We start from the raw sequence: 105,260 nt of genomic DNA, 5'->3' as shown, positions 1-105,260 counted from the left end.
GCAGTTATGCATATCATACCAAATGTTGTTAGTATAACATGGTTATAGTATAATGTGGTTTTTGTTTTGCAGTGCAGTAAATAAGCTTCTTTCTTTAATTCTTTGCTTAACTTTCCAAAATAACAAAAATAGTCAATCAACAGTAATTTTTTTATATTCTGTTATCTGCGTCAAATATTATTAGGGACAAGTCTAGTGTTCATATACTGAGGTCTGCCATACAACTCTGCTAGTGTTTTTATGTTTCTGCTTCGTCCTTGATTAAACATCAGTCTTCTTCTCTGTATCTGTCGGGCCTGTTTGGCATGCAAGACCAAGCTCCTTTAAAGAACAGTAGGGTGAGTTCAGACGTATATATAAACAGACCTTTAGAAAACAAGTTAGCCCAAAATTAACAGCCAGCATTATTTTGGCTCAAAACATTTGTTTAATGTCATCTTTTTATCTTTCTGTTAATTATTTCACAGAACACGTTTTGTCTTGCCAAATCAAAGCAAGTAACTCAAGTTTCAAATAAAACTTAAAAGTCCAAAATGAAATTTTCCTACTAAAGGTATTTGAATAAGAATAGTTTTGTTTACTCTTCATTTCTAATGTAATATTGCCCTGTTCAGAACAATTTTGTAAATAACAATCTGGATTATTTTCAAAGGCTCCAATGACATTTTTACCTCGGCATTTCATTCTAAAATGTGTCAGGAGAAAGACATTATTGGGCATCATACTCAATTAACATCAATTTCCTTGTTTGCTTGGTATTAGATTAGCTAAACCATCAAAATGCAATATTGTAAGTGGCATAAAATTCAGAAGTGTTCAGCTGATACGAAAATAAGCCACAATGTTTATCAGTTTGAAAATGTAAAGTATACCCATGCTAAAATGATTCAATAATGTAGAACAACCACATAACTCCCCAGGCATGGGTTGTTCTCATTCCACCCTTTTTCACTCCTTGAGTCCAAACTTGACTTGGTAATGTACTGCACGTACTTGGACATGTTTCTGTGTTAATCCCTCTGTTGGCCTTTTGGCTGTTATCCTTCCAGCTATGTCTTAATCTGAATTTGCTAAATTCCGGCTCCGGAATGAATTCTGTAAAAGAATATGATTCACACAGTCCACTTTAAAATGGCTTTATGCATATTTGCATATTAGCCCGTAAAAAGAAAACACACAGCTTCACCTTTCAATGAATGCCTAATCCAGCCTAGTGAGTCAAACAAACTGAAATCTGTTTTTTTAATATGCCCCTACCTCATGCTGTGCCGTCCTCCCTTGCTACACATCTGGTACTAGACACAATGTAATAAGAGGCAAATGAGTCTGAAATATGAAAATTGCTGAGGATTTATGGGTTGTGGGATTCTGGTATTTTGTGGCTGTAACATTAAAGATATACAGCCAAAATAATCTACTCACCAAATTGCTAGCAGACATTCCATTTGGGAGATTGACATTTCATGACACATTGAGGACCCCCCTACCCAAATCAAAATAAAATAATCTTATTTCAAAACAGAAATCATAATTCAAATACTGTACCTGCCAAGTCTTCATTGTGCCTAGAACCTGAATTATTGTTTTAACCCATCTACAGAACATTTACAGACCATCATTCAAATTAGTGTTTCTCTGGCTCTGACCACAAGGAATGAAACTAGACCCTACAAATCTACTGTACCTCTGGTAATTTGTTTTGAGCAATCTCCATCAAATGTGCCCTTTAGCACTCTGTCATCTGAAAGGTATTTGCAAAGTGCTTTCAGCTCCTTAAAATAATTTCTCTTTTTTAACTAAAATCACTCGGTATTTAACACCACATCCCTATTTCTACAAGGCCTGCAAAAAGTAAATATAACATTAAAATGAGGTAAAGTGGGGCAGACATTCAAGGGAGCAGAACACTTGTCATGACCTTACTAAAGACTGTGATACTCCTCCTTGACTAGATGAGTAAGACTCTGTCTGCAACCTTATTTTAGTAATTGTACACAGATATCCATACCAAATTTGGAAGCTGAACTTATATTAATAAAGGGAGACTCATCTCTTATTTATGGAAGCTGACCAAAGACTGGTTTGCTGTCTGAATACACTGCATTTGGAAAGAAAAGTTATGAACTATCATCTTGACAAAAAAAAAGCAGCTTTATGAACACCTTTCTGGTAGACATATGATTAAAGAAAAACAAAACATAAACGAAAAGCCCTGACTGAGGTAACTTCAATAATGCTGATGTCAGAACTGTAATGACTATTTTGCTTGCAATATTTGTAATTACTAGTTTTTAACGGAAATCCAAAAAGACAAGCATGTTGGGTAAGGTCTCTGGTTGCACGACACCATAATTCTCAATTATTCTCAAACACTCGTAATAATAAGTTCCATGTTTTCTCTGTTTGCTGATACAGTTAAATGTGAATAAAATACCCACTTTTAAGATAACTGAGCAACCACAGCACAGAGGGTGTTTGAGAAAATTACTTTGATTTTACCACAAGAATATATGTTTTCCTCATTGCTTTGTTTGTGTTCCAGCTTGTATGACAACATATTGTCAAAGCTGGAAATCCTCATTTGCTTGTGTTATGCTGTGATGGTGGCTGAATATAGGGTGCTTATATTAAAGCAGCCAATTTTGGATTTAAAATTCAATGCTGAACTTTTCAAATAACTGTAATGTCAGAATGACCTGCATTGGCTATTTACAGGTCGCTGCAAGCACTGCCTTTTCAACAAGAAAATTATATATAACTTTCAAACAGCCTTAAATGTTTATTTAGTCTATTTTAAAAAGCTCAGTGGTAGTTTGTGAGATAACACGGCCATGTGTTTGTTTGTTTTTTAGCAAAAAGTACTCAAAGTGTTTTCAAACAATCATATATGATTGTAGTCCAACTATATACATTGACAATTAAAAAATTAATCCATCCACTTTCTAACTGTTTTTTCCAGTACAGAGCTGTGGGTGACCTAGAGCCTGTCCAGGCAAGCAACGAGTGCAAGGCAGGGCACATCCTGGGCTGGACCATGCTTAGAGCAGGTCCTTACAATTGAAATAAGTGGTCGATTAAGTGGGAAAGTTTAACAATATTACCTAGTTTTGAATGTGCTTCCGATATCCAGAGGTATTCAAGACCTGTCAGACCAGACCTGCCAGGATGAGAGATGGGCACCCCTGAAGCAGAGAAAGCAATGAAAGTGCGAGGTGGAACACCATCTCTCAGTGCTCAGATGAGATGCCTACTTTTGTATTTCATAACATAAATTCACCTGCACATCTTTACCTTCTCAGTTCTGGGATCTGAAACTGTGACCATCTTCCTTGCCCACTCAGGGTGCAGTTTCTTTATAAAGGAAACCATTCAAGGCCCTCTGCCAAACCAGAGGAAAGGAATTAAGTTGAACTGTCTTTGTAATATCAAATTTACAGGGCAGAAGGAAAGGAAAGATTCAGCTCGACTGCAGCAAGGAAGTAACTCAAAGTAACTTTAAAACACTTTGGTACAACAAGGCTTTACAATAGATGATGTCATGCTTTCATGGTAGCACATTAAAATTTATGATTGTCCATTGAGGTTGGCATAAAGCTTTTTTCAAATGGATCTTATCTCAGAGTGACAATCCAAAAATGTCAAAATCTGGCATAGATGAACACAATGAACTGAACTTAACTGAACTGAATAAGGGAGCTCAGTTTTAAAAACCTCTCTCACTGCTGCTTCACGGTTCTAAACAGCAATGTACATGGTTTAAACTGGTGTTGAAACAAGACAACCCATAATAATTTTGTTAATATTGAAACAGCATTAATTATATTTAAAGATAACGTGGGAGAACACGGATTTTAACAAAATTAAAATTCCCTCTTATGTTAACTAAATGTGTCACGAAGTAATGCAGAATTATGAGGCCATGTGTCATTACCCACAGTCAGTGGTGAAGAACTGCTGTATTATGTGTATTTAAACTGCTATGTATATTGCAAGCTTAATGGAAGATCTGTACTTTAACAGTGTCATGCAAAATATCGTAGAGCATGTCCATCTACTAAAAACAGCATTAATTGAAACTGGTATCGTTCTTCCAAGACGGTGCCCATCCAGTTTTAGAAAACCTTAAACAAAAAAGAAAATGTTATAACACTGCTTCTCTTCCTATTACAGTGGATATGAGAATTTATCACTACCCATGTGTTTAGTATTCCTGGGGTATCCAACTAGGCCTATAATTTATAACATGTGTGTGTGCAAGCTGAAGAATTATAATTCATGGCAGTTTTATTGCACCTTTTCATACATAATTCACTATATTCCCTGTGGAGAAAAAAAGACTGCTTTGAGGCAGCTGCAAGGGTTTAAAGAATGCTCAAGGGGATGTAGTTATTTTAGAGTTTCTAAGTACCATTGTCCTATACTGGAACCTCTGGATATTATTTTAAGTTGAGATGAGAAATGTATAAATAAGAGCTGTCTATTCCTGCATACTACTGTATATGGTGTATGTCATACTGTACATAGTATTTCTATAATAATACATGTTTTAAATGTTACTGAAGTAAAATTAAAATAATATGGGAAATAGAATTTTTGCTGCTATCACACTTGAAAGCTTGGTTATTAGCAGTTGCTTTTTAAATAGTTTTTTAAGACAAACTTGCCTGAGGCAAACTAAACTCAAACCCCATAGATATCCACAGAGTTGAAGACAAGTATGGTCCTTTCTCCACCTGCTGGAACTAAATCACTTAAAATCTTTCCTTCCAAAGCTAAAATGAATTGAAATAAACAATGAATTTTAGAATGAAGTAGAAAATTACTTTGTTTCAAATGAAGGACACCAAGTGGTTTGCCACTGTTAATAAAGGCAATATACCAAAATGTAGAATCCCTTCCAGGTGGGCAACAACATTTTTAATTTTGTTCTGAAATTCACAGGAAGCCAGTGGAAAACAAACAGCTGGTAAACGTTCATGCATTTTAGTTTTGATCATAATGTGAGTAGCTGAGTTCTGATCTTGCTGCAAACTTGTTAAGAACATGTTTGAATACACCAGAAAGCCCTGCATCACAATGATCTAGCCTGGAAAAGATATAACCATGGATTTCATCTACTAATCAGATAAGGAGAGATCTGTATGCTTACCAACAATTTGGCAAAGATGAAAAAATATACTTTCTCAATACTGTGAACATGACCTTGAAATGTAGGGATCAGGTCATAAATGTAAGGTTCCTGACATGAATAGTTTGATATATTCTAGGGCCATCAAAAGTCAAACTAAGGTTGATATGAATTTTTTGTGTAGCTGATAAGGTGGATCAAACAATATCATTTCGTTTATGTCGATCTTTAAACTTCTAAGTGGTGTGGGAAGTAAGACAGTCCTCAATAAATACTGTATGGCAGCTAGACACTAAAAAGCTGGACCAAGAACACAGACTTGTGGGACACCAGATATGATTAGCTTGTAAATGAATTTGATGATGAATTTGAACATTTTTTTTCATCAGTTAAATAGCATTATGTGTGATATGAATAATAGATACATTTGCATATTCAGCAAATGGGTATGATTAACAATGTTAAAGGCAGCACTAAGGTACAGTAGGACAAGAATGGATACAAAAGAGTCATCAGTCACCAGAAGATCAATCGTAACCCAAACAGGAGCTGTTACAGTTTTGATTTGAGCCCAGATTGAACAGGCTTGGTAACATACAAATGAATGAACACACTTACAGTTTAAATAGACTGAGATGACTGCTGTGGTCCAGAGAGCTTTGAAAGTGCAGTACAGCATACTGGATAAGCATTCTGTGGAGTGGTGTGTTCCAGTATAAATTGATCATTTTCTAGTAGTGTGATGCCAAGGTGGCACTCTGATGACACAGTCGTGCGTTTCAGCACTTGGACTAACAGTAGGTGGACCTTTTGCAAAACCTGTTTTTATGCCAGAATGGATATATATTCATGATGAGGCCCTATACATCTACAAGGCCAAATTCATACAATGCAACAAAGCAGAGAGTGTAGCACACTGCTGCAAGGATAGGGAAATTGCACTTAAGCTTTAAGAACTTTATGACCTACTCAAAATCCATAGACCACTGCTGTAATGAAGCTGAACAGTGATCTAGGATGAAATGAAACGAGCTGCTATTACTCGAGCAAGGCATTTAATGCCCTCATGTGTCATGTACCTTGTTACTGAGCAAGGGGTAGAGGAGTAAAGAATCTTACCGTGACAAAACAATAATTTATTTCTGCTTTGCTGTCTGGTGACAGTATATAAAGAGCTGTGGAGGAAACTAATTCACATGACAAAACTGCAATCAGAAACTGAATAAAAGTAAGACTTTACTTGTTATGCTGTGTTCCTTTTTCCAACACATCGTGACAAGCATAGAAATAGTGACTAACGTGAATGGAACAAACATGTGCTGGGCATTCATGGAAGACTCTGAGAATACAAAAAGACACTTCCTCTTTTTGTGAGTGTGAAAAGGCCATGGCATATTTTTTACTGGTGTTACTCCTCTCCTTTTCCTAACACATCTTAATTCATAAATAGCTGATAACTTGTTTGTAGATAACCAGTATAATCTTGCCTTGTTTTGTATGACAAAACTTCAGTAACAATTAGGAGCATATCCCACAAAATTCTCAATTCACAGCCTTACAGATCTGATATATCCTTAGCTAATAATTGGAAGTAAAACTACACAACATCATGAAGTTTTTATAAGAGCATATATTAAATTGTGTCCTGATAGCTTTACGGCTGAATAACTTCTTGTAACTGAGACACTTAATCTTTTGAAGAGACACCTAGATTAAAACAGATTTATGACGTGTAATTTTTAAACACCCTACAACAATCAGTGGTCTCTGTATCCTTTTTACTTGATTTTAAAATAAAAATGGTATTAAAACACAATACTTTCTCAATATGTCTTCTGGCACATTAGTGCACAAGGTGCCAAATATTGTTTGCGGCAAGAATGTATCTGATTGTAAGTCATAAGTATTGCAGAAACAATGTGCAATAACAATGACCAAGTTTTATTGTGTAATAGAACACTGCCTACTTTCAAATGGTCACAATACATGACAATCTAGGTGGCAAATACTCTGTCTGAGTTGTCTTAATCACAAATAATGTATCTATGTGTAATACAGTATAGTTGTATTCATGTGATATTATACTTTTAATTTGTAAAGGCCAGAAAAGTCTGTGAACTGATTAGTATAGTGCTTACAAATAATGTATCTTAACATTTATGTGCAGATTACTCATATTAAAACATATTATACTGCAGTGCTTACAATAGAGTAAAAATAGGGTACGTGTTTGTCTTATCTGATTTAGAAACTACTTATATCAGAAAGATGTACAGTATCAGGCACACACAAGTACATTTAACAACAGTAGTTTTGCCTTATTAATAGGGCAGATATTAATAAGGATGCTGTGCAATAGTGATATTAATGATACAGAGCATTGGATTAGACAGCCACGTTATCCAACAGTCTAGACCAAAAGCAGTGTTTTAATGCTCTCTTTTTGGATTCAACTGTTCGAGAGATGAAGCGGTGGAAAGACAAATGTCCCATAATTATTGCGAGCAGCATATGTTGCCAAGTCCATTTGTATCAATGAAAATATTCCTCCCTTCCTCTAAATGTAATCCTAATCCCATTAGATTATACATTCAGGCACACATAACACATGCTAAGAAGAAAAGATAAACAGCTTTAAACACAAACCATTCCTCCTGGATTGAATTACAGCTTTCCTGCTTCTCCAGGTGTTATTTAACAACTGACAAGAACTGCAATGTAACGAGTGGCTTTCTTATCAGGCTGACTTAAAGTATAATGGCTTCCATTTGGTTTAGTATTTGTTTTAGTGATGTGTTGTGCCGAAGGGGACAGGTAAGAAAAAATACTGAAGCTCTAATATGGCCTCACACTCCCAGTGTACTCCGCCTTTATTTGGGGTTGATATGATGGTATGCAAAGAGCTCAGGAACTGTTTGTTTTGCAGTACAACTAGGGGTTGCTACTGTTTGATGAAGTTTAGAAATGCCGAGCACAAATTAAAGAATTGTGTACTTTTAAATTAACTTGGTAAACAGTTTGATAGGGTGTACAGTGTACAGTACATATAATGTGTATTGTATATATAATATATAATGTTTATATGAAATGGAAAATAATTAGTTTGCCCTCAACCAGCCAAATATTCTTGTTCCTGGCATGTATATAATAATTTACAAGCAATTAAAGAAGTAAAGATAACATAGTCTTTTTGTGCCATTTTGGACAGGATTGTTCTCCATTATTTGATGCAAGCTTATCGAATGACCTGATTAAACTAAAAGGCAGGAATCCAAACATTGTGCAACAAAATATGTTTTTGCAATTTTAATATTATTATCAACCCTTCAGCTAAAGGGGCAAAAAGTAAAGTTGAACTCATTAATAGACTCACTTGTGTGTAAAATATAAAATATGTGAATACTGCAAGCTATACATTTTTACACAACCCCAGTATGAGAGTTTGTCTGTCTGTCTTAGAAGGAGATGTTACCCACCCGCAGAGTGAAATGTTGTTAACACTAGCGTCTTTTAAATAATATTTGGCTTGTAGGTTTCTGGTATAGAGTCTGCCCAATAAAGCCACAGACAGATCATACCCCAGCTACTCCATTGTTATTTCTTAGCAGTTTATGCTTTTGTATGTGATTGCATACTGACATTCATAGGTGTTTGCAGATACAGTAGAATACACTGGCGTCAGTGCTCTGTGGCTTTCTCTTAGTAGTAGTCCTCATCTGTCTGTGATTTTGTCTGTATCCAAGTTTCAGTTTCAATTTTTATACTCTTAAATACTGAAATAAGGTTGCAAGGGCAGAAAAGTGTGTACTTTGATTTAAGTATGTAGGTCATTATAAATTTACTGAACATTTCTAGTTTCTGATTCCTTTGAAGGCAAAGATCTGAAAAACCTTTGAATGGGTAAGAAAGCAAACAGGATTTTGGGACATTAACTCTTAAAGTTGCAATCAAAACAGCAGCAAACATCTTGACTGAAATATCACTCTCATTTATACATTTTCATATGATCTTGTATTCTAAGGACCTGCTATTGCATGTAGGTAATTTGGAGGTAGACATGGTCCATTTCAAATTATTGCTGATGTCCCAAGGTCTTTCTGCAAATCTCAGTATTCAGATCTTCACATCCACAAAAATAACATAACTTTATATTCCCATCTTCCATTAGACATTCTACTTGGTATCCTCTTGTCTATTGGGATCCACTACATATTTTAATTGGTTCAGTTTTTATCCATTATTCTTGCTTTGCGTCTAGCTACTGCCATTCATGTTCTTCAATCTTCCTTTCTCAAACATATAATGCATTTTCTTAAAGGGCTTCAAGGTGTCTGTGTCCATGAGGAGTCTAGAAGTCTGTGACAATGTGTAAAGAAGTGTCATCTTTCTTCTGTGCTCAATGCAACCCAAATTAACTTCCACTTTTGTCCCTGGCTCATTACATTCTTTAGGTATTGGTCTTAGTTGTCATGGTGATTGAGCTACTCTGTCCTTTTCAAACTAAAAAATAGTTTTCTGTCTGAAAAAAAGGCCTTGTTATTTCAGTGTCTCGTAAAATATTTTTAGTGACATGATTTATTTGCTTCTAAAAAATTAATTATGAAAAGCCATAATTAAAGACCCAGCTTCAAGTTGCAGTACCTTATGTTACTTTAGTTTAATTGATTACCAAGATTATTAAAACTGAAGATATGTTTACAGAGTGTAACCAGGAAACGAAATAATGCTCCCAAAAGGCCATCACAAGCCTTTTGTTGTTGAGTATTCATAAAAATGACTGTGATGAAAAAAGCCACAGTGGAGAAATTTGAATCATTATTATGAGGGCATATTGAAGATTGGTTGCTATAAACTAGTTCTGGTTGTTTGAAATTGTGTGACTGCAATTTGAGAACAAAATAATGAAGAAACTATAAGCACTGAATGACTATGCCACAGGCTGAAGGACAACAATCGATTCTTAACATCGAGTTGAAGGATACATGTATATTCTGGGACAATATTCTTAATGGGTACAAGTAGAGGTTTTAACACTTTCATTGGCAACATAACTTACTGTAACACAGGTGCAGACATCTTTTAACAACCCATTTATATCCGAGTTCCCCTTACTTCAGACACTTTATTTATACTCTTATTGTACACAAATATTGATCGTCAATAACATCTACGTGAACTGTTGCTGTTACCATACAAATTCAAAATAAGCAGTTCTATTAATAGACTTCTAGCCTTACAAAACTTCTCTGACCTCATATCTCATATCATCTCATCACATTTTTTTCTGAAAATGAAGAATGTTGCAACTTGTTTTTGTGGTTGAATTGCACTTCCATTGAACATGGAAACTCTGAAAATGAGTCACATGGTTCAATGACACATATGTTCCTCCAATGCACCTGTAAGATAGGGAATAACTTTCCCTAATAAACTTCACTCCGGCCATTTACATAATAATAGATGTGTATTTTTTCCAAGTTTACAAAGTGAACTCTCTCCACTGCACATACTGTAAAAGGAGACTTTAAGGGGAAAAGTATTGCCTTGACTATATAATCTATATCTAATTTGTGCTTGTTGCTGTTTTCCATACACATTATGTGCATGTCAGGGCTGCTAATTTGTAAGCCAAGGCTTTGTACAACATTTGCAAGCCTGTTTTTCCAAGAAGGCCACTGAAAAGTTCAAGAAGTAAAAAGAGAGTCTTCGTAATTCAGTTCTGACTATCGAGTGGAGGGGTCACATGATGGGTTATAAATGTTCCATTTTAAACTAGAAATGTTCCTCTAGGGAACATTTTACTGTTAGCTTTCTGGGATGAAGCCTCCTACTCAAAGGAAGCCATTGTTAGATAATCTTCATGGAGGCTCTGGGGTAAGTGTGTAGGGAAAAACACAGATGGGTGATGAGGAACCACGTAGAGCTCAACTTAACTTACAGCAAGCACTACAGTATGAGCTTTGATTAATTTGCCTTTTTTTCTCACACCAGTCCAGACCACATACCAGTAAATACTTAGCCAAACTCAATCTAAGCTAAAACCAATTCACCATTAATAAAAAAACCCTCTGGCAGTACAGTAAGAAAACAAGCAACTGCACTTGCATTACTATAAACCCGAACTGCTGCTGCTGGAATTTTAGCTTTGACTTGAGACAGACTGCATTTTGCCAGTGAGGTGTTACACCATGAAAGCAAAGTTACAACAGTCATACGAAAGAAGGGCTATGGTGTGGACCATATTTTATATCATCTTCACATTCCTTTTATTTCTAATTGCTACACGCTTTACTGCCACAAACCTTTTCCATGGTTTTCGTTTGTTGCTTCTTATTTGGAATATTATGTATATAATACTAATTATTCCAGAAATGTCAACATACCTGTATGTCCGTACAATTAAAAAAATTAAAGCTCCAACCAGATGCATTAGTTGATTTTTAAAATTTACTGCCTAAATATATTTTTATTTTTCACACATGAACTTAGACCAGCCAAGAACCATACTACTATTATTACTTTTAATAATTAATTGTGGTTATATGCTTTTCATCTAAAAGGATGCCAAAGTGCTTTATATATAGGTGATCACCCACTTCATCTACCAGTAAAGTACACCATCCTCATTAAGGGCCAAGCTTGTAAATCTTGGTTGTTTTAAACCTTATGCTCTATTTCTTCATGATGTTCCACTGGGTTCAGTGGTCGGACATTTACTTTTTAGTATGTTGTCTCTGGGTTGCATTATTCATGACCTTAGTTTTCCATGATGAAACTGATGATAATGATGACAGTTTGCAACAAAAAGGCAAACAGAATATTAAGTTAAATGTGTAGGATTTAAATCAATGCCTTTTATATTAAAATTGTACAATGCATTAATATGAGCTCATTTAGAATATTCTGATCACCACGTTTCAAAAGTATATTGCTGCACTACAATTCGTCCAAAGATGATCACGCACACTATATTTCATGTAAGTTCACAGGCTAAAATAATTCAATCTTCTTATTATTGAAAAGAGATGGTTTTGAGGATATCTGATTTGAAATGCTCACAGATATCTTCAAAATCAACAGTGAAACATGAGCAAGTGGACACAAATTGAAAATAAAATGAAATGCTTTTAAAAAAGGAGAATGGAAGACTAATTTTTACACAAATTTCTATGGGAAGAAACTGCCTATTTCTTAACCATTTGTTTATATAGCCATTTAATTGTAGCTGACACCCTGTTAAGAAACCACTGTAAAAGATCCTCTGATAATGATAGCTGATAGCTAGTGATCAAACAAGTTAGATGGACCGAATGAGCTCTCCTTTGTAACTTTTCTTATGTTCTTATGTTGAGTGTGTAATCAATGATTTATTGCGGGCAACAATAGGAACAAAAAACAGGAGAGAGAAAAGCCATTAATAATCTGGACATTGCTTTTAATAGCATTGCAATTACCGGTGTCTTCATCCCCTTTCTGTTGAAGCAACATAAATTAAGTATTGCAGCATCTTATTCTGTGGTATAACTGCAGAAAATGTACCTATAAGGTTGGAGTGCCTTCAAAGACCCATCAAACCTTTGCCATTCTGACTCAATAGATGATTATTCATGAGGCATAAATGGTCTTTAATTGTTGCTGGGTCATTACCTGGAGAAAAAAAAATCTTTGCAAAATGAGAGGCCATGCAATTTTATGGGCAACTACTGGTAATAGTTTCAAAGAGTGTGGCTACAAACATCCTGCTTGCCAAGCTATTGTGCTGCACAGTTCCAGGTTGATAATGGGAACTGCAACCATTGAACAACGAACAATTACCTGAGACAGTACAGTTTGTGAGTTATTGGCTTGAATCTTCTTTTTTTAAATGATTCAGGCGTGAAATCTTCTATTTCCAATATTCACTCATGATGTGCTTGTCACCCATTTCTCTAACAGAATTCCTTAGTTATTATTTTAAAAACATTTTATTTGCTTGCTAACGTGAGTGATTTGACCTTCAACGCCTTGCCAAAGAATTCAGTCCCTTCTTGTGGTGTTGCATTTTGTGAATTTACAAAATGATGCATGCAGATTTTTTTAAATTTAATATTTTATTCAAAACCCGAAAGCTTAAACTGATGACTACAATGGTTAAGGTCATTTTCAGTAACTGTCAGCAAAAACTAGAGCGAAAAAAATGAAATATGTTGATTTCATTATTACTCATTATCCCAATATTTATTGGAAGCACCTTTGGCAGCAAGTCTTTACCAATTTAGCATACCAGCTCAGTGCAAATTATGCCTTATCGTCTTGGCAGATTTGTTCAATTTGCTTGGGGACCAGTTTTCAAGTCTTTGCAAATTTTTCAAAAAGTCAGGACTTTGACTAGGTCACTCAAGGACTTTCAATATATTATTCCTGTGCTCCTCCTTTAACTTTGGCCTAATGCTTGTCTTCTGAAAGGTGGATTTTTGTTCCAATTTTAGTTCTGAAGCTGGTTTTCCTCTATGATCTGCCAGGACTTTGCTCCATCTACAGTACAGTATGTCTCCATCATTCCTGACAAGCTTCACAGTCTCTGCTAATGAGAAGTAAAATGTAATGCTGACACCGTCAAACTTCAAATAGGGATGATGTTGACTGAGTGATGCACTGTGTTGGGTTTACATCAGATGTAACACTTTGCATTTACACCACAAAGTTCCAGTTTTGACTTGCCTGACCACAAAACCTTGTGTCACTTGTTGTGTTGACTTCAGTTGTTTAAATCTTACCTGCCTGTAATTATCTCCTGTGATTTGACTCCACTCCAAATTGGAATGCATTTATGAACCCCTTTTTAGACTTTGCTTTTTTTACATACCCCTCCTTCCTTAGGTGTGTAAAACATGAATACTCAGTGTGACACAGTTTTGAAAAAAATGTCAAGATCTGAACATTTGAAATTTGTAATCTGGCCCAGTGCATATACAGTCCAAGCAAAAATGTTAGCTTTGCTAATTGAGGTTAACGGACTTGGAAGACTGTTGTACTTCATTTATCTAATTCACAAATTATATCTTTTAAACCATGGATTATTTAGAGCAGTGTGCAACACAACATTTATAATATACTATAAAAAGAACACAGAAAAAAAACTATCAATTTTAGTCATCTGTGGTAAGATTTGGCTGCACTAAATAGCATAAATACAGTATATACAGTAGCATTCAGCATAATAGATAGTAATGGTTAATATGCTTCAAGCAAAATACAACATTACATCTTTATTTTTTACCTGCTTTTTACTGATGAAAAGAAAAGCAAATGATCTTTTCTGCACATAAGCAGTCTTCATGTCAACTTGAAATCAAAGAGATTCATGGTTTCCATAAAAGTTCTCTGCATTTAGTTTTCTTCCAAACAATAAAACAGATGTCTTTTTATACAGTAGCTCACACTGACATTTATTATTTGTCAGGAGGTCAAGGTGTGGACTACAAAAGCATATAGCTGCCTGACCAAAGTCATTTCGCGACATACTTTCCCACAAACCCATGTTAGATTCAGTTTCCAGAAGTGTGGGAGCCATTATGTCTTTTTTTGTTTGTGTCTTTGTAAAATTGTTATGTACTGGGATGGGATCGAAAGCATTTTTATATTTTAAGACAGAGTATTACAGAATATGTGGAATTTTTAGCTAGAATTAAATTGCTAAGAGTTGGAAATATTACGTTTTCTCATGTTAGGAATAAAAATGAAAAACCTTCCCAATCTTCTCTGCTTAACGTTGCTTAGTATTTTTTGAAAATGTTTTGTTCACTTTTATCTTGTGAAACCATTTTCAAGTGTTAATTACCAGAATTTGAAAACTAAACCATTGTTTTTATATTACCAGTTATGTAATAGCCCCATTCCTGTTTTAGAAAATGTCAGTGAAAAGGGAATATTGTAGACCAAAATGGATGCATTTATACACAAAAGAAATGCGGCACTCAGGACAAATGACCATTTTAAAGATGGATATCAAACCATGTCACAAAATGTGAACAAAAATACATTTTCAATATGAAATGTGGCAGACTGTCAAACTGAAATAGTTATTAGGCTGGCACTGAATATGAACATCTTCAGCATTAAACACAACCCCGGCTGTCCTGAGGAATAGCCTCTAGATAGAAAGCTGTGGGATGTGGTGCCACTTTTCCTGTACAGCTGCGACCAGCAGGTGAAGCTGACTGGTCATTGATGTCTCCTGTTGATGGCACAGGCAAGCTGGGCACACACATGTTCTGTCGAACCCAGGCCAGCAGAAAAAATGGCCACAGTGAGACCTTGACTTTCTTTTCTTGAAGTTGCTCTATGCTAACCTGTTTTGGACACTGAAAGGAATTTCCAGGATTTGTCACTACGTGACTGAGCAAACATGTTTTCCTCCAATTTTCACTAAAAGCAGATCTGTGTTAAAGGAGGTTTGTTGGTCACATCATCATCCCTCTCCCCAGCTTGAACAGTGGCTCGGACAGTGCAATAGTCAAGATATCGCTCACTGTGACATCTCTACACACATTGCCCTTTCACAAATATGGGGTCAATTAAAATAATTCAAAACTCTCTCTCCCACCATCTTAGATATTCTCTGGCAAATTTGCCATTTGTTATTCAACATACCTGAACATTCTGTTCAAGTGCAAGTTATTTCTCATCGAGCCACTGCAGTCTGAAAATGATTGTGATTCTCTGTCTTGTCTTCCCAGGCATGACCTGTCCTGCACAGAGACACTTTCCTGTAGAACATTTCATCCATCTTTCAGTCACAAACATGCTGACATTAATCATGCCGACTTAATATTCTGATATCAGTGTTTTTATGAATAGCTAATTACATAGATATTCCAGTGTGGAGCTGTGTCAGTGTGCGGACTGTAAATGGACAGTGACTTGAGTTCAGTATTTTATGCTAAGAAACAATACTATATTAAATAATCATCAAACCGACACACTATTTAAACATTATATAACAACATGATATCTAATATAAATTATATACTGTATAACAACATGTATATCTGTCATGTACTGTATTTAAAGCTTAGATTATTGTGTGCATACAGTACATACATTTGTTATGTACTCATATTTATGCACCATCACAAAATCAACTGAAAGATTACTAATGAAAATTAAACTCTCATACTTATAAAAAGTTTAAAGCATTGTAGGCTGGGACCCTGCTTTTCAAATACAAGTAACACTAAGGGGTAGACACTGAAGGCTGAAGCTGTCTCTCCAGTAACTCTAAAGTCCTGCTGTACAGGTATGTGTATTGGGCTTGGTCAAAACAGAAAAAGAAACAAGTAGCTTGATGATATCTCAGAGGACATACAAACATTGACTTCATCTATCCCAGCCTGCAGCATTGAGTCAGGCTCAATCACTGATTTTTTCTAAAAGATGGGAGTGAAATAGGACACAAAGTGATGCTTAGTATACAGTATAACAAGATTTTAAAACAAATAGTTCCTTATTTTGGAAAATTATGTATTTGTTTTTTTGGTTTTTCCATTGTAACTGGTATGGCATTTGTTAAGACCATGCAGTATGAATTCATGTCTGCACTACGACCACTGTGACCGCTTCTTATTCTAATGCTTCTGAAGGGTGTTTGGAAATCAATATTTCTCATTAAATTCAATTGCAGTCAATTGTGTAGCCTGAACTGGCATTTATATGTTGCATGTAATTATTGAATAAATGTGAGTTATACTATGATGTAATTGTTTACAAGGAAATATTTTTGTCGTTGCGAGTATTCTTGTCTTTGTCAAAAAGAACGTTTTTCAGGATTGTCTGTCTTGGGGCTGTGGATGGAAATCAGGTGTTAATTAGTTAACATAACATCCTTCTGATACATTCTAATTATAGTAATACTATTTTACCTGTATCTTGACCAATACAGAAAAATATGCTATACAAAACTTCATGGCATGTCAAAGAACAAGTATAAGTTCATTTGATTTTGAAAATTAGAAAGAACAAACAATGGTTGTGTTAGGAGTGTGGAAGGGAGGACTAGGACAATTCCAACTTGAATGCAAGGTTCATATCCCTTGTTATGTGGGAGAGCACAGTGGCATAGTGTTAAGTTCTGCAGCCTCACTACTCTTAAGTCTTGACCCTTGGCTTACTTTTGGACTGGAACATCTCCTGTGAGGAGTTGACATGTTCTCCCCATGTTCATACTAGATTTTTCCAGGTGCTCCAGTCTCATGACTCCAGGAATATTTTTTTTTTATGGAAAGAATGAAAAGAGTGGATAGATACATACTGTAAAGTTCAGTGGTGCATCTGGGAGATAACAGATGTAAGACTCTTTCGTTCTAACACTAACTGTTATAAGTTAAGGGTGTGATTATAATGATAATTAATTGTAATAAATTTTATATAAAATTATATGTAAACCTATATTATATCATACAAAACTCTCACTTTAGTCAGAAGAGATTCCAGCCATGGCCATTTGAATGATTTCTTCACTCCTGGCATAGTTTTAAGATGGCGCAACAAACAGGAGCCAAACTTTAAAGACAAAGGATTATACACAACAGAAATACTTACAAGACATTGACTCGTGAAACTGTTTTTTCCCTAGAGTGTCCATGAGTCCATGTCTCCTGCAGTTCAAAGTTACCCTAACTTGACCCCAACAAAAACAGACCAACAATAGTGCAAACTGACGCACAGCAGTTTAGGGAGGAAATGCAGATTTCTACACAACAGAACACCCATCACAGGACTGTCTACTCGCTAAATTTGGCATGAAACTGAGTGAATTGCTTCTCTAAACCAGCTTATGAATCAGATGCAAGCTCTGCCTGGTGGGTCATAAAGTAAATACAGTACATTAGTTGAAATATAAAAATAAAACCTGATTTATTTAATGTAAAAACCAATAACAAAACAAAAAGGACATTTCTATTTTAATCTTGGGAATCTTTCTTTGTAAAAAAAGAGTTTCCAAGGCGAAGTTGCAATTAATGCTGACAATACAGTTTCACACACATTATAAATTCTATCTGCTGTTCTAAAGTAAATTTACTTCCTTGAAGCCCAAATACAGTAACCTTTCTTGTTGCCAGGCAATCACTCCTCAAGAAGGCTTCTGAGCCTTTCTTTAATTTACAAACTCTTTCAGATATCTTGGTCTACATTTACAATGAGATGCGCACTTCTAAAATTAAAAAGCCAATTAAAGCACACAAACACAAAATCAACCAAAGCCGATTTTAGATGTTCCCGGCATTTATTCTTTGTATAACATTTTCATGACAAAATATACTATTAGTGATTGTTGCAGTGGTTTCAGTTTATAGTGGCATTGTGGCATTTATTTTATCACAGAGATCGCTCATTTTTAATAAAATTAATCTGTTACCTGATCCAGATGATGGAGCTACATATTTAAAAACTACATTTTGGGGTAGTCTGTTTTTTTGGAAATGTTTTCTGGGAGGGAAATTCATGCAATGTGAAGGATTGATCGTGGCCCTGTTTTGTATATAATTATATCCTAATTTTAAACTAAAAAAAAAATTATTCAAACAAAAAACACTTCTTTTTGATCATATTTCTTATTGTAGGAAGTCTTCCTCTCAATGCTATTCCAGTTTATACAAATATTCTGCGCACACTGGCAGTAAAAATGTTGCTGAGAAGACGAATACATGAAGTGTTTAGCCTGCTACTCTTCTGTCTCAAGTACAAGAAACAACCTTACATCAGCTATTTGCTTTTGTATAGATATTACATGTTGGTGGACAATGGAGTTGCACTTGGCCTTTGTAACAGGGCACATTTGTCACTGAGCCTGTTATCGAAGGTAATTTCATCAAGTAGGAACTGGGATACCATTGAATTCTCGCGTGTCAGATGCCCCAGTGTTTTTGCATGAAGGAATTCTGGGTTATCTGGACAATGATGCCATGTTGCTCTGAAGCCAGAGGGATATGTGTGGCTATGATCAAATCCTGACAAGTGCAGGGCTGTACTTATCAGTGGCTGAGGTTGCTACAGAAGAGAAATTGGAATTTAGAGGAGGAGAATGCAGCAGAGCTCATCTGGTACCAGGCCTGTAATAGAAGGTGATGCCACCTCCTTGGAACCTGGATGGTGTTGAATCCTCCGGAGGCTGTAAGCCAGGCCTTGTGGCGCAGCAAAATTCTCTGCTGCCTGGGTAGTGGAACTGTGTGACTCTGAAGCTGAAGGTGGTTGTGAGCAGCTGTGGTAGAATCTTGCAAAAGCAGAACTGCACTTCTCACACTATCTTGTGTTTGTGCACCAGCAACACAATTCCACTATCGCTTTATCACCAACAGGTCAAAGGCCTTCCGCAACATTTTCACTATCTCTTGCTTGTTTTTCTTCTTGCATACTGCTCGTTTTTTTTTAATTGACACATACAAACATTGTTCCTTTTGGCAGTGCCACTATGTAATGTCCTTTTTAATCAATTTTGTGATTTAGTGACTATTCCGTGTCTTTATGAGATATATATATATACACTGCTAGGAAGGCAACTTGGAGATAATGTGTTTATTTTCCAACATGTCAAAGATTCAGTGAAGGTCAATACATTATAGAAAAGATAATACTGCTGTGGAATCAATTAAATAAAGAGTAAGGTTATTTCCTAACCTTACATAAACATCACAAAGTGAAGGGTTTAATGACCAGATGACCAGACTGTTCCATGATTAATAAAACAAGGACACAAGGGCTCAAAAGGAAATCATAAGGGCATGTACTAAGAAGCTAAAATCAGAGTCACATCTTTTACAAGATGGACTTGAAGGTTTGGAATACACTACACAGCCATATTGTACAGGCAGATTCCCTGGCATCTTTCAGGAAAATAATGGATAATATCCTCATATTAGTAAACTACCAGGAACCACAGGGGTTACAGTGGGCCAGCTGTCCCTCTCTCAGCTGTAGGAAGAGAAAAAACAAAAATTAAGTACTGTTTTCTCCAATTCCCCAACCTTAACCCCACTGACTGTGACTGTGGCGATAACAATCGACCACTGATGTTGTGTGACAGACTTTCCATTTTCCGTTGTGCTTTGATAACTCACAAAGGTGGATGTTTTGATATGAAAACCTTGCAGTATGGTGATAACAAAATCTGCCCTCTGCTGCATTTTCTTTTCAACCGAAAAAGTAATTTTCATGAAAATCTATAATTTATGGTAATCCAAGATGGGATTAATTCTGTTTTAGCTTTATATACTGTAAGTAGGGTTATCGCCCTGTTTTTATTGCAAGACCAATTATCGTGTTTTCTTTTAAATAGCATTATGATTACCATGCCTTGGGTTATTAGCATTCAGATACATAAATACAGTTGTGTGAATGTCCCAATTTGGTCATACTTGCACAGCAGCGTATACAAAGATGGATATGAAGATGATATAAATTATGTTTTCAATCCCAGAGTTTGGGACACAACTTCTGAGTTAGACCTTAAAACCCAGTTTCATGAAATGTAGGTAATGCTTTTCTTGAACAACATATAGTATTACATAGGTTTGATGTAAATATGTATTGTTTGTTTAAGAAAATCTTTGATTATATGCAATTGCTTGGAAGAAAGATGGATTTGCAAAGAGATTTAAGTCTTGACTCTCATCTGTGCAACTTTAAAATCACTAATGGCTACTGAAATATTAATTTAATAACATTTGCAATGTTTATGGGGTACATACCTAGAGGAAGAGGATGTGAAGTACATGCTGAGAAAATTGCACTGAAAATCTTTGACTTAATAAACACAATTCTATAAAATCTTTAAGAACAAAATTTTCCCCTGCTATCCCCCGGCCTTCAAAATAAACTTACTCCCCCACGTTTGAACAGTTAAACTACATCAAATTCAGACTTGTGGAAAACAGCAAACAGAAATGTCAGCCCTCTCTGCGGGCCGAGTTATGCTCAGATCTACCGAGTAGATGCGCGCACACACACAAAATTCCTCAGGATGATGTCAGGATTTAGCAGGAAGACGAGTCGCTCATTTCCCTAACAGTACAGTACGTGCTTCTTGGTCCATGAAAAGGAAACTTTTCTGTAAAAGAGAAAAAAAAAAACTACATCTTAGGTTTTTATTTTTATTTTTTACAAACCTACCATTCGTGGCCAGGGATAAAGTTTTGGTTGGCTGCTATTTAGTTTTTTTTTTAATGGATTTTGCAACTTTAATGAGGTTCTAGATGCAGCGTTTTTAAGTCTTCCCCTCTACCCTTTTACCGGCCGACAGCCTCTCCTAGTGGCTTTTGACAGATCGAGAGTGCCGGGGAAGGCCCGCTAGCCTGACCCTAGAGAGGGCAGCATTCCTCGCATAGCATCCAGTTGCGCTGGGGGAAGAGTGCGAGAAGGCAACTTCTGGAGAAAGGAGGCAGCTGCGAGATCTGCGCCTCAGAGCCGCTGGACACGTAGCAAGCTGGCAGTTGGACCTGACAGGATTTTCTTACATCCCTGTAACAGCACTTCGAATCGATTTGTTACAGTTTGTTTCCTAGCTCTAAGTTTATTTCCCCTTGTTGGAATAAAAGGAGAAAAGGCGCTGTTTTTTTGTTAGAACTATATACTAAACAAGCAGCGCCTATCCTGGAAAACTAAAACGGATGGGGGTACTGTATCTATAACTTTTCTCACTTTCAAAATGAATGTGAAGAAACAAAAAGTGCGTCGGTAGAATTGTCAGTGTCCTTTTCCTCCGTCTTTGTAGTCTGTTGCTTTTTTGAAGCGTGATGCCAAGTTGCGACACTTTGAGGGTGTATTTTCATCTCCGTTTATGTCAGTGCCACGTTTGAAACTGCGTCTGCATTTGCGGTACGGTCATTAGTTAACTCTATTGCTACGGGAGGCAGCAAGAACTGCTGGGAGGGAAATTTATGCGATATTGTTGAGGAGCAAAGTCTTCTTGCTAGATAAGCAGAACAGCGGTCATCGGTCTTCTGCTGGTCCGGCGGTCCACAGAGGAGCACCTAGCTCCAGCTCAAGCATGCTGGAGTGAAGCAGGATGGCATCAGCCGTGTTTGAGGGCACATCTTTGGTGAATATGTTCGTGAAGGACTGTTGGGTCAACGGGATACGGAGGCTTATCATTAGCAACAGAGGGGACGAAGAGGAATTTTTTGAAATTCGAACTGAATGGTCTGACAGGAACATATTGTACTTGCACAGGAGTTACTCTGATCTGGGTAGGCTATTTAAAAGGCTGCTGGACTCTTTCCCCGAAGACAGAGGTGACCTCGCACAGTCGCCCCTAATAGAAGGTAAGAAAGTTGATTGGAAAAAAAAAGAAGTTTGCTAGGTTTTAAGGTTTTACAGAAGTATTAACTTACACCACGGGCTATTTTGTCCGTATTTCCAAAGTTAAAATATTTGGTTACATTTTGCACCTAATGTCAGTGATTTTTACACAGAAACACCTTAACAGGAAAAGTTTGATGTGGCATTGTTGCTAAAATGGATGCGCGATGTTCATAGACTACAGTAGCCTCATTTAATTTTATTTTTTTGATATAAGCGCTTATGTGGATTTAAAAAGAAAAATGTTGTTTTTCACTTTCTATAAATATTTGACAAGATTTGGAGAAGGTGTTGTTAACAGGTAGATTTAGCTTTACGCTTACGAGTGTTTACTTATATTGTTGATATTAGACATTTGCCATGGTTTTAAAACAATAATCGTGCGAAGTATAGTATAAATATATTATATTTGGTTTAGTTGATGCTTTGGTTATGTTACATAAAACCCGTTAAATAAATTATATTGGCCTGACCCGATGACACCTGAAACCAAACGTATCAACTAGCGATGAACTAGCTTCCAAGTTCAGTATTCTTCCTTGGAAGTTATCACTTAATATATGTTTCTTACTCTCTCAGTTGCATTTTTTACACAAAGTAAAGAAAGAATATTTCAAAAAGTTTAAAATTACTATCTGTGGTGCATTTAAGATCTTTGAGAAACTGGCCAATATGTGTTTTAGGGCTGCCCTCTCCTGTATCTCAGTGGAACTTCAGAACTTTGTGTATAATACAACTTTTTTTGAGTAAAATGTCTCGTTAATATAGATATCATTGGAGACTTGTTAAGGCATACGAGTCCAACAGTAAACAGAGTACTCTGTTATGAAAGCAATTACACGGAAATACGTCTAGTAAAATAACTGACAACATATTTTTTGTGGCATTATTCTCTTTTGGTCCCGCGTTCTTATGAATTCCAAAATGAAGACAACATACAGTATTCCATCCGAAGGTTTCTCGTGAAATATAAAGAGTAAATTATATTCTGAACAGCCTACTAACAGAAGATGTGGCATCGCAAATAGTGCTGCATCACACAATTCTGTGAAAATTGCAAATCTGCACATTCTATGAATTATCACAAAGCTCTTGTTCTGTAAAGAGTATGAAAACTCTTTGTCCAGTGTTATATTGTATTTTCTAATTGTATTAGAAGTCTGTCCACTACTACCAATAAAACCTACTGTGTGTCTGCTTCTGTCGTTCAGGCTGATGTGCTGGAGGGCTTTTATCACCCTTCAGTTATTCAACATCAGCCTCAAACTAAGTGATATTGTTATGTATCAGGTGAATGATTGGCTTGTTTTACAAAATGAGATCAGCTCTAACATAGTACTCAATTATAGTTTTGCATATTACAGTCATAGCTATTGGAATAAATTCAATGTTAAAATAATTAAATTTGTTTGTTTTTCCCCATCATATTCACATAAAAGCTTAATGGGTGAACAGTAAATGAGTGAGGTTGGCATACTGTGGATATAGTCTACACTTTTTTTGGCCTCCCATCTTACAATTTTAGATTTTTTTTCTATTTTATGAGATTTATCTAGTTCAATATTCACAGAAATTCACAGGAGTTTGAAATGTGTTTAGCATCTTCCTTTGTAATGCACAAGAATACTTAGTACCGCTAAGCAAATATAAAATCAATATATAATAATATAAATCCTCAACTATTCTAAATGTGTTTTACAGACACCTATCAGAAATGCTCTTTGAATAAAGTGAATAAAGTATTGGGCACAAGGCAAGATACACTCTGGATGTGATGCTGGTCTATTGCAGGGCACACACAGAGACAAACACGCACCTGCACACACTCACACCAGGGCTAATTTAACAGAAGCCAATTAACCTACAAGTGTGTCTTTGGATATTGGGAGGAAACCCACATGAATGTGGATAGAACATACAAACTCCACATAGATAGCACCCCAGGAATTGCACCCTATACCCCAACACTGCGAGGCAGCAATGCAAACCACTGTGTCACCGTGATGCCCACATGATACTTATACCAATACTAATATTTTAGCAATTGTTATTTTAATATTACGGACTCCATATAATAAAATAATGTTCTCTTCCCACAGGGATCCCAAAGAAAAAGCTATTCTCAGTGAAAGGAATATAGTATTTCTGGCAGTATGTGGAAATAAATGCAAATAAATTACTTTTTCACTTTTCCTGGTTATTAATTGCAGTTTGTCATTAGACAAACCTTTAGCAAAGGGATTATGAACCTTTAGTAATAATGAAGTATATGTTTTTTTTTCTCCCCACAGAATATTAATTGTAAAATCAATGTAATTTCTCAGCAGGGTCATGTGTGACTTTTACCATAGAAACTGTTAATGTGCTAAGGGTGATTTTGCAGATCATGCCATTTTAAGAGGAAGTTGAGGTTGAAGTGTTTGACTGCTGGCAGAGTCTTTAGGAAGTTCTTTTCTCAGTATACTCTACATATTTCAGTTCCACATGTGAAAAAATGCACATTTCAACGTTTTAATGTGGTAAGAGAAAAGAGGAGTAAAGAAGATCCTAGCCTAGAGAAAATTTGCTGTTTGCATTCAACCTGAATACATGGGAGACTGGTTAACTAATACCTCCAATGTTGGGTATAATGTGCTTTTTTGTATTAGTTTTAGTATTTCTTTCAAGGATTCCACTGGTTTTAGCAGCTATACAGATTGTATCCAAGCTTGACCAAGGCTTTATTTTCTTCTGTATTAAGCATAATAAAGCATAGCATAGATATAGCAAAGTATGATAGATATTGGTAAACATGGTAAAGGAAAAAGAATGTCAATATCCTCTGATAAGCACTCAGAAAAGGGGGTCCAAGTCCAGCAACATGCAGAAGAAATGTCTTTTGAGTAACCCATTCTGCACAGTTAGTGCCTTTTACAGTGTACATGTAAGGCACAGACAAGATAATGCTTTAATCTGGACTTTTTCTTAAGAAAGTGACTATATTCAGTTTTTTTATTTTTGGAAATGATTATATGAGTAAGATATGACCAATTAAGGGTTTTAGTCTTTCAGGGCCAGAGAGCCTTTAATACCAATTAATAATTACAACTTGTAGGTTGAAATATTGGGCGACCTGTTCACAAAACATTGGAACCTTACTTCAGCGGTTTTTGACACGCGTCTCAAAGCTGAAAAAGTAACTAGTATATATACTAGTATATAGTGTATATACAGTATACATAAATGGGAAAAGCTGTACAAACCTCTTTTCAAACAATAGACACCAAATTATGGAATTTCTTTGTCACAAGCGGATTAGTGTGAAAATCCAAACCCACTGTTGTCTGTAATTATGCCCACTCAATTAGGTATTTTTGTTAAATAGCTAAGCTGCCTAAGCAGTATGGCAAAAAGCTTTGGTTCAATCACTACTTCCTGCATAAAAGTAAATTAGGGAAGTTGGGGATGTCCCCTCACATTGTTTATTTGTCAGAGGAGGTTCAGCTTGACATTAAAATGGAGTTCCCCCACCCCATCTAAAACTGAAGTCCAGACATCCCAAGGAAGGGGTGCAGTTGGGGTTCTCCCCCTTGTCCAAGCGAAGTTCAGAGAATTGAACCTACAGAAAGTAAGAGTAGTGGGAAGGATGAGTTGTTTATAGAAAAGCATAGAGCTGGTGGAGGACCCTTTTATGAACAATGGCCAAAACAAAGTCTCAGTCTGGGGGAATCCATTACACAGCTGAGAGTCCAAGGTATGCCAAAAGTGAGAGATTTATTAGGTGTGTAATCACATAAAGCATAATGTGGCTAGTTTGAGTCCATAAATAAACAATTATGAAGAGAAGCACTCAAAGAAAACCATTGTATTTCTCTTAATTTGTACTGAAAGCAACATTTTTCTGTAAGTCATGCAAAGAAGGCTGCTAGTTTGGTACTAGATGGTTGCCTGTTGCAGTACAGAACCAAGGAAACCAAACAACAGGAATGCAAAGCAAATGAAAGCATTATGCAATCCCTATGTGTCACACAGCACCCTGCAAGCTAAATTAAAGTTTTCGCTCTATATTTAGCCCCTTCTGCCTTCAAGTTCCACCCTGTATGACATGTGATTCTCATGTACTGTAGACATAGTCCAGGAATTCATTTTCTGCTGCCGGTAATCCTTTCCCACATATAAAGAAAGATAGCAACTATTCCAGGGACATACTATATGTTTTGTGAGTATTCACTCACTTTCAGCACTCTTTTGGACTATAATGAAGAAAGAATGGCCCATCATTTTGAGAATTATGTCAGATTTCTGAGCCAGGGTCTGTGGCAACATAATGAAAGTCTTTCACTGTATCATTACAAACTTGGTGACATGGCACGTTTTTTTTATCTGGGAAACAACTGAAAAGTAAATCCCAAAGTCAGTGTGGAAAGTCCTTTAGAAAATTAGACCTATAGTATGTGTACGGACATATGCACATTTTATACATACACATTTAGCCCAAAAATGATTATACTGATGCAAGTTATGTTTTTTTTAGATTTCAGAAATCTATTCCACACATTGTTTGCCTTCTCTCAAGCTGTTTCTCTACTGAAATCTTATCTACTGTAGGTCAATTTGCTTTGTTTCATACTTGTCTAATAAGAAATGGAAGTAAAATAGGTCCAGTGATTAATGTCACATCTACTGTATCTAGAAAGTGTGGATAGATTTGCTGCTAAGGTTAAAAATACATTTCAAACTTATACAATTTAAATATGTTAAGTTTTCTTTCAACCTTACACATTTATTAAGAGAAATGATATGCAGTATTTGTTACTTTACACAATTCTGTTTTCTTTTAGTTTTTAAATTTATATTGGTCATACATCTGAGATCATCATATTATTATATGAACTGTAAAATGTCCATGTTCAAATGCATTAACTTTCTGATCATTATGTGTTTGGGAAAATAAAATTGAAAAAATTGGTCACAAAAGTAGTCTTATCAATAAGTGAGTAACACAAGCTTTGCATGTATCTTGCTTACTGAGTTTTACTAATCTATTTTGTGCGTGATTGGAAGTCTAAGTAAGCGAATCAATCTGGGTAATAATGTTTTTTCCAAGTTCTACCCATTCCAGATCGTAGTATGTATAATATAATGAAGAATGTACTGTTTGTGGTGTTTTACAACAGGAAACCATTAAGATACTGCAGAAATGTAACACCTTAACAGCAATTATTTGTGATAAAATCACAGCAGGTATTTAATCAGTGTGCTTGCTGACAGTCAATTTGTGCACACTGACCATAAATACAATAGAGAAGCACTCAAGTAACAGGAGTGGATGCCTGGGTGGTGACCTTCCTTCCTTGCTCTCTTGACTCCCAGCATAAGCCTAAAGGCACACTAGTCTGGACGAAGTTGTCCATATCCACATAATTCAATTTCAAATAAAACCAGTTATGTTTTTTTTTCACTTTTATGAAATACTTTGTAGCTTTTCTGAATGGCTTCACAGAGTTATGTTAATATCTTGCTGTAAAATGTATTTGAAATCTAGATTCTAGATTCCTCTAGATTCAGAAGAGAGGACAGATGCCATGGCAAAATAAACTTTATGGCTATAGATTTGTTTTCTGTTGTATCTTTTGTCTTCTTTGTTTTGCCCGAGGCATACAGTAGGTGGGTTTCTAAGCCCCAAAAGATATGAACCACCAATAAAAACAAAGTACCATGACATAATAGGTTTATGTGGTTTTTATCACATTAAGTGACTAATACACGCATTAGGCATTGTCTACTCAAAAAGGCAACTAAGAGACAAAATATTTGGAAAAAGGACAAAATAATCTAACATACCTAGTGAGCAAAGCTAATTGCATAAGAGACACCCAATAACTTAACCTAAAGGGAAAATACCTAATAAAGGAATAATTAAAAGTAATGCAATAATAAAAATATTAAAGGTAATAATGTACAGTAGCAGAGGAATTAATAACGTGTAGGAAAGCTATAAATAAAATATATTTTCAATGGAAAACAAGCAAATGTTCCTATAAGTGGAGTGATACACAATGTATAACCATGTGTGTGTAATTGTAATATGAAGGTAATGCAATATTGGCAAGAAGAAACAAAAATACTGTATTTTGTTCCTTACAAGTCAGAAGAAGCAAGTTATAGGACCATTTAGATTAAGACTTGAAGTCATGGTACCAAAGGACACAGTATGAAACAACAGAAAATAGAAAAATCACCTTATGGTGTTTCATAAACTAAATCACTTTTAGGTATTAAACCATTCATGACAGGCTGAACTCAAATTGATTTTAAGTAATAGGAAGTGTGGTATGTTTCCTATGTGGTGCGTACTGGAATCTACATGCAAGTGCATTTAAAACTGAGAATAGGATGCACTCTTTACCCAAAGGGTGCATGGAACAAGCTCTTCAGTCATGTTGTTGAAGCAGATACCCTGGCTTCTGTCAAGAAACATCTGGTTAGGATCCTCTGATCAATTTGTTGCTAACAACCAGACGGGCTACATGAGCCTAATGGCCCCTTCTGATTTGTAACTGTTCCTATATTCATAATGTTCTAACATAATTCAGATACAAAAGTGACAGGATGTCCTGGCATGTCAAGTAATGAGTCTCAGCAAAGAGGCAGTGGGTTCAGAAGCACATTCTTTAGGAAGAGAGTACGGATTTGTTTGCAGTTTAAACTGGAAAATGAGAAGGCAGGGGCCTCTCTGCAATAACTGGGAGGGAGGCACAAAGTGAGAGATGTGACACCTGGAGAGTGACCCCCACACAGATCTGTTCTCTCACAGAATCTACTGTATCTGACGACCCCTTGCCTATACAGTACATGTTTTCATAACAGTACATGTTTTCATAACATAATCTTAGCAATGGCATAAATCAGCCTCCAGAATTTGAACAATGTTGTTGATTCTTCCAGACCTTTACATGTCTGTATGGTTACCTACAATGTATCAAAAGCATTATGACTGCTGGAGAATACATCTAGATTGAAAGTAGAAAATTAATTGTCTAGTTATTTTGTGTATATTTTATGTTAGTGCCTTCCTACACCAGTGCAGAGCACCAGCAGTGTTTACCACAATCAATCCAAACATCAGGAGAGAACCTAAATTCTTCTAAAAAGCTCACATGCCTAGTCCTGTGACAAGGTGCAGTGCTGTGCTTAACAAACTGTGTGCTGCACAAAGAAATGCTGGTGTCAGGTGTGCTGTGCAATCAAAAGAGATCTTGAATGTGTGGATTAGAAGCTTTGTGTATCTCTTTCATGCACTGAAGCACGCTCACACTTCATGTTACTGAGAAGTTTTGAGATGGTAAATGTGGGCCTCCAGTTGGAACGTTTCGGAAGCACTGGCAAAGTACCGTCTTTGAAAAAGAAGAAATTGAGCAGACATATAACATGCTCACCTCTAGTCCTCCTAGACCCGGCTGAGAATGAAATGATAAACTCATAAACTCTTAAGACTGTGTCCAACTTGTGTGTTTATCAAATACTTCCACCCAAGAAAATCACTTTATTTCCTGGCTAAGCAATTGTGCTCAGCATGTAACTACTTTAAAATCAACAGTGGTGTTATGTAATGGAAGGTCCTTTCTGGGCAGGTAGGCACAAGGTACATGTATACAGTATGTATCAATTAAGGTTATTAACTACAAATCTGCTCATGTTGAACCTACTGTTCAGCAGAAGATAAGCAGCTTTACTGCAAGTGTACAGGGATAATAACTTATTAGCTTAAGTAGTTTTGTCACCCAAAATGCAAACCAGAAGTAAAGACTGCTTCTTTTTTGAAAATCTGGGGGAGAATACAGTAGGTTGCCACGTTGCTCTTGAGTACAAAAACTGGTGTATCTGTATGGAGTATTACTGCAAATAATAATGTTCAGTAAATGCCATCTAAGTGCTGTGTGGGGGTGGAGGCAGCCTTCACAAAGGCTGAGGTTTTTTCTGTCTGAAAATAAATATTGCTTAGCAAACGAACCTCCTACTTGGTTCACTTAATTGCAGATCTTCTTTAGTCTTAGCAAAGACTGCCTGTTTGGGTTTACGAAAAAATAATAATTCTGCTCACTTCGAAAGAACCATATACCATATTCAAGCAAGAAAATAGTTTGAAGAAAGACTAAATAAAGAGTTAATTTTATTGAAACAAAATCCAATACATATACAGTTCTAACAAGAGAATATGACATCATTGTAAGAGTTAAGAGAATAAAATAGCCATAGAGCTAGATACATAGAAAAGAGTTGATCAAGGACATATGAACTGGATTCTAAGAGGTAAAAGCTGACACAGCCTATGACAGATGGTAAGATGATATCATTATGCTTTCAGGTGCAAGCTGGATGAAAATAGTTGAAAACTAAGGACTAAGCCTGGCCTTTATCTAGCAGTGGATCAATAAAGGTTGCAGCTGATGCCAAGAATGTCTGTTGTGATGGGATAAGTTAAATGTAACATCTCTATTTTTTATGGTGGATTTTTTGATCCACAAGGTACAAATGACCTTTTATGAAAAGGTTCTCGCATCCCTTAAAATAAATAAAGCATTTTGATGAACAGCCTTTGGCCAACATTGTGCCTGTGCAGACCTTGTAGTTCTGTAGCTGTGTGGAAGTTGATGGCATTGTGCAATATACAGTATGCTGCTTAATCTGTATACTAATAGTCCGCCTCATCAAACAAGGTGGCGCTTTTGGCAGAAGGAGAATTTGCTGAAATCCTGTGAATCAAGTGTGAATCCCTGTTTAGGATTCCAACTAGCAGCCTCATTTACAATGATTGGCTCTCTAATAATTTGCATTTTCTCACAATCTTCTACATTGTCCGACTGGCTAATTACAGTATATAAAGTGCTATGGGAACTTGTCTTCTTGATTCCTTCATTTTAAACATAGAAATAATTGAGAGCAGACAAACATTCCATGATTTTCAGGGGATAGTGTTTTCAGATTTCACATTGGACTGTACTTTACATTGTTTTTGTGTTCATCCTGTCACGCCCCTTAGATTTTTTCATCTTAACATCTGTGTAGCAGAGGATATATTTTGGTATGACTAAATCAAATTCTCATTGGTGTTTCCTGAGCAGAAGACACCATAGGAAATGATTCTGTTTTACCGCAGCTCGTATTACAGGATGCTATAGTACTGCTTCGACAAAAGGTCAGATCTCATCTTTTTATTCTAAATCATTTTGACACTTTTATCCAAACCAACTTACACACTCTTCATCAGGGTATTTACTGGAACAACATAAATGGAATGTTTTGCTCAACTGTGCAATAGCAATAGCCCATACAGGATTTAAACCCACAACCATCCAGTTCTGTTATAACCCTAGAGCCCTTACCCCTCCTCCTCATGGCTGCATCATCAAGGCACCTCTCAGAACCACTTCCTCCTTCCTGTCAGACGACTATCACCATGGATATCCCTTATAAACATGCCACCCTTCTGAGACTTATCATTGTAAACACACAATGACTGTAAAAAATAAAACTCAACAGATAAAAACAATTGCACTGAACTCCCATTCGATGATAGTCCTTTTATATAAATAATGAAAAGTATTGAAAACATCTTGCGGCCTTTATTGAAAGCATTTGAAAAGAGGAGAATGTGAAAACAAACGTGAATTTAGAAATATGAATACACACTGTTCAATATAGCTTTGTGCATGACGTGGCTACATATTTGCAAAATGACTAAGGATTGTTCTTTGGGAAATGCTGCCCCCACCATCTGTTTTGAAGCAAAGCTGATCTCTTAAAAATACCAACGAGTATCTTATCTCAGTATTCACCCTTAAAACATCATTGCCATTTAGAAAGACAAAGTAGTATTTTTTAATCTGTTGTACTACTGTACATTCCCATACTCTTTTAAAATCTTGCGTAAGCTGTTATCCCATCTTTTGTTTTTTCTGTCTTGATTTTTATTGCCTCCGTTTCCATTTATTGATACAAAAGCACATGAGAGCTGGCAAAAAGTGTGATATTCCAAGTGTCTCAGGACCTGTCCTTGACAATAAGTGGTTTAGTGCTGCAGAGCTCTCCCATGATATAATGCTCTTCATTGACATACAGTAGAGACAGAGCTGAAATAAACACCAAGCTCAATCATATACAGTACAGTATATGCATATATCTTGTGAGGCTGGCCTTGTGAATCTGTTGGGACTGTTGTCATACATGGATGTTTTGTGAGGAAACTTGACAATTTTACTGTTTCAGTTCATGCTATTTTTAATGTAGCTGGGGTCTGTGATTCTTAAGGTTTTCTGTGTCTGTTAATAATAAAAAGAGCTCAAAGCTCATGTTTGAGATGTGGCATTGTGGTTGGATGTTTACTTGCTAAGTATGGTGACTAAGGAAGCATTTTTTTAGACATTCTCAGCTCAGTGAAATTTGTGTTGCTTGTTTGCAGTGGGTTGCCATGCAGTCGTTTATTTCAAATAAAAAATATTGGTATATTGGTCAGTTTGTTGCATTACAGAACAAAATACAAATGACATACTTAAGGAACATCTTCATGTAAGACATGTTCTTGTCACGCCCTCTGCAGCCAGAGGGCGCTCCTTCTTTGTCCTGTCCCTAGTTTCCGGTCTGCTGTCCTTCCTGTCCCTCTCTTTCCCTTGGGCTATATATTTCCGGGTCTTGCACTCTGTCCTCGCTCAGCATTGACGTTCGGATGTCCTGAGACCCGCCTAGCACCAGGGCGCCCCATGTCCGCTCCCTGAGGGCATAGGTTTCTATACGGCATTCCTGAACTCTTTGCACTAATGAGCCCGGGCCTTTTTCCCGTCTCGCCGCTACGCATATGGGTCTTTTTCTGCTCTCCTGCTCCCCACGGTTAGTCCATTTGGACGTCCATGACAGTTCTATTGAATTGTAGAAACACACCATCCGATACAGTATATCCTATTTTAGAAAGGTTGTAAAGTGTACATTCACCAGCAACGTTCCACTCTTAAGTTAAATATAAGGTAAAATATAATAGAATGTAGCATTGCTGCCACCCATTAAATTAGATTTCTGGTGATATCTTTGTATGGAGTTTGTGTGTTTTCCCTGTGTCCATGTAGGTTTCCTCCATGTAGGATTGGCTTCTGGGAATACTGGCCCTGGTGTGAGTGTGTGCATGTTAGTGTCTGTATGTCTTGCACCCATTGCTTGCCAGGATAAGCTTTGTCTCCCCAATTAACCAATGAACTTGTATTGGAAAAAGCAGTTATAAAATGGATGGATGCATAGAATAGGATTTTGCTCCAGCTCCTGACAAATATGCAATATGAAAGTGAAATCCATCTCTGCCATTGACTTGATAAACAACAGGCCTTGTGTCCTTTGAGGATGTGTGGGCTATCCTCAACTGATCCTTACAAATAAGTTGTGCTATAGTATGCTGCCTTCCTGGAAATCTCTCATATACTGTAGATTCTGTGCCAGGAATGGGCTGCAGTCCTACTGAGGAGAACACAAGATCACATCCATTTATTGCGTAAGACCATTACCATCCCACAAAGTGTTACTCTCACTCTGATTCTACCACCTCAAATTCTTGAACAGTTTGTTCAATCATTCTTCTGAAACAGCTTTCATGTTTTACTGAGCTGTTTCCTCATACTGATGCTCTTTTCTGCAGAGAAATAAAAATACCCTAACAATGAAAATAGAGGATTGTGAAAATTCTCATAAACGATTAGTGTTTTTAACTGTAATTTTCTGCCAAGTGTTTTAAAACTATGTAACTGTTTACTGTATGTATTTCTAGAAATCTGGTTTATATATATATATTCAGCTTGCTCTTTTAACAAGAAAACAACAATGATTTTTGGCTTTTTAATTCTGTATAATAATATTAATATGTAATGCATAACTTTATAACGTATCATATGATCACACGTGCTTCCACAAGTGTTTTGTGGAAAAACATGACGTGCATCCATCAATTTTCTACATCCATTTCAGGAGTCACTGGAGAGCTGGAGCCTGCTTCAGCACACAATGGGTGCAGGGCAGGATACTCAGGACACAAACACGCACACACTCACACCTAGGGGCAGTTTTGTACTATTACTCTATGTCGTTAGGCTGTGGGAGGAAACTGGGGCACCCAGCGAAAACCCACAGAAAACACAGGAAAAAGGTACAAATTCCATGCAGACAGCACCCCAACTCCATAACCCAGGGCCCCAGAGCTGCGAGGCAGCAAATCTAGCCACTGCGGTACCACAGCTGTCGCTAAGGGGGGGCATTAGGGGGCAGTGCTCCCCCCCAAAAGAATTTTCTAATAAAGTGGAAAAAATGTTTTTTATGTAACTAATCTTAACATTTCAATCGATTTTTTTTCTGTCGTGACGAATGAAAAAAATTATAGCTATAATGGTGAGTCAACCTGTTTACTTCTGTATTTTATGAGCACCGTTGACCGTTGATGATCATTAAAATGATTGGCACTTATTCAGGTGCGCTAGTTCCTATGCAGGTTACACAAGGAGGTGCTGATGAAGTAGTGCTGTGAGCTGTGGCTGTTGCAGGCTGTGTGATTGTGTCGTGGTGTGTTATCAACCTCGTGTGTCGCATGCTTTGTCTGTGGTTACAGGAGTATTAAGCTGACTTTACATGTGTTTTAAATAATGTTTCCTATTCCCAACCTACTGGTGTATTTGCTGAATTACATTTGACTTTGCCTCCTGTATTGTAGCGTTGATTAGGTAACTATCATCTGCAGACTTATGTGTCTCAAACTGGCGCTCCCCAGTTAAAACGAAATAAGTTTCAAATTGAGTTCAAATTGTTCAGGCGACGGCCCAGTGTGGTACTATGCCTCCGCAAGAACAATAACAATGACGTTAGATTCTATAACAGTTCTAGAGTTAATGTGAACTTTAGGACTGTTGACACCCAATATTTTTTAATTTCTATTAATATGAAAATTCCATGATAAGAAATCATTCACAGGCATGCTTTTAGTCGGTTATCAAAATATTAGAAATGTCAATTGCATTGTGAATGAAAAGGTTATTTTATTTAGAACCAGATCTGGTTTTTCCTGTAATTGCGTGCATTTCAGAACAATCTTTCCCGTTTTTTGTAGATAAAAGGTCAGAGCACATAAAGCCATTAACAATAACATAACATATTTTCCAGAGTTCTGTCACTTTCAATGATTTGTTCCTGTGCCTTTTAACACTTCAAGCACACTTAGGTAAACTTTCTCAATGTGGAACTGAAAAGTGGTGCAAAGTTTTGTTTTTGCTATATACACAGATGTCTAATGGATAGACTCAGCTGGCTCACTTTTGCTTTATTTCTTAGATCTGATTATTATATTATATTTTATTTTATGGTCCAAATCTTCATATGTTATTGTCCAAATCTATGCAAGCTTTTGTACAAAGATTGAATTTATAAAACTGATAATGGAAAAAGTATGTTTTTTTTCAGGGCTTGTCAAAATAAAGGAGGCCAATGACATAGAAGCTAGGTTGAACGAAGTGGAACGACTTCTGAAAAATGCAATAAACCTGCCTTTTAAGGTACAGTTTTTCAATTCTGCATGGAACACATTGTCCCTCACGTCTTACCGATAACAATCACTGACATAAAAGACATGAGAAATACCCTGATGGTGATGAGAGTCATGTGCTCTCTCAGGAGCTTGTTGTGAATGCTGGAAGAAGAAATTATCTGATCTCAATTTTCTTGCATAGCCCATTTTTCATCTTCATATGATGAGCTTTGTTGAAAAATGTATTTTTGCCAATTGTTGTCAAGAAGCATGTCAAGGAAGAAAATCTGCAAGATAATATGCGCTAAAGAATGAATCGAGAAAGTGCCAACCTAAGCCTCTTTACTTTAATACAGCATATACCTAAGTCCACCCAGCCTGACTGACACGTCATTCCTAATGCCATGATGGTTTTCTTGCATAAACCACAGTCTCTTATATTGTAAGTGTTTCACATGAGCAAATTAGATATTTTGATAAGCCGTCCCATCACACAGATATTAATGTTTTTTTTAAAGATAAAATTACATTTTTGAAATGGCAATGTTTGTATGAAGAATTGTTTCACAGGTTATAAAATGTGTACATGGACCTACTGTCCATGTAATGTAATGGAATACATATTTACTCCATTCTGTCACTAAACACAGAAAGAGCAAATAATTCACCATACTGGGCTTATTTTTAGAGACACATTTTCAAGACTCCAGTTTCTTTCAAGATTGAATGCCATGCCAAACACTCTGTGCACTTTAAAATGTACAAGAACTCCTGCTTTTCAAAGTTGTGCATATGGAAGGGCTTTAGAGGAGCCATTTTCATTCATTAATGACAGATGAAGCTTTCAAAGTAAATTAAAAGCAGAAATGCAGTGAGAATTTAGAAGAGCACAAGTGCATTGAAGAATGTGTAATACCTCACTACCTAGTTTTGTTATTTCACTACCTGGTTTCCTCTCTGATTTCAGTAACCTTTTTTTCTAACCAATTTTATCACAGATACCTTTTTAAAACTCAGATGATTTATGACAACGTTGCAAAAGAGGATATGAATAAAGTTATTAAAATGAAAGACAGCAGGGGCTTACCCTATTCCCTTTTCTGACCCTAAATATCAGAGTAATGGAAACAAGACCTGACATAGAGTCCTTTCTATACAAATAAAGGTTAAAAAATGTTTATGCAAATTTTGAAAGATACATATTTTTGAAATAATCAGAAAATATTATGTCAGAGTCCAAGAAAAAATCAGCAATGTATTTCCTGTTTTTATTCAGTATTCTAGATCTGAAGTGGTCCTTACTTTCTTTGAGCGGTCTCAATTAGACCAAGTTTTGAAGAATGACAACGTTCACAAAATTCAGCCTTGTTTCCAGAGTCCGGTAAAAATATCTGGTTGGTATTTGTTTTCGTTGTATTACTGAAGGTTCGTTATTTTAACTAGGAGATGTTCTCTGAATTTTTTTAAGTTTGTATATTACACCAGCTTTAAGAAAGAAATTACACCTGCTACCGTTCTTCTGACAACACCATTACCGCCCTAGAGCCTGATCCCATCCTTTTAGATCCTAAGCAATTTCTGGCCTGGATACTACTGGGATGGCTGACCTTTGAGGAAATCTCAGTTGCTGGTTGGAAAACAAGTAGTGCTGGTGGATCACTAGGCTCTTTCCAGTTCAATGCATCCTTTATATAAGATTTAAAACTGAGGTCTTGACTTGGTCTTGTAGATTCCAAGGGACTGTTTGTAAGAGTAGGAGTGCTCAGGTGTCAGGCTAAATACTACTGTACCATGGGCTTGCAAAATCTGATCTCCCTGAATTTCCATCTTAATTTTGTGAAGTAATTTCTAATTTCTCTACTTGATATGCTGTGTAGAGAGGTGCTGTTACATACAGTACTGTAACAGCTGTCCTAAAGCACTCAGACAGATGCTGCACTTCAGTGGTAAATGGAGAGGGTTCTATCTGTTAGACGTTTTGGGATCTTTTGGGATCAAATGTTTTATACAAACACAAGGAATTGATTTTTGATGCACAGTATTTATTTTGGTTTAAATAGTGATAATAATAATTTAATCTATTTTTCTATTACAATTAACCATTGCTTATTATAGATATAGATAATATATAAATATAATTTTACATGAAAAAATAGTGACCCTAGCCACAGTTCAGGAAACGTCAAACTCTTTTTGATTTCAATTTTGAATTTGTTTAATTTTCATACAGTTTACAGTTTAATATGAATTTATGTAGTAGCTATATATATTATTTAATGATTTCTCATTATTGATTTCATCTTTCTACTTTGTTTAATAGAGATAATGAGATCAAATGGGTTTTGTTTAGCCAACACAGAAACTATAGTTTTTGATCAGATCCTACCCAAAGAGCGGCCCACAACCACGGACTCCACAGAACACTTGTAAGTATTATTTTTTCCATAACTCATATTTTTATATCACCAAACATGTATTCAAAACATTACTGATGCCTAATGATAAATGTTACTTCCATTTCCAAATCCAGATGGTATTTCCTGAATTATCTCATTTAGACATTTTTGTGTGGTTCATTAAAGCACTGTCAAGGTACATGAAGTGTTGTCCTGGTACCATAGGTATTGAGTGGTGGGAAATTACTCTCGGGGTCTCTACAGTAAATGTATTTAATCCTTTTCTTCTGGAACAGCTGCAGTTTTGAGGGTCACTGTAAACCAAAGCCTAACCCTAACCTTGCAGGCAAGGGGCACAAAGCTGAACTACCCCTGTAGGGGCACCCAGAGCTTCACGAGGTACCAGGGAAGTGGACTGGTGATTCTTAACACTTGGGCTTAAGAAAGAGACTCGATTCTCTGTTGTTTTGTCTTGAGACTAGAGCACATTCACTTGAGACTTGACTTCTGGCTGTTGACACTTAACCTGACTTGAGACTTGATAAAAATGGCTTGAATATACTAAGAATTCAAGGCTATTAGTTTTATAGCTTGTGTGTGTTCATTATTCTCCCTCACACTATTTTACTTTTCTGTGATTTCTAGAACTTCCAGAAAGCATATGGATATCTGTTATATCCCATTACTGTTAATCTACTGTTCACCTGACTACTAATGTGGTATTGTTTTTACAAATTTATTATAAATTACTGACATTCACTCAGTTTGAGATTTCAGAGGCAGATGTCTATATTCTGACTGTATCATCTGACTTACATTCATAATCATAGAATGCCCATTTTATGTTTTTATTCAATAACATAAAATCTAAAAAAGATGGCAAAACTATATTTCTGTATACAGTCATAAAGCTGCAGTTTCATAGCTGAATGCAGTCATAAGCAAAGCTGCCTAAACTGAAAATAGTTCTATCAACTTTGATATTCTTAAAATGTAAATCCTTGCAAGGTGGAAAGATTTAGCCCAACTACTACTGCTAATTGATATGCCTATGTTTTTCCCCCTAAAAATGAGAACACATGACTGCAGTTACAAATATGAGTTTTATTTACTTATAAATCCACGGAAACACCTGGAGCAGCTGTTTCCTTGGATTTGAAGCATCATCATCCCAAAGATCCCTGGAGTGATGACCCAGCTGGAACAAATGCAGGACAAGTGTAATCTTCCTTCGCGGCCAATGTTTACATGCCAGTCTGTGTACATGCAGGTGTGCTGTCTGCCCATGATGTGACTGCTACTGTAGTTTTCCTAAAGTTTAGAAAACACAGAGACAAGATGGATGTCGGGTGCTGTGTGCTGATTCCTTGATGACATAAAATGCCAATCATTTTATTTTGGTCCTTTGACAAAGAACAGATACAAAATGAACACAATTCCTACAGACCACAACACACAACACAAGGATTTAGTTCCCAAGGCACTTCCCCGGACTGATCAGTAATCTGAGTAAAATACAATATTACATGCTCCGCCAGTGCGGAAGACCTTTCCTGTGGGACCTGTGGTGGTGGAAGCTTTCACACATGAAACTGGTCTATGCAGTTATTTAAAGTGGATTTAAACAAAATAGGAACCATACAGAAAACCAAAACAAAAATACATCTGAAACACTGACTGTGTTTACCCTTACAAAACCTTTATTAACCATATGGTTAACCCCAAATCTAACCTTGACTTGAATCTAATCAAAACTTACAATTACTGTTCATATCCACACTAGTGAGGCACAAATGCTAGTGAAACACAAATGACCTTATATATCCCTCAAACCATGTGGCCATTCACATTCCACCCAAACACATCATTATACAATTATCACACACTGGTGAACTATACAGTATGTCTTATCAAGTCCTTTCAGGACTTTCTAATGGTATTATAGTTAATTCTATTGACTTCAATACTGTGACCTAGATGACATAAATGGAAATTGAGCTTCTCAGCCATGTGGTTGAACCACCACATCTTTCAATCTTTGAATGAAATCTTTGCATCACTATCACTTTGCTTCTAAAAACCAAATGAGCTAGATGGAACAAATCCTCTTTTTGCAGATATTCTTATATTTTAATCAAACTTTTCACTGCAATGTCCTTGAATGCAAGCATATTGCTGACTATTCACCAACTTCATGAATTATGACCCAGGCAAAAATTGTGTGCAACACTGAGATGATGTTTCATGTTTTACGAGTGCACAATCTAAATGCATGCAGACAAACATAATCTGCTTTAGAAAAAAAACCCTGCTCTTATCAATGACCAATAATAATTGGACAGAAACTGTACAAGACATTTCAATGAAATATTAATGTTTGTCTACTGAAAACCAATAAATAATTCAGCCACAATTAGTGCAGAATATATAATCTCGTGAATTGCACTTTGTCCTTTGATCCAGACAGGGTATTGTGGAATGACTGCAAGTCATTTTTCCTGGATTGCAAGCTCTGATGGCAACAGGAAGAGGCTTAATGTGGGAATTCATTCTTTGCAAGTCAGAAAAGGGCAGGAAATAAGCAGACCACTTTTAATCTTAGAAAGTTTGAGACTTTTGTTTCACATTTAGCATTCCAGACATGACCAGCACTTTTCATCCATTCCCTAGCCTGGTGTTTTTGTCAAAGAACGTGGTTTCTGATCTGTGAAAACTACTTGGCAAATAATGCTTTTGATTTTTTAATATAGTAGTACAGTATATCATTTTCCTTGTTTTATAGATGGCATTCTGTGTTATTTATAGCTACTAGATCTGACGTTGACCTTGAAAGGCTACTCTTCTTTTTTTGTGACCCCGAATATCTATTGTTGCCCGCAGGTTTGAGAATGGGACTGAGTTCCCTCCAGATCCAGACAATAATGATGATGACCCAGAAGCCTATGTCACCAATCTGTCCTACTACCATCTTGTCCCCTTCGAGACGGACATCTTGGAGTGACTACGTGCTGCAACATTTTCGGCATCGCTTCAGACAGGAATTTCAAGGATTAATCTTGAACGTTTCTGGACCTACTCATCACATCTGAGTATGGAATGCCTTGTGAACAGTTTAGCCACTGTGCCTCATTTTCACACGCTATAATGCTTGTCTCCATCAAAGAGGGAAACCAAATTGTTTTTTGATGTCCAGATGTCACTCAGCCATCGGCTTCCTGTTAGGTGTCTTTCTATGGGACCTCTCACCTGAGAAATATGGAACTTACAAGCTGCTGATGTAACTTTCCTTTGCCCTGTGCATGCTACATTATAGATGTCAGGCCACCCTCAATATGGTTCTAACTACAAACTAATTAAAGACAGTGCGACTCAATTGTAGTTTCCCCATATATGTGAAAGGCTTGTGAACATTTGAATAAATTACCTTCCTTTTCCTTACTTAAGTTCAAATTATTATTTCTGTGAAATCTTCTTTGGGCATTTCAGCGCTGATATATTTGCATTGTCCTCTATAGAAGCCTTTAATCTTCTTAGCTTCCTTGGAAATGAAGGACTTTTTGAAACTCGCATGTATTTTGTATGTTATCCTCAAGGGACATTGTCGAATTTATCCTCAACACGAGGTATTCCTGGGTTCATTGTCAGCAATGGACAAACATAATAAGGTCACTATTTAATCATAGGTACCCATGGTAAGCTGCTTTCTGAGTTCAGACCTTTTAACCTTACAGCTCTAGCTGTTGACATTAGAGGTGAAAGGTAGCTGGACTTCATTTATATGTTGAACGAGCAATATATTCTGGTTTGTCTCTGTAAAATTATTCTGATTTTTTTTTACAATCTTTTCTTTGTACTTTGTACTTCATCCTTAATTACAAAAACAAACGAATAATTGTGTTTGATGCATTAACTTAGTTACCTAAGCTGGATGCACTGCAGTCCATCTCCACTTCAAAATAATAATTATTAGAACTCTTCAGCGTTTTAGTATACACAAGCTTTCATCCGGACATATTTTGAGTTCTAATAAAGATTATTTTGGAGTGGATAAAATTTGTGTTGACCTTATTTTACTGCCTTTGCTGATTTTTACTGGATAGCACATCAACAATTTTTGAGTTTGCGTTCCTTTTTTTTTCAGAATGTTAACTAAAAAAAAGGAAATTATAAAGCTTCTGATTTATGCTGCGTAAGGACTTATTATGATGTATTACAGTTATTTAAACAGCCATTTTCTTGCAATTTGCAAAAAAAAATGCCAATTTTAGTCTGGAGTTAATTTTAAAATAACACATTTACATTATTTTCCTAATTCAGTAGCTTACAGTATGTGTGCAGGCTTTGGAATCGAAGCAGGCCAATTATATTTTTTGTGAATGAAAAACATATAGTGTATTTTGATGTTTCATGTGCAGAATTTAGATTTTGTGATGGCTGGTTTCTTATTAATTAATTAATTGCTTTCTAACTACTAGGCTACAATTAGCTTCAAAGACACTTTTGTAGTTGAAGAGGCTATATACATATAGATTCATAAAAGTGAAATGTGTTTCTTTGTTGTATCACAAAAAAAGTATCTGTCATTTTGTTGACACATTTGTTATTTTAACAACATCTAAGATCTATATATTTATAGAATAAAACTGGAACAGTGTGGATAAAACAAATTAACAAAAATATATCTTGTTTTGATAAGATGTAAAGTCTTGAAATTACAAATATGTAGCTATCAATATGTGACTATAAAATAGTTGTGCATAACAGTTTGACAGGCATTGGGTAAATTCTGAAGGTTTTATCTTCTTTACCATTAACTTTGCTGGAACTTGAGAATTAATGTTTTTTTTAATTCATAGTAGTGCTGCTAACAAACTTGTTCTCAGTGTGTGCACTTCAAAGGCTAATCACAATGGGCCAAGATTTTTAAAGGCTCAGAGTTCCCAATGGCAGTGTGCTTGCCTTATTGTTTGAATCTGTTGGCTTTGGATACCATGTAATGAGAGACTTGGCAATCAAATATACATCTGTCAGGCCTTCTGTGATTAGTAAAGCAGTCATGTCCATTTTCACTTGTGAGAAAATGCTGCAGTTTCGTGAAGCAATTTGCTTTTCTAAGCAACCTACATGATGCTTCTCAAAATGTCCACTATTCCAATAGATAGTTTAGTGGTGGAGGAAAACGCATACTTTATTTTTAAACATATTAAACAAGTGGAAAGAAATTCAAACATTTTATTATTTGGAACTTTAAGCTTATTTTATGGTATAAGACAAGCATTTACATCCTTCTTTGTGATCATTGGAAAAATGGAAGTTATTATTCTAAGTAGCAAGAAATTTAAATGTCATGGCTTCTTAATTTTTCTTGAAAACCCGCTTTTCCGTATTTTACGAATGTTGGTAATGCCAAAAGACCCCCAAAAGTGGTAACTGTAGATGAGAAACAATTGTTAAGATGGTGAATTGAAATAAATGAAGTAGTATATTTAAAACATACATCTGGGTAATTGTGCAATATGTGATCCTATTCAATTAAAACATATTCATAATTATTAAATGAAACACGCTCAATGATTTGGCCTAATGAAATTGGTTTCTTTTGTGAGAAAGAAACCTGAATCTGATGAATTTGCCAGATTACAAAAAAAAATATTCCTCATATGAATTAGACTATCATCGCATCATATTATCTGGATTATTCTAGAGCTGGATTATGTTTGAGTAAAAACAGGTGGTCAAAAGAATGACAGGTGACCTGTGTCTGGATTGAACCCAGAGCTCTTAAACTGACAAGACTCAAAGGCTTAAATAACCTGTGTTTCAGAGTTACTACAAATTATCGTCGTTCTTAGTTGCCTCCCTTTGCTAGTTCTGTTCCAGTAAATAAGATGACATGATTAAGACAAAGATAATGTAGTATCAGTACAGAGAATGTATTAAGACTGCTTGAGATTTGCAAGTGTAACTTGAGTATCCTAGTTCCAACAGCATATCAGTATTCCAAAATAAACATGGCATCCTCTAAACTAAGACATGATGAAAGATATTTTTGTACTAAGATGTTAATTTAAAATGATGTGAAGTCTATATTTATTTTTTATAGAAAATGGGAACCAATTTATTTTCAAATTGTTTTGCTTCTTTGTGGGCTGTGCCTGTGCTGTACCTTCACTAGAAACAAAGGAGCAAGCTGTTAAAAGGATCAAAAGTGTCTGAGAATTCTCCTGTGTCTGGTTTTCAGTATAACGTTTGATGTTCTGTTTCCCCTGGTTCTGTTTGATAAGCACATTTTTTTTAATTACAGGAATTTAACATATCAGAGCAATATATATGTAAAATCTAATAAACTGCTTCCTGCTTCTGTCAGCAATTAGTGCAAGGTTTATTAAAGGCATTTTCTAATTATTAAGCTTGTAGTATTATCCTTTATTGAATATTTTAGTAATACTTTCACATCCATTGAAATAAATGAATTATTCTTATTTGTTTAGAAGCTCTGAAAAAAAAAGCAGTAAAACATATCAAGAGGCTCTGACCAAACTTTCCTTTAAACTCTTAAACCTCTGCTGATTAGGTCACAGATGGTCACCGAGACTGGATCTTATTAGCCAAAGAAAAGGAGTCCTAGAGATTAGGTGTACCCTACTGATGATGTGTTGTTGCAATAATAATTCCACTCAGTATGAGAGGAACTACATGTGCTTGGCAGAAAAGCCAGTGGTGCGAAGCTACCATCTGTGAAATTGTGACTGGGTGCCACTAAGTCAGAATCCCCCCCAAAAGAGGTGTGAGTCGGGAGGCACCAGGATAATTCTGGGTGTTGTTGGTGTTGGTCAGCCACAAGGTGGCACTCTTGCTTTTAGATTTGTTGAATTAAAAAAGAATACTCAATAAAAAGGGCTGCTCCACTGTAGGAGAAACTGAGTACTGATGTTCTGAGGAAAGTCCTGTCAATATTATGGACACTGCTGGCCGTATAGTACCTTTCCCCAGACCTGGGGATATAAACTTTGGTTGTCATGGCCAGATGAAATATGAATGACAAAATCTGATTATGCTTCCTCATCATGGAAACTTCCTTAAACTCATCATGCTGTAACTGAAAAGGCCACAGAAACTTTGGGATTTAAATCTATTTTTCTTCCTGGTGGCCATCTACTTTTTTTCTTTGAATGTGTTGCATGATGCAGAACATGAGCCACAAGGCGATGGCCTGTCTTACAGTCTCAGTTAGGGCCTCTTTCTGGCATTGCTCTGGCTGAGCCACAAAGGCTCATTCCAGTTTTCTGAGATGCAGAGGGAGTAGCGCACAAAAAAGTAAACTGCCTCACTGGTTAACAACATCCTCTTATAAAGCTCAGAGGGTGATAATTGCCACACAAGCAGACAGGGAGAGTTAAATCCAAACTTTTCCTCTCGTGCACATGTCATGTGAAAAAAATGCAAACCTCACACAAAACTGACAGCAGAAAAATAAATCAGATTTTCATGCAGGACATGTTGCAAGGCTGTAAACCTGTGAATGATCACTGTGCTCTTTCCTGCTGTTTTGATGCAGTGTTTGGAACAAAAAGCTATACAAATTATTTTTCAAAATTAACATTAGGATTAAAAAACACTGTTGGCTGACCAAAATATTAGAGGATTTTTGTTATTATTTTTGTTATTATAATCACAAATACAATAGTTAAATGAAAACAATGGATTTTCATTTACAAACCCTCAACATGACTTCTTTAATTCTCTGGTTCCAGATTATGGTTCTTTTATGGTTTATGATTTATGGTTCTTCTATTTCCATATAATTAATTGTATAAATTAATAGTATATTTATTGACACATCTCTAAACTACTGTGGCTAAGTGAATTGTAAAAATGTATTTTAATTAATTCACTGTTGATTTTGAGATGGTTATTTTTTGTTTAATTTAACTAGGTGTGTCCTTTTAGAGTGCATTAGCGTTTACACTGACAAACCAAAGCTGCGTTTACACAGTTAAACATTTAACAGAGTAATCCAAGAGATGTAAGTACATCACCTTTTAACCACTGTATGCAAATATTCTGCATTGTTTTACTGCAAGTCAAGGTGCTAATAGATAATTATGAGCACTTATGATAGTTTTTACTCTTGTTTTCATTTATCTTTCTTTAAATTTCTAGACAAAAAATCATTTACCTCACTGAAGATTTTAAAATATTTTATAAAATCTGCATACTAATGACCAACATTTACAAATGATTAATATGAAAGGGAGTTATGGGTAAACATTTGAATTCCTATGGTTGACTTGTTTATTAACTGCAGTTTTGTAAGCTCACATAATGTTATAACCTAATAATCTATTTTTTTATCTTCCAGAGACTGTGACCTTTGCTTTTCAACTGCATAGTAACTGCAAGTGGCACAGTGGTTAGCATTGTCTTTGTGTGTATGCCCTGCAATGGACTGGAGTCCCACCCAGGGTGTATCCTGCCTTGTGCCCATTGCTTGCTAGGATAGGCTCTGGCTCCCCCATGACCCTGTAACGGATAAAGAGGTTAGAAAATGGATGGATTAACTTTACCTTTATTTCCTGGATCATTTGCCTCATGTAAAATTCTGTCTGATCCTGAATCGGGCCTCCGAACAGCAACAAAGACATGCCTTGGTAGCATACAAATTAAGAACAGCTCAACTAACATTTCAGGAAACGAATCCAAGCTCTTTTTATAGTTTAAGGAAAATCTGGAAGTGATTAACAAAGGGTTGGGCCATTTATCGTTCACCAGAGGACTTGATCTCCATCCAGGGATTCTCATAAAGATCCAGTGAGTAAGATGGGGTTGTAAATTTACTGCTACTGCAGCAGAGGACATTTTCCTGATTCTTGAACAAAGCATCAGGATTACACTTACCAAACAATGTATTGTACATTCAATGAGGCAAGAAACATAACAGAAAATGCTTTTAAATGTCAAATATGAGTGTATTTTTCTTAGGATCAAATATTTCCAAGATTAAAGTGATAATTGTTAAAAATCTGCACTACATTTTAGATTTTACATTACATTAATTTACATTAGATTTTGTTATTTCTTACTCCCAGTCTTACCTGGTAGTAATTTATCTTCGATTTATATGGACCATCTGGAGCCTTCAGCAATAAAACGTCAGCCAAGCTCAATACTCTGCAGTGCAGTTCAAAAGGACTGTTGCATGATGTTTTCTATTGAAATCCTAACTAAACCTGGATTTGCTGTAAGTATCTAACTTTTATGTAGTACGAGTTAGGTACCTATGCCAGATTTATTGTAGCTTTTACAGTTAATTTAAAACTCCCTATTAATTAATATTTTTCAGTAATAGTTTTGCGCTTAGCAGATGAAGGTATTAAACATTGTCAAACCGATCCATTCAAAAATTCAGGAACATAAATTTGACCTTTTCAATCTTGAGATGTCTCCAAATAAATGTACTAAAAGTCTTATCTACTATGTAACTGTATAAAAGTAACTGAGATGTCAAGGGTAAAAAAAGCAGACTTCAAATTGAGTTACCACAGTTACTGAATTAGAATTATAATAAGAAAATATAATTTTTGTATTTCTAATTGCTGCTAATATCTTGAAACAGTTCAAATTACTGTAGTTTAGTAATAACAGATACCCACTTTTACTTGTAAAATATGCTGTTTACTGCTTATGGTTTCAAAATCACAGCAACGTTGTTTAAATTTAAATTTACCAGGGTATTAAATTGAACACCAATTTGATTAAACACTCTAAAGCTTGTATTTATATTTTCACTTCCTCAGGCAATACATTTACCTGATTGTGTTTTCCAGTACGTCATTTCATAATATTCTACAGCTTCTGATGCCTCATTTTGTAAATATTTAAGGTGCAATCCTATTACTATCAAATACACTGTTTGCACAGGAAAAGAAAATTCTCCAGAAAACAACTGTGACTCTGTATTCAGTTAACAATAAAGTCTGCAGTTTTGTTCTAAGCACTTGATAGAAACAGGATTTAAAATTTAATACCTTTACCTGGTTGTAGTGTGGGCTGAATAATACATTTTTTCTTTAAAAGCAGAATCGCTATAAAAAAACTCCTGTTTAGATTACTTAGTTTGAATGCACAGAGAATCTAGGACAATTAATGCTTATGATTTGGACAAAAATATGTCGGTCAATAAAAAAAAAAAACATTTAGCTAACATTTTCCCAGAACACTGCCATCTTATGGTTTATATGGGAAAGGTTTATTTTTTGCCTTGTGAATGGGTCACAGGTGCACTTGCCTGAAGAGCAGTCAGGTTAAAAACTGGTCTTAGCAGTCCCAGAGCCTTTTATCTTTTATTCCACCTGAGATATGAATTACTTAATTGACTTAAGCTTTATGATTCCACGTTGCTGCAAGACAGAACAGAAGGGTATCAGCCTCAATTTCGTACAAGGCACACGTCTCTCTGATTTGTATTTCAGCAGCATCCACAGTACTGTATTGTAATCAGTAGGATTGTACAGTATGTGGTCTATTTTTCCTAACCAATTTAAGCCTGGGAGTTAATTTTCAAGCCTTTATTCTGACACTCATTTTCTTTAGAATATTCTGAATTTGTAAGTTCATCTCTGTGACTGAAAACTGAAAAAAAACCATAACTGTGGCTATTTTTATACCATGAAAATAAGTTAATAAACAAGTAAGCCATAGGAATTCAAATATGGTATGTTGGAGGGGCCCAATGGTGGTGCAGTGGTTCGCACTGCTTCCATGCAGGTTCAATTCCTAAGGTGCTGTCTGTGTGGAGTTTGTATGTCTTTGTGCAGGTCCCTTCCAGGTGCTCTGGTTTCTTTCCCACAGTCCAAAGATATACTTGTGGGCTTATTGGCTTCTGGGAAAACTGGCCACGGGGAGAGTTTGTGTGTATGTCTGTGCCCTACAGTGGATGGTGTCCTGCCCAAGGTATATCCTGCTTTGTACCCATTGCTTGACAGGATAGGCTCCAGGTCCTTCCGACCCTGTATTGCATGAAGCGATAAAAAAAAATGGATGAATGGTGTTGGGGAGGTACAGGTTTAATACTGCTCTGCAGCCTCCAAAGTGTTTGATCCAGCTTGTGCTCAGAATGGAAGTGATTATATTAAATTGTCCAACGGTAAAATTAAATACAATGACTCTCTAGCCCTCGAGTACTGAGGACTCACATGGCTTCGAAGGAAGACTCAGGACGGGCCAAGAAATTCAGAAAATGCAAATAATAGTTTATTCATTGAATGCCGTTTTTGTTCTTAAATATAGCCATGCTAGATCATTAAATCCAGAGTCCAAAGCATTTTATGGTATTTTCTCAGCTCTGTAGTTCTGTCTGCTGCACAAATTTGCAGTCATTCTGCAAGCTTCACACAATCAAACTGGGAATTGCTCATTTTAAGTGTATGTCAAAAAGCCTGCATTAATACTTTATGGCTAACATATCAGCTCTTAACACATCATAAATTGCAGCTGAATAAAGGTTGCATCAGTACACACTGGTAATGTGTGTCAAATGTATGGTTTGCAAGTAACACTTGGAAGAAATTCATGAGACCATTTTAGCTGAAAATATGCCATTAAGGAGCTGTTTTTCATTAATAAGAAAATGTACTGGAACTTATTGAAGTGTCCACCAAAATCTAAAACTAGAAGAACAGCAAGGATCATATCCAACACTAAGAGCTGAATATTAGTTTGAGCAAGTTTGCATTCATTTCCTCTTTTAAACGCCAGGTTTTTGACTGAAGTCTGGAGTTTTAATCAGCAATGTTCTATGAAAGATTGTGAATGAAACTGAAGCCCAAAATTTACTTATAAGGAAGAAATATGAACCCACAAGAGATAATTAAATGATTGATGATCAAATGATTATTAAAACATTCTAGATGAACTTAAAATGCATGAATGCAAAATATTGAAAACGTCATGACAAGCTGTCATACAAATGGATTAGTCAGTTTTAAAAAATATTTTTATCTGGCAACTTTTCTTGTATACAAACATATTTTGAAGTGTGTCTTTTTTCTCAAATTAAAACCAAAATTTAACAAATAATCTTTGCTGTTTTTACTTAGAGCTATGCTACACTTTCATTGTCTAGGTTATCCTTTTGTTTATAGGATTGATTTGTTGTTGCTAGGTGGGTGTACCCTACTATGAAATCCTACTATGAAAAGATGGGTATCAATTCATCAACCATATAAACCCTCTCAGGTTCATCTAGGACAATGTTTAATTGAGATCATTAGCAGGAGACATCAATATGAGATCATGAACAAATAGGTTCCAAAGTTAATCCATTGATTAATTTTCTATGACCATGATATTTTGTTTGATTGTGGCAAAGAGAAACACAAAGTAAGTTAAACTGGTCAACTTCACATTTCAAACTAATTGCATTTTATTGCAATGAGGCTTTACACTCGTCAATATTTCAATATTACTATGCAGTTCTGTAACTAATTAATGTGTTTTTTTAAATAGCAGCTCTATTCAGAATTACATTTGTATTGAAACCAGCTTTTTACTTTCGAATCAATGGATTTTACCTAATGCAATATATATGTAATATATATATTTTGTATTATTGTTCACAGGGTAATTGTACAACAGGAGGGATGCAATAATCTGATAGTTTCAATTTAATTATGCAGTATATTGCAAATGTATTCCAAAACACATTTACAGATCTAGTTAAAGACTCACAAATCAGACACAAAGACAATATGCGTGGCATAAATGACACTATGGAGAAAAATCGTCATTCTTTCCTAACAGCAGGTGCCGATAAATTAGTGTTCAGGTCAGAAGACAGCAGTGAGTGAATTACTAATGTGTGGTTTTAGGAACATGTTTTTTTGCAGGAACAAACTGTTTTGCCTGCAAGGATAAAATGCACTACACTATTGATTGTTTGTGTGCTTCAGTCTCGAAAACCATCTGATTAAAGCTTTTTTCTGAAAGAAAAACACAGCATTTATCAATCACATAGTCTAGACTTAACCTGGTTCACTTGTCATTCGATCATGAATGGAAAAATGTATCCGTTAATTACTTCACAATCAATTGATTTTTCCTTTGCCCTACATTTTTAAAGATTTTTTTTATTACACATATTCCTGCTTTTTGGTAGTAGAACTAACTAACTAGTCATTCACAAATGAATTACACTATTTTTTTTTCTGTCAAAGTAATGCAATGTTTGTATGAATTATGGCATGATATGTTAAGAGTAGGTCACCACCAATGTGACAAATAAGAGTCTCTTTTTGGTTGGTCAGTGATGTAATCAAAGCCCAACTCAGATTAACCAAGAAAGGAACCAATCACTTTGCAGCACGCACTGAATATATAAAGACGAGTCTATGTGACTGAACTAAGTATTTGTTGGAGAAGTAGAAGAGAAATTATAGATATTACTGAGAAAAAAAATCAAGAGTTAGTTCGTTAGATCTCACATATATACCGAATTTATTTTTGTTTCAATCAAAAATCAAGAAATTTCCCTCTGAAGAGAATGAACAGTCAGTCTGCAGGGAGAGGGATTTCCTGCCCATCTCAAGACTCTAACTGCACTCCGATTGAGTCTCATTTTACAGGCCAGAACCATTTCAGAGCAAAGAGTAGCAATCTAGTTGATGTTCCATTACATGCAGGCACTGGAGTGCCTATTTCAGAGGACATCAACCCTTTTCCAACTGTGGAAGTGCCTGATCATGCTCATTACACCATAGGAACTGTCATTCTGTTCGTGGGCATCACTGGTGTCCTGGGAAATTTCCTGGTCATCTATGCTTTCAGCAGGAGCAAAAGCTTGCGAACACCATCTAATATGTTCATCATCAATCTTGCTGTCTCCGACTTTCTGATGTCCATCACTCAGGCACCAGTCTTTTTCATCACCAGTCTCCACAAGAGGTGGGTGTTTGGGGAAAAGGGTTGCGAATTGTATGCTTTTTGTGGCGCTTTGTTTGGAATTGGCTCCATGATTACATTGATGGTGATTGCGGCCGATCGCTACTTCGTGATCACCCGGCCGCTCGCGTCTATTGGAGCGATGACATTGAAACGAGCTGGGCTGATCCTGGTTGGGGTCTGGTGTTACTCTCTTGGATGGAGTCTCCCCCCCTTTTTTGGCTGGAGCGCCTTTGTTCCTGAAGGTTTGCTGACATCATGCACGTGGGACTACATGACCTTCACCCCTTCAGTCCGTGCTTACACCATGCTCCTTTTCACCTTCATCTTCCTGATCCCATTGCTGATCATTATCTGTTGCTATGTCTTCATCTTCAAGGCCATCCGAGCTGCAGGCAGAGCTGTTCAGAAGATCAACTCAGGAGAGTCTCAAAAACTGTATGAAAAGATGAGAAGTGATTGGAAAATGGCTAAAATTGCCCTGATTGTCATTTTGCTTTATGTTGTCTCCTGGGCACCTTACTCTTGTGTGGCTCTTACTGCCTTTGCTGGTTACTCTCACCTTTTGACCCCATATATGAACTCAGTGCCAGCTGTGATAGCAAAGGCTTCTGCCATCCACAACCCCATCATCTACGCCATCACACACCCCAAATACAGAGCTGCTATTGCGAAGTATGTCCCCTTCCTACGGGTGATTCTGAGGGTTTCTGAAAAGGACTTGCGCTCATCAGGCAGCTACACCTCCATGCGCCGTTCCACACTCACCAGCCAGTCTTCCAGTGTCAGTGCGACCAACACCCGGTGGGCCAAAAGCCGCCATTCATCCACCTCAGACAGCGACTCCTGCTGGACAGAGAGTGAGGCCGATGTCTCTAGCCTTTGCTCGCCTTCCTCCAATCGACAGGTGACCACCGAAATCGGAGAGGACATAACCGTTGACACCATCATACAGTCCCAGCCGAGCAGCAATAACTCTTTGTTTTTTAACAAGACATCAAGTGACTCCAGAGATATCTCTGTGACTGAAGTCAGCCAATCTGAATGCAGTGTATTTCCTCTGCCTGGGATTTAGATGTAATTTAGGGTCGCAAAAGAGCTATGATTATGTTGGTCAGTCTTGTGCACTGTAAGTGTGTGTCACTTTGTGTATTTGCTTAACATTCCTATTGTTTCTAGATGTAAGTTGCTGGGTAGATCACGTGTGATTTTATTAGCTTACATTATGTGTATCAAAATGTGGCCCGAGAAAGCAGGTGTTTTGCTAATTTTACAGCTACAGTATTTTTTAAGCTTCTGCTACTGCAAATACCTGTAAAACTGACTGACTTTCCTCAGTTCCGTAAAATACTCTTGTCACATAATTAAGAATATGGTTAGTATATACTGTTGATTGTGTAAGCCCATAAGGATGGCATCCATATATTCTTTTTTTAAACTAAAGTAATCTTAATACTGTACAAGTACTTTGAGATATTTATAAATTGTATTTTCATGTTTTTCTCCTCTTTAATGAAAAATAAAATGTTCTGCACTGTTCTTCTTCACTGGTATTAATCAAAATGATAAAATATTACGTACAGGAAACATTCATTGTTACAGGTTTGTATGCTTTCCATCAAAGAAGAACCACCACAAGTTTTGCAAATTCTTCAGCATGAGGTTTATTTCATTTTTTAGAAGTAGCATTCTCTACTGAACTTAATTCAGTTAAAGTGATTCAGTCATTTTATGCAGTCATTTTTCGATAGGTTTGAGAAAGCAAAAAAATGCAACAAGCTTGATATTCATTGTTCATTTTATTGTAAAAAAAGCTAACGTAGAACTTTGACTAAATTCAAGGCCTTGAGGTATGCATCATTTTTAATTATATGTTGTTTAAACAAACACAACAGATAATAATGAGTGTCAATGAGTGTTACCCAGTTTTTGCTGCAGGTAATTATACGTTAAAGAAATAAAAAACCAAGCATGAAAAGCATCAGGATACATTTGATTCAGGTATATGTTTGTTTGCCAAGCTGTCCCTTTTAATAGCACATTAAACCAATGAAGTGAGTATTTTTTATTGCAGTGGGTTTTAAAATAAAGTATTGTGATCCAAAGATACTTGAAATAGCTCAAGAATGAACACCCTAAAGAATCATCAGCACTTACTGTCTCATTAGTATCTGGTTAGTATCTTTCTGCATCACTTGTACATAATTAGGTGTAAAATTAACTATGCTTTATAATGGTTCCCCATGATACCCTATCTTCAAATTACTTTGGTCTTTTTCATTTTTGTTTAGAAAATCTAGAAAAAAGCTTAAAGTGGGTGAAGTGCATATTGTTTCACCTCAAACCAGTGAGCTAAAGCTTCAAATGTCAGATACATCCATTATTTATGTTAATTAAAAAGCTTTCCTTTATAACACCGAACCATCAAACTGCGTGTAACAAATTTCACTCACTATAACACAGCAATAACTTATATTTGATATAATTTGTTAAATCACGTGAGGATTCCAGGTCTAAGTTAAATTCCTTAGCTTCAAATATGGAGACCAACCAGCAAAAAAATGCTGAAGGTTTTCTAAAAACACCAGTTCACTCCAGAACCACACATCCATTGATCCATTTTCTATCTAGTTCATCCAATTTGGGGTTGTGGGGAAGCAGGACAGTATCCCAGCAATTAATGAGTGTAGACTGGGATACACACTGGACGTCCCGTCAGTCCATCGTAGTGAAGCACACATAGCAAAAAGTAATGCCTTCTTGGTACAGTATATTGGTAAAGCATATAACAGATTTGGGTTTTTTACTTATTATTTAATAAAATACACGTGTTTATATCTTTCCAATCCAGTCAAACTACATATTTAGCACTTTTACTGTTGTAAGCTTACGTTCGGTTTAAACAGTGTTGGAATTTATCAGCCTTTGAAGTTTAATTTTGTTGTAAAATATCTATTTTCCTTTTTTTCTTAATGTCTTTCAGGACAAATAAAACTAAGTGTAAAGCAATTCTCTCAAAATAAAATCTTTATTGGTTAATGAGTGTCAAACGTTTGTACACATTATAACTTAATGTCTCCCACTTTGCAATTACAATATCCTTTAATGTCATTGTGATAAAACAAATTCTTACTCACAAATCCAGTTTTTAATTTATTGGATTATTTATTCAAAATGTTAAATTTAGGTTCATATTGTATAAAAACTCTGTATCGATTAAACTGTTAGCACACATCTACAGAATACTTTGGAAGCAAATATGATTAAGGATGAATGTTTTAAAATTTAAAATAAATATTGTACATAATTTAAGCTTTTAGTTTTTAGTGACAAGGCACTTTGATATCACATTTTTAAACATGTGATTAAAAACCACAAAGTGATAAATCATGACCTGGTTTGAACGCTCTCTCTCAAACAGCATTGTTTCTTACAGTATGTCTACTATAGCTTCCAGGCTGACTGCAGAATTAAAACATTCAGTGGATGCACATGTATTGTAATAGTGTATATTTGTAAATCCTGTTAAATACATGATGTTACACATTTATCTTTTGCGTTTTTGGATTTCTCAGATTTTCCAGCAGTTTAATGCACATCCTCATGCTGCTCACATAACAATGGTTTTCTTCCAAGATGAGAATGTGATAGTTATACCATGGTTGCTCTGCTCATAAGACTTGAGCCCTGTTGAACATGTGTCCATAGGTTGAAGTAGTTCTAGTTAGCTGCGTCAGCACTTGTGGGCTGCAAAGGAACAAGTAAAGGTTTATTCGCTGCTGAAAAGAAGAAAACAAAAAGAATTTCGGCTGTGAAGCCTTCTTCAGGTGTTTAAAAATACATACAGAAGTTGGTAATGAATTACACTGTAGTATCAGATGAAGAAATAAAAATGACATGACTGGATAGATAAATGACCAATGAACTTCAGTATCCAGCATTACAAATGGTGATGTACAGAACAGGTGACAGGAATATACACTATTTATACCAAACCGGTTACACTGAGTTTGACAAATGCTTACTGAAAATATTTTTTCACTGTCCTCCTTTTGAAAACACAGATAAACGGAAATGCACACAATAAAAAAAGCATACAACATTAAGTTCAGAAAGAAGGAGCACATGGTCAATTATCAACATGAATATGAGGTGAATTTATAATTGAAAAGACAGCCCACTTCTTTGCACAGGGTTGTGGGTTTCTTGAACACACTGTCTGGCCGAGTTGTGGAAGCTAACACTCTGTTCCTCAAGAACTTCTTGGTGAGATTTTGGAATTGATTAGCTGGTGTGAGTTTTTGAAGTGAGAAATATTTACATGGTCAGAGAAATAAATGTTTACTTTTCAAATACTGTGAACGGCTAGCAATTACTGCTGTACGCTGTAATGATGTGCATTTGATAAGTAAACTTTGAACTTAAACTGAATCATCAGATCAGATGCATACCATACCTGGCACTTAGATGGTCTATGCTGTATCAGTCAGTCAACTGTTCATAGATGTGGCAAGATGAGGGCACATCTTAATGTGTCGTAAATTGTAAATAAACACCCTTGAACATTTTAAGGGCACGGGCTCGTGATGAGCAAAATTGCACATTTACAGTACTGTTATGGAACTGGCCTCAGAGTGAAACGTTAATTGGTGTTTTTATGGATCCTGGTAACATTGTCCGTTTTTTTAAGAAAGGGGGACATAAATGGAATGACGGCCTTTCTCAAAGCTTAAAAGCAGATTAAGTTATAAACTTTGGCATAAAACACACAAAGCACTATGGTCTTCTGATGATGCAAAGTTTAGTCAAAAGCCTCCGGCAGACAATTTACTTCAACACTTCCCTTTGCACACTTCAACTACATTGGCTTCCTGTATCTGTGCCCCTGGTGCCGCGCATGCTCCGCAGTGCCCCCACTTTTGTGTTTCCTGCTTTAGTGCTTCCTATTGCAAAGATGGCAGAAGTAAAGATCAGTTTGGTTTGTGCGGGTAAAAACATTTTAAAAATCATTTTTGCAGCTCTGATAATGCACATGATCTATTATGTCGGCCGTTGCAAAATATTTATCAAGTGTAGTTTTGCATTTCTTTAGGCTAAAACACTACACTGTTTTGTTTGCAAAAAGATTTATAATTTCATTTTACTTATTTGACTGCAAAAGTCCATATTATTAGTCTGATATTCTAACAATATATGATGTTTTTCCTTAAGCAATTGTTCTTAGTTGCTTTCTTTGTTTATTTGCAGTGATTCTTCTGTGTAGAACAGCGGTAGTAGCTTATGTGGAGGATCTGGATGACTCGTAAGTGATGCTGGAGCACACAATTATTATTTCTATTATTTTCTTTCATGAATTTTGTCTGTCGTTTCTGATTGTTGCTGATGGTACGTGGTTAATTGCCGAAAACGTTAACACGAGATATCTGGAATGAAGCGTTTAAGCTAGACTATCAGAACTACCCTGTGCATAGTTTCTTTAATTCACTAATAAAGAGGTTTTCACTGCTTGAATCCAGTTGCGTTGGTGAATGTCTAATACGTGGGAAAGCAGGTTTAAATGTCAGTTAAATGCTTGAGAAACACCACGTGCTTACAGACTTTACTTAAAGCGTCTAAAGATCCTGCAAGATAAGTGAGGCAAGTTTACAGTAACTTGTATTTAAGTTAGTATAATAAAAGTGTCTGAAAGGAGTTCCCCTTAATCGTATCCACTGTATTCTCTGTAAAATCTGGATATTTTCTAATTGTTCATTTATACATTGTTACGTAGAAAATATGGTGGAACACTAATGTTAAAATATTGAAACCATACGTTCATTCAATATTTAACATTTTAGGTAATATTGCATTATCGTCACAGCCTTTAATCTTTGTGTGAACTATTACTACGTTCTTGTGCCTTTGTTATGAGTATAATCGAGTTTGCCAGACTTAATGTTTAAAATCTACAGTGATATAGTACAAAATATTGAATCCTATGGTAATCTGCTTATGTGTTTGGTGGTTATGAAGCATCCATAACTTAAGGCTTAAATAATGTTAAGTGACATTATGATAAGCTTTAAATAAGAGCAATGAAAGGAAACAAGCTACAGTTTGTTTAGGATTAGTATTTTGTTTCTCTGAAACATTAATTTCTGATTTGTTGAGGTTTTTAAAGTTGTACATTTAAAACTTTGAGTATTCTTATATGACACTTTTCCAGAAGAGACAGTATGCAAGTACAACAGTATGCATGTGTGGCCTTTGTAGAAAATGGTAAGAACTTTAAAAAAAACAACCTGAGTTTGATTGTGTGCCTATTATGCCATATTCATTTTCCATATGGCACACAAATGGAAAATTTGCTTAATTTTGGACATTTTGCTGTTGTTCATAATTGTTTTTCCATTAATTATTTTTTTTAGGTTTAAAGAAAGCAGAATGGATGATGTGTGGCTAGTTGACGTAAGTAATGTTTTTAGAACAATGGTTGCTCAGGCAAAGTAGACAATCTGATTTTCTGAATTTCCCTGATGACATCATTCATGTTATCCCCTTTGGAAGTCAGTATAGACTGTGCTGTTTATTTAGAGAAAGAGCAGTCGTGCATACAAGTTTTATTCTGGCGATATTGAGTGAGCCCTTACAAATTGAATTGGCATATTCACACAAGTTGGTTTACTGGCTTGGAGTGAGCACCTTGTTATAGCTTGTATTACAAAATCAGCTCTGATGTTTTTCTTAGCTATGTAGTAAGTTGTTTTATTTGCAAAATGTACCAAAGTGCTTTTAAAACAAATCTTAATTAAGAGTTTTGAACAAAACCTAGTACTGTCAGTGTCAAACATTGGGCTCAGTCTTCTTAAAACTAGAATTTTAAAGAAACCACAAAGATGAGTGTTTACTCTGAACATAGTAATAGAAACATGCACTGTGATTCCAATGCTAAATATTATGAATGATGAACAAGTTTATCAGAACTGTGAATTATGATTTACGATGTTAGAAGATGTGCTGTAAGCTAACTTGAAACATGCACGATGAATTTTCTTACATCTGTCAAAACTGGGCTTCAGAATATGACAGTGTAAATTCTGAAGTCAGATGACGAATTCAAATTGTGATAAGTTAAATTTAAACATTTTCTTGAATGGGCCAAAAATGTACTGCTGCCAGAAGAGCAAATATCTTCTGTAAACAACAGCAATTAAGATCTATTGTAATCCATTGTGTAATCCAACTGTAAACATTGCCTAAAAAGCTAACTTTTAAAATATTCTTCATTGGTATGGTGCAAAATTTTCTTCATTTGAAACTGCTCAGACTCTGCATTTCAGAAGCTACACATCATTGATAAAGTATGGGAATAAAATCGAGATGTGTAAAATACTTGTAACATGGCTAAATAAATGGGTAAACTGCACATTAAAAAGTCTATTAAAGAAAATTACTGTCTCAAACTGCACAACCTGTTATAGCTATTTTAAATAGGTTCTTTCCTCACTGTTGGTGGTTTCTGGTTCAGCCAGAATTGTCTCCTGCAGTGTCCAGCAGGTGGGGCAGTAGTGAGTTCAGGCTGTAGAGAGAAACCTGCTCTATTTATTTTTCAGCAGTCTCTGGTGGGTGAGGGTCAGACTGCTGTGCAGTTCATGTTGTTTTTACAAAGCCCTGTTGGATATAGCTTGTTTTCATTTTATCATTGTACCATTTACCAAAACCGGATCCTCCACAATAAATAGCCATAATGCAGCGTATGAGGAAAATGTGATGAACCATTAGAATCATTGTCAGTTGTAATTGAAATATAAACATATCTATATTTTTTAATGGTACTCCTTCAAACGTCACTGTTAACTCCCAGTATCAACAACATTACATGTGAATCCAGATTTCTGAAATGTTTTAATATTTTGTTGTTAAAAACTGCTTCTTCAATTGCTCATGACCTACGAAACATGAAAGGTGGCTTCTCCTCCCACTTTGTGGAGTTGTTATTGAAGGAGTCTAGGATGAAAAAATGTGTATTTATAGGAAAAGTGAGTTGTTGGTACTGTTTCATAGATATGACACTAGTCTCATGTGTAGAGTAAATATCTCAAGAGATGTCAGTTCATTAGCACTTTGCCAATGGGGAAAAAGGGTTCCTGGCGGTATTTCTCAACAGTGTCATAATGTGCAAAACACTAACAGTATTTCATGGAGTTCATAGATGCAAGAACACGGCTCATATTACGTAATTTTATTAACAGTAGGTTGTGATTTGTAAAGTATTGCAAACGGTGGGAAAAGATTAAAACCTATTGAAAAACTATTGAATCGTGCTATTTAAAGATTGCGTGCTTATGTGCTATTGCAGATTGTCAAGATCTGTTTTGAAAAAGTGAAAAAAATACTAAAAATCCTAGAAATTTAAATAAAAAGTTAGGTATTTAAAATATTTTCTGCATTCCACATATATTTTGTGTGCATGCCAAAAACGTAGATGAAACAAAAATAAATTTAAACATAACCAAATGCTCTTAATGCTTTATGCAACCACAGTCCAATGTGTAGTATGTATTGTATCTTGTAGCACAAAGAAGCAGAAGCAGTATCATGTAAGTCCAGTCAAATATCTTGCTCCTTAAAAGACTCTTCTTTACAGATCATCGTTTCTTTAATGAAGCTGATTGTTTTCAATAAAAAAAGGCTTTGTACACAGGTCAGCAGTGTTGGATTCGAAGCAGGGAAACCATTTTGAACTTGTGAAAGGTTAAGGTATCGGATATCTTTTTGGAGTTTTCATGCAATTTCTTAACCTTCTAGTTCTACGCTCCCTGGTGCGGACACTGTAAAAAGCTGGAACCCATATGGCATGAAGTTGGCTCAGAAATGAGAAGTTCTGGTTCTCCTGTACGAGTCGGGAAGATGGATGCCACCGCCTACTCTAGTAAGTTGTGTCGGTGGAGCTTTCCACCTCCGAGTTCAGGATCTTGCTTTTGAAAGTGTTTAATGGAGAGCAATGTGAAGTATTTGGATTTATAGTGCAGTTTAACAGAAGTGCAGTACAGAAAGATTAACAATTGTAAAAGATTATTTTTCTAAATTGACATTTTCTGAATCAGGCAATTTTGTAACGCATCTTCATGCCCAGTTTTTACTTTCAGAATTTACCTGATCGATACTGATTATTTTGTTTGCCTATTAAAAGGATTGCATTTTGATTTAAAGCTCACTTGCTGATTTTTTTTTGTTAATTGCTGTGTTGTGTAAACTTATTGGTATATGTCACATTGAGTGCCTTTGTGGGTTATAAATTAGTTTAATTCCTTTGGCCAGATGGCTGGAGCTGTGTTATCCTTCTAGACATTTTCAATAACTTTTTCATGACTAAATCTTTTAATTCCTCTGTTCCTCGGGAGGGTTAATTAAGTGGCTTTGTCAGTAGTTCATTTTGTTTGTGGCTAGGGTGAGCCTTGTTTGTTAAGCTGGTCAGAGAGAGGATCCTGCAGCTTCTAATGAGAGCTATTTATATACTGGCCTTGCAGAAGTGAGATCAAGACCTGGATAAACTATCTCTTCTGGAAATACTTGTCTGCCTGAGTTGCTTACTTGAAGGGCTCCTGAGCATTACTCAGATGTGTTATTTAATGCTGTGTTATGGATTACACTTTACAAAGGCCAGAGAGAGCTTGTTCAGTTTTTTATAGTTAGCAGGATTAGCTGTCATGCATAGTGCCATTTTTGGAAGATTTAAAAAGAAGGCCACCTAACAACCCTTTCCTTCCCATGGAAAGAAAGCTTGGTGACAAAATCACTGCTAAAGTCCAGTTTTCACTACACTATTCTGTTCTATCTATAAATGAGCAGAAATGTTCAGTCGTAGCTCATGTAAACCTCAGCCAGGGCTGTTTTATTTAAGGTTCATAGTAAAACGGCCATGTATTCTAAATGTAAATGACTGATATACCAGAGACTTTATTAGTAATATTCATTACTCTTTATTGTCAAAACAGAAATAGTACTGAGTGGTTAATGTCAACGCAAATCTAAATTGTGATGCATTGATTTTTGGTTTATAAAAGCAGTCCAATATTGTCATCTGGCAAAAGGGACTAGATATGCAGTACCTGTTGTATATTGCACAAAATCCTGCCTAGTGCAGTAGATTTGGTGGCTGCTGAGAAATGTTTTGAACTAAGGCAGAGGGATCTAAAGTCACTTTAGCCAGATTAGGTAGAGGTAGGTGGAGACTGTTGGCTCAGCCTGGAATATTTAAAAAAAAAATTAAAACATGCATGTGATATGTACCGTCTTTCTTTTGGAAAAGGGGCTTGAGTTCACCCATGAAAAAATGAATGAACAATGACATCCAGGGATAACACTGTTGTTTCAGATGACAGTCCTTATTCCTGTCACTTATATGATTAGTGTGACAGATTCCCTTGTGTGTGCATAACATAAATTAGTTCTAGAAAGTGTCCTGTTATAACCTTACAGCAATCTCACACTTTTCCTAAATAGAGTACAAAGTTGACTGATTCTGTGTTCTCCCTAAAACCCCTAGATATATACATTTTTAAACAAATGGTAAAGAATAGCACCATTTATTTTTATTTTATGGTCTTTATGTGGAATTAGCCTATTTTAAACTCCACTCAGTGCAACAATTCTCCAGTCTACTTGGGTAGAATGAGCCTTTTTCTCTGAATCACGAACCCATTTGGTTATGCCATTTGACTAACTGATGAAAGACCTGTACCTGCACTGGAGTTCTGGAAACACTCTCAAGTTACTTACTCACTAGCCTTTCAGCATTTGAGATACTGTGAGCTCCGACGTGACCTAAAAGGATTTTCAGCGTGGATTGAAGGAATAACGCAGCTCTCAAAGCAAGAAGGAACAAATAAAGGTTTATTCCATGCTGAAAAGAGAAGAAAAGAAACGCAACGTTTCAGCTGTGGAGCCTTCTTTGGATGTGAAGAACTCGCACCTGAAGAAGGCTTCACAGCCGAAAACGTTGTTTTCTCTCTTGTCTTTTCAGCATGGAATAAACCTTTACTTGTTCCTTTGCAGCCTACGCATGCTGACGCAGCTACCTGCTTGAACTTCTCAAAGGCAGTACAATTTCCCCATAAATGCTTTTTATTCCACCATTTCTTGGTAAAATAAGGTTACTTGGCCAGTGACCTAATGACTTGGGCCCAAACTGCACTCTGAGCAAGTACCTTTACAGTTTGAGCCCTGTTTCCCTTATTCTTATGCTTGTCTACTTAACATTTGAAGAGGAATGAGTAATTTGAAGCTGACTAATTTTCCTTCCTAGGTGTTGCATCAGAATTTGGAGTAAGAGGTTATCCCACTATAAAACTGTGAGTATCTACTTTTGTATCTATTTTTTTTCATAAGATTTATTTATCTTCCTTTTTATGTTGAATTTTATTGTATTAAACTTCACTACTTTTTCAACAGCTCCTACTAAATAAAATCAGATACATTGTATCCTTGGAGTTTGTTGTTGTAGGACCTCACAATTGTACTTTAGCTACAACAGTACTTGCCCATTTAGCTGTTCCTTTGCATTAATGTATAATAAAATATTCTATAAATGATTTGGAACTAAACAGTACATTATTATGATTAACTGAAGATTGCGAATGAAAAGTAGGTAGCCCTTTCCTGTAGCTAAAGTATTGCTATTGCTAAACTATCCAACTCTTTTAGACAACTGACTTAAAATTCCTGTGGACTCCTGCCTGTTTTTAAACTGGTTTGATAAACGCAATGAAACAAAAATTAAAAACACATTACAGTGAGCAAAACCGTTTTTCACCAGATATCACCACGTGGAAAGATTTCACATACTGTCTTTCTGCTTTTTTCTAAATGACGAAAAAAACTTTTCTCCACAAGGACTTAAAAGAATTGTCACTTTCTTTTAAAGGTCCTTCTGAAAATCAGCTGTGAAAAATGAATTAATTAATGACAACATATTTTGCATAAGGCGAGATGGTGGCACAATGGTTAGCATTGATGCCTTGCAGTGCTGGGGTCCTAGGTTCGATACCGGACCTGGTGTGCTGTTTGCATGGAGTTTGTATATTCTCCCTCTGGTTGGGTGGGTTTCTTCTAGCAGTCCAAAAACGTATTGGTAGGTTAAAAGGCTTCTCGAAACACTGGCCCTGGTGTGAGTGTGTGCGTGTCTGTCTGTGTTCCTGCCCTGTGATGGACTGGCATCCCTTCCTTGTACCCTGCCTTGCACTCATTAATTGTCAGGATAGGCTCTGGCTCCGTTATGACCCTGAATTGGAAGAAGTGGTTAGAAATTGAATGGGTATTTTGAAAACATGTAATTATTTATATTGCTAAAACCAAAATTCAAGATCTCACTTTTAGTTTTTTTTGTTTATTTTTAGTTTAGTTTAGAGTTTTCTTGGGAATGTGAAAGGCCTTAGTGCTGTATCTTGAACTTCAAAACCGTGTGTATTGGATTTGGCCTTGGATCATTTTATGTTGATTTTACTTCAAATTTTCTTTGTAGAGACTCGGGCTGAAAGTCCCAAGGCATGTATTTTAAGTCAGAGTTGAGTAGCCTTAGAGACAGAGCGCTGAGGAGACTGGAGTCCTGGGAGTCTGAGACTACACACTAATTAGAATTGTTGCCATTTACAGAAACTCATTAAACTTCTGTGTAATGGCAAATGGTCTTTGGTGCAGTGAGTGGTAGGAGAGAGATATTGGGACATTTTAAAGAAAAACCTGCATTGTTCCATTGTTCTGGTTAATGCAAGGACTGGTATAAAAGCCAAAGTTTTTAGGCCACTAAAGTTTTACAAATACGGAAACAAATGGCAAAGAAATTGAGATTTTAATATGTGCATGCAAATCTATAATAACCATATTGGAAGACATGAATATATTTTATAGATTGTAAGCTGCAAGCAAAATGCAGAGTGCTCAGGTAAAAATAATCCTTGCTAGTGTCAGGAATGAGAATAGAATTCCTTGACAAGGCAGTTCAATTCATTTTATTTATGAGCTGCAGGCTTTTGTGTGTGAGCCAGTAGGTGGTATGTGCTTCATGCTGTTTAATTTGTTTTTGGTAAATTTGTGCAGATGTGGTGTTAATATTAATATTTGCAAACCTTTTGTATCTGTACAGTTTATTCAGCAGCCTGCATCTCATAAAAGTGCCCCAACCCCTCTACAGCCTTACAGCTCCTCTTACATTTTTCTTTTACTCATGTAAACGTTTAGCAATGAAATAGATGAGGGCAGTGTCTATAACAGCTGATACATTTTTGGTTTCCCACTGTGCTATAAGGTGGCTTGGTGTAATATGCGTTCTGTAAAGAGTGTCAGTGTGGTACAATGATCTGTCTTTTTCAAAGGTTGAAGGGAGACCTGGCATACAATTACAAAGGACCCAGAACCAAGGATGACATCGTTGAATTCGCTAATAGAGTATCTGGGTAAGCTCCATTTTCTGTTTTCTCTCACAGAAATGAGCTGATTGTCACAGGAGCACACAGTCATGCATGTCATGCAAGGATAACACAAATATCCTTTAGACAAATATGCTAACATGCAATATGTAGAACATATACGTACTGTATTAAGAGTGCTACAGCTGATAGCAGACCACACCACCATACCACAACACCAGACAGGCGGCTCTGTGGCTAAGTATCTGCGCCTGTGGCTGGAAGGTTGCTGGTTTAAATCCCACGGCCAGCAGAGGAATCCTACTCCGTTGGGCCCCCAAGCAAGGCCCTCAACTTCAACTGCTCCAGAGGCGCCATATAAATGGCTGATCCTGCGCTCTGACACCAAGCTTCTCTCTCCCTGTCTGTGTTCCTGTGTGTCTGATGGAGAGCAAGCTGGAGTATGCGAAAAGACAAATTCCTAATGCAAGAAATTGTATATGGCTAATAAATTGATCTTATCCTATCACAAATGTGCTATTTATGTACTCGAGTACTAGTAAAGTACATACACAGTGGCTTACACAGATTTTAAATCTCAAGCTGGAAACACTATGTTCGTCAACCACAGAATGTAAATTGTTATACAAAAAGTGTTAAACAAGCTTTAAACTTTTACACCTGCTTAAAGGGTTAAAGAGAATGGGTAAGAGTGTACACATCGTGCTACATTAAGAAGAAAAAACCCTGCCTTCATTTGTGGCCAAATTTTAGCTATGCTGCCTATCATAGTAGAAACACTGTGCAGCCTGAAAGTGCAGTTTGTTTTTCAACACACGTGTGATGCTTTGCACAGTGTGGAAATGACACATTCCACACTGAGGATACATTGAGGCATGACTTTTAAACAACAGAAGTTTAATTCATTGGTAGTATTAATACACATTCATTTGTTATCTTACTGTAAGCTTGGAAATTTTGTTATTTGGTCTTTAGTCTTGTGTCTTAATCCTTAAATATAAAATGAGTGGCTAATAACCCTAATCTAGCAACAAGCAGTGCGGTTTAAGAAAGATTTTTAAGGCTTTACAGAAAATTAACTGTACTCTTTGGGTTTTGAGCCATTTGGATGTTGGCAAATTAAATACAGATGGATGTTCTTTGTATTACAGCCTACGTAATGCTTAGACATAAGTCTGTGTCCAAATAAGTATAAAAGCAGATTTAACTTTCACATCAATAAATTCAAATGGTACTATGTTATCAGTGTTTCAAAACTTTATCCAGGGTATCTATTTGGAATAAACAGATTGTGTAATTTTACATTATATTTATAAAAACAAGCATGAGGTTTGTTATTTAAACAGTGCAACGCAACTTGGTTACACGGGAAGCATTGCAGTTAAAATGCAGTTTCAAAGATACATTCTATCCAGTTATCTCTCTCATCCTAGTGTTAATCTCGCATCAGCAGGGTCAGCTTGTCGGCACGCCCGTCTCCATTTGGTGGTTTGAACCAAATCTTTGAGCTGACGTTGCCATTAAATGCGACCGAGAATACTCCAACCGGTGCGTCGCTCCGCCTGCCGTCGGAGTAGGGGGAGGAGAACAAAGTAATGTAGCCAATTCATAGAGGGGGATTATTAGGAGGCATAGGAAATTTGGCAAGGATGCCGGGGTTACACTCCTACTCTTTTCGAGAAACACCCTGGGATTTTTAATGACCACAGAGAGTCAGGACCTCGGTTTTGTCTCATCCGAAAGACGGCGCTTGTTTACAGTATAGTGTCCCCGTCACATTCCATCCAGTAATGAAGACGGTTATTTGGACAGATGGTGTTTAAAGTCTCTCACCTCAGGAAGACTCTGTTAAAATGTGGCTTATGTCAAATGAGGAATAAATGCTGGCCTGGGCATGAGCAGACATAAAAGTATGGTTTTGTATTTAGAGCTGGCAGAAGCCTGGGAATGAAAGCAAATTATATCTGAAGCTTTAGGTTCTCACAGTCTAGTTATTTAAGTGAATGACTAAACTGGTACACTGGGCACTGAGATTACTGGTTGCAGGACTTCTGTGGTCTGATGGGGAGAAATGTCAGAGTAGTATTCCTTTGGCTGTAAGAAATGCTGAAAATAAAATTTTAAAGGCATTGTGGGTTATATAAAGAAGCTTTTTATTAGTAGTTGCTTCACTTTATTTCTTATTGATCATAACATGGAAAGTTTTTACCTTGAGATGGCTGTGATAGTATAGTATATCTTCACAAGGGCCTTGCTGTCAGATGGAAGAGCTTTGCCGTATGTTTTACAGAAACACTCTGAAACTTTCGGTGTCCTTGGACTTGCTAATTGTGCCTCACCTCATTTTAGCACACAAGCTTAAAATCCAAAATACAGTTTTGTATAAATGTGGGACATAAGTGTTAAGTCATTTATTATAGTGACTGGTTTTGATGCCTCACTAGTTGAATATGCAGCAAACCGTGTACATAATAGAGGAATTTCATTTCTCAAGATCATAGGTCTGGGCAGAGCATCAGGTTGAATGGGATATATTTGAAGATAGGTCCCTCACAGCTTCAGAATTTATTTTTTAAAGATTCCATTAAAATTGTGGTTCTGGTTTTCTAATTCGTCTGTGGCTGTGAAGTGCTAAGTTCCTTCTTGTTTTTTCTTGTAATATACCAAACGAACTTTTAAATAAATATATTTGGAGCAGAAGATTATATATGTATTCTGTAAGAGGGGCCAGTATGGTTTAAAGGTGGAATCTCCAGAGTGAAAAATGTCATGCCCAGCAACTTATAGCGTTAGAAGAGGATCGTGCGTGTAAATCTACCAGTTTCATTCACCCAGCCTATATTTAGTTGTATCAAGAGCAATCTAAGATTGAGAAAAGAAAGCTGTAGGAAGTATTCTTATGTGATAAAAGCAAAATGCAGTTTTCATTTTCTCAAGCTCATTTTCTGAAGTAACTTGACTTCTCAATTTAACTTGAGTTCAGAACAGCCAGGAATCTGATTTTCTACAAATACAAAATTATAATTCCTGGAATAATGGTAAAGATTCAGATTTATTCTGTAAAAAATACATTTTTAATTATAACTAAGCTATAATTGCGAATCGTCAATTAATAGCAGAAAATATATTTTTTTAAGATTCATGAACTTGTGATCTTCCCAACATGATTTTGTAGGACATTAGTTAAATTATCTGCAATATGGAGTTAAACATCTCCACCCAACATGTTATGGAAAAGGAATTTCTGTGAGAACATGAAACATGACTGTCATATTTCAGTTTGGTCACTAGGTGGAGCTGTGTGAGTTGTCTAAAATAAGTGTTTACAAGAGGTAAAGTGAAGGTATAGACTATAATCAACTGCTTTTAAGAATTGCAAAGCAAACCATATTATTAATCTTTTTTTAGGAGTGCACCAGATAATAACTGATAGCACATTTTAATTAATTAATTAACCACTTCATGACAAAAAGGGAGATCTAATGGAGTTTAATTTAACAGTTTAAATAGATTTATTTTTTAGAGAAAGCTAATGACGCCAGCTTAAAAGCATCCTTTTTAAAAAGAGTAAATGATAAAATATGTAAATAACTGTTTCAGACAAATTAATATAACAGTCTATTGGATGTAAAAGTTATTAAGTAAGAGTTTCAATAACCCATGGTGTATACGTCTGAAATTTCACTGTGTCACTGATACAGATGTAATGTCTACAGTGACATGGGTAAAGGCAAATCATTTTATTTTTAAGCTGTTTATGACATATATTGTTGGCAAAGATAAAACAAAATAAAGGGCAAAAATAGTCATTACTTAAAATATGACATTTATGTTTATTTTTCAAATAAAAATAGAAATAAATGCTGCATCATTTGAAGCAAAAGTACATAATACTTAAAAATACTTTTAGGGATGTTTTGTAATTCAACCAGTAATTTTGAAAGTTTCAGTGTTTTTCTCCATTAGAACTTGTTGATTCAGCATTGATTCAGATTGGGTTATTAACAAATTACTGGCATTTAAGGCTGAAACTGTATATCTTGATATTTTGTGTCATCTGACTTAACAATAGTGAAATTTTATTATCCTTTTTTGTAAATGTTGTAAGTAAGGATGATGCTTAGAAGGGGAAATGAACACATCGTAGATGCCAGTGTTAAAAAGCTGTATGCTTTTTTTTAACAGGATCTTCTCGGTCATCTTCTCAAGTTAGGTGTCAGGTCTGATTGATCTTCAGCATGAGCACAAACACATTTTCAAGCCATTATGCTGCACAGACTGGGAACAAACTTGGTGGGCTTAAATTTTAAAGAGCAAAAGATCTTGACCCCAGACACACCTAGAAGAATTGCGTTAAGTATGCTTTGATTTTTGAACGAGGTCCATATCAAATAAAAAAAAAAATGCTGCATGACAATTTTTTTTGCCTCGAAAGAATTTTGGAGTGCTGTTAACTTCTATTTGCAAAGCGCTGCTGAAAGCAGTTACACGGCTCTGTTCATCTTTTTTTTCTTCCCCTCCCCCCCCTCCAGGCCTCTTGTTCGCCCTCTTCCCAGCCAGCAGATGTTTGAACATGTATTTAAGAGACATGATGTACTTTTTGTGTATATTGGAGGTGAATCACCCCTCAAGGTAGGAGAACCTTTTCTGTATATTCTGCCTACTGAAACGTCAGCTCTTGTGATTGGTTCTTCTTCCCAGAGCCATTACTGTTATACAGAAATTGCAGTGTTGACCCTTTAACAAATAACCTCCCCACATGTATACATATAGTCTTTTTTATAAAGTTTGTGTAAGAACTTAAATTGGTTGTTTGTTCTTTGCTTCAACAGTGGATATTGCATAAAAAATAAGCTTCTACTAAGAACATTTTTCCAGAAAGATATCATTTAGTTTGACGTCATGTCAAGAGATGATGATGTTGAGTACAATGCTGAAACCAAAAACGTGACTTTCTGCAATTATTGCATATAAAGAAAACAAATAAATATTCTGCTTTGTACTTTATTCTATATGGATTGAATTTATCAGGAATGAGAGGTTTTCCTATAATGGATAGGTGAACGTCATACTTGCAAGATGGAAAAAAAATGCTATGCTGTATACAGTATTAAACAAAATTAAGTGTCCTAAACCAAGTGAACTATGGTTTTAAAAATAAATTTTGGAGATATGACTTTCAAATGACAAATGTTTTGACTGAATTTAATAATTTAATAATTCAAACAGTTCCAAGTAAGACATATTTTGGTTTTAAAGGTTTTAACCTTTGCTAATAATTGCTGTCATCTGTTTCAGCGCTATCTGTTATTGTATACCTACACGCAGCAGCAGTAACTACATTTCAAATACTGTTTTTTTAGATGGACGAAATAGATGTTCCATGAGGTTATGTGGATTTTGTAAGCTTGTGCTGCAGGACCAATCTTGTGTCCTTATTTAATAAGTAAAACTACTGAACATTTCATACAATAGCATTTGTAAATGGCTCTTGTTTTTTCCAGAAGTAAATAAAGCATTATTAAGAACTGCTCAAACAGAACATATGTTTCTGTAAACGTTTGGTAAAATAAGAGAGAGCAAGTGAATTCTAGTCACTGACATGACATTTCTATATCACTATGTGAGTAGTGGCTGGGATTCTGTCCAGCATTAATACAATGGAGCAAATTCTAGTTATTATGTGAGGACAGGGTTCCCTGAACTTGAGCTGGGTTACATTTATTGGCTTTTATCAACTATCGAAGTATAGCAATTTGTTCAGGAATGCTTTCTTTGTCACTAAAGGACATTAAGAGGTTTTTGAAATACATTTGTTTCTCTGGCTAGAGACTGTTCCTTCTCCAGAATGCAGGCCTTGTGCTTGACAAATGAAAAATAATCATTTTAGTCCCAGTTGTGCATTTTTGATTGGAATAAAGATGAGTTACCTGGTTTGTTTGAAAAGGTTTTAAGATCAGATGTGAGAATCCATTTCATTCATGTTTATAATGTTTCAGTCTAACTTGTTGTACTGTACTGATTCTGTTACAAATGTATGTAGATTCAGTTTATGATCCTTGTTTTCAAAACTATTAGTATTATTATTGTTATTCTTGTGAATGTTTGCTTATTAATATCAGTAAGTAATATTTGGTCAGCTCTTTCACTCTGGCCTGACAGTTCTGGGGCAATTCAGAGATTAGGGTTAAAATCATTCAGAATAGTCATGGAAATGTTAAGCAGTGCTAACCATACTCTTATGTGCAATAAGATTAGTTTTACAATGGTAAACTTGTAAAGCTTAAACAGTAACCTACATCCTCCGATCTTGAACTGGATAAGATAGCTTTCATTAAAAGTGAATGTGAGAGTTGTTGTTATTGCAAACTGAAAAGCTGCTGCATTTTGTTTTTTCAGGAAAAATACATTGAAGTGGCATCCGAATTGATTGTATACACATACTTCTTCTCTGCCTCTGAAGACGTTTTGCCAAAGGTATGTTGGTATGCAGAATTTGTAAAAGCTATCTTAGTTTCCCAGAGGGAGACCTTTTTTGGTCTATCAAAGGCTCATAAATGGGTGCATTTTTGCAATTTATAAATGTAATATACAAAGTGTTAGATTTAATATTGTTTGGTTTTAAACAGTTTCTGAACTTATTTAAACAGTAATTTATACACCAATGTCTATCTAAAGATCTTTTAATAAACTTCGAAAGAATATTTTTTGGAATATTCCATTCATTTACATTACATTTTAACTGATTTAACAGAAGAAATGAAAAGCTCAGTGGAGTTGCATTTAGACAGAGGTGAAGTACACTGTGTAATAACAGCTCAGTGTGAGTAGATGTGAAGGGGCTGAAAGTATGTGTGCTTTTATTTTTGTTACAGTTCAGCATAAGCAACACTTATACACAGAATGAACACCTGTATCTTAACTGGCTTTAACACTGCAATCCTGATCCACAGTATAGAAATACAAAGGATTTAATGCTTACATGCCATCTGCTGTTTTTTTATGTGAGGCAGCTCCTCTTCGTTGCTGTGTTATATGTGATGTATTCTAACATTTTACAGCAATATAGCCTTGATGCTCTGTAGTGGGCTTTGAAAAAGGGTAGGATGCCATACAGTATGTCCAATCATGGCCATTATGGGTCAAAGGAGGTTGGGTTCTTTCTAAAAGTGATGCTAGGAGGTGCTAGGAGATGTGGAAAGAGCAGGTTTGTGGTATCATCTGTAAATATTAATTGCATGTGCTGCATTTATACTGACTTTTAACTCCTGGTGAACTTATCAGGCACAAATGATAATTTAAGAATACCCAACCTTGTGTATGCTAATGCACAAACACCTAATACATATTTGAAGGCTTAGAAATATGTTTAAATATTTATAAATTAATTATAAAACGTTAAGTCATTGGCTGGTGAAGGAAGCTTCTTAGCTTAAAGTCTTTGACCATATTTAGACATCTCTGCCATATTTAGACAACGGCCGACTGCATCCAAGAAGACAACATTTTCTTGAAGTTAGACCTCAGAACAATCCTAACAACATGACTGGTAGTGTGTCTGGAAATTGCGGCTGTGCTGCATCCAAATAATCACCAAAACACATTTTAATATCTTATTCCATTTTATCATATTCCTATATTTATAATTTTACCATCGATATTTGTAAACATTTTGATGCCTTGTATAAAATTAAGGTAGGCTTTCCTATGCATTAACTTTGCTCAGTATTTAACCAGTGCTATGTGTACAATAGATGTTTTTTCTTTCAAGCCAGGATATTCATATATGTGTTGGATCTCTATTTATAAATACAGCTCTGTCATTTTTCTGAGCTGAAACAGTTTTGTAATAACTAATAGTATTTAATTTGTTTTGTGCTGTCTAGTTTGCAGTGTTTATCTTAACATTATTTCAAGATTTCTCTGCATGTGTTTATCCCCAGATTTGTCAAACTCACATTGCACTTGCCTAATGTTAATTTCTTTTGTGTGTAATAGTCAGTTTTGCACAGTTTAATCTGCCCAACACATGTCAGCTGAAGGCATTCTTATTTTGTTTAGCACATAACATTACAAGAGCTGCCTGCAGTAGCAGTCTTCAAGGATGGAACCTACTTTCTGTATGATGGTGAGTCTAGATTTGCCTTGTTTTTGCTGGGTGGTATTAGTACATGTGACTTAATATTTTTATTTTATTGTATTGCCTATTTTTATGCAATTTATCTGTAGCAGTGGTATTATTGTGTGTCTCCTAAAATAGCAGCAGACAACCCTGGCATAAATAGCATTGATGGGGAACTTGAAGTACAGTATTGCCTTTGAGAAGTACAAGTAGGTAGCTGCATCAGCAAGTGTAGGCGGCAAAGGAAAGGTTTATTCCATGATGAAAAGAGAAGAAGAGTTTATTTTCTCTTTTCAGCATGGAATAAACCTTTACATGTTCCTTAGCATAATGTTACTGTGCTCAAAATTGTGCAGGTAATCATGCGTTTTCCATTTCTGTGGAGAAAAATGTTTGATGACAACATGTAAAACATAAACGATGTTATCAAAATGTTATGCAAGTGCAAGATACGAATCTGCTGCTCTTATGATTAGGTTCAGTGATAATGGTAAAATGTTAAGATAAAAAATTTTCATCAGCATAATACATTTGTCATGATCTTTGTCACATCTGTTCAGTAAGAACATCTAGCCCATTTGCTGGTTAGTAGCTGGTTAGTAGCAAATCCATTGTCTTCGACAACTTCGTAGCTTATTGCATACTCTCTCAGCCCTTTGCGTATAGAAGTGCCTTTAAAATTCACATCCAAATAGTTTTCCAGTTGTATTCTATGGTTTAAGTAAAGAAATCCACTGGGTTAACTTTGCTATTGGCTTTGAAGATTTTGAATCAGCCTGCCTCATAACCTTGCCCTTGAGTCTTCTCCCTGTTCAAGACTAAAAAGCTTTAGTTTTGTTTCAGCTTGTCATTGTAGGATATTCCTTTAATCCAAGTGATGTATCTGGCTGCTTTTCTCTGGACTGATTCCAGAGCAGCAATATCTTTTGACCAGTATGGTACACAGATTGCTAAAAGACATTTTGCTAGCATTCTAACATCTTAACATCATTTTCCTTTACTTAAATTGTATACTTTTAACAGTATATCCTAACATTTTGTTTGCCTTTTTTATTGCTTGCATGAAAGTCATTATCGAAATAATGTGTTTAATAGGTTTGTGTCTGTTTTAAAGTAATGACAGTAACAATAGTCTCAAAATGGTTCTGAATATGTTTTTTGTGTTTATATATGTACTATATATTACATTTAATTCTGTGCAATATTACTGAAGCTTTTGATTGTGTGACATTTTGCATATGGAGAAATAAATGAAATACAGGTTGACATTTTCAGAACCAGTTTAGTGTTGTATAGTAACATTGTTTGACCCAATGTAGCTGATTATAGTTTTCTTTATCTGCTGTAGGTTCATGTGTCTAATTTACGTGGATGGGATGGTTATGTTTTTATATGTAAAGAAATTAGTATAGTGATGAAATTATCATGATAACAGGGATTTTCTAAGAGAAATATATTATTGGGTTGCAGAGAACCCATATTTACATAGCAACGCTAATTTATAATTAGCAGTAAAGTGGTAATTTGCAGTCTGGCGAGATGGGATGTTCTCAAAACATGGATATTTAAGTGGAAAGCCATGTCAGTGTTTGAACTGCAAAGAAACTAGTAGTTGTTAATTCCAAGCTAAAATAAAAAAAGAAATGCAATGTTTTGGCTGTGGAATAATCTTCCAGTAAAGTTTTATGTACTTTCTTGTTCCAGTCTCAAGACATAGCCCACAAGGAAGTACTGCACATTGAATCTTGTATTTGTTAATGGCAATGCTTCTAAGAGGGCAAAAGCTTGAATAGTAATTTTGTTTTTCAGTGCAATTTTGCCATTTTTTTTTGTTGTTGCGGTCACCTGTTACCAACTTTGCATCACCTTAGTATTACATTCCATCTGTAGCCATTAATCTTTATTTTCAGCTGTATGAATACATAGCTTGATGCAGTGAAACCTATGCAGACTCCATCCAAGATATTGTTTTAAAATTACATTGCCTAGCATACCAGTCTGTGGAAACCTTTTGGTGGGATAAAAGGTGTGATATTTAAACTTTTTCAGAACAGTAAGACAAAAGCTAATAGTGTTGGGTTTGTAATTAGATAGTTAATATTCCATTCTTGTATTTTGTCTGCAACATTGGGCTCTTGCACAAGCAGACTTTATTTAGGCTTCAGCGTTTTAAAACGCTCTTGGGGGCAAACATTGTAATTTATTGTTGGTCCCCTTACTAAAGGTGGTAAAAAAATATATTTTTATAAGTTATATAAGGCAATTTGCTTTAGATATGTTAACATTAAAATATAAATGTCTGAAAAATGAGAAGCCACAAGAGTTTGAAAAACATACAGTGATGTGCTGATCAGATCACAGTGCACTCTTGTGACAGTGTGACCCTTTGTTGTGTGGAGCCAGTCATAATTCAGTATGTTGACTGCCATTTTTCTCTGTTTCCGTATTACATGCAAATGTCCTGTCTTACCTTACATTGCTTTTTCCTGTACATGACATTGCACTGTACTCATGAAAAGTGTTCTCAGATCTGCATTGCATTGTGCATTAGGAAATTAAGGAATGCATTAAGCAAAGCAGGCAACCTGATCATTTTTATTATTGCCAGTGCATGTGCATGTAGAAAACCTCTCACCTCTCTTTTGTCACTTCTGAGTTAAAGGTACTGTTGCCTCCATCCATAGTAATCTTTTCAGCTTCCCCTCTAATCTTGTTTGTTCTCCCAGTAAATACTCTGAGCATTGCTCAAGTGTGAGAAGCATTCAGGCCACTCTAAATGATTCTCTGAATGACAGATAAAATCAGACAGTTTTATATAGTTGAATTTGTACAGACCACAGCAAAACAGATGCTTTTTAAAATGGTTGTTCTTTTGCTTATTAGATCTAAAATGATCATTAAAGTATAGTGTTAATGTTCACCTTGCCTCATCTATTTATAATTAGGTGAAAAAAAAAATGTAGGTACCAGTTTAAACTGTTGGTTTTGCTGGGCAAGTATACCTTTTCTTCTTGGATCTGTGTTGCATAATTGATTTTTAATTAATTTAGATCCAGGCATTGCTTTGCTCTTTTTAGGAGGCATTCAAAATTGTCTTGTACTGGTGGAACAATGTATTTCCTGTCCATCCACTGTGGTGTTTTTATCCAGCTTTATCTTTGACAGAATTATCAAGTTTAATTCATTTAAATGATGGAAAAAATTACGATGTGAAAGTTGTACACTGTAGCTGGAACTTCCGAAGATAGTGAAAACTATGTTCCTAGTGGCAGCTTGGGAGAAATGTCCTGCAGGTAAAATGCATCAAGATTGTTTTCAGCAAATTGAATTTAGAGCGGTTGGAACAGTCGTTAGCATTATGCCGTGCAGCGCTGGGGCCCTAGATTCGATTCCGGCCTGGGGTGCTATCTGTGTAATGTTTGTACAGCACCCCTGGAGCAGTTGGGGTAAGGGCCTTGCTCAGGGGCCCAACAGAGTAGGATTCCTCTGCTGGCTGCGGGATTTGAACCGGCAACCTTCCAGCCACAGGCACAGATCCTTAGCCACAGAGCCACTGCTCCGCCCCAAAATAATAAAGCACACACAACAAAGTTAAAATGCCGGAACCCGGGATCGAACCTTTAGATCTTCAGTCTAACGTTCTCCCAGCTGAGCTATTTAGGCACTGGTGTGCTACTGGTGTGTTATTTGGCTTCTGGGAAAATTGGCCCTGGTGTAAGTGTGTGCATGTCTGTGTGCCCTGCGATGGACTGGTGTCCTCTCCTTGTGCTCACGCTGCCTTCCGGGACCGAGCTCTCCCTCGACGCTGAATTGGAAAAAGTTCTTTGAAATTAGATGGGTGGACAAATTCAGAGCTACATGCTCTTACAAGTAGAATTACTGAAGTATACACATTTTTAAAGTGAGTATTTTTAATCAAATCCCAAATACTCAAACTGAACAGTTTTATAGGCGAAAGGTGTTTAATTTAAAAATATTCACTTTAAAATGACTCCATCATTTGTAATTCAGCAATATAGGAACATATTGAAAGAGAACTAATGCATTTTAAAGGCATTTTCACATTTTTCACACAATTATGCTTTTACTGTGTTTTATAACTCAAAAGTGAGGGTTTGTAGCTTAGATACCTATACTTCTTATACAGGTGTGTCTAAGACTTCAAGATATAAATAAAGATAAAGGGTTAAATAAAACATTTACAGATTTTATTATTTTTAGATAACATTATAGTTGCAACTAAAAGTTACAATTAACAATATTTTCTCTTCTTGGCTGGCTGTACCATAAGCAAATAGAGTAATATTCATTTCAGTTTTTAGGATGTGTTAATTACCCCATAAACCCAGTTTTGTTCTGTATGTTTACATGAAGCAAAGACTATAACAGTTCAGCTTATTCTGTCCAGTTTTTATGAATTCATTAACTTTGTTGTGGGCTGAAAAAAATAAACAAGATTCCACCAAATGTGCATACTGTTTTGATTTTCTTTGCGTTTAAAGAACAAGTTAAAAACAAAACATATTTTTTGATCACATGATTTCAGATAAATACTACGTACATAATACAGAAGTATGTTGTCTTTGTGATAAATGTGAGGGTTGAAGAAGTTGCGTTGACGTGGTTTTAATTAATTTCATAATATGCTCTGAATGCCTTAATTGGAAAAGTTATTGTTTTTAGAGAATGCACAACCACGTTACTCAATCACTCTTTAAACATATCTATGAAAAATGAAGGAATGTGGGACCGAGACCAGGGTTGCATACTCTTCATTTATGCATAAACCCACCAAAAGGGAACGTATTTTTCCTCTTTAATTTTACTTTCTTTACAGCACCAATTAGAAAAAAGATCTAAAGAATGCTTCTCATAAGTGCATGTAATCTTATCTTTTCATTAATACTGTTTAAGTTTGTTTCTGTGTTCAGGTGGAGCTTTTTTATTCCAGTTTATACTGAGAAGCATTAGAGAGACATTAAATGAGCACTGGTTTGAAACCAATTGCTTTTGTTGCATTTGTAATGGTTCTCACTATATTAATGTTTTTGTAATGCTTTCTGATACAGTGCATTGAGGAACACAATAAACCACTCAAAAGCCATTTTAAAAGTATGAAAATGCTGGCTTGCCCTTTTCAATAGGACTGTCGTGCTGCTCAGCAGTTTGGTCACATTTTTCATAGGACCATAACATGTTAAAAAACATGCAAATGACTCTGTGATCATGGCATCTGCATTTTACATGAGCACAGATGGCATAGTGTAATGTTGCTGAATAATAACATGCTCCAAAATCTTTTTCTACTGTTCAGATAAACTGGAAACCTAAAGATACATATTATATCGCAAAAGAATCTCAAGGAAATGCATGTTATTTTAATGCTGCATTATCAATTTACTGAATAAAGAGCACTATAAAGAGAGACAGAAAATCATATACTTGTGGGTATTTGAAAGTAACAGATGCATATTGGTACCAATGGTATTTGTTGCAGTTTTAAAGTCTCCCATCACATATTGATATGAGCAGGTAAGATTTCGCTGTTTAATAGACGCATCTGTTGAATGTGAGATCAGGACATTCAGACACAAGCTTGATAGAATTCAAATGCATCTAAAGACACATGGAAAAGGTCAAAGCAACAGGATTTGGGAATACTTGCTTTTCACCTTGTCAGAAACAGAGTGTTCTCCTTCATTACTTGCTTAATGTTACCATTCCAGACAAGGTGAGATGGAAGCTGGTAATTGAAGTACAGAGCATCCAGGCAGATGGCAATAATGAACGGGCTCCAGTAGTCGCTATTTGAAAGTCTATCAGAACGGTGTAGAACCCTCAGGACAAACTCCATGCTGTCCATGGTTTCTGAGCAAATTGTATCCGTCTGCTGCACTTGACCATTGTAGAAAAACATTTTCCTTTGCCAGTATGCCAGAAGCACTGGGTTGTGGCACTTAATTTGAACCACAAACACTGCGCTTTCAAAGTCATCCTCCAGCACTTTGATGGAGAGAATGTCCAAGCCTTTAGGGGCAGCCATTTTGTACCGATGATCCTTCTCTTAAATAGAGAGAAAAAGGATGTCATGTTTTACTGCTAAAACAATAATTCACCGTATAATACAACTTTTATAAAGAGAGCAGGTCATGCAAATGATTCATTTATTTTAATTTGCTGACTTTCTTAGTTAAATGTAGTAATATGGGTGATCTGTTCACTCCACTCATTTTGCCATCTGCATTTTTTTGTGGTTATTCAGAGCACAAATTTGGTTTTCTAAATGGTAAAGGAAGATGAAAGCCTTTACCTCAGTTTTTATTTGTAGTAGTAAAATTGTTTTCAAGCTTTGATCAAAAGATGAACAAAACACACTGAGTGTTTCTAATCTTTTTCTATTCTGTTGCTCCACGCAGACACACTTGTCATGCGAGTGCTTTTTAATGTTAAAATGCTTACCTTTATGCTGTACGGAGTGCAAGTCATTCATGAAAAATATAGCTGTGTCTATTGTGAAGCTTTTATATGTGCCCTGTCCTTGAGGTTGATGTCTCAACATACCTGATGTGTAAAAAAACAGTAGAGCTTGTATTTGCATATGATGTAAGCAGACTGGCTGTATTTAGAGTTTATCAGTGGGTAATTAAACAGTTCTCTTAAATCCTCACATAGACCTGTTGTTTGCAGTCATCTGATAAGATAAAGTTTCCCAAAAGGACAATTATTTGCATTTGTTCCAAGTTTAGAAAAGTTCCAGTCACTGTAAATAACGTTTTTTCTTTAGCATTCTCTATTTATTCGTATTGTAATGAGATAATACAATATTATTTTTTAGTAATTGTACAATTATATGAAACAAAACAAAACTTCATTCATGAAAGCATACTGTATATGGAGAACCATATTCAGAACTATCACAAGCAATGTACTGCAACCTTTGTAATAGCATAGACAGCCAGAGTATTCTAATGTAATAGTCTTCTCTGAATTTTCTCCTTCAGAGCTAAATTCTACTTAGTCATGCAAGGCTGATTGTGATAGTTGAAATGCACAGTACATTATTGTAAAATTAAATCCATGCTTCAGTGGCAGAATAACCACCAAAGATTTTACCTGTCGAGAGCAAAACCACTCTAAATTTACTTTACATTTAGCATCAAATTAAAGTACAGAGAGGGAGGACAGCGGCATTTACTAAAGAGGATTTACAATACATGAAAACTAGCAATTTGTACCAGTTCAAGCTTTGAAGGGTTGCTTCAGATATACCAAATACACCTGTAAGCAAACAGAGTGTTTAAAACGCGATCTGAAAGCTCCACACTGCCTTGTGGAACCTGCTTGTCATGTTTGGTGAGCCTGCAGAAAGATCCGTGCTAGCTAAAACAGGTTATATTCTAGGTAAGCTCAAATTTGTATTTTTATTGCAGTAATTGTACAACAAAGCAGCCTAGTTTAAATATACTGATCAGTTATTTTTGAAACATGGTTTTCAATGTTTTAATGACAGGTTAAGACAAAGTGACTTGACATTTATGTTTCAAGGTTGACACTTTTGGCTTTTGGCTATATTCATAAACCATTTTCAAGTACTGTACTCTTAAACAGAGCTACATCCTAAATAATGTTATTTCAGACGTCCTTGGTATCTATTTTTTGTATTTAGGTCTTTCATTTTTATCTTAACTCAACAGTGAAGGAAACGGTAATAATCTGAGAACGTGGAAAATCAACATCTTTTCAGTTTTTCTGTAATTTACAGTTGCTGTTATTTACATATTGTTTCATCATTTACAGTTGTTCTTGAGGAACAACAATCCCAGCATCCATTAAAAATGTAAAATATGCTTGGTTCATTGAAGCCTTCTGAAGAAGTTTTAATATTTAAATGGGATTCAGCAATTACAAATAATTGTAAAGCTGAAATATTTCATATGTTAAGATCTTTGCAGATTTACAGTTCTGTGCAAGTTCTGACATGAACTTGTGACCGTCTCTGCCTCAGACCTTGAAATCAGATGGTATTCCATTCATGAACAAATCATCTAGCCAGTGATCCTAAATACCTGCCAAGAATGGTCCGTGATGCACGTAGATGCTCCCTCATAGTTATTCTTCAGTTTCTTGTACAGTTGTGTGAAAAATCAGGAATGCACATTTTTGTGCAAAGTTGCGTCTTTGTTCCTTCTAGTTCTGCTGTCTTTTTAAACTGTTAAGTGGCCTTCAGTAAGAGGATATCTATATACTGTCACCCCTTTGTGACATGTCTTAAAGATTTCATTCCTCCCACTTTGTAAATATCAGGCTACCTGCAGGAGATGACAGGCTTATAGACAGAACATATGATAAGTCATAAATAAACAGAACTTTGTTTCTGGTGGGTGAAACAGCAGACCAGCATTTATTTCAGACCTTTCAGAACAGACTGGTTGTTTGTAATGTCTATATCTAGTTCGATATTGGCAATACGGGGAGAATTTAGTTCCTTCTAGCCCATTTTACATTTTAAGGTGGGTTGTGTTGAACCAGTTATCTCATTCCTTGTTAGGTCAGTTTTGGTGGATAAGTACTTGTCTGATTGATGTCCCTTATATAGTGCATTTGAAAAATCATTCATGGTACCTGCCTGCCTTTGGTTTCTCAAACACATGCTGAATGGGATTGGCCAGGTGTTGTAAACTCTCCATGGTCCTGTTATATACTCGATGTGCAGTCACGTGTTCCCAGTCCAGTCTTGTGCCCTGTATTTCTGGGTAGTCAGGGATGGATGCTGCCTGTGTATGTGAGGAATACGCTGAAAGCTACATTGAGAGCCAGTGACAATCTGTTGGTCACAGGTCAGAAATTAACCAAGAAGTCTTTTCACTTAAACTGGCATTATAGGAAAACACAGTTTTTGTCTTACTTTTAGTCATAGACTTTGTTACTTTAAAACAAATACTGAATAGTCTAAAAAGGATTAATAATTTTTGAATCTTTACCATTTCTTTGAGCAATGGAAGTACTTTCGTTTGCCCCTAAATCTTTCAGGTTTATCTGCAATTTCTTTTAGTAACGACTTGTCTGTTCTTTAGCATTGCACCCTTAAACGCCTTGCTCTTAGAAACACTGCTGTAGGAGCTATAATGACCAAATACACAGGACCTTTTTCTCCAAAGGAAATGGCTGCAAAAATATTTATTTAGACTGAAATATTTATTAAAAGCTTTTTGAAGGATCCTTGGCATTTTTTTGTGTGAAGGCTCTGATTCAATTCAAAGAAAGAATTAAAAGATTAGAGATTAGAGGTACTGGTCTTGGCTAAAAACATGACCATATGACTAACTGAAATATTTATCAAGTAAGCATCTGAGGCAGTATTCATCAGCAGATGTGAACAAAAGAGATAATGGGGGACAGCACAGAAGATAGACGTGCAGATATTATGTTTACGTCACTTTTTAAAATAATTGAACAAAACATTTTTACCAACTTTCTTATGAAAGCAGCCAATGTAACCAGTAATAAAAATCCAATCTTTATATTTTGAGTTTAAAGCTAGCTATATTGAGGGGACAGTTCCAAATGAATTAAGAAAATCTGCATTATGACTAAAGTGCATGTTAAAAAAAACATTGATTCAGTCTTAAGATTGAGAGTCAGTTCAGTTGTCCTTTAGATTCCGGTATTTGTTTTGAGATTTCGTATTGCATGTTAGTTTAGGTTCCAGTGAGGCTGTATTTTGGATTTTGTGTCTTTTTCCATTTAAACATTGCGAGACTTTTATCAGCGCTGTGTATGGGCAGTTGCATCTTTGACTTTTGTGTCACTTACGTTCTGTGATCTCTAAAACTTTCTGTAAAATACTAGGTACAGTAGATTACTGTAAATATCCTGTCATTTTCTCTGTTTAATTAATGAGTACTTATTTGTGTGGCATTTTTGTTCGACAGAAACATTTTGTAATTTTCTAAACAAGAGCTTATTTACAGACCTGTCAGGTGAACTTAAGGACAACATGTTTTTTAGATAACCATGTAACCATACAGTAAAATTAATCTTCTTGTAATATGAGCTGAGAACTGATAAACATCAGGTTTTGGATCTGATTCTGGTAAATGTAACTGTTTTCCAGGATCATGTTTCTGAGGATCAAAATTCCTTTTAGTCCTCCTTGTCTTCTTTATCCTGCAAAGTTTTTTATTTTATGCAAGTGTAGTTAAGTACATAGTGTGAGGAGTACAGCTTCCTCTCATTTTGGGAACAGAGCGCAATGTGTTGAGCTATGGCCAGAGCAGTGTTTTTCAGTGTACAAACTTATTGGACAGAGTTATTTGGGCATTCATTCAGAAATTAACTTAAATGTATTCATTTTAAACATATAATCTTGGTTGCCCGCCATTAGGATCAACCAACCAAAATGTCAAGGAAGCAGTGTCCATAGTGTCCCATGACTTACATAAACTCTATAAACTTTCTCTATAAAGTTTCTGTTCACTCCTTTCCTGATCATACGGTGGTTCATAGTCAGTGATTTCACCCACTTTAATATCCAGCTATATTGATTTGAAACACAAAGATATTTTGACAGCCATTCAGATTTTCAAAATATTAATTTTGTCATATTTTGTTTTTGATTTTTTTTCAGAATATGAAGATGGCGATTTATCTTCCTGGGTTAACAGGGAACGATTTCTTGGATATCTGCAGATTGATGGATTCACTTTATATGAACTTGGAGAAACAGGTACTGAGGCATGAGTATATGGAGTACATACTTAAATGTCTTCATGATTTAATTTCTACTGTTTTGATTTATTATTAAAGAGGCAAGTTAGAAAATTGTTTTTTATAGATCTTGAAGGCCATTAAATGTCTTAATCATTCTGTGGCCTCTCATATCCACTCCACTGTGCAATTTCGATACAACCAGTTTAATTATTGATTGATTTGATTATTAGCGGGATCAGTCTTAAGGAGATTTAAGACTCTTATTTAAGGAGCTAGTTGTATCAAACTGCTGAACAGATGTGGATTAGAAGAGTTGAGTAGCCCTGTTATAAAATATTAGTCATAGAATGGAATTAGGCTGTCTTCCTTATGTTAACTGCATAATGGATTTAAAATTGCTTTGCTTGTGTAACAACTAAATTGTCCTTTGAAATTGGCCAAGGTTTTTTCATTCACAAGTAGTATGCAGAAACTGCAAATCAGAGCACAATATTTTAATAAGAGACTGATATAAGCATCAAACAAATTGTCCAGATACGCCTCGTTGCCATCACTATGTGTAATTGTGTTCACATTAAAGAGGCATGGCCAGTTATTAAAAGGTAGATTTCATATTTTAAATGAAAAGCAGAACTTGGAAGATGAAGACAAATCAATTAAAAAGGCTGTAGTGTGAAAATACATCTCTTTTGAAATTGAAGCACATGATTATCTTAATCAGGTATCAGCTAATTTTTGAGGGTGTTTTTTTGTAAGATTGATGTGTATTGCAGCTATTTTATGTAAGTCAATATACAATGTCGAATAAATAACACTGATTTAAAAACCCTTTGCTTTTCAGTTTCAAACCTGTTTCCTAGTGCAATATTGTACATAGTGCCTCCAATTCATTTCAGGTGATAACTGACATCTGCTTCACAGGTGAAAAGCTGGTTAATAAGGCAGAGGAACCCCCATTTTTAGTTTAAATTGGGTATACCTTTGAGGGTGCACTACAGGTTGATGCATTGATCTGTGATTTTCTGATTTCCTAGTATATGTCAGCTATATTCTGTAAAGTAGATAGAAAAGTAGATGACTGAGATAAACCAGCAGTGTGCTGTACTAAAAATAAGTCTTTGTATTTGAATAGGCAGAGAGCTACCTGCTTCTCAGGTCTAGTCTATATCATATTAATATCCCACTGTGAGCCTTTTAAACAGGACTAGAACTGTTATCATATGAGATGTAAGAAGCCTGAGGGGTTGTATTGAACTTGGTGCATGGGGAAAAAGAGTCTTTTTAGACTCAGACTTCAAGTATACATCAACACAAAGATATCACTATAGAATGATTAGTTGTTTGTGCTGTTATTTCTGCATGCTGCAAGAGGAAGTAACCAAGACAAACACTGTGAATTCATTCATCACCTGTTTCCCGGAATTGGTCCCATACTTCATCTGTTTAAAATTAATCTTTGGAAATGTTCAGAGAAATGTGTGGGAAAAGCAATGAGGATATGGACTAGTAATTATGATATCTGATATCAGATTATTTTAGGCATGTACAACATTTTATTCATATTGAGTATACATGCTGGTCAGTAGAACTGAAATCAATCCTTTTCTACAACTGTTTGCTGGCCTCACATGCAGAGAACTGCCACGTTAATATGTGCAGCTTTGATACAGATAGAAAAAATGTCAGTTGCATAACACCAAGCATGTAATGGAGCAGACACCAACGCACACGTATGTGGTTTCTTGTCCTAAGCTGTTACTTGCTCCGCAGGTTAATAATTAGAAAACTTGTCCATATACCTACCTCTGTATTAAAAAAAAAACATAATGCAATGCAAGGCAATATATTTGTGCCATACGAACCACTTTTTTGTGCCAACAAATTTTGTCAGATATGTTGAACATATATTATAGATACAAGGAGTAGCTTTCCGAAATATAAACTCCCCGCTGCTTAACACACAGTCTGATTCAGAACTCAGGAAGCAGTGTTTAATATTTTATCTAGTTTAATGTAGTAATTTCTTAAGAGGGGCTTGGAGAATAAGCTTTCATTGTGTGGTATTTGCTGATTATAGTGCCATCATTGACTCTGTTCCCACAGCCCACTGCTTCATAATGTCTTGGATCTCAGAAAGCGATTTGCATAAAACCTCCTTTCTGTGCAGTTTGAAGTGCACAAGTAGGCCAGGCAGTTCAAAAAAAGACCTAATCACAATGATAAAATAAGGTCTAGAACATGTAGTTTGCCACAAAAATGGATAGGTGATGCTAAATGTTTTGCATGTTTTGTGAAATAATTGTTTCCACCTGCTAGAAAAAAAAACATATACACTTTTACCAGTAGGTGGCAATCTTTGACTTTTTAACATTGTACAATACAAATTATAAGGTTTTTCCCAGAATCCATTTGCTTGAATTTAATTTAAATCTTTTAGCTAAAACAAGGAATATGAGCTGGTTCCTTATTATCCTGTTGTTTTGTCTATAAACATATTTCATGGTATTTTATAATGTCTTTTTCCTAATAGGCAAATTGGTGGCAATTGCTGTCCTTGATGAGAAAACCGCCTCTGAGGAGAGCACCAGGTGAATTCTTGAGTATTCCTTACAGCTTAGTTGGTTACACACTTTAAATCTTTGTGTTTACATCTGTTTTAGTGAAACAACACTAAAAGCATTTAGAATATACTCAACGCTATTATATGGTATACTTTATTATGCTAGAATCCTTGAGTTTACTGTTGAGAGATCATTGTGTTTGTCTTACAGGTTGAAGTCTTTGATTCAGAGAGTTGCAAAAGAATACAGGGATCATTTTAACAGGTGAGAATGGCTACTAATACACCTGTCTTAAAAGAATGTCATAAGAGAATGTTCAATTGTTTTAAAAAGAAAAATCTATATATGTGTGCTATCTGCCTTTTCCTATTTGTATTACTTTGTGCAGTGTAATCTGTGTGAGTTTTCCGTTGTTATTTATGCTTAAAAGCTTATTTGCCTTTCTAGAACTGTAGAATTGCAAAAGCTGTTTAGATGCCTGTAGTGTATAAGAAAATGCTGAAACATCCATAAAGGAAACATTGTGTATGCAGTAAACCATGAGTAAGTAGTTTTTCAATATCTGCAGCAAGTCTGGTCGGTTCTGTCTCCATCCTTTGTTTATCGTTAGCCAGTGGAAAATTGTACTGGTCTGTCTGCAAGCAGACTCTTTTTTTTCTGATCTCACCAGCTCCCTTCATTATTTTTTACATTTTTATCCCACTTTGTTTGCAAGAACCTTTAATTCTGCAAATCCTACAAATGAGACAGATCAGATCAGTTAATATGCTTGGAGCCTCAAAAAAACTTATATTTAGGAAAATATACATACAGTATATTGATTAAATGTTTTTCTTATCCTTTTGGTTAATAAATCATTCATGAATGACCGTGATGCACTTGAGTGACTTTGATTGTTGCATAAGCACTAAGGCAACTTATTATTAGGAGAGCTGGTTGAATACAGGGTGGGAGGTGATTTAATCTGTTGAATGTCAAGGCTGGTGAAAATCATGAAAGTAAAACACAGAATGGAACAGGCATACCCTTTGTTATCCCGAGAACAACACCATCACGGTATCAGTATGTTGGAAGCAGAACTAAGTCTGAGTTTCTGAGTCTCAATCACCGTGTTCACAGGCAATAGTTACTGTCCTGGCAAGACACACGCAGTCTGTCAATGACAGGCCTGTGGGAGGCATGAGTCATGACGCCATGCCAGGATCAATGGTAAGGTTTGAGTACAGTGGTCTGGGCAGGAGTGTCTAGTTGCTGTAGAATTCTATATATAGTGATTGATCATAACCTGATTACTAACCGCCTGAATCTTGGGACCTCACTTGCTGGTCTTCCTTTGGGCTCATTCTGAAATGCCAGCATTTTAGCAGGGCAACATTCTGATCTCATCCTCATGTTCATGTAATCTACACCAGTGTGAATATGACTGTTATGCTGTAGGTTGCCTAGACACCAGACTTCAACCTCACTGCATGTTATGTTCTGTAAGTGACATGTGGCATCTAAGGTGCAGGGACTAGTGAACAGTCACATACTTGCCCAGGCTCTGCAAGAGGAATTTACACAGAATCCTACAAGACAGCATCTGTAACATGATGTCAAGCATGCGTTGCAGATGTACAGCTTGGACTGTTTCCACCAGGAGCCACATATAGCAGTAGCGTTTGAGTTTAAAAGTGCACTCTGTTAATAAACGCTGTAGATGACAATTGTTAACTAGTCAGAAATCCATTATGCTGCGCTGAAACTTTGTGAATTTGGCAAGTGTAGTTTTCACATATACATGCTTTTAAAGCTCCCACAAATGGCACTTTGAAGTGGAAATTAATATTTTTCAGATACACAACCGACTCCATAAATTCAGTCGAACAAAGAGGAAAAAAGTTAATAATATCCAAGAAAAATGAAAGTCATGATTGCTCAAGTATTCAAACACTTTACTGTGGCAAACCAAAATTAATTTAGATCCACAAACTTACTTTAAAGAGCCACATAATTAGTTAAGTAGCCTCTGTATATGTGCAGCATAGTGGTTCTCGTGATTTCAGAATCAAAGCTCTCATCTCTTTGAGGTTCCTTGGTTAAGGAATGTATATAAAATGAAAACTCAATCATGGAGACTAAGGAGCTTTCAAAGCAAGTTGTGGTACAAAAAAATCTCAAAATCCCTGAATATTCCTCTAAGTACGGTACTTAATCATCAGGAAATACATGGTACATCATACCACCCAGATACTGCCAAGGTCAACTTTCCAAACTTAGTACAATAGATGCGCAGGGAGGAAATTGGTGAGGGATGCCGCTGTGAACTGTGAAACCAACAACAGCTTTCAAAGAGCTGTGAAGCTCAGTGGCTCAGATGGGAGAAAATTAATGGGCAATGAACACAGACTGCAGTGAGAATACTTTTTACCCTTTCTTGCTGTTATGGTCTCTGTTTTTGTGAGACCAGAGTGAATCCAGTATACCCCAGAACTACATTTCCTTGTGAAATGATAGAAGTCATTGGCTATTTCTTCATGACTTGCCTTTCCAGTTAACCCCAGGAGGTTGAGGCCAAAAATAATTTTCCTTGAACCCATGTGTTCCTTTCCTTCCTAATTGACACGGTGTATTATTGTCTTGAAATACCATGAATGGTAACAGTGCACTGGTCATTAACATCCACTGCATGGGACCTGGTCATAGGACGTGCTGGCAGTCATGGTGCCCTTCCCAAAATAGAGAGCTTTTGTCCAAAGCAGAATAACGATGCCCACTTCCATCATGTTGCTGTTGCCACTCTGAGAATTGACAACAGTATACGGCAGACTAAAGCATTCTGAGCTTGTTACCACACCTACACAATACCATGTATAGTGTGCAGCAAGACTTTCTTCTCAAGAGGGCTCATTCCCCGTTTTCCTTACACTGTGTTCTGTGGTCTTGGTACCTTGGTAGCTCTTTGCTAATGGGCAGCTCCTCTGCTACAAAACCTGTGCATACAATACCCTACCTGCGCTAGATGTTCATGAGGACACCTGGGGCGATCGCACATGTTAAACAGATTTCTTGCATGTTTTCTTGTTTCCTGCCTTGGAATATCATTGAATATGGGAATGAATTCACTAACATGTATGCCAGGAGGTTTTTACAAGATGTTAAACATTTCTGATTGCATAGTTTTGGAGAACCCTATTATACACAGTACTTGGCACTGGATAAAAATGGGCATACAGTAACAATCTGAGATCATCCCCAAGAGCGATATCTTATTCTTTTCCATGGGGGTTAGATTGATTTATAACAGGAACTGCTACTTTTTGCAAGGATGAATCATTCAATAAAGGTCAAAAAGATGTCAGTGTTCGCATTTCCATGCATATTTTAACTACTCTAGCAATTTTTCTCAGGTTGAATGAAACACTGGCTGTATTTTCATGAGCAAGGTTTATTTTGCACAAGATGAACTGCTGTTTTTCCAGCATCATCCAAAAGAAGGAAGAAGGTGGAGGCTTGTGATTAGATTAACCATGCATAGTTTACTGTAACAGTTCCTTCATAAAGAACATTTACCCGAGAAACTCATCATGGTCTGACATTGGGCGACTAAACTGTTAAAAGCTCAATGGTCTTCAGGCATATGCACAAGAAATGTTTCTCAGTAATTTTTACAGCAATTTCTATTCTGTGTCTTTGACATGCACATTACAGGAAAAAAATCCATCACTGCTTATCTTTAAAAATAAGAGGGTAAGACTGATAGTGAAACCTTCTCTTATCAGCTTTTCTGAATACATCTTTACCAAAGACATAATAGTCTAATTATCTAAAATTAAAGGATTTCAAAGTGTTTCTGAATACCTGTCTCTAATAATGCCTTCCAACAAATCATGTGCAATATCAGTATCCGTCCTGAGATGTAGATAAGCTTAAAGCAACATAAATGTTAGGCATGAGCAGTTTGAGGCATGAATTTCACCATTAGAACTTTTTGTTATTTTGAACTATTATTATCGTAACAGTTTCAAACACTTCACATTGGCTGCATATTCATATTTTAGCTTTAGATTACATTTTTTTTTAAATTCTAATCATGGTAAATTATAGTGCTATATGACAAGCTTGGTTTCTTTTCACTCAAACTAAGCTGTATTAACTAAGTCAGTAAGTGATTACAATTGTAGAAAGCACTAGGGGCACTAGGGGAGAGAAGTGTTATGCTCATAATAAGCATTTTGTGACTCCTGATTTTTAAAGACTTTTACAAAGCACTGTTTTTTCAAAGTTGTTTTTTATTCATAACATAAATTCTAAACTTTTTCACATCTTTGATGACAGGTGCTGGTGTTTGCAGTTCTAGAGTATTTACATTTTTATTGCCACTGTCTTTATTAATGGGTATTGCAAATCAGGACTTAATGTGTGGTTGTCTCTTTGAACAGTCGCATACTGAGATTTCCTAGAAATAAAATTGCAGTTTTCCTTATGCCACTCAGTCCTGTATTCCACCTCTGTGTATGATGCAATACAAATCAAATTTTCCCTGCATCTTATCGCAGTGAGCCATCGTCAGGGGCTTTCCAAAGAGAAATCATTACCAAGACCACAAAACCCCAGGAGCTAGTATGTAACAAGAATCAAGCTAAGTGTTTTTGTAGGAAAAAAATGTCTGCATTGATTGTCTCTGAAAAGGCACTCATGCACACCCAGTCTTACCTTTGTCCAGTAGAAAAAAGGCAACACTTTTAAAAGTCATTGGGGGTCTGAAATGGTATTTAGTGGTTTTGTTTTATCCAGAGGATATTTCTTTTCTAACACAGCAATGTGTAAAATAAGTAGTCTTGAAACAAACTGAAGATAGCCGTTATAAAATTTCAAAATGCAATAATCACAGACATATTTGCAACACTTAGCTCAGATTTTTGCACCTTCATGTGATGACAGGACAAGACATGCCTTTATCTGGGGACAATTCTGGACCTGGAGTACTATCTATGGTCTCCCCCTGTTTGTGGGATTTTCCTCTGGATGCTCTGGTTTCCTCCCACAGTCTAAAGTCATATTGGTAGGTCAGTTGCCTTCTAAAACTGGCCCTGGTGTGAGTGTGTGCCCTGCGATGGACTGGCATCCCGACCAGAATGTACCTTGCCTTGTGCCTGTCGCTTGCCAGGATAGGCTCCAGCTCCCTCAATAATACTGCAATAGTGGCAGTAGATGATTTGGTATCGCTGCTCTAAACTGAATGCTGCCACAAGCAAATCTCTATTTAAATATTCAATTACTGCTTCTGTTGAGAACATATTGAGTTGCTTTTGTTTTCTTTTTGTTTGACATTAAGTGGTTCTTTGTTCTTATTTTCACAGAGACTTCCAGTTTGGCCATATGGATGGTAATGATTACATTAACAGTCTGATAATGGAGTAAGTTTCATTTTTCCATTACAATTATGTTCTTATGTTCTTAGTTTGGCTTCCTTCAAGCTACAGCTGGATGAGATCCTTGGATCAATAAGCTACTGCGCTACCAGAGCCAAAAGGCCTACTTTTATTTCTCTCTGAGTCGAAAGCCCTTAGTTTATAATTTAAGAATAAGTTTTACTGTGCTGCTCAAATCAGTTTTTAGTCAACACTCTGTATTACAGAAGCCAATTCAGGCCTGAACTATCCATTGTAGATGCAGATTATTTGGATCAGTTTGATATACTGTAACGTCACTTGTTAGTGGAATTCAAATTTAAATAAATGAAGTTTTTCATCATTCTGTGAAAAAGAAAAGGGATCTTAAGCCCATTATTATCCAGATGGTTTTTATAAATTCTGGCCTGTTTTATTTCTTCCTTTGGACAATTTGGAATAATCATCTTCTTAGTAGATGGGCTGCTCCTGTGAATGGTTTGTAAGATGTTGTTCTACCTGCACAAGTGGTTTCTAATTGGTGATGTGACTTGTCTACTCCAGTCCTTCTTTTCTTTCTCTACCCAGTAATAGTCTTAACCAAAGAGGACTCTGTGTTGCATGCTGCTAATACTAGGTATTCTAAAGTTCAAAGAGTCCTTCATAAAAATATCTATAAACAAAGGGGAATGTTTCTGAGTGTGAGCATAATTTAAAGGCATTAAATTAAGGAATTAAAGAGTTTAGACTGGCAACAGCCAGTTTTTTAAGGTTTCATGTGCCTCCCGATGCACAGTTTGCCACATAAGAAACTACCTTGAGTCGATAGATTTTTATAGTTCAGTGTATTTAGGCATGATTATTTACAGTATTCATTGTTTTCAAATCACTTACTGTACCAATGACAGAGAACAACACATGCCTTTTTAGTTTTGGGGGGATAAAATGTTGAACACTTGAATTTCCTGAAACATATGTATTAAAAATTAATATATAAATAAGTAAAAGTTTTAAAATGCTTGTAAAACATTACATTTCTAAATACTAACGTCTTTGAATAGTTAAACAGGATAAAATGTTAATATACCTTAAATTAAAAGGCATGTCTTTTATTGCAGTATTCTATAGCATAGTTTGGAATCTATTTGGTGGGTAATTTACACCAGAATATTTTGAAACAGTTTGCCATTGACCTAAATTTTTGATTCAACTTTATATTCCCCTTATCTAACACTCTTTTGTAGAAGAAGAAAATAAACATCATATTGGGTTTTACAGGTTAAGTGAGAAAGAGATACTGGGAGTTCAGAGGTTCAGATGACACTGGAAGTATTGGTTTATTGACTCACATAGTATGTGTAGTTATTTTGTAAAGTTCGTACAGTATAGTTCATATGGAGTCTTGACTGAAAATGAAATAAAAAAACATGACAAAGATGGATAAATATCAGGTTTCTCAGTTTTGTTCCTGATTGGGCAAAGGATAAGGTGTTGTACTGTAGGAGGTAGATCTACTGATATAAGTAGCTTTTTTATTCCTGTGTTCTTTTGCAATGACAGATACTGATCGCCAAATGCTATATCATACTCTGTAAAAAACCTGACTGAAATCAGACCTATTTGCATGTTGTGGAAACCTTATCAAACATATTTTACATAGTTTCACTATGTATATCGTACAGTTTTGAAGTATATCATACAGGTTGTCCTATGTTTCAGTAAATTTGGTGGATTTCTGTTTTGTTACATTCTTAGAACAATTTGTGCATATTTAATTATTTTCAACCATATCTTTGAGATTTATTGTATTGTGTGGCCATTCCTCATGATATTAACATGGTTGTATTGTGTTTAATTGGCAGCAGAGGGAATACAATATTTTAATTTTTTTCACGTCTGAACTGGGAGCAATTGTCTGTAAAGCTCTGGTAGCTTTTAGATATTTATTACTGCCAAAACTTCCTGCTTCTAAAGGTCTCTTGTATTGATGAAACAGATGAATTAACAGAGTTATTGATTTTGATTACCCCTTTTCACTCCATACAGAAAAAGCAGCATTTATCTTCAATAGTAGACTAATTATTTAATTACTTATGCTTTGCTAAAGATGTAGTCAGCTATACACTTTAAAAAAAATGTGTATAGCTTTTAAATAGTAATGTCTAAAAAAAATCTTCCTTTCTGTTCTATTTCTGTGGAGCTGGTATGTTTTTATATAAACAAGAAGTCTATAAACATTTTTTGAAACAGGAAGTGTAGGAAAGGTAACCCTATTTTTTTAAGTTGTCAATTTGTATTTATTTTCTAAATTGACAGTGAGGTGTCTGTTCCCACAATCATCGTCCTTAACACTTCAAACCAGCAGTATTTCCTCCCAAATAAAGCCATAAACAGCATTGAAGATCTCGTTCAGTTTATTAACCAAGTCCTGGATGGAACAGCAGAGGTGAGCTTCTGTAGTTTACTACAAACTGATAATACTGACAGGCATTTCCTCCCAAGAACCATGTAATTATTTACATTTAAACTTCATAGCCTATCTACAAGAGTTGTTAAAGGTATCAAAATGATCAGTAAGACATTGAAAGAGTCATTTACAAATATGTTCCAATTAAGTTTTAAAATGAAATATATGTCTGAATAAAAAAAGATTTTGTTATCTAAAAACTTAAAGCTATGTTGGGTACCTTTTAAATAGTAATGTCTTAATAGCTGGAAAGTTGTTCTGAGGTATATACAAGCACAGAATATTGATGATATATGATCCTGAAATGAGCTCAGTCCTGAAACTGGCTCAATTTAAAACAATATAAAAATGTGTTGCGTGTTTTGTGCTAGGCACAAGGTGGTGATGGAATCATTCAGCGCATCAGAAGAGTTGCATATGATGCAAAGTCAACTGTTGTTGTAAGTATAATTCCTTGTTATAATAATTTTTGTGTCTATTCCTTACTTTAACACTTATCAAGATTCTGGTTGTTAATATAGAAGAATGAGTTAAGTTATTACGTTATTAATAACATCTAACTGTTATATTTTAATAACATAATAACTGTTATTAACAGTCATTGGTATGTTTTCTGACACAAAGCTTGTTTTGAAGACAACCTAATACACATCATCATACTCAACATTGATGGTGAAAACATTGGTGATTCATGAGGTAAAAGACTCACTCATCAAGTCTCCTCACTGTCTTTAACAAGTACTGCCTGCCTGAATAACAGCAGATTATTTGAAAAAGTAAAGGGCTGAACAAAATAAGCATTGGTCCTTCCAACCATTTGCTCTAGTTTAATGTTTTCTTGATCCTGTTTCATATGTGTTTTTCAGGAATATCACAAGCTCCTCATCAGGTGTGCTGAGCGTCAGCTAATCTAATGCTGGAAAATGCTTTGCTATTATTAAATATGACAGAAAGGTGCTTTATTAGTGAGAGTAAATCTACTCATGTCAGAATGTTAATTTAGCATGCCCATGCCTCATAGCAAAGAGGCACATAATTACCATTTTCCCCTCCCAATCCGTCCTCAAGAGTGCACATAAAATCAAAATTGTCTTCTAAATGAATAATCATGGCATTCTTTTACAGTACATAAAAGCCTATCTGAATATATTTCTGATTCATTGAAAAGTCTCCACATGAATATATTATAGGGATAGTTGTTTCAGATATATTTGAAATATGAATGCATTCAAATATATATGTTACCTTTATGGATGGCAAAAGAGAGCAAAATTCTAAGTTACAGTGCCTTGCGAAAGTATTCGGCCCCCTTGAACTTTTCAACCTTTTGCCACATTTCAGGCTTCAAACATAAAGATATAATTTTTTTATTTTATGTGAAGAATCACCAACAAGTGGGACACAATTGTGAAGTGGAACGAAATCTATTGGATTTTTGAAACTTTTTTAACTAATAAAAAAATGAAAAGTGGGGCGTGCAAAATTATTCGGCCCCCTTGCGTTAATACTTTGTAGAGCCACCTTTTGCTGCGATTACAGCTGCAAGTCGCTTGGGGTATGTCTCTATCAGTTTTGCACATCGAGAGACTGAAATTCTTGCCCATTCTTCCTTGCAAAACAGCTCGAGCTCAGTGAGGTTGGATGGAGAGCGTTTGTGAACAGCAGTTTTCAGCTCTTTCCACAGATTCTCGATTGGATTCAGGTCTGGAGTTTGACTTGGCCATTCAAACACCTGGATACGTTTATTTGTGAACCATTCCTTTGTAGATTTTGCTGTATGTTTGGGATCATTGTCTTGTTGGAAGATAAATCTCCGTCCCAGTTTCAGGTCTTTTGCAGACTCCAACAGGTTTTGATCCAGAATGGTCCTGTATTTGGCTGCATCCATTTTCCCCTCAATTTTGACCATCTTCCCTGTCCCTGCTAAAGAAAAGCAGGCCCAAACCATGATGCTGCCACCACCATGTTTGACAGTGGGGATGGTGTGTTGAGGGTGATGAGCTGTGTTGCTTTTACGCCAAACATATCGTTTTGCATTGTGGCCAAAAAGTTCGATTTTGGTTTCATCAGACCAGAGCACCTTCTTCCACATGTTTGGGGTGTCTCCCAGGTGGCTTGTGGCAAACTTTAGACGAGACTTTTTATGGATATCTTTGAGAAATGTCTTTCTTCTTGCCACTCTTCCATAAAGGCCAGATTTGTGCAGTGTAAGACTGATTGTTGTCCTATGGACAGACTCTCCCACCTCAGCTGTAGTTCTCTGCAGTTCATCCAGAGTGATCATGGGCCTCTTGGCTGCATCTCTGATCAGTCTTCTCCTTGTCTGAGCTGAAAGTTTAGAGGGACGGCCAGGTCTTGGTAGATTTGCAGTGGTCTGATACTCCTTCCATTTCAAGATGATCGCTTGCACAGTGCTCCTTGGGATGTTTGAAGCTTGGGAAATCTTTTTGTATCCAAATCCGGCTTTAAACTTCTCCACAACAGTATTACGGACCTGCCTGGTGTGTTCCTTGGTCTTCATGATGCTCTCTGCGCTTTCAACAGAACCTTGAGACTATCACAGAGCAGGTGCATTTATACAGAGACTTGATTACACACAGGTGGATTCTATTTATCACCATCAGTCATTTAGGACAACATTGGATCATTCAGAGATCCTCGCTGAACTTCTGGAGTGAGTTTGCTGCACTGAAAGTAAAGGGGCCGAATAATTTTGCACGCCCCACTTTTCATTTTTTTATTAGTTAAAAAAGTTTCAAAAATCCAATAGATTTCGTTCCACTTCACAATTGTGTCCCACTTGTTGGTGATTCTTCACATAAAATAAAAAATTTATATCTTTGTTTGAAGCCTGAAATGTGGCAAAAGGTTGAAAAGTTCAAGGGGGCCGAATACTTTCGCAAGGCACTGTATATTGTTTAATTTGCAACATATTTTAAACTTTCACTCTTCTGGAGCTCAGAGTAATTCAGAATGAGTTTCTCCCACTGCTACAAAGTATTTCTAAGCTTTATTTTGAAAAGGTAAAAGTCCTGCATTGTGTAAGAGCAGCTGCTATGTGTTTGCTCTTTTTTACACTGGCGATGTGTCTGAGATTTTGAACACATTCCTGCATTTTTTTACCAAGCTAAGTTCAGTGCCTGTTTTTTTTTTAAAATGTTCCTTCATATATTTGAAGGAGAATATAACTCCTAACTGTATACAGCCCCCCTAATCAAAGAACAGATGCTCTTATGATCTAGTTGAATATTAAATAACCATATACCTATATGTCTGTGCTGGATGCTTTTATAGGAGTGTATAAGACAAAGAAAGAAGACAGTGGTTTCTGTTTTTCCTTTCAGTCTGTCTTTAAGAGCTCTCCTATCCTTGGCTGCTTCCTGTTCGGCCTACCCCTGGGGGTGATCAGCATTATGTGCTACGGCATCTGCACGGCCGAGTCCGACGACGGTTCGGAGGACGCCGAGCTTCTGAAGAAGGAGGGGAGGGAGCTGAGCGACGAGGGCAGCGAGGACGAGGAGCCAGATGACGGCAACGACGGAGAGGCTGTAGGGAAACAGAATCCTGCCCTCACGGAGGGGGAACATGAGGAGAAGAGCTCTGCTGAGAAGAAGATTGATTAACAACAGTCTAGCTTTAACACACAGTGCTTGAAGAAGTACTGTAGAAGTACACCCCCCCCCCCCACCACCCAAACCCTAGGATTTTGTTTTCCAAAACAAAGTTTATTTATATTTTACATTTATCAGGCTGTCACAATCATGACAAAGATTGATTTGACTTTTTTATGAAATGGGGGTTTGCTGTTTCAGATGTTTAGGCAGAGGGGTGAAGTGATGTGAAATTGGATAGGTAAGCACTTGCCATAACACTGCTGCTGTGACTCAGGATTCTCCCTTATTTGATGATAAACTCATGTTATATAGCTAGTGTGGAGCTGCAGGCCTTTTGGCACTGCTTAAAGAAAGCAAAAGCCATCTTGTTGCCTCCACTTTGTTTTTAGTGTAGGTCCCTATTGTGCTGTGATTCTACAGGTAGCTCTTAACTGAATTGAGCAGGATTCTGTTATCTATTTTTTTGCTGAATTTGGCTGTATAAATGCAAGTGTCTTTTTCACTCTGACTTGTAAAAATGTATTTTAATGCACTGACATTAACCAAATCAGAGGATAACCTCGAAACTGGTATGCACTTGAGGGATAAGGAAAATCCTGTGAAAAAAAGAACCCCATCACAATTAAATGTTTGATTTTCTTGCAGATGATTTTTGACATTGGGATTGTCCTTCCTTTGCTATAGAGGTATTCAGTCTTATCTCAAAAGGGGCTGTTTCAAGTCATGCTTAAATTAATTTTTCACTTCAGCTGCTTAACATTGCTTCAATTTGTCCTTTATATTTTTTTCCTCGCATATGTGACAGTCCCTCTTATAAGAGACTCTCCTCCGCTCTCCAGACTGAAACAGTTTAGAGAACAGCATCGGGGACATCTGTGCACAGGACTGAAAAAGATGGATTTCTTTTGCTTTCACTCAGTTGTCACAGTGGTTAGCAAGATGAAAAATCCTCATTTCTGAGCTATTGTGTGGCAAGTCCCAATATAGTGGCACGTACCTTAAGGAAAGAAAAAAAAAGTGGAAAGTGGAGAGGAAGGGAACTGAAGGATGAAGGAAGAAACATGAAACTAGCAAGATGGTGGGGGAAAAATCTGTAACTTTTTCAGTGTAGTAAAACAAAGGATTGTGATATTCAAGCAAATCGAAACTGATATCGTGTAACATATCAACTAAAGCGAACCAATATCTAAATATTTTAATGTCTTCCAATCCAGATCCAAGGGACATCCTATCTTATCGAGCACTTAATTACTCAATTGAAACCTTAACAGTTTTTTACCCTTGCATATTTTTTAGTTTTCTTTGCCCAAGGATTCAGAATACCTTACTTTAGGTATGGAGCCAGCAGGACTTCAACTTGATTAATGCAGCCTAAGCTGCTAAATAATTATACAGACGTAGGAAGCTATATTTATATAATGTCCTCTTTATAATGAGCATTCTTACCATTGGACTACACTGTATTTCCAGACACCTGTTCATTTAAACAATATACTTACATGGGACTAGTTCTGAAGCCAAGCAGTTGGTGCTGGGTCACTAGGATTTACTGGGTACTGGGATTTTAATGCCTCATCCATTTTTTAAGGATAAAAATTGAAGGGTATTCATTATGTCTACAGGCATAAGGTTGGGAAATATTCATACTGATAATGTTTTATATCTGTGGGACTATGGTGGACAGTGAAAGTTGTCCTCATTTAAAGCGATAGAACAGAAATTTGTATTGCCTTTGCCATAATGATAAAGAATAACATCTTGCCAGAAAGCCTTGTGGTACAGTAGATGTTTTATTAGTGATTTTTTGTGGGTGTCCTATAATATGTCCTCAAGGGAAATAACAAGGGGTTTTGTATGCTGTGCTTGGTGGTCAGTTTACTGTCACTTTTTAAAGTGCGCACCTGGTGGCAAACATACTATGACTGTTTCTAAATTCTGGGAATCCCTTTTAAAAATCTAGCATGAAATGAATCAATAGCATGTCAAGACTGTTTTACCCTTGGTAAAAAGAATGAATCTACCACTTCATGGTGGTAAAATGTCAGTCTGTTCCAATATTTTGAAAGGAATCAAAATGAAAAAAAAAGTTTTCATTAACTACTGTTTGAATGTTATTAAAAGTTCTTGAAGTCATTTGACTGAGGGAGTATCGTATAAATTGTTTTCATTTCTTGAAGAAATAATTCAAGTTAGAAAGTGTTTCCTCACATCGCACTGTTCATCCCCAAAGCAATTTATCAGTTGTTTAGTTCAAAAAGGAAATACGTCTGTAGTAGTTTAGAGAATGAAGAATGAAGAAAATGAGAAAAATGATTTGCTTTTCCTCAGTGATCTTTCAGTATGGTTTTGACATGCAATACAAAGCCATACATTTTCCCAACTCTTCAACCTCCCTAACTAAATTTCTTTTAGTAGATATTTCTATCACATTATTGTGTATTTTGGAAGGTTTTTTATGACTGTGCTTTTGTAAAAAGTCTCACATTGTTTTACAATTTGCCAGAGAGATGATTTATGACCCCTTTAATTCAGGGCACCCATTATTTTTAATAGTTTGCCTTTGGGGGCAGCAGGAATGTTCTGTTTTTTCTTCCAACACCAAAGAGAGGACTGTAAGACATGAGGGGGCAAATGTTTTATGCACTTATGGTCTATGAGCTTGATTAGACAAAATTATAAAACAAAACACTAGGAATGTTATTATAAATAAGGTTTAAGTAAAATAAAACTACCCTGGAGCTGTGAGACCACAGTGCTCACCAATGTGTTGCCATTCTAGTTGGTAAAAACCTTCAGAAAGAAAGTTGTTTAATAATGCTTTTAAAATGTTTGGTGTCTTCTGATTTCTGCATTGGGTCTATTAAATTGTGTAAAAGACTAAAATATAAAGATGACCATATTGGGCAAATAACTGATGTGCACCTTACTGAATAAGATGTTTAAAACTAATGGTGTAATTTCAGGACAGGTTAGCGCCTTCAAATTTTGGCATTACCTTTGCAGTATCCAGTAAGTGAATTGGGATTCACTTGAAATTCAAATTCAGTTTATTGTCCATAGCTATGCCAGAAATATTTGGTCAACAAAAGCATAATGTGAGAGAAAGGGCTGTTAAGATTCCTTCATCCATTGATTAAAATAATATTAGTACCCCACACCAGTCTGTTTTTTGTACATTTTTCCACACAAAGACCTTTTAGGTAAAATTGTACATGAATAGCAATTTGTTTTGTAATAAATACTCTAATGGAAATCTGGCCCATGACAAAGTTTGTTCTTCTGACTGATAAATGTACAGTTGAACATCTGAAAATGTTTTAAGTGCTGTATGTTTCAAGCTTGTAGTGTAGTTTTATGTTTTGTTTTTTTAATATGACGGAGAGATTGCATTTAACTGTTTTGCCTTCAAAATGATGTTGACAGAAGTGGTAGATTACTATAGTGTTCATTATTGAACACGAATCCAAATGGTACCTGAAATTTACACACATACACATGGGGGGGGACAGGGAATTGGGGATAACGAGAAACCAATCAGTCATCTGTTTTAAAGTTATAATAATTTTGAGTATTATTGTTCTGTAGCTGTAGCTTTTTTCAAATCACAAAAGTGATTGTCTTTTCTTAATTGGACATACTGTACTGTATTTGCAAATTACACATAGAGAGCAGGATACAAAGGCAAATGTAACTGTAATGCTGGTGTTTAAGTTATATAACAGTCATGTAGCCATGCTTGTTCTAAATTTCTGAGGAAATACAATTATTTACAATGGAACACTTATAAGGATGGTGGACAATAATCCCAAATATATCAAACAAAAATCTTAGCACACTTGAATTCTTGTTAGCTGTGGTTTGCTTCTTCAGTGAGGCATAATTCCAAGGTTGTAATTTTCAGGTTCTTTGAGAAATTTAAAATATATTGCTTTTCTTTTTTTTTCAAATTTGAAACCTAAAATGCATCGCCTGCTAACTTAGTGGGGTTCAGGAAGGTTGTGACTTGAATGCTTCTGCTGTCACGCTGAGTGCCCAGATTGCTCTTACACAGATGTAAAAATATATATATATATTTATATTAAATTTTAAATCATGAAACATTCAACTAGTAGTCCCAAGGCTTAATGAACCAAGAAGGAAAATGAAAGATTTCTTTGAATCCACTGCTGTGGCATACATTAAACTTGGGATATACAGAATAAAAAAGAAATTGAAGTGACAAAGTGTACATAGCATTTCAGGTTTTTAATTTGCATGGAAATTTTCCTTTTAAAAAGCCTGTTTTAAAAAGCTATGTTGAGATATGGTTGTGAATGCCTTTAGATGCTTGTAGAACATCTCATTATGAAACAGCGCTCTCCAGCGGGGCGTATCCATTGATTACATGCATATTTTTATTTAAAATTTCAAGACAAGAATAGGATGTGTATTTTGGAGTTCTTGAATGTTTTTTTTCTGTACGTGCTTTAAATGTTTTACTTTTTGAACATTGCGTTTACGTATGTTGTCCTTCAGATTATTGATTCTAAGTACAGTATATGATATAATGGCAGGTATTAAATGAAGTGCATATACTATAGTGGTGACCACTGTAGGCTAGATGTTGCCTGTTCTAATCCAGGAATTGTCAAAAGCGGACTGTGATATCTGTGAGCACATGTGGGTAAGCACCATTGGCTGAGCACCACTAGGGATGAGGGGTTAGATACATGGGGTATCCTTGGCTACAGACATCACTGTGTACCACAGGGCTGTTTCTATCTCCTCTCTCTCCATGGACACAAACCTTGTTTTCAATTCTGGCTGGCAGTGCAAAACAATATTGATTGCTTTAAGATGCTTACTTCAGAGAATACTTGTGTGATGTCTTCAGTTCCAGCTTTGGCTGATCTGGTGTGAATGTTCTTGTGCCTGGTACTGAGTAGCGTTAAATAATGTTGAATTATATGTTGTTTAAACTTACTCATTTAGAATGTGTTTGTATACAGAGATTATTTTAAAAATGTCTTTCAACAAGAAGGTTGAAGATGGAAACAAAAGCAGATATAGACCTGGATTCATATTTCATTGTTTTTTCTTTACAGTTGAAAGCCAACAAAGGTGTGCTGGCTCTCTATTTTGTCTGTTCCCCAAAAATTAGGGACTGCAAGGAGTGGTAGATTCCAAAATAAATATTTACAGATTTGGGATAGAAGACAAGGAAAGAAACCGATCTTAAGAGACACTGAATGGGGCATGATAAATATGAAATCGGTAATGCCAACACTTTAAAGAAATTCTGCTTGAAGCACAAAACTAGTGTCCCAAAAGTCAGGAAAATGGTGACCCAAAAGGCTAAATCAAGGAGAATATGAGAAAAAAGAAAATACTTTCTAACAGTATAAGAACGTGTGGGTTATAAAGAAATTAGGTCCAGAGGGGAATATTACAATTTCTTAAACTATTTCTTGCAGTATTACAACAGTGTAAGAAAAGTGAAGGGTGAAATAAGCTCCAAAGTAAGTTAGACATTTTAGATAAGAAATGGGTTGTAAATGAATATTTCACTCAGGTGTTTACAAAAGAACAGACAACATGCCTCAGGCTGAGCAAACACAAAGTCCTATATTAAACAGTATTAGCATAGATCAGGCATAAGTGTTAGAGATACTAGAAGGACTTAAGATGAATCAAATCTCTAGAGCCTGGTGCTCTTATACCAATTATACTGAAGGAAACAAGATGTTATTCATAAGCCATTTACATAACCTTTTCCAGCAATATAAGACAGGGGTAATATTCACTGGGAAAAAAAATCAAATCATCAAAAATGATAAAGAAAAGAATTTGTATTTGGGAAGAAATGGTAGTTCTGGTTAAATAACATTAGAGTACTTTGAGCACCAACAGTAATGGATACAAACTGAGCTTTTGATTCTTTTAGGTTTCTCATAATTTCTCATATTGGTGATTATAGGGATCCATGGTAATGCGTTCACTTTAGTTCAGAGTTAATGAACAGGAAACAGAGGGTACAGATATGGAGGAAATGCTTGAATATTGGTGTGGTAGTTGTGGGAGCACACCAGGGACCTGGTAGGACTAGTTTATATTAATATTCTGGATTCTAGTGTATAGTAGTTAGCATAGTCAAGTTTGCACATGCTAGACGAGGAGTAGCAAGCAAGGCAGAAGTGGCAAAAGAAAATGTAGTCCATTTATTGTAAACAACTGCAGGGTGTTGCATGTGGGTAAATGCATGCAACACCCTGCACTATAATAAACTATAAGTATATTTAATGGAAAACATCTTGCTAGAGTTGATTACATACAGTATATGAAAGTCTTAGGTGTTTAAGTAAGCACATCATTTTCATCTTGTGGTCTGTTTGAGAAAGCAATAAAAAGAATGTTGGTGTAAGACCTTGTTAGGTATACTGTGTACAAATCTCTCTCTGGAATAAATCCAAAGAATAGCGACCAGATATATCCTCAGGCTTAAGATTTTCTTCTTCAGAATCAACAGTGAAACAATGACCATAAGGCGAAGGCGAACTCTGTGGAAGTGCATTTAAACCAAAAAATAACCTCATTACATCAAGGATTGTGGGAATATGGAACAAGATACTTAACCATATTGTAAAATAAAACCATATTTGAAAAAAAATGGCTGGATAGAATCATCTGGTGATTTATTAACTAACA

At 36.0% G+C, this 105,260-nt stretch overlaps 3 protein-coding genes across 3 annotated transcripts; all 3 read left to right on the top strand.

The window, feature by feature from the left end:
- The first annotated feature begins 21,188 nt into the window (after positions 1-21,188).
- On the top strand, positions 21,189-44,791 carry pxdc1b (PX domain containing 1b). The gene is made up of 5 exons (XM_006634423.3): positions 21,189-22,425; positions 35,927-36,018; positions 37,267-37,384; positions 38,311-38,416; positions 41,267-44,791. The coding sequence occupies exons 1-5, from the start codon at positions 22,170-22,172 to the stop codon at positions 41,385-41,387; spliced, it is 693 nt and encodes a 230-aa protein (XP_006634486.1). The 5' UTR covers positions 21,189-22,169; the 3' UTR covers positions 41,388-44,791.
- Positions 44,792-51,816: 7,025 nt separating this feature from the next.
- opn4.1 (opsin 4.1) lies at positions 51,817-53,742 on the top strand. The gene has a single exon (XM_069190807.1). It carries the CDS (start codon positions 51,927-51,929, stop codon positions 53,397-53,399), a length of 1,473 nt encoding a protein of 490 aa, XP_069046908.1. The 5' UTR covers positions 51,817-51,926; the 3' UTR covers positions 53,400-53,742.
- Positions 53,743-57,230: 3,488 nt separating this feature from the next.
- On the top strand, positions 57,231-99,225 carry LOC102695794 (protein disulfide-isomerase TMX3). Its single transcript, XM_015354653.2, has 16 exons — positions 57,231-57,312; positions 57,572-57,626; positions 58,732-58,771; positions 61,112-61,235; positions 63,612-63,657; positions 65,677-65,757; positions 70,263-70,362; positions 72,130-72,207; positions 73,792-73,858; positions 84,480-84,578; positions 87,093-87,150; positions 87,334-87,387; positions 92,466-92,522; positions 94,812-94,941; positions 95,334-95,402; positions 98,307-99,225. The coding sequence occupies exons 1-16, from the start codon at positions 57,279-57,281 to the stop codon at positions 98,583-98,585; spliced, it is 1,371 nt and encodes a 456-aa protein (XP_015210139.2). The 5' UTR covers positions 57,231-57,278; the 3' UTR covers positions 98,586-99,225.
- The last annotated feature ends 6,035 nt before the right edge of the window (positions 99,226-105,260 follow it).

This window comes from Lepisosteus oculatus, chromosome 6, assembly GCF_040954835.1.
Source record: "Lepisosteus oculatus isolate fLepOcu1 chromosome 6, fLepOcu1.hap2, whole genome shotgun sequence".
Classification (NCBI taxonomy): Eukaryota; Metazoa; Chordata; class Actinopteri; order Semionotiformes; family Lepisosteidae; genus Lepisosteus; species Lepisosteus oculatus.
Note: the sequence above shows the minus strand (reverse complement) of the source record. Positions and strands in the feature narration are given on the sequence as shown.

Coding starts and splice junctions, on each gene's coding strand:
- LOC102695794 (XM_015354653.2), top strand. CDS start 57,279: ATGGCAGAAGTAAAGATCAGTTTGGTTTGTGCGG. Junction 63,658..65,676: donor GGTTATCCCACTATAAAACT/GTGAGTATCTAC, acceptor TCTTTTTCAAAG/GTTGAAGGGAGACCTGGCAT. Junction 87,388..92,465: donor TACAGGGATCATTTTAACAG/GTGAGAATGGCT, acceptor TTATTTTCACAG/AGACTTCCAGTTTGGCCATA.
- opn4.1 (XM_069190807.1), top strand. CDS start 51,927: ATGAACAGTCAGTCTGCAGGGAGAGGGATTTCCTGCCCATCTCAAGAC.
- pxdc1b (XM_006634423.3), top strand. CDS start 22,170: ATGGCATCAGCCGTGTTTGAGGGCACATCTTTGGTGAATATGTTCGTG. Junction 22,426..35,926: donor ACAGTCGCCCCTAATAGAAG/GTAAGAAAGTTG, acceptor GTTTTTTTTCAG/GGCTTGTCAAAATAAAGGAG. Junction 36,019..37,266: donor CAATAAACCTGCCTTTTAAG/GTACAGTTTTTC, acceptor GTTTTTATTCAG/TATTCTAGATCTGAAGTGGT.